A 144,179-nucleotide genomic window follows, 5' to 3' on the forward strand; every position below is an offset into this window, starting at 1 on the left:
TATAACTTTCTGGGTTCTGTCCTTCCCTGTAGCTAAGAAGGTTTGTAAAAATCAAGTGTGTACATGATTCTGCAATTATCTTCCTTTCCCCAGTGCAACAATTCATCAGTTCAGATTTTTCCTAACCCAAAAGTGTCTCATTTTTATAGTTCTATGATGCCAAACATAATTTTTCCCTAGTAAATGAGAATAACAAAGACTGAGTTTACTATGAAATGATATAAACTCACAAATTGGGGCGGGGTGACTTTCTTTCTCATGGTCTGGAGAATCAGAAAACACCAATGTGTATCAGAGAAAAGAAAAAGGAGACTGATTCACAAAGAGCATCAGAGACAAGGGTTAGTAAAAGAAAATTCTCCATATCCCTGCCTGTCCCAGAGGCCTGGGTTCATTTCTCCACTTTGGTTCCAGGAGAAATGCCCTTTTTGTTAGAGTTGGCTTTAGTGGAGTTTATGCTATTTATCACCAAGAGTCCAATACTCTGAGGCCAGATTTCTCATCCGTAGAACAAAGAAAATAATATATCTCTTATAGGATCATTATTGAAATTAAATAAGATACTATACCCAAGAACTGGAACATAGTAAACCTTAAATAAATAGTAGATACTATCCTTTCTTACTATTATACTCTTACTAGGGGCCTGGTGCACGAAATTCGTGCACTGGGTGTGTGTGTGGGGAGGAGTGTCCCTCAGCCCAGCCTGCCCCCTCTCACATACTGGGAGCCCTCAGGCGTTGACCCCCATCACCCTCCAATCGCAGGATCGGCCCCTTGCCCAGGCCTGATGCCTGTCAGAGGCGTCAGGCCTGGGCAGGGGACCCTCATTTCCCCCCATCACTGGTTCTGTACCCAGCCCAGGCCTGATGCCTCGGCCAGAGGCGTAGACCCCCATTACCCTCCGATCGCCTGATCGGCCCCTTGCCCAGGCCTGACACCTCCGCCAGAGGTGTCAGGCTTGGACAGGGGACCCCCATCTCCCCCTGATCACTGGCTCTGGCCTCCGCCCAGGCCTAAGGCCTCTGGCCCAGGAATCATGCCTGGGCAGGGGACCCCCATCTCCCTCTGATCGCTTGCTCCACCCCCCTCCCAAGCCTGACGCCTCTGACCCAGGCTTCAGGCCTGGGCAAGGGGACCATCATATCCCCCCAATCCCCGGCTCAGCCCCCCACCCAGGCCTGATGCCTTGGCCAGAGGAGTTGACCCTCATCACCCTCCGATCACCAATCACCGGATCGGCCCCTTGACCAGGCCTGAGGTCTCTGGCAGAGGTGTCAGGCCTGGGCAGGGGACCCCCCAGCTCCCTGTGGTTGCAGGCTCCGCCCCTGCCCAGGCCTAACACCTCTGGCCTAGGCATCTGGCCCGGGCAGCGGGGACCCGCAGCTGCAGTGTCCCTGCGATTGTGGGCTTCGCTTTAGGCCCAAGCAAGGGACCCCTAGCTCCCAGGACTGCCAGCTTCGACCATGCCCAGCTCCCATCACTGGCTCCACCCCTACTTCCTGCTATCACTGGCCAGGGCGGCAAAGGCACCTGATTCTCCGATCATGGGGCCACCTTTGCCCTGCCCCCCAGCTCTTAGCTCCCCTCTGGGTTTCCGATCACTGTCAGTGGCAGGGGGCTTCTTCCTGCTTTCCCTTTCGCCTCCCTGCATTGTGCCTACATATGCAAATTAACCGCCATCTTGTTGGCAGTTAACTGCCAATCTTAGTTGGCAGTTAATTTGCATATAGCCCTGATTAGCCAATGAAAAGGGTATCGTCATATGCCAATTACCATTTTTCTCTTTTATTAGATAGGATAAGTTATCCAACATATGTTTGTTTTCTTTCATGTAGTTAACATATATTGATGATGTCATTCTATGTGCCAGCACTATGCTTAGAATTGACTATATGGTAAATAAGACATAGTATTTACTGTCAGTGGGAGCAACTGAACAGGGAAGAAAGTTATTAAACCAGTAATTGCCATTGAGAGTGGTAGGTGTCAATGAAGAGAGAAGACCATCTGCCTAGGCACACTGAGAACAGATAGCTTCATCTAGTTGGTCACATTTGACCTTGAAAGTTAGAAACAGGGCTATGGGGAAGACATTTCAAGCAAAAACAGCAACCTTTTCAAAGACATGATGGATAAAACTCCGTAGAAAGTTCAAGGAACTGCAGGTAACTTGGTGCAGGGTCAGTTAATAAGGAGGGAGAGGAAGAGGTGGGAGATGAGGTTGTAGAAGTGAGCAAGAGTCAAACCAAGGAGGCAGACTAAAGAACGTGTGTATTCTCCTAAGGAGGTAAGGCTGGTGGCAACACACCCTTATCATATTCCAAACACTAGTCTAAACATTTATGAACTTATTTTATCCTTACTTGATAGTTGGTATTAGTATTATCCTAAAGAAAATACAATTCCAGAAAGGCAAAGGAGCTTGCTTGAATAATGCCACCACACTAAGTGCAGAGCCAGGTTTTAGAGCAGGACCTGTTATAAGTTGAAATGTGTCTTAGGTTGGCTGCTATAAAATAAAATAAATAAATAAATTTAAAAAAAACACACATAGGTCTTAAACAACAAACATTTTTTTCTTACAGTTTTGAAGTCTGGGAAGTCCAAGATCAAGGTACCAGCCAAACTGATTCTTGGAGAGAGCCCTCTTCCTAGTTTTAAGAGGTATACCTTCTTGTACCTGTACAGGATAGAGAGAGGAAGCTCTGGTCCCTTTATTGTTGTTTAATCGACCCCCTTGGCAGTACTTTGTTACGGCAACCCTAGTAAAGTAAATATAGGACCCCAAATCGGCCTACCTAATCAGTATGCTACACAGTCCTGTTTTTCCAGAGCCATGATAGTATTTTAAAGAGGAAAGAAAGCTGTCCATATTTACATTCTATTCTAAAATCAGCCTGCCCTTTCTCATCTTTTTATCATCCTATATAATAAAAGGCAAATATGCAAATTGACCAAAAGGCAAAATAATCAGTCGCTATGATGTGCACTAACCACCAGGGAGCAGATGCTCAATGCAGGAGTTGCCCCCTGGTGGTCAGTGAGGTCCCACAGGGGAGCGCCACTCAGCCAGAAGCCCTGAGTAGGGCTGAGGGCTGGTGATCTCAGTGGTGGTGGCAGGAGCCTCCCCCACCTCCATGGCAGTGCTAAGGATGTCCAACTGATGGTTCCCGGACTGTGAAAGGGCACAGGCCTGGCTGAGGGACCCTCCTGAGTGCACGAATTCCATGCACTGGGCCTCTGGTTAGTCATAAAGATCATTAGCCTGGGTCTGGTATGTTTCATGGGGAATGGAATGCCCCACATTCTTTTCAGTACAGCTCAGTGTTATGCATTTGTCCCTTCTCTTTTCGGACAGGGACTTCACTGCAAAGTGTCTCCTTTTTATAGTTCTATGATTAAACTGTTCAAAAGAACAGTACTTTATTGCTTCCTGTTTATAAACTCATTCCTCTTTGACTTATATGGGAAAAACAAAACAAAACATTGGAGTCCTTTTTTCTCTTCCTTACTCTGTTCCATGGTAAATGTAAAATCACGAAGTTTTAGGAGAGGGCATTTTTTGGTTCCGTTATTACAGCTATTCATCTTTCTTTGGGGGAAAGAAAGAGAAAGCTTACTCTATTGGATAAAGATGTTTCTCTGGAATCTTTCTCTGGTGACTCATAATCTAAAGCTGTTGAATTCAAGGAAAGCAGTTTTAAGCACAGTATTTAATCTTATAGAGACATTTATTGCACAGCTTTTTGTTTTGCCTTGTTTAATATAAACCACTGGAGAGATGTTTCCTGGTTATATCATTTCATAAAGAAAAGTGTGAAGAAGAAAATCCTAGAAAAAAAAAAAAAAAGCCACTCCAACTCTAGCCAGTTTTGCTCAGTGGTTAGAGTGTCTGCCCATAGACTGAAGGGTCATGGGTTCAATTCCAATCAAGGGCAGATACCTCGGTCGCAGGCTTGATCCTGGCCTTGGTTGGGGCATGTGTGGGAGGCAACCAGTGAACACATTGATGTTTCTCTCTCTTTTTCTCCCCTTCCCATCTACTCTCTAAAAATCAATAGGAAATATCCTTGGGTGAGGATTAAAAAAAAAAGCCACTCTTCCTTAAGATTCCTGTCTTAGACTTTGCCTCTTCTAAGGAACATAGAGCCTTAAAACAATGCCACTGACAACATTAATCTATCTAATAATAGGATAATATGCAAATTAGTCAGGATGCCGTTATGTAAGGACTGAACAGCAGGGACCTGAGGCTGCATGGCACCTGGCCTGAGTGGGAGACCTCAGGCCACGCCCCCTGCCCCAGAGCCAGGCCGGGTGACCTGAGGCTGCAACCCCTGCCTGGAGGGGCTTGATGGGGGTGAAGCAGGCCAGGTCTGGGTCTCCTGCGATTTCGAAGTGTGTGCGGGTGGGCGGGGACTTGACTCTGGGTCCAGCAGCATGCACCAGACTCTGACAGGAGGGAGATTTTAATATACATTTTACTAATTTTCTTTCATCTCTGACACTTCTCTTATAGAGAAAGGGAAAATAGCAATATTAAAATATTTCCTCTAATTAATTCCCTTTTAATGTGCACGAATTTCATGCACCGGGCCACTAGTAGTAATAATAATGATGACAATGGTTAACTAAATCCACAGGAGGAGGTGTAAATAGTGACTATAAGGGCTACTTCTAGAGTCAGTCACACCTGAATTTTTAATGCAACTCTGACTCTTCTAACTATGCTCCTTTTTTTATGTTCTCTCGGCATCAGGTTCCTCATCTCTAAAATGGGGATAGTAATTTCCTTATTTCATAAAATACTTGGGGAAATTAAATGAGATTTTGAATGAAAAGCTCTTACACAAAATATTCACTAAAAGTTAGTTGCTATTTTTAGAAACAATAACAATTTATTGGAAGCCTATTGGGTGTAGGGGCTCTAAGAATGTTATCTCTAATCCTGACAGCAATCTTCAAGGTAATTATTGTTTGTTTCCACTTTAAAGATAAAACAGTTAATTTTTTTTTCAAAGTCACTTGACTAGGAAATGGAAAATCAGAGTCCCTTGAGTCTGAAAAAAATATATCAAATTTTATCTAAATACCTCCAAACTGATGAAAGTGCTGAGCAATGAAAAGCTCCCTCCAATGCCAGGTTTCCAGTTGGCATTTATAAAACTTTAAGTCAAGATAAAATCAAAAGATAGTCTTTAGTAGTAAAATATCTGATTTTGAAAGCAGGGAAGGACATGTAATGAGAATAGAGCCACAGTTGTCTAATAATTATTCACCTCACTAACTAAAGATAAGAAGTTTTCTTACAGATCCTGGGAAACTGGAGGATGAAACAAGTCTGTAAAAATATAAGATGCCTCGATGGGTCCATTACTCAGAAAATAAATACATTTTTGAGAACAGACCAAGGACAGGACACGCTTTGATTTGGTTGCTGCACCTGGACCCTGACCCCCTCTGGGAGTTTTTCTCAGGAACAAAGACCATTCTCTGGTCCCAGGAATGGGCTGAGCTGTTTGTAACATCATAGAATATTAGCCACCTTAAAATCAGACTTTGAGCTCCTGAAGGCCAGACTGCAGACTCTACCCTCCCCTTTCCATGTTATACTTGTAGCTCACAGCTGCACATAGCTATCTTCTCCCTCCTGTGTATATAACCAGCCAACTGGCAAGGGGGTCAGAGCAGATTTTTGTGGGTGACCGACTGCTCTCCCATACTGCCAGCATTATTGGAATAAACACTCATATATGATTCAACCCTGTCTGTACTTAACTGGTTCAAGTGGCGACAGGCAGCCTGGACCCCTTGGTTGTCTGGCTATAATTTGATCAAAATCAATTTACTCCTTCAAGCTTTATCACAGAATCTACTGTGAAACTTGAAATGGCATTTAATTAACTGCACTCCATATGTAAATCTTAGCAGCATGAAATGTAAGAATCTCTGAATTAGCCAGGACTCTTGGGTATATAGATTAATGAAGCCCATCTCAAAGCAACTTAAGTGAAAATTTATTACTTTGCTGTTTGAGAATTCTAGAATCTAGCTTCAAGCACAGCTGGATCCAGGCTCTTTGCTCTCCTCCCCTGTGCCACACGGGCTCCATTTTCAACTCTGACGTGGCTTTCTCTTCTTCTACTGAAAACAAAAGGCAATATGTGTTGATTCGGACATCTACCCATAGCCTCAATACTCACAGTTTTGTAACCCGAACAGATAGAAGACTTCTTTTTTCCTTCAATATCTGTACACCAGTCATTTGATAAGAACTTTGGCCTACTTGAGGCATAAGTGTGATCAATTCAATGAAGAAGTGGCTCCTTCAACAGCATTGCATTCATTTCCTGTGGCTGCCATGATAAATTCTCACAAAGTTGGTGGTTTATAACAACACAAATGTATTCTCAATCAGCTTCAATGGGACAAAGTCAAGGAGTGAGCAGGGTCTGGTTCCTTCTGGAGGCTCTGCAGTGGTTCTCAACCTTCTGGCCCTTTTAATACAGTTCATGTTGTGACCCAACGATAAAATTATTTTCGTTGCTACTTCATAACTGTAATGTTGCTACTGTTATGAATTGTAATGTAAATATCTGATATGCAGGATGGTCTTAGGCGACCCCTGTGAAAGGGTCATTCGACTGCCAAAGGGGCCGCGACCCACAGGTTGAGAACTGCTGCTCTAGAGGAAGATCCATGTCCCTGCTTTTTCTAGCTTCTGGAGGACACCTGCATTCCTTGGCTCAGGACCCCGTCTTTAAATCACTCTAAACTCTTGCTTCCATGGTCATATCTCCTCTTTCCTCTTCTGTGGTCAAATCTCCCTCTGCCTCCCTCTTTTCTAAGAATATCTGTGATTAACTTTAGGGCCCACTTGAATACTCTCTCCTTCTCAAGATGATTAACTTAATCACATCTACAAAATCCCTTTTGCTACAGAAGGTAATATTAATAGGTTCCAGGGATTAAGAAGTGGGCATCTGAGGGGAGGGGCATTATTCAACCTACCACATGCATAGTCCAAGAAGATATGAAAACCAATGCAAACAAATACTAATGCTTTCAGGTAAAGAAAGACATATTTTATAAGAGAAAAAACACAAATTATACAAAGAATGGAGAAAACATTTTTGGTTCCTGGGATCTGGTTTGGCTTCTTTTTATTTTATTTATTTTTTTAATCCTTACCCATTGATTTTAGAGAGAGTGGAAGGGAGGGGGAAAATGGGAGAGAGAGAAAGAGAGAGACAGAGAGAGAAACATCAATGTGAGAGAGATACATTGATTGGTTGCCTCCCACTTGGGACCAAACCAGGGGCAGGGATGGGACCCACAACCCAGGTATATGCCCTTGACCAAGAATTGAACCCACCTCCCAGGCCTGGTGGGCAGGCCGATGCTCTAACCACTGACACAGGGCTGGCTCAGCTTCTTGATAGATAATTATAATAATAACTAGAGGCCCGGTGCACAAAAATTTGTGCACTCGGGGGGACGGGGAGGGGGGTCCCTCAGCCCGGCCTGTACCCTCTCGCAGTCTGGGACCCCTCGGGAGATAATGACCTGCTGGCTTAGGCCTGCTCCCGGGTGGCAGAGGGCAGGCCTAATCCCTAGGTGCAGCCCCTGGTCGGGCTCAGAGCTAGGCCGATTGGGGAGTTGGGGCACCGCCCCCTGTCATGCACAGAGCAGGGCGGATTGGGAGGTTGCGATGCCACCCTCAGTCACACTCAGGGTAGGGCCAATTGGGGGGTTGGGGCACTGCCCCCCATCACACTCAAGGCAGGGTCGATGGGGAGGTTGTGGCGCCACCCCCTGTCATGCACAGAGCAGGGCCAATCAGGGGGTTAGGGTGCTGCCCTCTGTCACGCACAGAGCAGGGTCGATCAGGGGGTTGGGGAGCTCCCCCCTGTCACGCACAGAGCAGGGCCAATCAGGGGGTTGCGGTGCCACCCCCTGTCACCCACAGAGCAGGGCCAATCAGGGGGTTGGGGCACCACCCCCTGTCACACACAGAGCAGGGCCAATCAGGGGGTTGGGAAGCTGCCCCCTGTCACTCACAGAGCAGGGCCCATCAGGGGGTTGAGGAGCTCCCCAATGTCACTCACAGAGTAGGGCCCATAGGGGAGTTGGGGCACTGCCCCCTGTCACACACAGAGCAGAGTTGATCAGGGGGTTGGGGCGCTGCCCTCTATCACCCACAGAGCAGGACCGATCAGGGGGTTAGGGCGCCACCACTGTCACATTCAGGGCAGGGCCGATGGGGAGGTTATGGCTCTACCCCGTCACACACAGAGCAAGGCCCGTGGGGTGGGGGGTTGGGGCGCCGCACCCTGTCACACACAGAGCCGCAGGGCAATCAGGGGGTTGGGGAGCTCCCCCATATCAGGTACAGAGCAGGGCTGATCAGCGGGTTGGGGCGCCTTCCCCTGTCAGGAACAGAGCAGGGCCAATAGGGAGGTTGTGGCCCCACCCCTTGTCACACACAGAGCCGCAGGGCAATCAGGGGGTTTGGGCACTGCCCCCTGTCACGCTGATCCCGGTGCCGGGAGGCCTCTCAGATCCACTGATCCCGGTGCTGGGCGGCATATTACCCTTTTACTATATAGAATAGAGGCCTGGTGCATGGGTGGGGGCTAGCTGGTTTGCCCTGAAGGGTGTCCTGGATCAGGGTGGGGGTCCCCACTGGGGTGCCTGGCCAGCCTGAATGAGGGGATGATGGATGTTTGCAGCTGGTCACACACCCTTCAGGGTGGGGGTCCCCACTGGGGTGCCTAGCCAGTCTGGGTGAGGGGCTGAGGGCTGTTTTCAGGCTGGGACTGAAGCTCCCAACTGCTCCTTTTTTTCTTTTTCTTTTTAATTCTGGGCCAGCTTTAGCTCTGGCTCCAGCTCTGAGGCCTCTGCTGCTGAAAGAAGGTATCTGGTTTGTTTAGGTTCTATAATTGAAACAATGTATAACTCCAGCTCTGAGATCCCAGCTCGCTGAAAGCTGGTTTCTGGGGTTTTGTTTAGCTTCTATATTTGTTACAATGTTTCTTAAACTGCGGGCTCAGAGGTCGGCAAGGCAGGCAGGGAACATTGGAGTCCTCCGTCACTGAAGCAAGCAAGCCTCATGTTAGTTTCAAGCTGCCTGGCTGCCGGCCTCCATCTTGGCTGGCAGTTAATTTGCATATCTCGCTGATTAGCCAATGGGAAGGGTAGCGGTCGTACGCCAATTACCATGTTTCTCTTTTATTAGATAGGATGATAGCAAACGCTGGCATTGCTCATTATGTGTCAGACATTGTTTACTTACATAAATCAACTAATCTCCACACACACACACACAAAAGGTATCTACATTTTAAAGAAGAGGAAATTAAGCTACAAAGATGATAACTGATTTGCCCAAGATCACAATGAAGTAGCAGAGCTAGAATTTGAGCCCATATTCTTGACCATTTGATATGAAATTTAAAGGATGGATAGCAGTTGGGGGGGAGGGTAAAAAGGTGAAGGGGACTAAGAAATGCAAATTTCCAGTTATAAAATAAATAAGTAACAGGAATGTGTAGCAAGCTTGGGAGAAGCAGAGGGAGATCAAGGTTGAGGACAGGACATAAAAGACTTTGAAACCATGGGCAACCTCCAAAACAGATGGGAGCTCTAAGAGACACTGAACTAGAGGAAGGGGCTATCAGAGTTGAGCCTTGTGAAGTCTGAGTGGTGACAGTGACCAAGTGAAGGCTGGGCTGGAGGAGTGAGAAGGGGGCTGGCCCCTCTCCTCTATGCCATGGCATTTTGTATATCATAGAATGTGCATGTGTGTCTTGCCCACTAGAGAGTGAGCCCTGGAGGGGAGCTGGTTGTATCTGGCATTTCTGGCTGCATGTGCCAGTAGATAAAACAGTAAACCACAAAACACAGTACAGCTAGAGGGCAGGAGGCAGCTGGAATGGATGCTGGGAAGCTGCTGCTGCTGATGGAAAAAAAGACATAATTTTGGAGTCCATTTAAAGTGCCCTTACCCACATGTGCTGAAGTCTTTAGCATAGTAAAATGTGCCTGGATGTTGGTAATGTAGGTCTGTATTAAATCTTGGCTCTGTCAATTGCCTCTGTGGGCCTCTGTGGGATCTCAGGAAATTTCTCAAAACCCTAAGGCCTGTTTTCTTAATCTTTAAAATAGAAATAAAGTTATTTTATTGGAAAATGTGACTTATAAGGTAATAGCTATCTGGTTCAAATGAAGGGTCTGGCATATCCATACAACTCAAAACTTCTTTATTTTTTGTAATCTTATTTAATTTCATCACCAACTTAACTTTAGGTCCATGTTATTGCTTTTCTTCATTTTAGAAATGAAGAAACGGAATCTCAGGGTAGCGTGGATTAATTCAAAGCCATACAGTGGAATAGCTTGGATTTGAACCGACAAGTGTAAGATTTCCAACTACATGCAAATATCATAAAAGGGGGGGGGGAGGAGACATATGTACTACTATTTGTAATACTTTAAACACTAAAATAAATTAAAAAAAAAAAAAGGAAATGAAGCTTAAGGGAAAGAGAGGGATAAATGTGACCACAACAGGTGACGTAGGTGGATTTCAAGGAAGGTGCTCACAGGTCCTTGAAGAGGCAGCAAACCACAGATTTGAAAACACCTAAGCCTGTCAGAAGCCACACAACCCGGCACCTGTGGGGGAGTACTCCTGCCTCCCCAAGTGGATAGCAACCTGTCCCCGCCCAGCAACAGCCTTCAGAGTCCTTAGTGATCTGGGCAGGAGCAGCCTCAGACCGTGAGCCAGGCCCTGTGATTGGCCAGACTCCTGGGCTCCAATCCCCAGGCCGCCTGCCCTGCTTCCCAGCCTCCACAGGGTTACAGGGAGAGTGCCTACCGCACCCTGAGCTGCCTGGGTGGGAAAACGCAGCCTAAACGGTAAGAATGCCCCCTCTGTTCTCTCCTGAGAAAGGCCTCAGGACTGACTCGCAGATGCTGGGAAGAGAGGAGACCCCACAATCATAAATGTTGGCCCTTCAAAGGTTGCAGTTCCCGCTGGATGGGGCTACCCGTATAGAGCGAGCGGTCCTAGTGTTGACAGCGCACCAAGGGAAGCTGGGGCCTTGGGAAGAACCCTGGAAACAGATATGCTCTCACTGTCTGTGAAACCTTGGTCAATAACACACCCTCTCTGGGCCTCGGGTCTTCTACTCTGTCGCATAGGCATTTGGATTAGAATAATTCCTAAAGGCTTTTCAGGCTCTGAGAGGTTCTAAAAGGGAGTCGTCAGCCTCGGGCCGGATTTACAGAACTAAGTTCCCCTTGGCATCAGACCTGTTGAAACTCCCAGTGCTTACCTAGTGCAGGATCTCAATTTCAGACTCATTAGCCTACTGTAAAGGCAGGTCAGCCATAGGGAAAAAAACAAAAAACAAAAAACACCCTCTTTCCTATGATTGGTGCTACTTCAGATATATTATCTCACCGGATTCACCCCGAGTCCCTAGAATATAACTGGAATTACCGTATCCAAGTTTTATAAAAGGGGAAACATCATCAGAGCTGGTGATAAGATCTTCATATGTCCCACTGAAGTCCTGGCTACCACTCTAACCTCACCAGAATGCCATCCTGTGGTATCAGGAAGGAAGGTAGTCACCAAATGGCTCAGCAGATCAATTGTGGAGACCTTTGAGGTGGGAGTCCCAACTCTGCTAATTGCTGGTTGTGTGATATTGAGTGAGTTACATAACTATATTATGCTTGTTCCCTTAACTGCAAAACAACAATGATAATAGTAATTAAGAGTATTTTGCTCATGTCTTCCTTGGGAGTGTTAAGTGAGATAATATAGTTAAAGCACTTAATCCACCATTTTAATTATTGTTATTATTGGCAAGGATGTTACAGTTGCCAACTGGAAAGTCATGAGGAGAGATTTACTTATTTTCCACCCCCAGGGGCTTGAGGGGTTTTGAGAAGAATCATGTCTTCAGTGCGGAAGACTCCCCGAGCATCAGGTGCAATGCCTGACACTGTGGTGAAAATCATCGGAAGTAAACACTTTCGGTACCTTGTGGAGAAGCCTAAGATGTAAGTTTACTGTTTGGAAAATATCTGTTTTGCCTAGATCATAATGAAATTTGGATGTGTTTTTCATCTAGAAATTTACATTTTAACAATGCCATTCATGGAAAATGAAGTCATTAAGCAGTAACAGTAGAAGTAAAATAGCGTTGAGAACTTCTATGAGCACTGTTTTCCTGATATTTTTCATTTTTATAATTCCCCATATTCCTTAATTACTTGGGCTGATTTTCCAAATAGATGGGAAATAGAAGCAGTTAGACATTTATAAATATTAATGGAGTATTGCTGCTTCTCTTCATCAGGTTTGTAATCTACCACATGTAGTAATTGGGCGGGGGGAGGTAAGGGAGAAAGTCATTAGTCAATTTGCTATGAATTAAAGGAGTGGAATTAAAAATAAATTATAAAGTGTAAGATTTTCACTTCTTCTTCTTACCCAATTCTCCTCCAAGCAGGGGCTTCTCAGAGCATAGCTAAGAGGTCTTTCTTCCCTTCCAACCTCACCACAGCCACGTTTAAGGGAGCACACTCCTATAGCCCTAAAATTAACTACATGTGTGGCACAGAACAGTCTGACCAGCTCTTCCTTCCAGAGTTGTGGTAGTTCACAAGAGAGAAAGAAGGTACTAGACTTGCCTTTCATCTTATAGCCATTCCATAAACAGAATTTACTCAATCATTACCTTTCCCTCCTAAGATGATTTCCACAGTCCTTTTCTCTATGTCAGAACCCAATAGACCAAACAACCAGAAAAACAGAAAAAACAATATCTGGCCTCACAAAACATAGATGCAGAAAGCAATGGCTACAAAATCTGGCTATCATCAGAATCATCAGGAGTGTCCTTTAAAATAAAGATTTGAGGTCCAATTCAAGACCTAAAGAATCAGAATCTCTGAAGATGGACCCCTGTTATGAAGTATAGGCTTTAGGAGCAGCTCTCGGGACCTCTGCTATGGAATGTAGGCTTCAGAAGCGACCATCAGGACCACTGTTATGCAGTGTAAGCTTCAGAAGCGACCATCAGGACCACTGTTATGGAGTATAGGCTTTAGAAGGGCAAACTGGTTTTACCTCCCCACCATCAGTATTGTCAGCCCCAAGAGGTTCCAAAGCAAGTGCTATGATCAGTAATGCTTGCCATAGCACTGGAAGTGGGCTTTGCAGCACATCAGTTGGGATCCCTATGGAGCTGAGAGATGAGAGTGAATCTTGGCTCTGTGCCTTCCTGACCTTTTGACATTGAAAAAGTTAATTAATATCTCTGGCCTCAGACTGTACATCTATCAAGTGGGGGGAAAACACATCTATCTAGTAGGGTTGTTGTGAGGAGCCAATGAGAAAAATATGCAAAACACCTTTCTGGCGCCTAACAGTATATTCAATATGCTTATAAATTGTTCTGTTATTATTCTTGAAGCAAATTTTTCCCTGGATACAAGACAGTTAATGAAAACATCAAATCTCTTTCTATGAAATGTTTCCATCTATTTTGTACTCTATGTCTAGGAGGCGCACTACCTTTGTCTTGTAGGTGAGGAAACCTGAGACACTGTGATTATTGTAAGATCGTCTGTCAAAAGCCAGTTATTGTCAAGAAAAGTAAATACGATTAGTTTGCACTCTCTGCTGAGTTCTCCTACCCAGAAAGCAACATTACTGCTCTACTAACTCCCTTCCTCTCTAAGTTGTTTGTTTAGCATCTTTTATCCCAACCCCCTTCCTTTTTCCAGGAATCTAATATGTTCCTAAATGGGTGATTAGGGGAAGGATACTTGTCTTTTTAAATAAGGAAAAATTCCCTTTGTCTTATAAGAAGGTGCCTTTTATTTTTTCCTGTTTGTTCTTTTATTTTTATTAATCCTCTCCTGAGGATATTTTTTCCATTGCTTTTCAGAGAGAGTGAAAGGGAGGGAAGGAGAGGAGGGGGAGAGAAAGAGAGAGCAAAAGCAAGAACAATCGAGTGAGAGAGAGAAATGCCAATGTGAGAGAGACACATGGACTGGTTGTCTCCCACACTCACCTGACCTCGAGTGCAGAGTGAACTTGCAACCCAGGCACATGCCCCTGACCAGGAATCAAATTCATGACCCTGGGCCAATGCTCTAACCATTAAACTACTGTCCAGAGCTTTCCTGTTTATTCTTTAAACTCAGAATCCAGGAAATAAAGGACTACATTAAATCAGCTATATTAATTGTGAAACAAAAGACATAGTTCTGGTTTTTTCTATAACTGTTTTTTATATTAAGGCAGTTATTTTTGTTTTCTATGGGCTTGATGTTACTGTGGCTGGAATGACTTAGGACAGTGATGGCGAACCTATGACACGCGTGTCAGAGGTGACACGCGAACTCATTTTTTTGGTTGATTTTTTCTTTGTTAAATGGCATTTAAATATATAAAATAAATATCAAAAATATAAATCTTTATTTTACTATGGTTGCAAATATCAAACAATTTCTATATGTGACACGGCACCAGAGTTCAGTTAGGGTTTTTCAAAATGCTGACACGCCGAGCTCAAAAGGTTCGCCATCACTGACTTAGGACAATGCTTTGCCAAGGTATTCCAGTGTGGTTCAAAAATAAATAATTCTCAAAAGCCTTCTTATTGTTGATGTAAGGACAGACTCACTGCTGTTATTTCATGCATGTCCCACAATCTGTCCTCAAAGCATTTAGTCATACTACTACATCTACACCTTTTAGCAGGGGGCCCAAGGAGGTGTTTTCTTTGGATTGAATCAGTTGAGCCTACTAGTATTAATAAAAAAAGTATCTACATAAGAAACATAAGTAACAACCAAAAAAAGAAAGAAGACTCTAAAAGGAGAATCTGAATTTAAAAGAAAAATCATAAATGAATAATGGATGGAAAAACAGAAGTCTTTCTGTTTAACCACATTTAGTTCAGATTTCCTATAGGATATGTGGAGGAGATTGAATAGCATGTTACATCTGAAAGTTATCTTAAATATATACTAGTAAATCTGTTACATAAAACCAGAATAAATCAAGCAATGCTCAGAGAGTTTGGAGTCACACTTTATTCACCGATGGGCTCAGAGAAAAATGAATTCAAACTCTAAGCAGAGCTACAAGCAGAACTTCCCTTTTTATTAAATAGCAAGCCCTATGTGTGCTTAGTGGTTATCTCACTGGTGGCCTTGAAAACAACACAGTTCTATCCAATTAAAAAATACACCTGGCATGGCATTGAGAGTATGGGCATATCTAGTCTCTGGCCTACAAGGTCAGACAGCTAAGTTTATTTTCCTTATTATTCAAGTAGGTTAAAGCAGGCTAGAAAGCAAAGTTGTTGTTGTTGTTGTTGTTGTTGTTGTTGTTGTTATTTAGAATAAGAGGCCATCTAAAAAATAGCAGAGAATTCCAAACAGTAGTTTTACAAAATAGGGGTTAGCCTTCTCAAGTCAGTATAATTTGGTAGGGCTGCTATATCACAGTACCACAAACTGAGTGCCTTAGAAAAACAGAAATTTATTGTCTCACAGTTCTGGAGACTAAAAAGTCTGAAATCAAGGCATTGGTAGAGCCATGCTCCCTCTCCCTCTGAAGGTGCCCAGTAAGGATCTTTCTTTTCTAGGTCTCTCTCCATGCTTCTGGTATTTCCTTGGTTTGTAGAAGCATAACTCTAAGCTTCACAAGGAATATGTGTCTGTGTACAAATTTCATCTTTTTATAAGGACACCACTCAATTGGATTAGGGGCCCATTCTACTCTAGCATGACATCACCTTAACTAATTACATCTGCAGTCACCCTATGAAGGTCCTGGGAGTTAGGACTTCAACATATAAATGTTGGGGGAAACACAACTCAACCCATAACAACCCAATCTTTAATTTTACAGAAGAGATGAGACAATTAAGGCCTTGATGAGCTTACAGTGAGGCCAGTTATTAAGAACTAAGACTGGAATTGAGCTCCCTCCCTCTTTCTGTAACTTAGCACAATTATTGACAGATGAAAGGAAAATACTGCATACCTAATTACCTTATGTTTTACAAGGGAGACCAATCTATAGGCTTCAAAGAGTGAAACAAGTGTATTCTAGTTGGTCCCATCATCACTTTCCTCCTGGATCACTACACCAGCATTCCAATGCAACTCCTTGCCTCTACTCTTCTCATTCTCTATTCCGCTTGCTAAAAACTTTCTCCTCAAAGTTTGGTCCATGGACCATCTCCACCAACCTCACCTGGGACCTTGTGAAAAATGCAGAATTGCAGGCCCCTCTCCAGACATATTGAGTCAGAATCTGCATTTTAGTCAATTCCCAGGTGACTCCTACATAACATTATAGTGAAGCCCAATTCTCAAGTACTGCCAGTATCATCTTTCTAAAATGCAAGTCTTATCAGATGTCACTACCATCAGCCCCAAATCACCTGCCCAAACCTTCTATAGGCTCCCATAACCCTCTTCAGGATTATGACACTTTATGACAATTTCCTAAGCATTTCTGTCTCCCCCATTTAACTGTAAACTCTGCGTACAAAAAGTCTTATACATATTGAAAAGCCAGATAAATTAGAGCACAGTGAACACCAAGAAAAATAAATATCTAAAAAGACAATACTTAGTTGCTTTAAATTCAAGTCTAAAGACCCATGTTACTAAAATAGTATGCATATGTTACTATGAAATCCCAATGCATAAACTTGGATAGCTCATTGAGAAGAAAATATGCCAGGTAACAGGAGAAAAATACTCGCATTTTCTAAAAGGTGTAAAAGTAGGTAATAAAACCACAGAACTTTAAGGCTTGTGGATAATCCCTGGCAAAATTGCAGGCCACAAAATTAAATGTATTAGTTATGAAAACAAAACACAAAGGTGGTGGTCACTAAGGGTTGGTACATGTTGACTAAAAACAGATTATGTCAAACTTGTCCCATTCTCTTTATTGATAAGGTGACTGCAGTCCAAATGAAGGGAATGATGAAGACATAGTGTTTGTTTACTTCAGTCAGTCATTAGGCACATCTCTATCACAAAGACTTGAAATAAGGCAAATAATTCTGGACTTGATAGTATTAGGATAGACACCATACCAACATGGTGGTGATTGAACAGTTAATGTTCCAACCGGAGTGAAGAAGAGGGAGAGGATTTCTGGGTGACCCTGTTTTTAGTCAACCTTCTTTAATCCACAGTTGAAGGGGGACAGAAAAATCACGTCAGTAAACATGTAGATAGTAGAATTCTGGGAAGCCTTGGCAGGAAAGTGAGCTAAAACAAGATGAAATCAACAGAGATATATGCAAAGATATATTCTGCCTTTAGTTAAGGGTACATGTAAATGATTATATGGCACAAATATTTGGTTTTTGCTTGATGTGAAATACTAGAAAAACATATATTGAATTCTGCTCCCAGGTCCTGACATGAAACTCCTAAAACCCTTACAATTTTCTAAGAGATATGAGTACTAAGAACATTTTTTTTGTTCTAATATTTGGTCTTTGACCCTGGTTCCTGATACAGAGCTCCTAAATCCCTTGACATTTCCTCAGTAATGGGATGTCTTTTGCTTTAATGAGGATACTCTCAATGGGTTCCTAGATAGCTTCCGGCTGGTCACCAGAAAGACCAGGCCATGATTAGAAGCTTGGAACTTTCAGCACCCCCCACCCAATCCTCCCAGAAGGGGAGAGGGGCTGGAGACTGAGTCAATGATTGATCACAACTATGAAATAAAGCCTTAATTTAAAAACAACAACAGCAAAAGAATAAGGTTCAGAGAGCCTTTGAGATGCTGAATGCCTCTGTGTGCTGGGAGGGCAGTGGGCCTGGAGAGGTAATGGGAGTTCCATGCCCCTCCTCACACACCTTGCCCTATGTATCTCTTTCCTCTGACTGTTCCTGAGATATATTCTTCTAAAATAAACCAGTGATCTAAAGGGTAAATAGTTTTCCTGAGTTGGTGGAGCCACTCTGGGGAATTAATTGAACTGGAGGAGGGACTTAGGGGAACCTTGACTTATAGCCCATCTGTCAGAAATACAGGTAATAACCTGGGCTTGGGATTCACATCTGAAGGAGGAAGGGCATTCTTACAGGACTGAGCCCTTTACCTGTGGGATTTGCAATAATTCCATGTAGATGGTGTCAGAACTTAATTGGATTGTAGGACACCTAGCTGGTGTGGGAGAATTGTTCACTGTGGGGAAAACCCTACACATTTGGTGACCAGCGGTGTGTGATAGTAATAGAAAGTAGAGGATAAAATGGAGTTTCCCCTTTACACTTGTGTTTGAGCTCATCGTGAGGGGAATGGATCCAGATAGACAGTATGGGAGGCTCACTGTATTCAGAACTGTACTTGTCACCTGAGGGGTAGTGTGCTTCATTCTGGATGTCACATTCTAGGAGGGACTCTGGCACACTAAAGGGATGGACACTAAAGGGATGGGCATTATAGATGATCCAGGGTGTAAAATGTGGCTTATTTATAGAATCTGGGGATTGAGTTGTTAACTAAAAGAGGAATTGGGTTCATTTCAAGAAACTCCTGTGAGTAGAGATACTTCCAGTGAATAAAATTGGCCTCTATAGTTCCTTCCAGTGCCAAGAATCAATGACCCAAAGCACTTTATTCCATAGTTACATTGCTGTTGGTACAGCATTGTTAAGCACAAGGGAAATGGACTGCAAGATTTTATGGAAAAAAAGTAGCAAATATTTGTAATAATGTACTTTAATATTCATAACCAAGAAATATATAAAGTTCTTATATTTTCCCACGTGAATCTCCTAGAGCCCATATCTTATGATTTTTAACCCCTCAAAGCCCTTCATATTAATACATTTTTTTTACTTTCTTGAACTTTTTTAAAGTGTTAACATTAAAAGCTATAAAAATTAATGCATATATGGAATCCCATAAACATTCTTTCCACAAACAATAATTGAGCACTTACTGAGTGCCAAGCCTTGAGGATACAGCAATGTACCTAAAGTTCTAGTGATGAGAGATACACAACAAACATATAGACCAGTGATGGTGAACCTTTTGAGCTCAGCGTGTCAGCATTTTGAAAAACCCTAACTTAACTCTGGTGCCGTGTCACATATAGAAATTTTTTGATATTTGCAACCATAGTAAAACAAAGATTTATATTTTTGATATTTATTTTATATATTTAAATGCCATTTAACAAAGAAAAATCAACCAAATAAATGAGTTCACATGTCACCTCTGACACAGGTGTCATAGGTTCGCCATCACTGATATAGACAATGACCGTTCAAGTGAGGATAGTGCAATGAACAAACATAAAGGAGGATCATAAAGGTATTTCAAATCTCAAAGGTGTTCCCAGAAGGCCTCTTTGCAGAAGTGACATTTGAACTGAGACTGCCTGGAGGTAAGAGCTAGAACTATCCAATGAGAATTATCCATGGTTAGCTACCAGTGAGCTGGCTAAGACTGTCCCAACTTTATCCCATTGGGCATGGCTCACTAGATTCCAATGTTCCATAAAAAATGGTGTAGCCATACAAACATCAGATAATGCAGGCTTTAAGGCAAGACCCATTAGTAGAAATTTTCAAAAGAATATTTTATAGGAAAAAAAGGAAGATTTAGTACTTACTAATTAATATGAACTCAATTGCATAACATTACAATGTATGAAATATAAATTGACATAAGTTAAAGGCAAAATGAATTTATAATCATAGCTGGAATTATTAACATGACTCTCTCAATAACTGATATGTACACTAACAAAGATATCAGTAACAAAAAAAATCTAAAAAACACTTTAGAACTAACTGAAATATAGAACACTACAAGTGAAAGCAATAGTAACAGAACACACATTATTTTAAGACTGCAACTTTCTATAGGCCCGGAGCTCTTCAGATATTAGACATCTGGTGTTCCTAGCAACTGCTACAAACAGCACCTAAGTCAACCACCTGAAATGCAAGCAGATTTTTTTTTCACAAGGCTGCCTCAGCTTGCTCTATAAAAAGTTGAATAATGTCTCTTTCTGGGAGCACAGTGCCCAAAGATTAGGGCAACCATGTAGCTGCTGCTTTCCTGCCCATGAGGTTCAGGCTGTGCCAAATGACACCACAGGTGCCCACCACCATCCTCATGCATCATAGATCTACACAGAGTGTAAACATGCAAACATCTGAGAAAAGAGCTCTTTGGGCTGAGGGAACTGACAAAAGATAGCCTCTTGGCGTGTTTGAGGAGGAGCAAGGAAGCCAGTGTTGGTGAAGCAGAGTAAACAAGGAAAGAGGAGTAGGAAATGAAGTCAGGTAGCAGGTCATGTGGGCCATGGTAGGAACTCTGGGTTTGTTCTATGGAGAATGGAATGTTCTTTATAGAATTGAGAGCAGTGGAAGACACAAATTGATTAAAAAATTATTTTTTTTTATTTTAGAGAGGAAGGGAGAGAGAGATAGAAATTTCAATGATGAGAGAGAATCACTGATCTGCTGCCTCCTGCATGCCCCCTACTGGGGATTGAGCCCACAACCCTGGCATATGCTCTTGACCAGAATTGAATCCAGGACCCTTCAGTTTGCAGGCTGATGCTCTATCCACTGAGCCAAACCCACTAGGGCTGATTTTTTTAGAGTAGTTTTACATTTACAACAAAATTTAAGGGTAAGTTATAGAGATTCCACATATACACCTCTCCCTACATAAGCAGAGCCTCCCCCGTTAACAAAATCCCCCACGAGAGTGGTACATTTGTTAAAACTGACGAAATTAGATTGATATAACTTAATCACCCAAAGTCTATAATTTACCTTAAGCTTTGCTCTTTTGTAGTCCATTCTATGGATTGGACAAATGTATAATGACATATGTCCATCATTATGTGTCATACAGAATAGTCTCACTGTCCTAAAAATCCTGTGTTCTGTCTATCCATCCCTCTTTTTAAATCCATGATCTCTTTTCATACCCTTGATTTAGTCCAACCTCATTAAAGAAAATAACATAGCAGAGATTATTGTTTCCCACTCCCATAGACCACATGTATGTATCCAGAGGATGGCAGGGAGCCAGGAGAGCTGTTGGTGCTGCCGCCTTTCACAGTATGGACAGAAGACCTGGCTCAGAAACTGTACCTTAAAGTGCTGAGATGATTGGTGAAGAGGACAGGCAGTTGCACAATCATTTTGCTTAGACTTGAAAAAGAAAAACAGGGGAGAGTGCAAGTGCAAAGAACATTAAATTTCAAGCTGAACAAGGCTGGCTGAAAGATTTAAAAGCAGCACAGTCTGCAAAGCTCCTGGGTATCATCCACCTGAGGACATTGTGGTGATGCTCTGTTGTTGTTGTTTTTCTCTATAAAATGAAGGATTCTGAAGATTTTTAATTTCAACTACTCTGCTTTGTTTTCTTAAAGTGGGTGATTTCTAGAACTGGTAATTACTGTTATTAGACATTACATTAAATCTCTTTTTATCTATTTAAATAGATTTTCCTCAGTTCCTGTGTACAATAGAACTTCAATCTTTTGAATGCTAGTTTTATCTATCAATAAGGAAGTTTTAGGGATCCGAAGGAAAGAGCATCCTTTCTGTACCTGGGTGATGGAGAGGTTTGGATAAAGGAGACAGCACTTTAACTGATAACTAACCTAAAATTACCACTTGTCAAGGGCTGACTGAGCACCAGGCTTGATGCTAAATATTTTATACATCTTACCGTGGTAAGTATTGTTTTTCTAATCTCACAGATAAAAGACTGAAAATCAGAAATGAGTACTAATTTGCCAAAAGTCACACAAGTTATCAGGCTAGGATTCAAAATCAGTACTACACTGACTGAAATTATGGGTAAACTTTGCACATTATAGAAAAAAACCCTTCCTTTTTCATTCTCTATGCTTTTATTTTTCAAACTTTAGTGCACATAGGAATCATCTGAGATGTTTTCCAAGAATTAAGATTTTCTTGTCCTATTTAATCCCAATTTAAGAATATCAGAGTGGTCCACATATCTGTTTTATCATCCAGCACCCTGCATGATTATGGCCCATCTCAGGTGGCCTGAGGTTCAATGGTTAGGAATCACTGTCATTTCCTTCAAGAACAAGCCCTTCACCCCATTTGGAATGTTTTTCTACCTCTTATTTTCTCCTTCAACTGCTATTTTATAGCTTAATTCCTTCATGGAGTCATGTTCATCCCCTTTAAGCAGATTGAGTTGGAAACTCCGCTATGGTCCCATATCTCTTTTTACATACTTCATTTTTTAAGTTATCACCTACTTTTATAAATTTTAAGACAACATAGTCTGAAGACAATGAGTGGATTGGTTGTCCACTACTACCTCAACTAAGAAGGTAGTAATGTGTAGCTCAAAGACAGGTCAGATAGAAGAAAATGTCCATAGTGTAAGCACGGATAATGGTGTAAGTGAAGAAAGAAGATTGCAGAAGAGAAGGGCTGCTGGGATATCACTGAAAGTACTTCATACCAAAAGACAACTGCTGATTGATTTGGTTGCTAATTTTGCAGCCAATACGACCTTAATTTGAGAAACTATTTTTATTCCGTGAAATAGTGTAGTGCAAATGTCATTTAAGATACATTTGGTTATTTCCATTGATGTGAGAATTTGACTCAATACTATAAAGAAAGAAATGGGATATTTTGGGAATAACTTTGAAAATGCATTGAATTCCTTGTCCCTGGGAAGGTTACAAACCAAAGCTGAATGACAGCCACTTTGGTGTTCTGTACAGGGCCTTTAGGTCTAGGTGGGAAGATGAACTAGATGCCTTTACATATGGTATTTAACTAATATTTTTAAAGAGAAGCAAAATCCTGTTGTTTAAAACAGACAGTTGTAAACTATACGTGTAGACTTGAGGAGTAATGTAAAAGAAGGAGCATTTGGTCTGGAGTCTGGGCCTGAGTCCTGGATCTGTGCCGACTAGCAAGGTGATCTTGGGCAATTAATCTCTCTGGTCATCTGTCTTCTCATCTGTATAATGGTGATAATAATACCTATTTTTTCAGGATTATTAGTACAGCATGAAAAAATATGCAAATTTATATGTGATAGCTGACACATAAGCTTTTAGAAATGTTAGCTTGTATAATTACAATAACAAAGAAATATATGATTCGGGCATAGGGTTGGCAGTTAAAGTCTTAAAATTCTTTCTGCAGAATAAATTTCTATGATAATAATACACACTGTGGCTTAGGGAATGACAAAAGAAGAAGCAGAAGAAGAAAAACCCCTCACAATAACATTTGCACATTAGCACAGGCTTCATATTACAGCTTCCCCATGGAGTTCTATGAGATTTTCAGTTGCACTCCCTCCCAAGTCTCATTTTATTTTTTATTTTGTTGCTGTCTTTTTTAAAAAAGGAAAAGTCTGCTTGTGTTGATTATCTGTTATTACTTCCAAATAAGAACATGCTTTCATTTACTGAAATTAGATCCACAGTCACTGCCTTGGCACACTCTGGGCCACCTTCTCCAGAGGATTTGGGCCTGTTAGCGCACAGTTGGAAATCGGTGACATTGAGTGCCTGCCAAGACTGGCAGACCTTTAAGATGGCATCTGGTGACCTTTTGCTGAGCCCCTTGGGTTCTCCGTTTGAGATTTGATGTTCTTCGGGGGAGGGATGCTTCTAGCCACCTTTGCAATGTTTCTTTCTAACTCTGAGACTCTGAGCAGTAGCAGAGGGTGGCACCAAAAGGCTGGTTTGCAGGAAGAGCCCAGTGTGAGAGAGGGAACAACTGGATAGTTTTCTCCACGTTTATTTATCATTCAGCAATACAGTAATCCCCCCTAATTACTGTAGTTCCCAGAGGACATAAAAGTCTTCACTGTGTCCCTGAGAGCAGCAGCTAAAGTCAGAAGTACCTATGAAGAAGCTAGCTGTGTCTTGCTTCCAAGAGAGTACTGATGGCTTTTTTTTTATTATTCTATTGAAATGGCAGATTTCTAGTTTCAGTACTGCAGGTAGATAGCACACAAGCACAGAAGTAAGAACTGTGAGTTTTTGAACAGCATAGCAACCAATGTGTGTTGACTAGATGTTTGTGCTAGCAATAGACACATGCCATTTCTCATTTGGGGAGTCATTTTCATGATAATTTTAAACTGCTATGTATGTGGGGTTTTAAAACAAAAACAAAAACAACAGCAACAGATTTAACAGGTTATTTTTGGTTTTTATATCTACTGTGGTTGTTTAAACAGACAGGCAGATATATTTCACATTTCTCTGGCTCGTCTGTCCTGAGACTGCCCACAAAAAAATTTTGAAGGTGATTAAAGCAAAGATAATTTATCCCTTAATTTCATCTGGAAGAACGAACTCTCTGCCCCTGTGCCCAGTTTTGCCTTTAAATCCTGCACTACCTGCTTTCGTTGCCTTCTCCTCTACTTTCTGTCCCTCATATAATCCCAAACTTCCATGGAGTCTCTCCTGACTCTTCTATGGGCAGTAGGAATTTAGGTGCAACCAGGTAGACCTAGGCTTAAATTCTGGCTTTACTACTGAAAATCAATGTAGAATTGGGCAAATCAAATAAACTTTCTGACACTTAATACCTTCATCCTAAAAATGAGACAAATATGAGCACCTATCTGTAGGGTTGATGTGAAGACTAAATAAACTAGTGTATGTAAGTGGCTAGTGTGACTGTCATGGGGTTAAATGCTCAGAAACATTATTTTTGCAACCATTGCAAACTGTAACTATTACTCATTAAGTTTTTTTGTGGTAAAATTGGGGTACAAGATTAAATACATTTCGGTTGTACAACATTATAATTTGATATCTGTATACACTACATAGGGTTCACCACTGTATGTCTAGTTACCATCCATCACCATATAATTGGTCCCCTCTCCCCCTTTCCCTTTCACCCTTCTCTTAAGTCCCTTCCCCTTCCATAACCACCAGTTCATTCTTTGTATTTATGAGTTTGTTTTTGTTTTGCGTGTTTTTTAGATCCCACAAATAAGTGAAATTATATGGTATTTGTCTGATTTATTTTGGTTATTCCTCTTAAGAATTTCAAATATTACTGATTCTTTGTAACATTCACTTGACATTCATCTATAAGTTAATGAGGTATGTTTTATATTATTTATATAAAATATATGTCAATTTTTTAAAAACTTAGAAATATATCTATATGCATATACATAGATGTGCACATCATAAGTATACTCACTGAATTTTCACAAACATAATACACCCATGCAACAACCATCCAGATCGAAAAATAGAATAGTACCAATATCCTAGAAGCCCCCTGGAATTCCCTTCTGGGCTCTACAACTCTCCAAAAGGTAACCTGTAGCTAAAAGCTATCTATCTGACTTATAGAAGCAAGTTATACCAGCTATTAACTTGATTATTTGTGTTATTTTTGGACAATCAAATGAAATTAAGTTCCTTAAGGTCAGGGACCATATGCCATACGTCTTCTCTCACTGCAAGAACTATTTATTAAATATGCACCTTTCTTCTATATTCCCGTCTTGCTCTGTTGTTATTTGACTGCACCTGTCTGGCAAGGCCCCAGCCCCGAATGTGCCCCACTGTGTTCTTTGCTTCTCCACAAGGGCTCCTGGGCAATCCTGGCGGAGACCATTCACGCTCTCAGGCTGATGCCACAAAGTCATGGTCTCCAGCCTTCATGGTCACTCATTTTTGCCCCGCCAACTTTTCTTCTGATCAGCTGCCTTCCACTCTTCATAGCAGCTATCTCAAGCCATCTACCCTTAATCAGACTTCCTACCCCACCACTTCCCCCTTGAGGGCCAACAGGTAGTCATACCGTGTATATCAAAAGAAAATTCAAACTGTCAGCAATTTGATCAACATCCTGGCACCAAATGTACAAATAAATTTGCCTGCATCCTCACCTAGCTCCCTATTACCCAACCTTGAGGTTTCATTTCCGCCTCTGTTCTCTCAGTGACACTCCATTTCACTTTGTCAGGGATCATCTCATTTTACCAATGATATCCTCTCCTTTTCTCTGGCTCAGCTGGCTCTTTTCTCAGCCCACTTCAGTTTATTATCCACCCCCATTATCTCACTGAAACTCTTTTGCCAAGATTCCTGGTGATGTCAATGGACACTTTTCAGTGCTTACCTTTCTCAGGAGTACCTAACACTGTTGACTATGCCCTCTCTCTGAAAACATCCTCTTCACTTTGCCAAAAACTCACTGCTGGTTCCCCTCTACCTTACTGAAAATTTCTTCTAAATTGCCTTTTAGGGTTCCTCTTCCCTCTATAAATGTAGGAGTTTCTCAGAGTTCTTTCCTAGGCCTTCTTTCCTTCTCATGCTGCCACAACCAAGAGGATTACTACCAAAAATATACATCTAAATCATTGCCTATGATTTAGTTTTACTAAATCAACAAATACTGAGGCAATTGTTTCATGCTCAGAGAGTATGACATGCTTTAAAATAGAGCCTTTCTACTGTATTAACAATAACATCTAGAATTTATAGAATCCCTTCTAGACATAACAATTTTGAAATTTATTTTTCCAAATTATAAAATAATATTTTCTCATATAGAAAATTAAGAATAGTTTTATGAGATGTGATGTGATATAATGTAATGTAATAGAGTGTAATGGAATCTACTGAGTTTCACTACCCAGAGATATTTACTGTTTACTTCAGCTTATATCCTTCTAGATATACTGTACACTCACACATAAACACATATATTACAGACATGCTTTGTACATAATTGAGATAATTATATTTTTCACTTATTTCTATAACTAGACATTTTTGTGTCATTAAAATTATTCCTAACCATTTTAATAGCTCTATACATTTTATCATATGGACATATAATTAGATCTTCAACATATCTACCTATTACTAAATATTTAGAGTTTTTAATTTTTCTGCTTCTGCATTTTTTTCATAATACACAATCTTAAAATTTTGACTTAATAGGCTAAAAAGTTTCAACTTTCTGACTCTTCATACATTTTGTCAGGTTACCCACTCAATCACTTAGATCTTTTGGTGTAGCCATTCACTTTTTTTTTTTAATTTTCTATATTTAAAATGGTGCCTTGCAATTGTTTTTGACTTATAAGTCTTTAGTAATGAAACAAGATTGAGTAATTTTTAAATTTTGTTTATTATTTGCATTTTCATGAATCATTCCTATTGGATTTTTATTTTCCTTTTCTTTTCTCTATTCAGGGGTGGGTAACATTTTTCTGCCAAGGGTCATTTGGATATTTATAACATCATTCCCAGGCCACACAAAATTATCAACTTAAACATTAGCCTGTTCTATTTGGTAAGACATTTAATTAACTCACCCCCAATGCCTTGGCAGGGCCAGACCAAATGATTTTGTGGGCCTTATACAGCCCTTGGGCCAGATGTTCCCCACCTCTGCCTATGTAATATTAAATTTAAATGGAGAGCTAATGAAAGGAAAAGAAGCTTCAAGGTGAGGAGTTGAGGGAAGACAGAGAGCAGAACTGGAGCTGGCAAACTGCCTTGACTTTCTTCTTTTTCTAGTTACAAACAGCAAAAATACCTTTCAGGCTTGTAAGTAAGATATGTGATGATCTATAGGGTTCATTTTGATGCTGTCATTACTTACAATAGGAGCTTTGGAGCAGATGGACAGATTATCTTTATGAGTATGAGGAAGGGGGAAGGGGAAATAAAGGCTAAGGAAATAATAACATGGCCTCTCTATGGTAAATGATCCCTAGACAAATAACCAACATTTACTTCTTCATTCCCCAATGCTGGGTTACTACTGTTCACACCAACAAACACCTTCTATTTTTTCATGCCAGCCTAGCACATGCAAATCCACCCTGTGAGTAACAAAGTGCAAAACCTTTCTTCACAGCAAGGAGGAGGAGAACTTGAAGGCAGAAACTCAAAGAGTGTTCCAGAAATCTGTGACTGGTAATGCAAGGCAGATGAGCAGAGACCCCCCAGTTCCTAGTAATCCCACTGATCATCAAATCAGTCATGGCCCAGATGATGTGCAAGAGAACAAGCCCCCCGAGAACAACCAGAAACTCCTAACGGGAGCGCTCGGTTGCAGACCTCTGGATGGCAAAGTGAGTGACAAATACCTGAACTGTTCTTGGTAAAGGGCTAGGAAAATTCAGAGTTAGAATAGAGGCATATATTCATACAAATGGTAATAGATGTATTTTGCATAAGATAGACTTAGAATGAGTTTTTTAAATGTGAAAATGAATTTTGAGATTATTGTATATATGCATCTTTGTTGACCACAAATTGAGTTGCTCAACCTACTCTGCCTCTGGCTCACTCATTGATGGACATATAGTGATAATTATCACCATACATGTAAATTTGGGATAGGTTGGAGGTAGGGTGGTCTGTCTTCTTTAACATTCCAGGGAGAGATCATTTACTTTCAAAATCCAGTGCCACCATATCTAGACATCCAAAAATTATCAGCCCAAAACTATCTGGATAGAAATCTATATCACTGCACTCTTGTTCAGAATCAGCCAAATGATCCACAACAAACTAACGTGATAATGAAGAATCTAAATGATTAGTATTTTGTAATTAAAAAACAAGAATAGCAGCAATTGCAAACTGGATCCAAAACAAGAAAAAACTAATAATTTATTGATAACAAAGTACCATTTCCAAAAATTGTTGAAACGGCAATTAAACGAATACATAGAGTAGGAGTTTTGCAGTGCTGCCAAGCATTAAGTGACAGCCAGATATTTTAGTAGAATACTGAGAGTCTGCAGCACACTCCAACAAAACCATTTTTAGTTTTTAATTTTAATACCTCCTACTAAATCTCTCAGATACAAGCTAGTTTTAGTTATATGAGAAAATAAAAGCCTATGGATTTGTGACTTTTGTTCATAAGAATGCTGAAAAAAATGCAATTTGGAGTAGTTAACAGCCCAACAATGGACCTCAGACCATACTCTGAAAGATCTACTTGAACAGTGGGGTCCAGAAATAAAAGTGACTTGCCCAAAATGTCAATGGCACAGCTTGTGCTGGAACTCTGGCTTCCTAATCCCCAGGTAATGCATTCTTTTGGCTTTCTCGTGAGTCCTTGAATTTAGGACTTGGTTGAAGCAGAACATAATGCATCTGCAGAGGTAAACTAATCTATTATGAACTTCTAAAGACCTCTGAGTTTTCACCTAATTTTGACTCTGGTGTTAATATATTTGTTTTTGTTGCTCCCCAAGGATGACTTTGGTAAGAATATTATAGTTATGAAACACTTTATTATTGCCTGGTCACTTTCAGGTAATTTTTATTATTTGCTCCTTGGAATTAACCTGTGAGGTTATTTCTATCACTATGGTATATAGATGATAAAACTGAGATGCAGAAAAATTAAAGTGACTCAAAAATGTCCAGATAAGATGTTTACCCAGGTTTTCTTTTCTCTTAATATTGATCTTCCTAATTATAAAATATTACATACTTGGGTAGAAATTCTGGAAAATGCGAGGAGAATACAATGAAGAAGAAAACAAAACTCAACTGAAAAGAAAAAAACAGCGGTGTATTTCTTTCTCTTCTTTCCTCCATGCATAGATATAATAGTAAAGCATGAATCATGATGCATATACTCTGTTATCCTGCTTGATGCACTTCATAGCAAGAATTCTGTTCCAGCTTCACAAAATTCACCTTAAGCATCCTCTTTAATGGCTCTATGAGTCATACTCAGAACACTTAAATAACATTTACTCTGTGCCAGGAGCTATTCTAAGCTCTTTACATAGATTAACTAATGTAACTACTCTCAAGCACCCAATGAGGTAGGAACACTTATTAACTTCAGTTCATAGGTGAAGGAACTGAGAAACAGAGAGTTCAAGTGCCTTGTCCAGATCGTAAGACGGAGAAGTGGCAGAGCCCAGTTGAAGCCCAGGTTCTAGGTCCTTAATCACCAAACCGTATTCATTCCTTTATAGGAATATAACATGGCTCATTTAACTAATTCCTTATTTGGGGCATGTAAGTCATCTCTAGGTTTTCTCCTATAAATAGAAAGTTGTTTCTTAAGATGCCCCCTACCACAGTGAGCTCTCCATTCCTGGAACAGACTCTGCGTTAGCCATTATAATGGGCAGCATATTCACTGGGTAAGCTGTTCATGAGCCTCCATAATCTGGACTTTTTGCTAGTGCTAGAGTGACAGAGGGAGATGACGTGTCTCTCCCCCACACAAAAAACTCAATGAGGTTTCTCGTGGGAGGCTCCGTAGGGCTAACACTCAACCACCAAACACAGCAAGGCCTCGTGGGAGGTGTGGGCCTAATTGGTTCTGTCTGCCAAGTGTGTGGAGCTGGCCTGCCAGATGGCAGCCACGGTTGCCTGGTACAGAGACCCTCATTACCACCTTGATAAGTGGTAAATGGAATCATGCCTCAGTGAAAAAAACAAACCAATCAGAACTCATTCTAGATCCTCATCCCTCACACATAGATGAAAATAAGCTTTCCTGTGTGGTATCTAACAGACAATCTGGACTGAATTTGCTCCAAAAGAGAATTTACTGATAAAGACTTATGCTAACGTGGGTGAGGATGGGCAAACTTTTCTAAATTACAGATGCAGCTTGAAGGGTATCATATGATTAATAGGAGGTAAGTAAAGCAGAAAATGTTAAGTAAATCCATTCTTTCATGTAAGTGATAACAGTTAGATATCTTAGAAATCAACCAGTACAAACTTTCATTTCACAAATGAAGAAGAAGAGGCCCAGAGCTTCATGTTTAGTTCAAAGTTTCACAAGTGAAGAGTCTGGTTCTTCTCACCACCGACCCTAGGATCTTTTTGTCTCCAAATTCTTCTCCTTATGTGTCTTTGAAAATATATATGTTGTTTACATTATTTCTCAGAAAAATCAGTTCTGCCTTCTCTTAGAAAATAAAAAAGAATGTGTGACTAGCAACGAACTCAGTAGCATGGTTTCAAAAATAAAATTAGTGTGCTTTTTGTATCCAGCAGCATGAAAATGAAAGTGTTAGTGCTCTCATTTTGATAATTATCACGGCTGATTGGTGGTGTTTCTTTTAAATCCCTATTGCGTGTTTTATCTTGCTTGTTCTGCTCAATAGCCCTGTGAGAAAACAACAACAAAAAATAGCCCTGTGAGGAAGGTAGAGGCACAAAATATTATTTCCTTTAAGAGATGAATAGATAGATGTGAAGGACATTTCCACTTGGCTGTGCAGCACTGGTGGCTCAGATTCAATATGTTCAAAGCAAAATCTCCAATCCCACTCTTTGTCTTGTGGTCTGTCTCACAGAATGGTCTCCCAGTTCTCCTAGTTGCACAAGCAAGAAAGCTGGGCATGCTTTCCTCTTCTCTCTCCCTAACTCCCATATCCAACTAATCACTGAGCCTTTTAAATTCTACCTCCTTCATGTCTCTCAAAACCTGCTCTCTTCCTTATGTTTCCTCTGTCAGACCTAGTCAGACCACCATTATACCTCAGCAGGGAGACTTTAATTATCATCAAATTGGCTTTCCTTTTCTATGCTTCTCTCTGTGTATTGGTCAGCTATTATAATACTTCTGTGTAACAAATTACCCCAACACTCACTCAGTGGTTTCCAATAATTTATGCTTACATCAGCAGATACGAGCTAACACAGCATTAATTTATTTCACTTGGACATTCCCAGACTTGGCTCCAGACTGAAAATTTGGTTCAGGTCTGCTCTGTGTTTTTCTTATTGTTCTGAATCAGTGGGTTCTTCAAGGCAAGTTCTTGTCATGGTAATGGAAACATTTCAATAGTACAAACTCAACCACAAGTACATTAAGCCTTTGCTTGTGTCATATCCACTAATCTCCCATTGGCCAAAGCAAGCCACATGGCAAAGCATAACACTAATGGGGCAGGGATGTATATACGCTACCTCTTTTAGGAGGAACTTCAAAACCACGGATCAAATGTAACCCCTACTTAAAACATTTAAAACCACTGTTTAATTCTCAATGCTCCAGTATAAAATTCAAACTCCTTGACTGCTCATTTTAAGTCAACTTTGTCTACTCTCTATATCCCTCCCATCCCCCATCTTTCACTGAACTGAACTTCAGTTTCACAAATAGACTTCCATTCTCTTTTATCTCCTACTAGAGGCCCAGTGCACAGATTCATGAACTGGTGGGGTCCCTAGGCCTGGCCTGCACCCTCACAATGCAGGACCCCTCCAGGGATGTTGAATAGCCAGTTTTGGCCCAATCCCTGCAGGCCCGATCCAGACAGGAGGGAGCCCAATCTTGTGCGTTGAACATATGTCCCCTGGTGGTCAGCGTGCGTCATAGCAACCAGTTGACAGGTCTTTCGGTCATTCGGTCGTTTGGTCACTTAGGCTTTTATATACATAGATCTTTTCTCCATGCTATTCCTTTTGTATGAAATTCTCTTCCTTCCATCTTTATTTAACCCTAATTACACTGGGGTCTCAACTTAGATATCATCTCTGTAGAGAAACATCATTGTCTAATCATCAAGACTGAGGTATGTGCCTTTCCTAATGTACTTCTAAATCAACCTGTGCATAACCCTATAGCAGATGTCATCATACTATTAAAATAAGTTATTTCTTTGTCTCTCTCCTTGAATGAGTCTATAAATCCCCTGAGGATAATATTTTAACTTGTTCATTGTTATTTCCAAAATTCTCTCTCTATGTAAGAAATGCTAGAGGCTTTCACATTAGAGCCTGGAAGAAGTAAATGTATGTATTTTTTCCACTGGCTCTTAATATTATGTTGGAGATATTCACCAATGTAATTAAACAATATAAAGCAACTAAAAACATAATTAGAAGAGAATAGGAAAAACTGTTTTCAGATTATAAGATTATACACATAAACTCTCAAAACAGCTAGTGAAGAAACTACTAAAACGGAGAATTTGACAAAACAGTTATAACATCAATATATACAAATCAATAGACTTAATGTATATAGAAAAAACCTAGTCAGAAGATAAAATTCAAGACACCATTTACAATAACAAATAAATGAACAATTAAGTTAACTAAATAAATCAAATGCCTAGACATAAGCTTAACAAAAAATGTCTAAACCTTTATAAAAAAAATAAAACATTCTTGAAAGGCACAAGAGTAGATTTGAACTATGGATAGGTATGTATGTTCTTATACAGAAAAAGTTAACATCATTAACCTCTATCAAAATCCCAATAACCTTTTTGCTGAAATATAAAAAGTCATCCTAAAATTCAGATAGAACCTCAAGGGTCTCTGAAGATCCTAAACAATCCTGAAAAAGAACAAAGCTGGAGAACTTACACTTTATTATTTCAAAACTAACTATACAGGTACAATAACCAAAACAGTATGGCACTGGCATAAAGATAGACATATAGACCAATGAAACAGAACAGGGAGTCCAAAATTAAAACCTCACATAAATGGCCAAATGATTTTTCACAACGGTATCAAGATGATTCAAAGAGGAAAAAATGGTCTTTTCAGCAAATGGTACTGGGAAAACTGAATAGCCACATGTAAAAATATGCAGTTAGACTCTTACTTAACACCATGTACAAAAATTAACTCAAAATGGATCCATGACTTAAATATAAGATTCTAAGCTATAAAACTCCCTGAATAAAAAAATAAGGCAAAATCTTTTTTAAAAATATATTTCTATTGATTTCAGAGAGGAAGGGTGAAGGGGGGGGGAGAGAGAGAGAGAGAGAGAGAGAGAGAGAGAGAGAGAGAGAGAGAGAGAGAAACATCAATGATATGATGAAGGAGAAATATTGAGCAGCTGCCTCCTGCATGCCCCACACTGGGGATTGAGCCCACAACCCAGGAATGTGCTCTGACCAGGAATCAAACCATGACCCAGTCCTGGTTCATAGGTCGATGCTCAACCACTGAGCCATGTTGGCTGAGCAAAGCAAAAATCTTTACATTGGGTCTGGCAAAGATTTCTTAGATATGACTACAAAGGCATAGAAACTAAAACATAAAATTGACAAATTGGACTTTATAAAAATTTTTAAATGTTGTGCATCAAAACACATTACCAACAGAATAAAAAGGTAGCCCACAGAATGGAAGGAAATCATATATTCAGTAAGAGATTAATATCTAGAATATATGGAGAACTCCTAAAGCTCAACAAAGAAAACAGATTTTTTAAATGAGCAAAGGACTTAAATAGACATTCATCCAAAGAAGATAAATAAATGGCCAATTGCACATAAAAATATATTCAACATAATTATTCATTAGGAAAATGTAAATCAAAACTACAATGAGATGCCATCTTATGCCTATTAGAATAGAGTTATCGTCAAAAAGAAAAAAAGAAAAAACAGAAATAAGGACTGTTAGTGAAGGTGTGAATAAAATCTGTTGGTAGGGATGCAAAATGGTTATTGGTATTGTAGAGAACAGTATGGTGGTTTCTCAAATATTAAAAATAGAACTACCATATGATACCACTTCTGGGTATAGAGTCAAAAGAATTGAATGAAGGGTTTCAAGGAGGTATTTGTACATCCATGTTCTTAGTAGCATTATTCATAGTAACTAGAATGGGGAAGAAACCCAACTATCCACCAACAAATGAGTGGATAAACAAACTGTATGTGCATACAATGGAATAATATTATTGTTAGGACTTTTAAAATATGCATTTGATGTCTCTGCAAATTGACATGACTTCTACAATATAACTATTTTAAAATAGTTTTATTTATAAGCAATCTTTTAAGAAGAAAACTTATTTATATTTCCAACACTTGCAAGTTCCAACACCCCAAAAAGAGTTATTAACTTAGTGTTAAATTTCTGTGCTTCATTTGTACCAATTCTTTGATGGAAACATCATACAATCAGTATTGGTTAGGAGTCATTTTGGCTATCACATCAGTATTTTGTGATTCAAAATAGAACAAATTAGAGAAACCTATAGCATCAGAGATTTTATAGGTAGTCTGTCAATTCCTAAATTCAGAAACATGGTGATTTTTAAAAATATATATTTCCACTGATTTCAGAGAGGGAGGAAAGAAAAGAGAGAGAGAAACATCAACGATGAAAGAGACAACCATCAGCTTCCTTTTGCACTTCACCTGCTGGGGATCAAGCCGTATCCTGGCATGTGCCCTGACCAGGAATAGAACCATGACCTCCTGGTTTATAAGTCAATACTCAACCACTGAGCAACACCAGTCGGGCAACATGGTTATCTTTTATGAAAATTTCCCATTTTATTTTCATTGACAATTTGGGGACACTCTTTGCTTTTGAAAAACTATAACCAGGATGATTTACATTAGTGAAGGGACAAATCTGAAACCCCGTGTGCACTTGGCCTGAACAAGAGGTCATCAACATTCTGACATTGTGTTTCTCTGTTTGTTCTTCCACTTTGGTGCTCTTCTTAATGTTTGGAATCAGCAAGACATAGTCTTGGCACACACAGAGTTTAGAGTCTATTGGAGGGATATACACAAAATAACAAATAAATACATAATGTAGTTTTAGAATTTACAAAATATTTAAAATGCATCATAACACATTCTTCATACCATTCCTAGGAGAAAAATATCTTTTCCCTTTTCATAGAGGAGGCCATAAAATTTAGTCAGTGATGTCTAGGCCAAAAAATTTTGAGGGCAAGAATTATACCTGCCTTGTTCATCTGACTCTATGGTGCTGAAAATAAAGATACTCAATAAAGTTTGGTGTTTAAATGAGAGCAAAGGTAGCTAAAGAACACCTTGACCTCATTAGCATAATGAAGTGTTAATAAGTACATGTTCAGAACACTGTAATATAGAAGTGTATCAAATTCTCAGAGACAGAAAAATATATGTGCTTGTAAATGGAAGTATTTTATATTACAAGTAATTTTCAATATATCTAAAATACCTAGCCAAATATTTTACTGAATGAAACTACTCTATGTACTGAATGTGGAATCTCTCTCATCCTATGGTAGAAATCAGGGTTCAAATCTTATCTGCACAATTTACTAGGGAGTTAACTTTGGACAATTCTGACTTCAACTGTGCTCTGAAAGCACCCATCTCTCTCTATTATGCCCTTGTGTGAACCTATGAGATTTTCAATATTCCTTTTCCTTTTCTCTTCCTTCTTCTTTTCTCCTCCTCCCTCACCGTTCAGCCTGTTCAAATCCATATTTAACTCAGCTTTCAAGCCTAGACTTAAATGTCATTGCTTCCAGACCTGGACCACCAGATCCAGGTTAGGTGGCCCATGAACTGTTCTGATAGTGGCCCTCGCTCCATGTTTTCTTTCTATGTCTCTCACACTCTGTAAACTCTGTGAGAACAAGGGCCAGGTCTGCTTTGTTCACTGTAGGGCCTATTAGAGTGCCCAACCCAGACTAGGCAATCCATAAGTATTTCTTAAATGAAGGAATAGTTACTTAATTTCTGCAAGCCTCGGCTTCCCAAGTATAAAAGGGTGCTATATGTAGTATCTACCTTATAGGATTGTTGTAGGGATTAAATTGAATGAATTAAGCAAAACACCTACATGATGCCTGTACAGAGTATGTGGCCAATAAATGTTTTACTTTTATGACTATTCTAGAACTCTCTGCTACTTCTGCTCACTCTGCCCACTCTAGAAAGCCTCTTGACTTCTCTTTAAAACTAGAGGCTCGGTGCACAAGATTTGTGCACTCAGGGGTGGGGGGAATCACTCAGCCTGGCCTGTACCCTCTTGCAGTCTGGGAGTCCTTGGGGGATGTCCAACTGACATCCTTAGTGCTGCCGCAGAGGCTCCTGCTGCTGTGCTGCGCTCACCAGCCATGAGCCCAGCTCAGGGCTTCTGGCTGAGCGACACTCCCCCTGTGGGAGAGCACTGACCACCAGGGGGCAGCTCCTGCATTGAGCATCTGCCACCTGGTGGTCAGTGAGCATCATAGCGACCGGTCGTTCCGCCGTTCAGTCAATTTGTATATTAGCCTTTTATTATATAGGATGCTTTATGACTATAAAGCATGAAGCATCATAGGTTGCTATCTATACTAATAGGTCATTCATTCAACATGGCAACCAACTGAATACAGCTACTCAGTTTTCTGTGAATGCTTCTGATAATGTCTCCTTCCAGTTACCTGATATTAACAATAACCATGCACCCTGATTTGTACCTGGGAGTTTATTTTCATCAGATATGGCAAAGTCACAGATATAAAGACAATGCCTTTGAAAGAAGAGTTTATTAAATTTTCCAGGAAAAGGGGCATACCACACCACTTAGGGCCACATAGGGAAGCAACAAGGTCAGTCAGGAGGTAGAAGTGAGGAGAAAGCACAGGCCATGGCCTTTGTTGGGGTTTCCATGAGAAAGGCAAGGCGGGGTTAACAGAGTAGAACTGGCTAACTTAAATAACCCAGGGGACTTTGGGTATAGGTCTCCATTTTTCTGGTATCTAGACCTCGGTTGATTCCAGGCAGGGGAAATACTGGCTCTGTGTGTGAGGGTTAGATAAAGGAGGTGGATGGGGATATGAACCAAGACCTGGTTGGTTTTCATATGAACAGTGTGGTAGCAGAAAGCTGTTCACTATCTCTAGGAATTAGTTAGGACTGGGAGGAACAGTCTCTTCCAGCCAGGCCCTCTCAGATATCAAACCATCATAATATACAGGGGGGGAAATGCATGATTCATACACATACTCCATGGCAAGAGGGAATGGGATTTTTTCATTAGCCCTTGTTCCATCATTTATTCTATTGTAATCTCTAATAACATCACTCTTGGGATGTAACAGTCTGGGCTTTTCATCTCTTCTAGTTCATTCTAGACAAAACTCTCAATTGCCTTTGCTAATCCTTCCTGAATCTGCTAATTACAAGAGCCTAAGGATACCCTTTCTCTAATAAGCACCCTAATTTGCCTATAAATACCTTATGTTACATCTAATTTTACTTTGTGCAGATGCCTTCTTTCTTACACAAATGAAATAGTATCTAATTATTACTATATTTGTCAAACACTTGTTAATTACATAATGCTGAAATTGATGTTGAGACAAACTTTCTTCTTTGGGGACTCGATGACCCAGTGACTCCATGGGCTAAGTCATTTGGAACTGGGAATATGTTTGAAGGAATTGGTTGGCTCAGTCATATTCTCTCTTCTTTCCTCTTTCTCTTCCCTGCTCCTCTTCTGAGACTTACTACCATTTATTTGTCTTTGTTTCTTTAAAACTCCCAAACAGGCAAATGTTTACTGCAGCTCTGTACCAACTGGAGACCAGTCCCTGTCCTATATCCATGGCCTCCCCAGGAGAAAACTTAGAGACTGGTCCTTGGAGCAGATGGAAAGGGGAAGCTCTGACCAGCCAGAGGTGTGTATACTGAAAGTTAGTGAGTTTTCTATTGTGGATGAAGGGGTATTACTTGTTAACTGTATACTTTGATGTGGAACAGACAATAAGACCATCTGAGGGTGGATGGGTGGACACCCAACTCCACATATCTAACTGGCTTTTCAGGAAGCTTTCCTGGGGAGTTCACTGGAAGACCTCAAATGTCCCAACTGAACTTCTTGCTGGGGTCCAACCCCAGCAGGTCCAGGGGTCCCCAAAGGTGTGGATGGAGTCGGCGAAGAAGGAATGACACGGAGACAGCGTTCAGTTGATCAGCAGCCTAGCCAGGATCTCTAGCCAAGTTCTGGTCAGGATCTCCAGCGAAGTTCTGGTTAGAATCTCCAGCCAGATTCTGTGTCCATGTTCTCCAGCCAGGTTCTCCAGGTTCTCCAGCCAGGTTCTGTAGCCATGTTCCCTCACTAGGTTCTCAAGCCAGGTTCAGTCACCAGGTTCTAGTCAGGTTCTCTTGCCATGTTCTATCCAGGTTCTGTAGCCAGGTTCTGTCTCTAGGTTCTTCAGCCAGGTTCTCTCGCTAGGTTCTGTCTCTAGGTTATGTGGCCAGTTTCTGTCCAAGATCTTTTGCCATGTTCTCTCCAGTGAAGTTCTTCTGTCTCTAGGTTCTGTGTAGGTTCTGTGTCTAGGTTCTGTCTTCTAAGTTCTGTGTCTCTAGGTTCTGTGTGTAGGTTCTGTCTTCTAAGTTCTGTCCCCTGTTGTCTTGTTACATCTGTATTTATACCAGTTGATTCCAATCCTATCAACCTCTATTCCAAAGGTTAGGGTGTTTCTTATCTCCATTCCAGGGAGTAAAGATTATGTAGCTTAAGCATGATTGTTTGTAGTTAAAGTGATTAATTACCCGCCTGGCACTTAGTTAAGAGGTTTTATTCCCTCCCTAACTTCAGGAGAAAATCCCTACCTGGGGAAACAACCTTTCTTAGAGAGGTGAACTTGGTTAAAACACATAGTGCCAAGAAGGTGAGCAAACATATTAAGAACAGTATGCCATATATGCCAGGTCCCTTGAAACAGCAAGGATGGACCGGCTCCCCGGAACTTCTCACCTTCCGCCCACCTTCCATCTCCCAAATCCAATGGGTCTCTAAGATATGCCATTCTAAATTCTCACATAATCAAAAGGTTATTTTGTAAAACAAAGATGGTATACCTTAAGTAGTATGTACTCTGAAGTTATTTGCTTCTTTTATTCTGAAGGAGAAGGTCCTAAGGCATTGTAAACTAATAAATACATCCAGGTCAAACACTTACCCTCAGGTATTACTAACTTGTCCTGTACTTGGCTAGGCCTGAAAGTAGATGCTCTGATACCAGCCCTACGAAGCTTCTGCCTCCTTGCATGGGCCTTCAGCCATCTTATTTCAGAGCCCTGTTAATTTTTAGTTGTTGTTGTATCAGGATATTGGCCAGAGGCTAAGTGGAATGACAAAAGAAGACACTTTTCTTCTCGCCCTGGTCGGAAGAGAGCTCAAGTCCCACTCCTTGAGTTCTGGCTTATTAGACAAGTTTCAAAAAGAGCTGAAAATCCTGGATCCCATCGCCTCCGGATTTCTTCTTCAGTCTCAGCTGAGCCGCCTCTTCCTGAGGCATGAAGTCCCTCTGCAGTTACCAACAGTCAAGATCCTCTGCCAGAGGTTTGCCAGGAGTGGCTCTCCTGAAATGGTATGGCCACCTTGAAATTTCCAGTCTGCATTTCTTTCCTTTATTTTACTTGAACCCACCAGAGTAATAGAATTAAAAGCTTAGTTTCTTTCTTAAAAAAATAACCTTTACTATTGACCCCTAAGATACAAAGCTTATTTATATTCATACTAGAGGCCCGATGCACAAAATTTGTACATGGGGTTGGGGGGCCTCAGCCTGGCCTGCACCCTCTCCAATCTGGGACCCCTCAGGGGATGTCCTACTGCCTCTCGTAATCTGGGACCACTGGCTCCTAATCGCTCACCTGCCTTCCTGCCTGATTGCCCCTAAACCCTCTGCCTGCCAGCCTGATCGCACCTAACCACCCTGCCTGCCTGATTGCCACTAACTGCTCCCCTACCAGCCTGATCACCCCTAACTGCTCCCCTGCTGGCCTGATTTCTCCTAACTGCCTCTGCCTCACCCCTGCCTCTGCCTCACCTCACACCTGGGACCCAGGATTCCCTCCTCCAGCTGGTTGCAGGCACCTGGGACCTGGACTTCCTTCCCTCTGGCCAGTCACAGGCACCCAGGACCCCGGCCAACTTCGCCTGGGCCAGCTGCAGCCGCAGGTACCCTGGACCATGGGGCAGGCAGCTTGTCCCTCTCCCGGGCCGCAGCCTGGCTGGTCCCCATACCTCTCTCCCCAGTGTTGAGCATCTAAGCCGTTAAGGCATGATGGCATGAGGGCATAGTGACCAGAATAGAAAATAGATTTAAGTCCCTCTCTTTTTTTTTAATATATTTTTATTGACTTCAAAGAGGAAGGGAGAGGGAGAGAAAGAAACATCAATGATGAGAAAGAATCATTGATTGGCTACCTCCAGCATACCTCACACTGGGGACAGAGCCCACAACCTGGGCACATGCTCTGACCAGGAATTGAACCGTGACCTCCTGGTTCATAGGTCAACACTCAACCACTGAGCCTCACGAACCAGGCAAGTTAGGTCTCTTAGTCCTGCTTAATTTCTCTTTAATGAGCTTTCCCTTCTCAACTTTCATTGTCTACTCCTAACACTAGTGTGATAGTTAGAGATTCAAGATAATGAGTGCATTTAAATCCATTTACAAGCTGAGCAGTTGGTAAAAATGGAGAACTTGACTAAGAAGTATGACAGTTCCTAGAGCATTAGAGTTTGGGGGGTGGGGTAGTAATTTTTGAAATATAACTCTCCACCATCAATTTACTGATTAGGAAACTGAGCTCCAGAGGGGTTAAGGAACTTGCACAGGGCACCTGGAGAATTAATGGCAGACCCAGGGCTGAGATAAATGTTTCCCAATACAAGGGCAGGGTTCTTTCTCTGCTTGTACTTTCCAAGCTCGCACTTGAAAGTGAATACAAAACAAGGTCCAAGTGTAACCAAATTCAGGGAGCTAGAGAAAAGTGCCCTAAAAGAGGAAGAAGTAATAGCAATGGGAAAATCATTAGTGAGCATGTGATGATAGAAAACAAGGCCAAAATCAACCTGGTTTCATGTTTAGCAGTTAATAGGTATACAAATGAATGTAAGTTCTCTCTCTTGCCCATCTTTAAACTGAAAAAATAAAATTAGTTGTATATGTATGAGAAATATTTAGCAGTAAAATGGCAACTTATTAGTATAACCTCCTTGAATCTTTAATTCAATCAAATTTTATGGTCTGAAATCTAATTTATATCTGGGACCCTGTCTAGTTTCCTTTTCCCATGCTACCCCCTCCACTGCTCCGGAGTTGTCTGTCCACCATAATCCCTAGGATTCCATCCAGCCCAGCAATGAAAATGGACAACATTCCTTCAGTCCTTTTCTATGTAAAAAAATAATAATAATTAAAATAAATAAATAAATAAATAAATATGTATGTATATATATATATTTGTATGTATATATACAAGCCTAAGCGACCGTCCGACCGTCTGACCATTCACCCAGTAGCTATGATGGGCAATGACCACCAGGGGGCAGATGATCCAACCAGTAGAGGAGGGAGCCCGATTCATTGCGGAACTGGCCATGGGTTAGGCTGCTGCTGGGGCACTGTCAGCCCCGAATCTGGTCACCTGCACCCTGGACCCAGAGAGGAGGGAGGAGGGAGGAGGGAGCCAGTGGGCATACAGGTCCTGGGGGGTGGGCCTGCAGGAGGGGGTCTCACAATCTGGGACCCCTCGGGGGATGTTGAAGAGCCGGTTTCGGCCCAATCCCCACAGGCCAGGCCAAGGGACCCCACCAGTGCATAAATCTTGCACCGGGCCTATAGTAATAAAAAATAAAACTTTAAAATATTTTATTTACCTTAGTAACTAAGACCTTATTCTCAAATAATCTGAATATATCTAAATATAAGCACATATTATATATAATACATATATAAAAGAGAGAGAAGCTAAAGGCTAGGTTATAGTGTACTAACAAATAGTCCCAAATCTCAGTTGCTTAAAACAGCAAAAGCTTATTTTTCATTTACATTACATTTTTGTAATGAGTTTGCCACAGGCTCTTCTTGGCACTGTCATTATCTTAGCTCCAAAACCCAGGCTGATGAAGCAGACACTCTGGAATGTTTGGGACATATGGCAGCAGGAAAAAGAGCTCTGAAGGCCTCATGTCAACAGTTTAATCCTCAACCCAGAAGTAGCACATGTCCCTTCTGCTTATAACTCATTGGCCAGAACTAGTCACATGGTCCTACCCAGGAAGTGAAATTTTACCATTTGTCCAGGAGGGAGAATAATAGTAATAGTTGGTTAAAAAAAACCACTAATAATTATTATATTTTTAAAGCTGCTTTAAAAATTCTTCATTGTTTAATATTTCAAACACATTTCATTTCAGCAGGCCTCTTTTCCCTACATGTAAATTAAATGAGGATGTTCTGTTTCATATTTAATTTTCAGGTGAACTATGAGAAGCTACTTTGTTTTCTGAAAGTGGCAGCCTCAGATGATCCACAGCAAAGCAGAAGAGCCGTGGACAGCAGCCTGAGGGAAGCTCAGGGTGGTACCCATCACAGCGAAAGGTACTTCCTCCCTTTCTGTGGGCATGTTACTCCCAGACTTTCAGAGCTGGCTGGGCTCTTGGAGGCAATTCCCTATTAGGTGAGCAGTGCAGAAACATAGCTGTTCACCAACACCCACTTTACACTTAGTTTTCTCTCGCTGTGCTGTAAACAGGTGGGCATAGGAAATTATTTGCAGCAATTGTATATGTTTCTTAACAGCAGTGTTTGTTTTTATATGAGGTTTCGGTGTAAAGATGAAAAAATCCATTCTGAAATAAAAAACGATTGTGGCTCTGGCCGGGTGGCTTAATTTTAATTGGTTGGTGCATCGTCCCGTACACCAAAAGGTTGCGGATTCGATTCCCAGTCAGAGCACATACCTAGGTTGCAGGATCGGATCGATTCCTGGTCAAGACAGGTACCAGAGGCAAATGATCGATGTTTCTCTCTCCTCCCCCGCTCCACTCTTCTTTTCTCTCTAAAAATTAATAAAACATATCCTTGGGTGAGGCTTAAAATGAATAAGTAAATACCTAAATAAAATGAAAGAAATGATAGCGCCCTGGTGCAGTACTCATCTAGAATGTGTTCTGGAAATATGTTCAGTCAGTGAACTCCTGCGCTGCAGGTCCCAGCACAGAGAAGTTTAAGGTGCAGAATCAATAATCCCTTCCCATAATCTCAAGGGAAAGAAGTGATTAAAGGTAAACATAGGGAATGAGGAATATCATTAGAGATGAGACCCAGTAAGGCATGACAGTCTCTGTGTTCTCCAAGAAAACTGGCAAAGGGCGGTGGTTAGGAGCATAGCCCCATGGCCAGAAGCCTGGGCTCAATCCCTGTCTCTGCCACTAGGTGGAGCCTTGGGCTAGTCACTTACCCTCTCTGTGCCCCCACTCTCCAACTGTAAAATGGGAATAATGTGTAACAGTGACTGAGTTAATTCTTGCAAAGTTCTTAAAGTCTTTGGTACACGGAAATTGCTATAGAAGTGTTTGTTACTATTTTTTAACTATCCTGTCAGAAGATACCCTTTTCAGTTACAAATCATGTGACATAGTGATTAAGAGCCATGGGATAGGAATTTACCTCTGTAAGAAAACGGTATTGCTGTAGCTGGTTTGGGTCAGTGGATAGAGCGTAGGCCTGCGGACTGAGGGGTCCCAGGTTCGATTCCGGTCAAGGGCATGTACCTTGGTTGCGGGCACATCCCCAGTGGAGGGTGTGCAGGAGGTGGCTGATCAATGTTTCTCTCTCATCGATGTTTCTGACTCTCTATCCCCCTCCCTTCCTCTCTGTAAAAAATCAATAAAAAATATATATATTTTAAAAAAAGGAAAAAAAGAAGAAAACGGTATGGTTTTCTGTACAAATGTCCCTGGGCCAAGTGTTAGATTTAATTCCCTTTACATGTGTTCTGTTGTCTCTGATACTTCATCAAACATTCACTGAATACCAGCTGCATGCCAGGCACACTTTGCTGGGCACAATGAATTCAGAGCTGGGCAGGGCCCAGTCACTCCTTCAAGAGCTCATAGTCCAAACAAATATCCCTCTGGGAGGGACGGTCCTACCCATAAAGCCCTATACATTTTTAATAGTCAGCAACCACGCTTCATACAGTACAGATTGTGAGAGGTAACAGACTGTGCCCAGGAGAACGTGGCCACACATTGACAGATATGGTGGGTCTATGAGTTCTAGACAGGAAGCCTCTCCTGAGTTCTAGACTGGGTTATGTCTCTTTGCTGCGCGGTCGCATAGAGGTTTCCCTTCATAACAGACATTGCCCTGGTAATTACTTATCTGACATTTGAGGTTAGGAATAGCATCTGTCCTGGCCCACTCAGTGTCTAGCACAGGTCTAGCATAGTTCCTGGCACATAGGAGATGCTCAATAAATATTTGTTGAGTGTAATTGGCACCTCCCGTTATCCAAAGAGCTTGCATCACTTCATGTGCAGGGACATCTGGATTTCTACTCTATAAAAAAGGTGTCTGAAGAGATCATTTGGAACTCATCACAGAAGGCGCTGTTTACATGGACCAGATAGTGTGTGTGTGTGTGTGTGTGTGTGTAGAAGCGCAGGACGAGTGGCCTGTAATGAACCCAGGCTCCTTGTTCATTAATGTGCTGCTCAGGAAAATACCCTCTCGTGTTCTTCAGGTAGAGCTTTAAATGAGGCAGCTCTGTGATGTTTTAAAAGCTGCCAGCATCACTAATGGGACCAGATGAAATCCACTCCTGCCGCGGGTTTCCTAAGAAACCCCACGGGCTGCAGTAAATGGGTTCCATACAACACCTGCCAGTTCAGGACCCGGTGTACGGAGATGGGGGCCAGAGCCCCATGAATTCCCACCCCCAGAAACTGGCATTGAAAGAAAAGAAGGAAGAAAGAAAAACTTCTGATTCAAATCTGGGAGATACTTCTGGTTGACAAGGCCCGAGTCATGTGCCCTGAGCAGCAAAGAGAGGCTGGGAATGCAAATAGCTGGCATGCTCCTCAGCTGGACTGAGAGGCAGGCTCCGGGCTGGGAACTCCCTGAACAAGGAAAGTGGGTGCAGAGCTAGGTGACCAATGCAAAGACAAATAGCCCCTTTTCCTCCTTTTCTGTACCAAACTTTTGGAAAATATTAGCTATTGTTAAGTAATTAAGAAAGGCATAGTTTGGTGTCAAAGCTCAAGTAAGAGTTACAGAGCAAAAGGAAGATAGCATATGACCTTTCGGAAAGTTAAATGCATCTAAAAATAATCCATTGCTGAGAAAATAGTTTGGCCAGATCTGGAAGGACACATACTTTTGAAAGTGAAATGTGTAAATACCTCAAACTAGTTTCATAAAATAAATGACTCTGACGCTTTATCACTCTGGTCATTTTCACCTGTTATGGGAAGTAACAAAAGCCAGTTTGCTAAACCACCTGAATAATTACATACATTTGCATGCCATCTGGTAAATACATAATTACTCCCAAACTTTTCTGGGTTTTCCAGCTACAAATAGCAGAGTCAAGGATAATGCAGGAAGTTCGCCTGGGTCAAGATTGCCTCCTCTACAGGTTCCCTGGTCACAGGGATCTGCGAAGATCTGCCTTGCTTTGCTTGTGACATGTACCGTTTGGAAATTTGATTATCTGGGCTCAAAAAAAAGACATGGGTAAAGTAAACTACCATGGACACCTCTAATTTTTTTTTTCTCTCAACCTGGCAAAAAGAGAGGTTAGATTACAAATTTGGTCTATATTCTAGTCAAATGGGTGGGTTCCTCCTGGAGAAGAGACTGTAAACTCCCTAGAATGGAACAGAGTTGAGGTAATCTGTGAGGTCACCACATGCAGTCCCATGACCAGATTCCCAGGATTTAGAAGGTGTATAACGCAGGTGAGAGACATAGTATGAAATACACAGCGGTTTCCTTGAGGGGTTCACCTTTTCACAGACTTTCCCCTGCCCCTCCAAGCAGTGCTGCCCCTCAACATGCCGACTTGCCATCAGAAGTGACCAGGAGTCTGCTGGAGATCCTAAAGCTGGCACTCAGCACAGCCAACAGCAAGCTCAACCTAGAGAGCCTCAGTCGGAGTTTTCAAAAAGAAGACCATGCATTGTCTGGCTTCTTGTCCCTACCCAAGGTAACAAAATTAGATTTCAGATCTGTTCAACCCTAAAAGTCTACCCCAGAGGCTTTGGGTCTATAGTAAGAAGGCCCGTTATGATCTGTATTCTGCCCGTGGATTATATCGCACAGTGTTTTGTTTTCTGTGCCAGAGCAGAGAGAAACAAAACAGAAAAGGAATTGTGAAATGTGCAGCATTGATCCAGGAATATCTCTCTCTCTCTCTCTCTCTCTCTCTCTCTCTCTCTATATATATATATATATATATATATATATATATATATATATATATATATATATATATATATATATATATATGTAATATGCAAATCAACTGGACAGCAGAACAACTGGTTGGCTATGACACACACTGATCACCACGGGGCAGATGTTCAATGAAAGAGCTACCCCCAGTCCACAGGCACTGATCACCCAATCAGGGCATGCTGGCCAACCTCTTGGCCCCTCCCCCTGGCCAGCAGGCTCCAATTGCCAAATGGGGAACAGGGAACCGGGGGTGGGTGGTGGTGAACACGGGGTGTGCTGGTCACCCCACACACAGAGGGCGGTGGCAGTAGCAGGGTCAGGGGCCAGCTGCCAGCAGCCAGGCAAGATTAGCCCTGATTGCAGGCCAGGCCTAGGGGCCCTACCCATGCATGAATTTCACATGCCAGGCCTCTAGTTAGTTATATTAAGCTATATTTTGTGTCAACAATATGGAATAATATAGCAATACCCAAATAATATTTCACAGTGGAAAACAAGTGTTTGCCAAGGCCAAATGTCCATTCCTTATAACCTCACCAGCTTCCAGGAGGTCAGCATGTGGTATCCATTCCTTTGGAACAGCACATTGTATGGACTGGTGTGACTTATTGCTGATAGAGCTGAGTATGCTGCTTTGGGAGCATTAATTAAAAGTGCAGATGTGTTTCATGGAAGAAGATCCAGAACCATAAACCCCAGTCATGAGGCTACCTAGGATACAGGCACAATAATAATTACCACGAATGCTACAACTCCTTTAACACCAACTCGTCATCACCAAGCTTGCCGGTGTTCTCACTAAGTGCCAAGTCCTGCGCTAAATGCTTTACTTACATCATCTCACTTAACACTGAAAATACAAAATCTAAGTAGTCATTAGAACCCGTTTAATAAATTTTAAAAAATGAGCCTCAGGAGTCACCCAAGGCCCCCAGTTAGCAAGTGGCAGAGGCAGGATTCAAAGTATAGAGACAAACTGAAAATTAAGAGCTATAATTGGCACACCATTAGGCAGAAGCTATCTGGAAGGTTCCATTGAGCTCAGGACACAAAAGTTAGAATTCCAGAGGAGTAGAGAAATAGAAGGAATTGAAAATTATAGCAGGGGGTGGGGTGTGAGTCCCATTGGAAAGATTTAAAAATACCTTTCATCTAGGTAAATAGGGGTTAGAATTGAGAGCAGAGAATTTAAAAGAACAAGTGATGTTTACTAAGGAAGCAAGGAAACAACATGCTGAAAGTGGGATCTTATTCTGGCACAGAAGTAGCTTGCTCTGTGCTTTCATTTATACAGTCAACGAAGCATGCAAAGGTAAAGCTCGTGTGTGTGCGTGCGTGTGTGTGTGTGTATGTGTTACACTTAAATGCATGTTTTACTAGAAAGAGAGAGAGGATACTACAGGAGATTCCACACATCCTACACACATTTTTTTATGCTCAGGAGTAGATCAGTAGGAATAGATTAAGAAGCACCAATTCTTTGTTATTAGAAACTACATAACAGCATCAGTGATGCTCAAATGTTCTCAGACAATACTCTTAGAGTGGAATATAAATGACTTGAAAATCAAAGTAAATTTGCTTAACCTCTTTGAGTCTCAGGTTTTTCATCTGGAAACACTGGGTTCCAGATGTCTGCCTCCTGTCTGTTGTTAAACAAGATAAGTATGCAAAGGCATTTAGCACACTGCGTGATACCTGAACACCGGCAGGCAGAGCCAGCCTTGAACTTCTCCCCCCACAGCTGGCCCTGCAAACTTAAATTCATGGTTCATATATAAGGAAATGGGACACAGTTTCCTGAAAGCTGGTCTGCCTCTCGTGAGCCATCTGGCATCTCTTAAGACATCTGGAACTCACTCAAAGTATAGTACAGTTCCAGGAGGCATGTGAGATACAATTCTGTTTCCCCAGGACATGAGACAAATTGAAGCCCAAGGGACACTGAATACAGAAGGCAGCAGTCCCAGTCCAGCATCTTTATTCCTGGACACAGGACTTCAGAGTGGCCTAGGAAGAGCTATCTGAATTAGAAGGGGTTTTCTTTTTGACCAGTACTAAATCTCCTTGATGTCAGAGTCACAGTGCAGAGAGTCACAGACCTCCTTAAGTTTCTCATAAAACTCTGCACCCTGGGCTAGACAGGGGTGAGATGCTGAGGAACCTCCTCACAGCCAACATTTCAGAGGGGTCACAAATGATCAATAGCCTCTCCAATAAATAAATGCAGTCTTAAAGGATAATATGAGTCTTGTCACTCAAATCAATGGAATTTTGATCACTGTCAGAGAACAATATGAAAACATCAACTACCTATCATCTTCATCCTACAGACTCACACATCCTGTTCCTCTAGCATGTCTTTAATACAATTATGGTTTCTGGAAGGACTGCTGAGGCATCATGTATCCATGTACATTTATTAACCACCCTGATCATTACCCAAGTAGGTTCAATGGGCCTTTAGAAACTAAGACTCTCCCAAGCACATAGGCTCAGATTAACTCCTTTTATACATAACTTATATTCATTCTTTGTTTCATGAACTCATTCTCTTTCCACTCTACATCCCAAACTACTCCCAGACCTCCCTCCTAGGAGGAGTTAGCTAGAACACAGGTGGCTGGCCTTCTAATTACTCTGCTTCATTTTCATGCAACTTCCTCATTACCATCAACAGGGAGTCCATTCCTGAGGGAATCCTGGCTTTGTGAATATGAAGTTTGTTCTGGTGGCAAGACACTAGTTTACCTAGTGACAGTCTTCTGCAGTTTGTCAGCTCCTCTTTGGTAGTTTGTTGTTTCTGTATCAGTACACTTTGCCCTAAAATTATAAAATTATTTCTACTAACTTCAAATCCTTCCTTATTCCAGTTCAACAGCCATCTTTCTGATCAATATTGCATGTTTATTCTATACTTGTATTCAACATGTTATTCACTCAATGTGTTCTGGGAACTTTGATAAGGCTGAGGGCAACAGACTATTACAATTTCAGGAGCTCAGGAAAAGGTGACATTTTTAGACATGTCACAGTCCTGTATAACAAATTCAGTGATGGCCATAACACTGAGCACAGAGAAGAAACTCCAACCTAGCCTACTCCAGAAACTCTCCATAGAGAAGATGCAAATACTAAATCTTAGAGGATATGTTAATTTGGCAAAGAATTGGGGGAAGGAACAGAAGAAGGACTCCGAAAGGTGTTCTAGGTAAAAGGAGAAATGAGAAATGGCCCTGAAATGAGAGAGGGCATGGTTAATTCAGGGAGCTGGAAGTCATCTGTAGTGGCAGAACATAGTGAATGTATCGCAGCTGGGGATGGTGGGAGATGCTGCTCAAATGATGCCAGGATGGGAAGTAGGAGCTAATTTATGAAGTTCCTAAGGAGTGTAAATTTTATCCTGAAGGCACAGAGGAATCATCAAAGGATATTAAACAAGTGAATGATATGTTCAAATTTGGAATTTGAAAAGAGCACTCTAATAGAATATGGAGAATTAGAGGCAGATAGATCTCTAAAAGGCTGATCCAGTAATTCAAGCAAGAAATTATGAGGGTTTAAACCAAGGAAGTAACAGGAGGGATGGAGCTATTAAGGACATACAAAGTAGTTCTTGGTGACTAATTGAATGGGGCCCTGCATGAGGAAGAATCAAAAATGACTCCTGAGGTTCTGGCTTTGGTAACTTGATGGCTGGTGGTACCATTCTCTGAGACAGGAAACAGAAATGTTGAAGGGGTATAGGAAGGGATAAAGGGTTCAATTTTGAACATGGTGACCTAGGTTTAGAGATTAAAACGAATAAATGATTTAAGACTCTTCAATATGGAGCTGAAGCCATGTGAGCAGTTAGGGCAGGGGTCCTCAAACTACAGCCCGTGGGCCACATGCAAATACAAATACTGTATTTGTTCCCATTTTGTTTTGTTTTTTTACTTCAGAATAAGATATGTGCAGTGTGCATAGGAATTTGTTCATAGTTTTTTTTGTGTTTTTTTTTAACTATAGTCCAGCCCTCCAATGGTCTGAGGGACAGTGAACTGGCCCCCTGTTTAAAAAGTTTGAGGACCCCTGAGTTAGGGTTACTAGGGAAACAACGAAATTTGAGATGGGACGGGTGAGGACGGCACTTATTGTTGAGGAATAGGTAGACAAAAAGAAGCCAACAGAGGAGATGAAAATAATCAAAAGACACGTGGGGAGGAAACCAAGATGGTGGCATAGGTAAACACCGGAGTTTGCTGCCTCGAACACCCACTTTAAAAATACAACTAAAAGATGGAACGGACATCATCCAGAACCACAGGAAGGCTGGCTGAGTGGAAATTCTACAAATAGAAGGAGACCCAGAGGAGGAGCAGTGCGGAAGTAAAATACTAAGGTGCGGAGGTGCATGCGGAGCAGGCTGGTGGCTGAGGGCGCAGTTGTCTTTTTCAATCGGGAGGGAGTCTCAGGCTCTGAGCTCAAGTTCTGGGCGAGACTTTGGGGACCCAGACTCATATGGGAGAAGCAGGACTGTCTGGCATCGGTCAGAACTCGAGGGCAGCTTTCTCTCGGAGGTGCTTGCAGTGATTACCAGGACACTGAGAAGCAGAGCCTCTGAGGGCAGGACTGAGAGCAGCCATAACTGCTCACTCCACCCTGTGGATCTCGTGGGACCTGCCCTGCCCCGCCCAAGCCCTGCAGGGAGGCTTTTGCTGGGTAGCCTCAGGCAAAGGCTAGATTAGCACCTCCTTAGAGATCCAGGAGCGAGTATCCCCAGTGGTCAGAGTGGGACCATCCAGTTTGCAGCTCCTCGGACCTTTAAAGGACACATTCAGGGGGCAGACCCAGTGAGCACCAAAGTCCCATTGAAGCAAGTATTGCCCCGGAGGGGTGTCTCCAGCACAGAAGATCTCCCACTGCAGACACAACTGATTCTCACAGCCAATTGGCCTGGAGGTCATTCCCTCCCAGTGTTAACTACAACTATCAAGGCTTAACTACAACAAGACTGTGCACAAAGACCACAAGGGGGTGCACCAAGAGTGTCCTCCTCAGGTAATTGGGGAGGCTGAACCACTGGGCCATAGAGGACACTTAGCACAGAAAACCACTTTATCAACACAGAGAAGCATAAAAAATGTGGAGACAAAGAAACAGGACACAAATGACAGAAATGGAGGAAAGCAAACTACTGGATATAGAGTTCAAAACCACACTTTTAAGGTTTTTCAAGAACTTTCTAGAAGCCACTGATAAATTTAGTAAGACCCTTGAAAAGACTGGTGAAACTGCTGATAAATGTAGTGAGATCCTCAAGAAATCTAGTCAGACCCTCGATGTTATGATAAAGGACCAACTAGAAATTAAGCATACAATGACTGAAATAAAGAATATTATACAGACTCCCAACAGCAGACTAGAGGATCGCAAGAATCAAGTCAATGATTTGAAATACGAAGAAGCAAAAAACACCCAACCGGAAAAGCAAAATGAAAGAAGAATCCAAAAATACTAAGATAGTGTAAGGAGCCTCTGGGACAGCTTCAAGCGTACCAACATCTGAATTATAGGGGTGCCAGAAGAAGAGAGAGAGCAAGATATTGAAAACCTCTTTGAAGAAATAATGACAGAAAACTTCCCCTACCTGGTGAAAGAAATAGACTTACAAGTCCAGGAAGTGCAGAGAACCCCAAACAAAAGGAATCCAAAGAGGACCACACCAAGACACATCATAATTAAAATACCAAGAGCAAAAGACAAAGAGAGAATCCTAAAAGCAGCAAGAGAAAGAAACTCAGTTACCTACAAGGGAGTACCCATATGACTGTCAGCTGATATCTCAACAGAAACTTTGCAGGCCAGAAGGGAGTGGCAAGAAATATTCAAAGTGATGAATACCAAGAACCTACAACCAAGACTACTTTATCCAGCAAAGCTATCATTCAGAAGTGAAGGCCAGATAAAGAGCTTCACAGATAAGAAAAAGCTAAAGGAGTCCATCACCACCAAACCAGTATTATATGAAATGCTCAAAGGTATCCTTTAAGAAGAGGAAGAAGAAGAAAAAGGTAAAGATACAAATTATGAACAACAAATACACATCTATCAACAAGTGAATCTAAAAATCAAGTGAATAAATAATCTGATGAACAGAATGAACTGGTGATTATAATAGAATCAGGGACATAGAAAGGGAATGGACTGACTATTCTTGGGGGGGAAAGGGGTGTGGGGGATGCGGGAAGAGACTGAACAAAAATAGTGCACCTATGGATGAGGACAGTGGGTGGGGAGTGAGGGCGGAGGGTGGGTTGGGAACTGGGTGGAGGGGAGTTATGGGGGGGGGGGAAAGAGGAACAAATGGGAGTGGTCAGGAAGCCAAGAGATAAGCCATATCGCATGCTGTCATCAATAATTAGGAATGAGAAGTATTCATTAAATTTGAAACTATGGAGGTTACTAGTGACTTGGTAAACACACTTTAAGCAACCATCGTGATGGGATAAAAGGCAAATAAAGCCATAAATGGGAAGAGAGGAAGTAGAGGGCATCTGTGCACCACTCTTTCAATGAGGATTTTGGGGAAATGAATATTTATTTCACATGTCAGTTTCTAAATAAGAGATACTTTATTTACATTTGATTTTAAAAAATCCCTGATTAAACAGAAGAAACTTCACATAATCACTTTCTCATTGAACAAGAGTCATCCTTTTAATATCTATGCTTTAAAGGATTTTAATAATAATCCTGAATAACACTAAACTGCCAGGATTTTCTAGTAGATATTTCTATTACTCCTCTACTGTCAGCAGTCAGTTCTTAGCAGCTATCAATCAACCTGCTTCTAGGAACTCTGATGTACTATTTCCAATCTGCTGCTCATTTTAGCCTGGAGCATAATTCAATATTGCCAGCAGTAAATAAACTGTTTTTAGAATAACCTTTTAATATTTCAATGTTTCAACCTTTTAATGTTTCAAAATATGTCCTGGCCAGTGTAGCTCTGTTGGTTGGAGCATCATCCCAAATACCAGAAGGTGGTGAGTTTGATTCCTGGTCAGGACACACGCCAGGTTATAGATTCCAATCCCAGTTGGAGGCTGGGGTGTGGGAGGCAACGAATTGATGTTTCTCTCTCACACCAATGCTTCCCTCCCTTTCTTCTTCTGTCCAAAAATAAAATAAAAATACATTAAATATGCTGTAATCATAACTATGAATCAATTCTTATTTATGGAGTAAAATGGAATAATGGAACTAATTTCTATCTCTCAAAATTTATTCTTTACTAACTTCTGTCCATACACACTCCACTCTTCAGTGTCTTTAACTCATTCATTCATTTTCTCATTCATCCATGTATTCATTTACTCAATAATTATTGCTCTTTTATTTTATAACAGTGTGCTAGGCAGTGGTGGTAAGAAAATGAATGAAACACAATTCCACCCCTCAGTAAACCACTGTCTTGTAGAGAAGCTCTAATGAACAGATAATTACTGCTCAGCATGGAAAGGAGTATAAAACTATAGTGAATAATGTCAAAATACAGTCAGTCTCAAAAAAGCACCATGCTCTTTCTCACCCATTATTTACAATGCTTTTTCTCTGCCTGGATTCTCCCAAACCCCTTATTCTCCTAGCCAACTCTTAGCTGTTTTTTCACATTTCAAATAGATCATGTGTGTGTTTGTGTGTGTTGTTTGTTTTGTTTTGCTGTTAAGCTTCCCTAACACAACTCCTCTCTCTACACTTAGTAAGTAATGCTTGCAAGTTTCAAATCTAAATTTCTTGTTAGTTTCCTTCCATATAGACAAATGAAAATTATCTTCTTGTTTCTGTTTAAGTCTAGGTTTTATTATCATTCAGGTATGGTCAGACCGACAGAGCAGGAGATGCTTGCCATTGAAAAAATAGTGTGGTACTCATAGTTCCCAAGAGGAAAGGGTATGGAACCCCCCAGGTCACATGGGGGAGCACCAGAGGCTATCAGGGGACATGTGGGCAAGGCCTTCATTGTGGAATGAGCAAGGCAGGGTAACCAGGTTTAGGGTTGACTAGATTGAATAATTTGGACCCTGAGGCATAGATTATGTTCTGATTTATTCAATACTTGGCCCTTGGGTGACAAGCACAGGGAAAAAGTGGCTCAAGCCTGAGAGCCCAATGAAGGAGGTGGTTGGTTTGCATATAAAGGGCAAACTTTCCTGCCAGTCCATTACTTTATCTAGGAATTGGCTAGCCCTGGGAGGAGCAATCTCTCCAGAGTCAGCAAAGCCCCATGATGTTAAAAAGCCAGATCAGAATAAAAAGATATGCTTGATGCACTTATTATACTGAAATTGCTCTCAAAATAATAATAGTAGCTACTATTTAACACTAAACTAGACATTTCTTTTCTTTATTTTGTCCCTTCCTTCCTTCTTTCCATTCTCTTTCCCTTCCCCTATCCCTCTTTCTTGTTCTTTTTCTTGCTACTTCTTTCCTTTCCTCTTCTCTCTTTCCCTTTTTCTTCTTCTTCCCTCCCTTCCTTCTTTTCTTTATTCAACAGATATTAATTCAATGTCTACCAAAAGCCCAACACCATTCTAACTTCTTATTTTCTCATGTAATATTCACAGAATCCTGGGAAGCAGAAAACACTATATACAGTCTTATTTAGTGGATGCAGTAACTGAGCATAGCAAGGTTAAGTAACTTCCTAAGGTCACACAGATAACAGGCAGCAGATTGGGTGTTCAGAATAAGTCCTGTTTTATTCCAAAGTCTATATGCTTAAACATTATGCCTACCATACAACATATGCTATCACACCCCTAAAAGTTTGACATGTTTGAATCTAAGTATCACCCACTCACCAAGTTGAGAACTGAATTGGTTTGTCAACTAGACTCAGAATACTAAGTACATACGAAACTGCAGTGACACTTCATTCATTCATCTAACAAGTAATTTATTGAACATCTAGTTTCTAGACTAAGTTCCATGATTTCTGTGACATTGAAAAAATCACTTAATCTCCCTAAATCTTGGTTTCCTCATATATAAAATACAGGTAATATTAACCATGCTAATACAACAAGCTTATTTTGTAAATCAAAGTAGATATACAGAAAGATTTTGCAATTTACCTATATTACAAGTATATAATTTCTAGGACTTGACCACCAATTCTGTGGCTGACAAATATGTAAGATCAGAATTTTAAAGTTCAGTGACTTCTGGGTAATGAACTATACTCTGTGTCAACCAAATAAAATCTTGCTGTTGCTGAACATTTAGTTGGACATTTTTGTCTTGAATGATATCCTAATGGTAAAGTGCACTCTGGGGTATTAATTCTTTATCAAAATCAGCCTAACCGGTTTGGCTCAGTGGATAGAGCGTCAGCCTGCTAACCAAAAGTTCCCAGGTTCGATTCTGGTCAAGGGCATGTACCTTGGTTGCGGGCACATTCCCAGTAGGAGGTGTGCAGGAGGCAGCTGATAGATGTTTCTCTCTCATTGATGTTTCCAACTCTCTAACCCTCTCCCTTCCTCTCTGTAAAAAACCAATAAAAATATATTTTAAAAATATCATATAGGTTCTAATTTTTAATTTCATTACAGTGACAACATTCTTTTTATGTGCAGGTCAGAGCTATCTGTGGGAAACATGGATTATATCTGACTTTGAGCCTTCTGGAAACATTGCTCAATCATCAAGATTTGGCTTACCAAAATGAAATAAAGTAAGTTGATTTTTATGCACAGAGTCCTCTGAAATGATACCAAACACAGAGATCTGTCTCTAAATTAGAAGTTTTATGTGCAAAACAATCAATTTCATTACCTAAAGACAGAGTTAAGAAATGTTTGCTTATATTAAAACACATTGCGGACCCGCAGTTTTATTGCTAACTTTGCCTAGTGGCCAGATAAGTTTCTATTGAATGAGTACAAAAAAAATGTTTTACATAAATGTTAAAGGCACGCTTTAAAATGAAATACCCATTGTATTTTGAAGTTATTTATTACATGTTCTTACAAGCTAATATCTTTTTAAAGTATGATACTTTGTAAAACACTGTGTAATATGAAGTGAGAATTCTCTTGATTCGTCCGCAATGTATTAAGGCCAAATGCTTTCCAATTTGTGAAAATATGAACTATTCCCAGCTGCATTGTGTTAAGGCCAAACACTTTACTTAGCCAGAGAAAAACAAAAGCACTGAACTTCCATTTCAAGCCATTATCAACTATCAATAATCAAATTTACCATTTTACCTTGAACAACTAAAAGACAGGACAAACTATATGGAGGAATAGTTTTCAGAGACTGGACAAGAGGCAGCACAGAGCAGTGATTCCTGACAGAGAAAAAAAAAATGAGGAAAGCTCACCTTATTGAACAACAAGAGGGAATCTAAACTTAGCCCAGGATTTTTCTTGAGCTAAAGAGAAAAATCTCTCTAAATCGTGGTTTCCTCATATAGAAAATGCAGGTAATATTGTGCTCCACTTCCTGTGGAGTTCAGCAATGCCAAGGAGGCTAGAATGCACAGTACAGAGTAGCAGAGAGGAGAGGCCCCCAGAGAGTTCTTTCTGGAGTTTTCCAAAGAGTTGCCCTAGAGTCTTCATGTAAGAACTGGCCAATGTGTGCATTTGAGGAAACTACACAAGTCCAGAGAAAGAAAGACCAAAAGAAAAAGGTGGGAAAATGCTGAGATCTCACACAGGGCTAGGAATAGTTCATATTTTCACAAATCAGAAAGGAACACATGTGGCATTGAGTGAAGTCATGAGAAGGATATTGTGCTGTAGTGAGACCAAATTTCTCTAGACAAATTAACAAATCTTATAAATCCTAATAAAGCTTAAAATGAGCAAACTGTTTCCAACTTACTTAACTACATCCAAGAACAAAGCCCCCAAACTTCTAAAGGAATAAAACGAAATCAAAAATATAAAATTCACAATTTCTGGCATTCATACAAAAATTACCAGGCATGAAAAGAAGACCAAAAAAAAAAAAAGTACAATCTATCACTAGGAGAAAAACCAATTTATAAAAGCAAATTCATAAACAGAGATGATGGAAATAGTAGATAAGAGTAATAAAAGAGCAATTATAAATACACTTCACATGCTCATAAAAGCATGAGCCTAATGAGAGATATGAAAGATACAAAAAGAAAGCCAAAAACAATCACCCCCGTCCAATAATATACTTTCAGATAACCTATGATCACAGAAGAAATCACAAGGGAAATTACTAGAAACTTGGAACAGACTGTCAAATCTCAGAGGGAAGACAGGGGTGGGTGGGTGGGAAGAAATCAACCAAAGAACTTGTACGCATATATGCATAACCCGCGTACACAAACAATAGGGTGATGAAGGCCAGGGGAGGGGGATGGGGGGTGGGGGCAGGATAGAAGGGGTCCATGGGGGAAAAAAGGGGGACATATGTAATACTTTCAATAATATTTTAAATATATCCTATCTAATAAAAGAGTAATATGCAAATTAACCATCACTCTGAGAAAAGATGGAGGCACCCATAGTGGCTGGGCAGGATGCTGGCAGTGTCACCCCTGCAATGTGAGCCCAACAGGCAAGCGGGGCCACAGGCAACACCCAGCAGGGCCTGCTGGGCGGTGGCAGTGGCAACCCACAGGCAGGCAAGCGGGGCCCGCAGGCAGCACCTGGCAGGGCCTGCTGAGTGGTGGTGATAGCAACTTGCAGGCAGCACCCAGCAGGGCCTGCTGGGAAGTGGCTGCGGTGACCAGGGAGCAGGCAATCGGGGCCTGCAGGCAGCACCCAGCAGGGCCTGGTTGCCCATCCCCGTGGTGTGGAGCAGGCAGGCACCGCAGAGAGCAGAGAACCACGGGGAGTGGGCCCAAGCCATCAGTAGCACATCCCCTGAGGGCTCCGGAATTGGAGAGGTTGCAGGTTGGGCTGAGGGACCTCCCTGCCCATCCCCCCACCCGTGCATGAATTTTGTGCACCGGGCCTCTAGTATATATATAAAACTGAATTAAAAATGAAAACACAACACACCAGTAATCCTTGGCTTTTCTCTCTTCCACACTTCACATCCAATTCATCAGTAACCCATCAGTAAATCAACTCTATATTCAGAATATGTTCAGAACTTGGTCACTTCTCACCACCTCTATTGTTACTGAACTACACCTCATCCAAGCACCTATTATCTTTCTCCTGTGTTACTATAATAGCCTTCTAACTGAACTCTCTTCTCCCTTGTCCCTAGTTTATCCTCAACAGCAGCTAAGTGACCTCTTAAAACCTAAAATAGTTCATGTCATTGATTTGCTCATAACACTGAAAGAGCATCTTACTTTAGAGATTAAAAAAAAAAAAAAAAGTCCTTACAAAGTGTTCCATGTGATCTGCTCCCCCATCACTTCTCTGGCTCCATCTACAACTTTCTTTGCTCATTATATTTCAGTTACACTGTCCTCTTCTTCCTCAAGCACACCAGGCACAAATCCACCTTAGCACCTATTTTGAAAATGTTTCCTCTACCTAAACTGCTCCTTCCCCAGATATCTTCATGCTACTCCACTTTTCAAGTTTTTGCTCAGACGTCACCTATCAATAAGGCTACCCTATTTAAAATTGTAGTCCCCACCCATTCTCACATTTAACCTGCTTTCCTTTGCACTCTTCTATACACTTAACAACTTCTAATGTATTTGGTAATTTGCTGATGTGATGTTTATTGTTATCTGTTGATTTTTGATAGACTATATGTCATAGGGCAGGCAGGATCTTCATTTTACCCAAAGGATCCAGCAAGCAAGTAAAACTCACAGCCGACGGGCCGCATGCCTCATTTATTTAATGTGAGTTGGACATGCTTGCGATTGCCTGGCATGTGATAGGTATTCAAAAAATATGGAATTGAACTTAATTAGAAAAGTTATACAGTCTTAAAATACTCTTAAGGATATAGATACATGAATTCTTCCTAGTGCCTGGCTCATGATCAAATTGAAGAAAGCCTTCTTTAATCACCTCATCAAAATCAGGCCCTGTGTTAATATATTTCCTAGCACCTATCACCATTTGTAATTATATATTTATTTGTGTGATTTGTTAGTTTAATGTCTAGATACTGGTCTCCATGCTGGCAAAAGACATGACTGTTTCCTTTACTTTCTTATTGTTGTGGTTGTTAATCCTCACCAGAGGATATTTTTCAATTGATTTTTAGAGAGAATGGAAGGGAGGAACAGAGAGAGGGAGAGAGGGAGAAACATCCATGTGAGAGAAACACATCCTTTGTTTGCCTCCACATGTGCTGACCAGGGCTGGGGATTGAACCTGCAACCCAAGTGAGTGCCCTTGACCAGGAATCAAACCCACAGCCCTTCGGTGTTCCAGCTGACTCTCTAACCACTAAGCAATACCATCCAGGGCTGTTTCCTTCCTATTTTATTCTCAACATCTTGTAGGCTGGTATCTAGCATATGGTAGGTACACAGTAAATGTTGATTGATTAATTAATTAATTTAACAATCATTTACTCAATGCCTGCTGTACACCAGTCACCATTCTTGTCATTGGAAATACAGATGTGAACAAAACAAGGCTCCTTCCTTCATGAAGTTTGTATTCTAATGGGAAAGAACAAGTTAGAACATGTGACATATCACATGCTGATAAGAGCAATCCAGAAAAACAAAGAAGGCTAAAGGTTAAAGGAAACATCAATTAATAAATAAATGATGATAGAAGGTTGAGCTTAGTCAATGAATATCTGCCAGACCAGCTTTGGACAAGGGAGTTTCTCTTCTCTAAAACCTTAGAGGGGTGGTTGGGTGATAGTGGAGGGAGGTGGTTAAGCAGCAAAAGCAGGGAAGTGGACTAAGAGCCGAATAGAAAACCAATAAGCTAAAATTGGCAGGCCTCAAAAGGCAACGATATAAAAGGAGGAAATGCAAGTATCAAAGCTCACATTATACCTGGTATATAGTATACTCAATTAAAAGTTGGTGTTCAGAACCAAGATTGTAAGAATCAGAGATATGAGAATAAGAGTGAATGGAGAGCAAATGAGGTTAGGCTACTTATAATTATATCAATATTTTCACTTTCCCACTGTTTAATGTGCATATCGGAGGAGCTGATTTGTTTTATTCACCTGTCTTTGACCTTTGAATGTTCAAGGACATCAAAACAATGAAACCACTGAAGCATTGCACGTAAAAGTGATAAACCTGTTTCATCCTTAAACAGTTACTGGCTAAAGCTTCTTCTGGTGAATGAAATCCATTCCGTTAAGGGCTTTGTATGCAAACCTATATCCTTAAGAGATTAAAGATGCAATTCAGACACACATTTCAGGAGCTGAATGCACGAATCATTATTTTAGTACATATTGTCCATTAATCTGCTGTTCAATTGGGAACCCATTTGGAATGCGGCTGCTTGCTAATTAGCAGGATTCTAGTGCTGAGCTGCTTCCTGATTAAATGTCCTTTAGAATCAATAAAACATCAGGAGGGATTATGGTGATGTGGGATTAGCCCCATCTAACCAAATAAAATGAATTGTGATCTCTTCTTAAACTGTCACGTTGCAAGAGCTGATGAGAGGAGCAATTTCGTGAATGCTGTTGCAAAGTTGTTGCTGTGTGTGTGTGTGTGTGTGTGTGTGTGTGTGTGTGTAACATTGAAATTTTATTTTTTGCAATTTGCCTACCAATTAGCAGAGACATTACTGAATGACTGCCAGGGTAAGGCGATTTTGAGAAAGACTTGATTACGATTCAAATCTCTACTCTGAATCACCCTGATGTAAAATGAGTTCAGGTTGTGTTGGATGGAAATTATTATCCCTCTTCTTGGCCAGGAACATGTAAGTCAGAATTAGCATTTAATATTTCTGTGTGACTTTACAATAAATGGTAATTAAGGAGGGCAGAGAGAGAACAGGAGGCAAAATAATACTCTGAAATTGTATTGGCAAAATTAAGCACTTCAAACCCAGTTTAAAACACAGGCACACACACAAGCCAAATTGTGTTGGGGTAGGGGATAAATAATGAAGTTGCTATAGAAGCTTTGTAAATAGAGTGGAGCAATTGACACAGCCCTAAGTAGGACTTATCATACACATCTGGCCCATTATTAAGAGTGCAATTAGGTTGAAAAGGACTGGTTTGAAAATCCCAAGACCAACCAGAGGATTTTACGAGATAAAGGAGACATGAGGTGTCTGATTCAGCAATTACTTTTAATGAGAATAGGAAAATTGTTAAGCAGTGGATTATTAAAGATATGGCTTGGACCTACCCATTGATTTGGTCTTGGAAACTGGACCTGGCTTTTAAGGGTTTATTAATTCCAGTCTTCTCTTCTAGAAGCCCATAATTCATAAGCGGTCAAGATAATAATAATAAAGTTATTGTTATTATTAATAGCCAGCACTTATATAGTGCTTATTATATTCTTGGCAGTTTTCTACGTACTTTATAAATGTTGACTCTTAATCTTTGCAAGTGCCCACATGAGGTCGGTACTATTGTTTATCAGGTGAGGAAACTGAGCACAGAGGGGCTAAAACCAATATGCAACTGATAAAAAATTCATCAATAGGCTAAATCAAATGCAGGCTCTCTAGCTTAGGGGGTTGGGCTCTTAATACACCATATTGACTCTTCTACAAGTCCTGTGGAACTGGAGATTATAGATGGTTGCTAGGACCAGGGGCCGTGGGCAAACGGTCTGAGGTCTATCTTTGGGCTTGATCCTGAACACAGTTCCAAACCAATCGCTGAGTGTTGCCTGGCCTCTCCTCCACGACCCAGGAGAGGCGTGGGATACAGATATAAAAGCAGGGAGGCTTTTAAGTTCCTGGAGCAGATATAATCCAAAGAAGCTCAGGGCTTGCAGGTTGCCTCTTCTCACTGTTTGAAACTCCCAATCTCCCTTTAGCCCCATCCATGCAGAAAGGCAGCAGGAGTCCCGGAATCACATAGGCCAAGATGGAAATCCTATCCCAGAATTGCACTGGCTTTGGGAACTTGAGCAAGTCAATATTTTCTCTTGGTTTTATATCTGTCAAGTGGAAAAAGAACCCTTTTGTCTGAATTTGAGTTTACTGCCTGTGTGTCAGGGAAGGACTTTACTTAGCAGGGTGAATATGCAAGAGGAGAAGAATCTAGCTCAGGCTACATGACCAAGAAGCTGAAAGCAAAGGAAGACAGTGCAGTTAAATGAGCACGCAGCTGTAGAGCTGTTTCTAAGTGGTTAGAGCAACAGTCCACACACCAAAAGGTTGTGGGTTCGTTCTCCGGCCCTGTAGGGGGCACAGCAAGAGGAAACCAATCAATATGTCTCACTACATCGATGTTTCTCCCTGCCCCCTTCCACTCTCTCTCTGAAGATCAATGGAAAAAAATATCCTCGGGTGAGAAAAACAATGATAAATGAGCAGCCAGCAGGTAAAGCAAATATCCACCTGAACTAAGGGAGTAAGAGATTCATGCAAGGCACCTAACATGTCCCAGGCACGAGGCTAGATGCTTTACATGGGTTATCTCTTGTCATACTCCCAGCAGTCCATGAGTTATATTTTTCATACCCACTTCAGAGATGAGTAAACTGAGATTCAGAGATCTTAGTAAATTGTTCCAAAAGTTGGGTGTCTTTGTTCCTGTTGTAGGCTGAATTATATCCTCATCCCCACCCCTGATTCATATGTTGAAACCCCGAGGACATCAGACTATGACTATATTCACAGATAAGGCCTTCAAAGAGGTGATTAAGTTAAAATGAGTTCATCAGGTTAGGCCCTAATCCAATCTGCCTGGTGTCCTTATGAGATGAGAAAATCTGTACTCCTAGAGAAAAGACACAGCTGTGAAGACACAGCAAGAAGCCTGCCATCTCTAAGCCTTCAGAGAAGCCAAATCTAATGAAACCTTGATCTTGAACTTCTAGCCTCCAGAACTGTGAGAAGATAAATTTCTGTTGTTTAAGCCACCCAGTCTGTGGCATTTTGTTATGGCAGCCTGAGTAAATTATACAGCCGCTAAAACAAGGGTGGGGAACTTTTTCCTGCTAAGGGCCATTTGATATTTATATCATTTGAGAGCCATACAAAATTATCAACTTAAAAATTGCTATATTTGCTCAAACATTTAATTAACTCACCCCTAATGCCTTGGCAGAGCCAGACCAAATGATTTCTAGGGCCTTACATGGCCCTCTGGCCAGACGTTCCCCACCTCTGCCTTAAAGGCTAACAGTCTCTTCCATAGTCTCCTTCCCATCTGCCTCCTCCCTCTAGCACAGTGGTTCTCAACCTTGGCTGCACATTAGAATCACCTGGGAATCTCTTTAAAATCCTGATTTCTGGGCCTCATCCTCCGGAAATTCTGTTTCTTTGTTACTAATATTGTGACCCCACCCCATAACAAAGAAACAGAATTTCCAGAGGATGAGGCCCAGAAATCAGGATTTTAAAGAGATTCCCAGGTGATTCTAATGTGCAGCCAAGGTTGAGAACCACTGTTCTAGCAGACTTCGTACCTTCTCAGCTGGAGTAGATTACATTCCCAAAGGAATGGCTAGAATGAGTAAACTCTTCGAATCACGGGAGTTAACCTTTGAGTCTAGCAATTGAACAGACCTTCTCTGCAGCACTGTTCTATCATGTATGTCAGCTTAACTTGTAGGGACTAATCAGATGAGAGATGGGTAAGAGTATTTCAAAGAGAAGGAGCAAAAAAGTGAGCAAAAACATAGCAAGTTTGGAAAACTACACTGTTGTTATGACCAAAGTGTACATTTCACAGGGGGAAAAGGTAATGGGCTTGGGAAGGAAGCACCTGAACACCTTTGATTTAAGCCTATAAGAAGCGCGGAGAAACATGCCACCTGTAATTAATTTCATCATGATTACAAGGGTATTTCTATGAAAAAGCTCACATTTTGTGTGTTTGGCTTCTGTTTTGTCTTGTTTCTATATATAAAATGTTCTGTATAAAATGTCACCTTCTTCACAACCCATTATCAAAATTCCAGTGGACAAATAAAGACACAAGCAATGCACCAGTAGCAAAAACTAATAACGCCACAATCTAAAAGGAATCTCTACCAACTGTAAACACACGGAATCTGGACGAATTAATGAGTTGGTTCCCCAAGTTTTACCCTGCCTACCTAAAAGAAGTGCAGAAGAAAGAAGACATTTTGTGCCTTCCCTTTGATTTGAAGGCTCCATGTTTTAACCAACCAGAAAGTAGCACAGGTGCTTTCTGTAGCTGTTTCCACCTCCTCCGTCCCTCACTCAAGAACGCACAAACATACACTTACCTGCTGTCAACAAAAGGTCACTGCCACCAGTCGAATGCCACAGGAGTTCTGAGTCTGGGGTTCGTAAACAGGACAAACTTTATTCAGGTAAACAGAGTGCAAACCAGAGAGGCCTAGAAAGGAAAAGACTGATCCCCACCAGGGAGGGCCTGCTTATGTAAACTTTCCACCCCCTTCCCTCCCTGATAGGTCCACTTCTATGCAAATGAGAAATCCAGATTTACACACTCTGATTGGCCCAAATAATACCATCCTGATTCACACGTTCTGATTGGTATTATGGAGCTGCTCTGATTGGTCAGTAAAGATGCAAAAGAGGCTATAGTTGTACATTACTGATTGGACAGGGCAGGGCAGGTCTCAACCCATTGGTTGAAAGACTACTCCAGGAGCTCCCTTATAAGGGTCCAGTCAGCCTGCAGGAACACAGTGCAAGAGGCTGGCAGATCAGTCTGTGGCTTTTTCCCTGAAGTGCAATGTATGTGAGAGGCCTCTGTCAGCAATGGCTGCTAGATTCTGGTTATGAATTTGAGCCCAATTAACCACAAGGAATCCTTGGCAGGTTACTTCTTCTCGGGGTCAACACTGCACATTCCTTTCTGTACCTATGCAGAGAGTACAACTCCCAGGATTGACAGAGCAGTAAGTTGGGGAAAGGAAGGCAGGAAAGGGAAAAGCTGGCTATGGTGTTTACATCTGGTGAAGCAAAATTCCTGAAAATACAGTTGTGTAGGCTGGTAATTGTATATGCTGAGGGGTATATCCATTATGACATACTACACTGATTTAGTGTCTGATATTCAATAGGTGGGGTAAAACGATCCCACCCCTGAGGTGGTCCCAACTGAGGGGTACCAGGCATCCAGGCGTTGGTGGCAGTTGCCACCTGCCCTTTAACTGCAGGATTAAATGAGTAGTGGGTAGACCAACGGAAATCTACACAACTCATTCGCTGTATTGTGCTGAATAGGAACAGTTCCTCATTTGACCCTTAATAAAGAGAAAATCCAACATAGAAGGCCCATTTTTTTAAAATACTGCAAACATAAAGAGGGAATCATGATTCTGCAGACTCCAAATACAACCAACTCTAGAAACTAGAAAATCACCTCTGTTCTCTACAGGATATAAGAAGGTACTAGTATGTCCTCTGTTGAAAGGAAGTGGAAAATAATAAGCATAATGAGATTAAAAGGCTATAAAAATGAATTTTAAAAACACCAAAGGTTAATAGAAGAAATTAGTAAAACCTTGGGGAATTCTGGATAGTTTCAAGCAAACAGGTAAGAGGTAGAATTAAGAGGTAACTGGATTGTAACTATGTGTGGTAGTGGATGTTAACTAGACTTACTGTGTTTGTCATTTTACAGTATGTATATATATTGAATCATTTTTTTCTACACCTGAAACTAACACATTGTTGTGTAAATTATATCTCAATAAAAATTATGAAACAATTAAGGAAATGTGAATACTACTAGATATTTGAGGGTATGATGGCATTTATGTTAAATGTTTATATCAGCAAAACTTTTCTATAAAGGGCCAGACAGTAAATGTTTTAGGCTTTGTGGGTCTACAGTCTGTTGCAACTACTCAAATATGTGATCGTAGCCTGAAAGCAGTAAAACAAACAACACATAACTAAATGGCTGTGTTCCAATAAAATATTATTTATCAAAAAAAGCGTAACCAGTACTCAATAAAAAAGCAAAATTAGCACTAAAAATAATCTAATACATAATGTCAATTTTGAGAGGTTCCCACAAAACCTGAAGAACAGAGAAGAAAATTAGAAAAGATAGTAGATGTAGAAGAATAAGACTAGAAATCGAACCCTCAAAGCCTTGGTATTGTAAGATAAGAAAACAGAAAAATTGTTCAGGACATAAAAACAAAAGTTAAAAACTGAAGAAACTTTGCAAAGATGGAAGAAAAGAAAAAAATTATCTGTGTACAGATGAAAAGGATTCACACTGCTCTAAACTAAATTAAGAAAAAAAATGTACTCATGTCAATCCTGACAAATCTTATGTATTAAAAAAGACAAAGTATTTAAGGCTCGAGGCCAAAAACAAAATAAAACTAAACCAAAGGAAATAAAGAGAAAAAATAATTACAAATGAACAACAATCAGACTAACCTCAAACTTCTGCAATAATAAATGTCAGAAGACAGTGGAGCTGTGCTTATGGAATTCCAAAGAGGGAAAATGTAAATGAAGCCAAGTTACATTACATTCATATGCAAGATCACAAAGTACAATGGTCAAGGGCAGAGAATTTGAGTCAGACAGCCAGGGTTTACATTCTGGCTGCCTCATTGATCCATGTCCTTGGGCAAGTTATCTACATGTCTCATCAAGTGGTTATTTCAGTTAAATGAGAAATGCACATAAAGTTCTCAGAAAGCTCACTGAAGGCCATTTTAACTTAATAAATTAAATTGAAGTTAGAATTTGAACTCAGATCTGTTTGAATCTAGGATCTGACTCACAGACCTTGTCCTCTAGTCCCGATTTCTTTGACTTGATGTTAGGAGTTTGGCACCTGCTTCTGTGATTAGAATTATAGTCTTGTTATGACAACCAGAGCCCATTCTCACATTTAAGTTGTCAATGACTTTTTGAAGGTGCTAAGGTCAAATAAAAATTATGGAAGATTTTACTTTGGGTGATGGGCACACAATGCAATATACAGATGATGTATCATAGAATGGTACACTTGAAACCTATATAATTTTATTAACCAGTATCACCCCAATAAATTTAATTAAAAATATAGAAGAAAACATTTTATTCAAAGATTCTTAAGAAATGTATTAGTCATATTAGTCCTATGCACCATTTAAATCAGGTAACATCCACACTCAGTACTTAGACAATTTTCCCACAGTCTCCTTCCCCTACTATCACCACATAATCAAGAAGGGGCAAGAGAGTTTCCGGTGCCATTTGTCCAGAGGCCTCATCTCATATTTGATAACTCCTATCAGTTTTGAAAAAATAAATGCTATGCAGTGTGAAAATATGAATAGATCTGGGTTTTGTTTGTCAGGCTGTTGTTTTTCAACAGATCAGAAGATGCTCTAGTTATAAGCTTGGCGCTCCTGTAAAGGCCTAGAAATAAATTGCAGCAAGTGTAAAAGACAGGAACTACTTCTACTGCAGTTCATTCCCAGATCTGTGCTAATATCAGATCCTGCTTGTCCTTCCTTGACTAGCCTTCAGCAGCTGATGTAGTCATCAGCTTATCTAGCTTGCAGTTCTATATACCTATGCTTGATGTATTCATGTGCCCCAAAATGAATGAAGCTCGGGAGGCCATATTTTTCTGTACCAATCTAAGAACTTTGCTGATTTGTGATATCATGTACTGGAAATGTTTTATGCAATGTAAGCAAAACTAGTTACATAGCTAACAAATTATTTTTATTTAAAGAGAATACAATCACATGACACTAGAAATCTTCTAGAAAACCTAGGACATATATCTCACAACTTGCTCTTTCTTTTTGCTTAACTTCTGATGGGTAAGAAGGAGATAAAAATTCTTATCAGATGTAATTTGGTTGCTAGCAACAGAAACTGCCCTTGGCTCACATAAGCAAAATAAATATTTGAAAGGATATGAAATATTACACAAAATTAGGGAAAAATGAAACTTCAGGAAGTGCCAAATCAAAAATTAGGGGAGATACAGATACAGAGAGTGGGAGTGAGGGAGGAAGGGAAGAAAGAGGGAATGGAGAAAGTGATAGAGATTAATTAGACAAGGTGAGTCACAGCACTGTCCAGGGAAGGGTATGGGACCTTGATTATGGTCCATTACCCCAGAAAAGAACATATTTGTATATAAATGGAAAGTGCATGGATGCTGGACAAGCAAATATAAGTGATTTTTCAATACCAAAGTACTTGTAAGCTTACATGACTCTGATTGTCACATGCAGATGTATTGCTCAATGCAATTTCTGCTCGGGGACTTCACTAAATAGTGTCTATTTGCACTCGGCACTCATTCCTACACCCTTCTATGCTCTTTTCTGTGTTGCAATGCATCCCATAGTTGGGAAGGCTAAAAAGAACATTTTTTAAAACTCTCTTGACACCAAAATTCTGAAATTGATTTAAGTTCCATCAGAGATTTAAAAGATAGAAGGAAGTGAGAAGTGGGACAAAGATATTTTAAGTATTTATTTTCCTGCAGTAGTAGGAACCTCAAACCCTGGCAGGCATCAGTTTTCCAGTGGCTAAAATGCAGTTTGTACAGCCAAGTCACCAACCTCATGGTCAGGGGCAACTGAGACATGAGCAAGAATTTCCTGCAATGTCCTGATTTCTAGACTATATCTGCTGAGGGAGGCCTGACCCTGAGCCTAGCAACAGACATCAATTTCCATTCTACTGGGCCTTGCAGTCATTTGTGGGCACCTAATTCCTTATATTGAAGTCCTTTCTAGTGGAGATACTTAAAGGAGCTTCTGTTTCCTATATTGCATCCCGAATAATACAGGTGTCAGAAAGCTCCTTCAAGCCTGGCAGGAGTGGCTCAGTTGGTTGAGTGTCCTCCCTGCACAGAAAGGTTGCTGGTTGCTGGTCAGGGCATGTACTTGGGTTTCCAGTTTGATCCCCAATTGGGAAGCATACTGAAGGCTACAGAAGGCAACCAATCAATGTCTCAATGTCTCAATGTCTCTCTCTCTCTCCTCTCCTCTCCTCTCCTCTCCTCTCCTCTCCTCTCCTCTCCTCTCTCTCCCTTCCCAACTCTCTAAGCATGTCCTCCAGGAAGGATGGGGGAAAAAAGCTCCTTCAAAAGTATCAATATAAACTTTGAGCTTTGTTGCACATTCTTCCAGAGCAATGATATTGATCACCAATATTTTGTCTCTGTTTTTGCACAGATGGCAGAATTTTGTTGAGTTGTTGAGCAGAGCTTCCTCTGATTTGTCCTCTGACTTGCCTACAGGTGAGTTTAGTAATATTGTTCCTCTGAGGACCTCCTATTTCCCAGAGCTATTGTTGACTCTAATGCTTAGCTCCAACTGTTTGCTTGTTGGATTTGATTTCATTGCTCCCAGAAATTTAAATGGCTCACCAGTGCAGAAAAAATAAGAGTGAGAATTACCTTAATGACTATTCTTTTAGGGCAGTTGGATCATAAAATGCATAACTCTCCAATTTTTATTATATCATGAAGCATTCTCTACTGATAGCCCTTTACGGTGAATGCAGCACAATTATGGAAGTTGCTATTATCTATTGAAACTTTAGTCATGCAGTTCCTTAGATCAAGGGTACAGACCTATCTGACTGATAACTCACACACAAAAAAACCACTCCACAGACGTGTGTGTGTGTGTGTGTGTGTGTGTGTGTGTGTGTGTGTGTTTATGGCAGCATTTTTTAATGTTTTAATAAATGGAAACAATATAAAGATTCTTTAGGAACCATTTCCTTAAATTACAATATATCCAATTGATAAAACTATGCAACTGTTATAACCTGGCTGGCCTAATACAAGAAGATTTCCAAGACACATTATTAAGTAAAGTTATAAGGATGAATTGGAGAAAATATTTAGCAACTGGCAAGTTTTAAATATGACAGGTGAAAAAATATGCATTGATATTAATCTGCTGTTGCAATTTCTCTATATACTATATCCATCAACCTTTTACGGATTACCTTTTGGATCAAAATGCAAGGTACTGAGCATCTGATGATGGGGGAGTATGTCAGTTTCTATTCTAGCAGAAAAACAAAAACCTTACTAGGTATGTCAAACAGAGGGAACTCACAACAGGAAATTGGAGGATTTGTTATAGGAATATTGAGAGACTGAGAGAGCAAAAAGAGGATGGTGAGTGTATTCATTTCCTTAGTGCTGCTGTAACAAAATACCACAAACTGGGTGGCTTAAAATAATAGGAATTTAGTCTCTCATATTTCCAGAAGTCTGAAATCAATCATGTCCCTCTGAAGGCTCTAAAAATGAGTCCTTCCTTGCCTCCTCCAGGTCTGGGGACCCAGGCATTCCTTGGCTGTGTCTGCATAACTACAAACCCCACCTTTGTCTTCACATGGCTTTCCTCCTTCTGCGTCCCCCTTTCTAAGATCTTCTCTCTTCTCTCTTCTAAAGACACCACTCTTCATTGGATGTAAGACCCACCCTAGTCTTCAGCTCTTTGAGACCAAGCCTGGAGCCGAAACATTCCTACCGCACCACACACTGGGATAGCGAGGAGTGGTCCACACAAAGCAAAATACAGTTGCTGTCACTATAAGAGGGTAATGAAGGAAGGATATCAGAGAAGAAATGAATGCCAAGACACCAAAATAATAAAAAATCAACTCCAGTCACATGCATGGCCCATTAGGTCCTTTAGTTGTGTGAATATTTAACCCACTATCTTCCCTTTACATCCTGGGTCCGCAAGGCTCTCTTCTCAGCTATTGCTGGAACATACTAAGTAGGCCCTCTGAAATCTTTGCCCTTGCCATAGTTCTTTTCTGAAATGCTCTTTCCCTAGACATTTTCATGCCTTTCTCCCTTGTTTCTTCACTCATGGCTCTATTTATATGTCACTTCAGAGAGGCCTTTGGCAGATGCCCTGTCTAAAATAGCAACTGCCACTACATTCTATGCCCATAATTGGCTTTAGATGTATTCATAACATTTATCACTATTTGACATTATTTTATGTATCTATTTGTTTGTCTCCACCACTGGAATGCACACTCCATGAAAAGATTATGTCTTGTTCATAGTTGCATCATAGTGCCTAGAACTGGGCCTAGTATATAGTAAGCACTTAACACATGCTTGTTGAATAAATGAATGAATTAGAATCCCAGACCTATCCCTACCTCTGTTGTCATGAGCAGGTAATTGAAACTTGCATTGCCTCAGTTTCCTTATCTGTCAAATGGAGATAGTTTCTACCTCACAGGGTTATTCTTGAGATAAGAAAACATGAGGGAAGTGTCTGGCATATATAGATATTTGACATATATTGTTTTCCTTCTCACAAGAACTTCATCAGTAGGTCCATTGAGGTCAGTGTTTAGCTACCCTGGCTTCACTTGAGAATTATCTAGGGAATTCTTTACAAGTCCTGAACTGGGTTCTCACCCCTAGAGATTCTGATTTCATTGGCCTGGTGTGATGCCTGGGAATTGGTAATGTTTAAAGCTCCCCAGGTATGAGCATGTTAGCAGCCAGCACTGAAGACCACTGATTCAAATTATTTGCGGGGAGTCAGTGGACGGGGGAGGACAGGGAGAGTGAGGGGAGGGAGGAATGGGAGCACTGGATGTGTAACTATCAGAAACCACGGGAAGCCCTGTAAAACCTGACCCTTCCAACACCTGGAAATCTCTAGAAGCCAGCTTGGCTGATTTCCTCCAGTACAAATGTTCAGCTGGCAGACTAGACAGATGGTTATTATTTATCCTTCCTGCTGTGTTAGAAAGAAAAAAAAAATAGCTCTGCCTTGGGGTTTCTCCACCGATTTTTACATGTGCAAATCATTAGCTTTTTATATGCTTATAGGTATTAAGAGGGAGACAGAGAAACTTAAAAAACACCAGGACGACTAGCATGTATTTTCTCCTAAAAGAAATTTCAGAAGTGCAGACAGTAAAGAGAAACTGAACTAGGACAAAGTCTAGATTCTAGACCTTATACTAAAAGGAATAATGCATATGAACAGCGCCCAGAAGAATGCCTGGCACATCCTACTTAATGTTAAATCCTCTTCTAGATATGCTTAAGGTCACATAATTATAACTAGAGGCCCAATGCACAAAATTCGTGCAAGGGGCTCGGCCCTCACAGCCCCGGCTTCATCTGGAAGGTCATTCGGCTGTCCAGCCTAATTAGCATATTATGCTCTTATTATTATAGATAACACAACAACAAATAACAAGTCCTGTTTTGAGCATCTTCCCCATGTAAGGCAATTTTTAAAAATCCCCACGTTACTGCAAATTGCTGATATCATTCCCTTTTCACAAATGACAAAATTAAAATCCGAAAGCTTGTAAAGGGAAGAAGCAGAACTAGCATTCGGGTCTGACACCGAAATCCACCTTTCTGCCCTTATGCTATATACTGTTTCTAGAATCCCCTTAACTCTCTGACTCTATGATTCAGAATAATGTGAACCTCTTTTCATTTACAGGAAACAGAAAGCTTCCTTTACATTCTGGTTGAAATAAGCAGGGGCCATTGCTACTAAGTGATGACGAGTTCCCATGACAACTTAAGTTTTCAGCAGATGAAATTAGACCTGCCTGGAAGAGGCAGGCCTAACTGGCTGTCATCAAGATCCTCATTAAGTTTTACTCTATATGGCGGCTGGGCTAAGTATGGGAGGATACAGAAATACAGAGAAAACTCCTTCTCTTCTAGGGTCTGAAAAGGAATTAGAGAAACAGAACTATATATTTAGTGATTTTATTTATCAAACTCCAAATTAAGGCACAAGGTTATTCACTTAGTCAACAAGCATGCATTGAGTCCTTATTCTAATGCTGAGTGCTGGGGCTTCAGAGAAGATTATGAAATCGAATTGTTTTCTCCATCAAGAAACTAAGGGAGAAGATTCTTAATGATTTTCAGGTGTGGTGTGAAAAGTCTAACAAATGGCTTTTTAATCTGGTGGGTGAATTTATTTATATAAACATCCTTAGATAGGTAATTCTATTAATTAACGTTTAGTGAACACTGGCTATGCTCCAGGTATTTGCTTTATCTTTTCTAGTTCATTTAATTTTCACAGTCACCTCTAGGTGGCATTCTCCACATTTTACAGAAGTCGCAATTGAGACACAAAGAGGTCAAGTAACTTGACCAAGGTCATGCAGCCAGTAGAGAAAGGAGTCAGAACTATTGAAAAGCTAGAGGCCCAGTGCACGGCATTCATGCACTCAGGGGGGTCCCTCAGCCTGGCCTGTGCCCTCTCACAGTCCAGGAGCCTTCAGGGAATGTCCGACTGACAGCTTAAGGGAGAAGGCCTAAGCCGTCAGTCGGACATCCTTAGCGCTGCCACGGAGGTGGGAGAGGCTCCAGCAACTGCTGCTGCACTTGCCAGCTGTGAGCTCGTCTTCTGGTGCACTGACCACCAGGGGGCAGCTCCTGCATTGAGCATCTGCCCCCTGGTGATCAGTGTGTGTCATAGCGACCAGTTGTTCTGCTGTTAGGTCAATATGCATATTAGCCTTTTATTATAAAGGATAGTGAAACCCAACTCAGAAGCAGTATGTATTTCTTAATGGCATATTTCAGTGGTTCTCAACCTGTGGGTCACAACCCCTTTGGGGGTCGAACGACCCTTTCACAGGGGTCGCCTAAGACCATCGGAAAACACACACACACATATATATAATTACATATTGTTTTTGTGATTAATCACTATGCTTTAATTATGTTCAATTTGTAACAATGAAAATACATCCTGCATATCAGATATTTACATTAAAATTCATAACAGTAGCAAAATTTCAGTTATGAAGTAGCAACGAAAATAATTTTATGGTTGGGGGTCACCACAACATGAGGAACTATATTAAAGGGCATTGGGAAGGTTGAGAACCACTGGCATATTTGAATCTGCATTACATACTGGAGTTGAAGCAACCAGAAATCTGGACTGTGTGGTCATCGCACAGATTTGTAAAAGAAATCAGTCTCAAGTCTGATGAAAGGTATAAGTGATGAATGAGGAATACTCACAATAACTCTTAGATGGTTTTAGTAGAAGGTCTTTGTGTCTTTTTCCTGAATCTTAATGAAATTTCTTCTATCCATGAAGACAGCCAACTGAGCAACCTGTAGAATCCCTGGGTTAAGGATGCTACTCAAACATCTTCCTGCACAGGATCTCTGACCACTGAAAGGAGCAAGGAAGGGAGAAGACAAAGGTTTTACCTGAACTTCAGGCACACACCTGTGTGGAGGGAGAGTCAGAAGTGCCTGCTTCTGTATTAAGAGACAGGACCACTCCCCAGACTGTAAAAGCCCTCCTGACTCAGGGTGGTTCAGGCTATTGAACGCTCTGTACCATGTGCACCCCACTATCACCTTTGCCTGGAAACTCCTACTCACACTTCAGGTCCCCAGTTTAAGTGTCACTTCCTCCAAGAAGCTTTCTTTGATCCTCTAACACTCACACATACCCCAAAATAAGTTTAAATATTTTTACATTCTCCTGTGTTGTGTTTATGATAGTTGGTAATGAAATGATCATTTTGAGTAGTTATGTAGCATCTGCCTCCCTTTTGAGAGCTCCATCAGGCCAGGAATCGGCCTTTCTTACCCACCAGCATATCCCCACCACCCAACAGAGTGCCAGCCATATAGCAGAGCCTCAACATCTTCTTTGCCTGGGAGCATGTGTGTATGTATTAAAATGAAAAGACCAAACTAAACCCTTCCATTTTCTATTTCTTGTCCAGGGAAGGAAGGAAAGGAAACCCCTGCCACCGCAGTACAGGCTGAAGTTCCTGAGATGTCTCAGGGCAAAACCGAACATATGGTACGCACCTGTGTGTATGCAGCTCGGGGAGGGCTTCACCGGTCCTTCCCCTTCTGGTCTCTGATGCGGGGTGGGGCCCTCCCTTCTGGGTTTTTTATTTCCACCCAATGCCTTGATGTCAGACTATCTTTGACTTTGAGACTCTCCTCCAGCAAAGAAGGGAAGCAGAACTCCTAGAGTGTGGGCTGGTCCCTGTCCTAGCCAGCATGCATGCAGAGACCTCATCACCACTTGGTGACAGGCGTGCCATCTGCCCCAAGAAACTGGACCTGTAGCACGTGCACAGGTGTCCCTCCAAAGCCTGTGACCCATCCACCAGCTGCCATCAAAATAAAGGGTGGTCAGGAGACCTATTTTAACATTTTCAGCCCAGCTTCCAGAAACGGAGGGTGACCTTCTCGCCAGACATCACATTTTAAAATATAATGGGTTCTTTCTTTGCTTTAAAAAAAAAAATCTGGCAAGCAGTAAAAATCTGTTTTAATATCCCCAGCACTTAGCCAGGAGGAGATGCAGACAGAATTGAAAACCAGCCTGAGTTTTTCTGTTGTTGTTGTTTTTAAAATGCCCGGATTAGAACATAATTCATCTTAAAATGACGGGAGGCCTCTTCATGCACTTCACACTTTGAAATATTTTAGAAAAATAGTATCCATTTTGGCAAGCCACTTGCCATGCAGGAAACAGCAGCAAATGCTTTCTCCTTGAGTGTTAAGTCTGTTGTGAATAAGATTATGAAAAATAGACTTTGCTCTTTTATTTTGCCTCTTTTGGAGGGTTTTGCTGCAGCTCTGCAATAATTGATTCTTCTCACATCCCTGTATCAACAGAATTCAGAAAGGGAAATTGAAGCGGAGGTTTGGTAAAGCAACTTTCTTATTGCCCCAAATAAAATCACTCACTCATTCACTGATTCATCCAGTAAGCATGTCTTAAGAACCATGTTCCAGCCACTAACCAGACCTTGCAGGCATATAAGTGACTATGCCACAGGCCCAGTCTCCAGTTCTCTGGCGGAAGCGAGAGATACTCTAATAACTATTATAACAGCCCACAGTAAGAGCTATAGTGGATAAAGGAGCTGCAAAGAACTGCCCCTCACCCAGCTGCCAGGGAAGGCTTCCCACAAGTAGTGAAATAAGACTCCTGTCTTGAAGGATGAGTAGGAGGAGCCCAACCTATCAATGCATAAGTGGCAAGAGGGAACAGCATGTATAAGGCATAAAACAACCTCATTTTTCTCTGGTTCTATGTGGCTGGAGAAAAAATATGAATAAGTAGGACTGAAAGAAGATAGCAAGAGCAAGAACTTGAATGGTCTTGTGTGCCGAGCAAGGAATTTGGCCTTCATTTAGATGCAATGGGACCAAAACAGTATAAGATGTGTGAGTGAGTGAGTTGAGCTTAATTTGGGTCCATACAAATTTACCCTTTCCCTGTCTTTAGTGGTCAAACAGAATGTTGAACTATCTAAAGAAATATAAAGTTATTTAAAATCAGTTTCTCACCTCCAAGGATCTCTTTGGATCCTCTAAATATCCACCAAGCTGTATACAAATGTGCTTTTACCTGGGTAGATAATCTAAAGCTTCCTTCAGATTTCTAAATTGACCCAAAGCTCTAACAAGTATAAGACTCACTTACCACGCAATTTTCTTTATGTAGCTTGCAGCTTTTCCAAAAATTGATTTTATTAAAGTGGATTTTTTAAAAAATGTATTTTATTGATTTTTTACAGAGAGGAAGGGAGAGGGATAGAGAGTTAGAAACATCGATGAGAGAGAAACATCGATCAGCTGCCTCCTGCACACTCCCCACTGGGGATGTGCCCGCAAACAAGGTACATGCCCTTGACCAGAATCGAACCTGGGACCCTTCAGTCCCCAGGCTGACGCTCTATCCAGTGAGCCAAACTGGCTAGGACTAAAGTGGAGTTTTTAATATTAATCTCTTAAAAATTTACTGGTTGCTGATCATCCATATGGGTTCAATTTCATATCATTCTGTTATTTCAAATGAAGCAATTCTTCACATCCCCAGCAGCAGCTGAATCCACATTTGTTAACAAACTCAAAACTTGGCTTCTTATTGCAATTACTATTGTTTAGAGCTATTGGATTTTTTTCATAGCTTATAAGTGAGAAGTTTGAAACAAAGGTACAATATTGGAAAAACTCAGGTATTTGAAAGTTGGGGGGAAGCACAGATGTTATACACAAGTTAGAGGCATACTTCTATGGCAAATTAGTTAAGATTATTTGGGTTGCAATTATGAGAATCAACTCTACCAACATTATTTATTGGATGAATAGAGAAGCATATTATGCTCCCTAAAGTTAGAAGGTAACAATGAACTAAAATCAGGTTCTTAAACATTATCATAACTTCCTTTATCTTTTCTCTCTTCTCTTCTGTCAACTCTATATCTCTCTTATCTATCTATCTGTCTATCTATCTATCTATCTATCTATCTATCTATTTATATCTATCTATCTATTGATCTATCTATCATCTATATCTCAACTGACCAGCTTTTGCTCATTTCCAGTACACAGTGGAAAACCTGCTAGAGTACCTACCTCTCACCCAGAGATCTCCGTTTGTCTACCTCTCTGTCTTTACCTCTCACAAATATTTCCAATATCACTAATGTGTTTATTGATATATTTTATTTTAGATGCTCAGACCTATACTAAGTACTTAGATATATTTCGGTTCTCTCTACAACCATATAGAGAGCAGCAATTCCTGGAAAAGTGGAGCTGGGTAGATCAAAATATAACCTGCTCTCTACATGGTAGGTGACAGGATGGCCCCACTGAGACTTGTTTGTTCAGACTTGTTTTAAATTTATTCTTTAAAAAATCTTTATTTTATACTGAACATGGGGTTATATTACCAAGATGAACTAGACATAACCTCTACACCGTTGCTCTAGTTCTGTCTATCATTCAATGTAAGATCTTAGTAAGTCACTTCCACTCACCTCAACTTCCTTTGTTAAATGAATGAAATGGACAGAACTACAGGTGCTTTATGGCCTGTTATAATGAGCCCACTAGCCTAAGGTAATAGCACTGTTGTTTCAACCACTCTTTGTCAAGAAACTCACATTCATGATCCAGAGGTTTCCCCATCAAGATGTTGTAACCATTTCCTGAAGCCCTTGTCCTTTTGGTGCCACTAATATGAAGACTAAAACATCATGAAAAGGCTCAGCCAGTTACAAAAACTTTGTTTTGTGTAAATCAGAAATGCAAACCAAATAAAAGTCATGATTTCACCCTTCTCCTTGAAAACACACACACACACTCAGATAGTAGTTTACGTCCAACAAGACTTGGCAGATATGGTCCTATGGCACTGAGGATTTGAAACTCATCCTCCTACTTTTATAAAGCCAGACCTTGCAATAAATCATACTAGTTGTGTGGCCTCGTCTCTGGCCAAAAGACTGGAGGCGCTCTGGGTGGTGAATGTGCTGCCAGTGAGATGCTTGTGTGTTTTTTGGTAGAAGTCTCCCAAAGAGGAGCTGCAGCCAGAAAACCTTCCTGCTGAGATGTCAGCCCCCAAAGATCCCCTGAGCTCTTTGGCAATCAGACCAGTCTCACAGCCATTTGTGAGTCCAGTGATGGAGAACAAATCTGAAGAATGTGAGATGTGGATTGACAGGTTCAGGAAGCTAGAAAATGCCCTCTACCTGTGTGATCTGAGTAATACAGGTGAGTGTGTGAAGCTGATATACCTTTCTCTTCATGTTCTAGTCTGAAAGTGGACACATCTTTTTTCACTTCTTAAAAAATACAATTTCCATATAAACCTAATGCTTGGTGCTGTGCTGAGCACAATCAAGAAATATAAAGATGAATCAAGACATGAATGAATCCCCCACCAGGCTACTTGCAGTTTCCTTGTGTCCCTGATCTTCCCTCCACTCTACTACCTGAGTCTATAATCCAATCTCATTCTCCTAAATAAAATACTTCAGCATGCCTGCTGACAGGCTAACTCCACACTTCTTAGCAAGGCAAAACCTAGGTCCTATCCACCTGACTGATGAGTCTCTTCTCATTCAATTGTTATTCTTTCAGCATATCTTACCCAGTCATAATGAATAACTTGCCTTCCTCAGACTTGCCTTGCTTTGTCCTAAAGCCTGCCTTTTCTAACCCTCCATCTGATCTGTTTCCCTCCTTTCTACCTAACCCACCGCCTGACACCTCCCATCTTTTCCACCTGACTACTTAATACCTATAAATCTTATATGTTGGAACTAAAGCTCTATTCCTCGGAGACTTCCCTGATTTCCCCAGACAGACCTAGGCAAACCTTTGTCTGGTCTCTCAGAGTTCTTTAATATACATTATCATATTGGACATAGAGTATTTTTTATGTTTAGTCTAAGGGCTTAGTACTATCTCACCAGTAGATTACATTACCTTTTTACCCCAGCACCTTGCACAATTCTGTTTAACATAATTTTGAGGCAGCAAATAAATGCATGAATGTACACAAATAACTAAATCCAAGATGGAAGGTGCTAAATGCCATTAGAATGTGCTATGTGGGTATTCAGAGAAAGGACAATTCCTTCCTAGTGAAGTAATCAAGGACTGGATCATAATGTGAAATGGATCATTAAGATAAAAGAATGAAATACGGCGTCCTTCCTGGCAAAGGTGCAAGTTGGCCAAGCAAAGTATTATGTGTAAAGCTCAATGCAAGGAGGTTTGGGTAGAATATAGGTGCTATTAAGAATAGTAATTGAATGTCAACTATAAATTAAAACAAAAAATAAATATATAACTTAAAAATAAAATAATAAAAATTTTAAAGAAGAATATTAACTGATAGAGGTGGAAATATGGGATGGGACCAGATCTAGGAAGCTCTTAAATGCTGGACCAGAGAATTTGAACTTAATGAAAGGACAGTGAGTAGTTTCTAAGCAGGTGGGTATGTGATAAAGTTGTATTTCATAAAGATCCTCGATGGTGTGAATGAATAAAGAAGATGAAAGCAGGAAAAAGGGAACAGAGGCCATTGCAATGTCCAAGTGAGAGAATGAATTCCAGAATTCAGAGACTTGGGGAATGGAAAGGAGGGAGATTATGAAAAAGCACATGGACTGAAACTGTTGTATTTAATCACATATTGTGGTTCATGAAGAGTTAGTGTATGATATGTGGAATCTAAAAACATTGAACTCAAAGAAATAGAGATTATAATTGTGGTTGCTAAAGAAAATGGGGAGACATTGGTCAAAGAGTGCAAACTTTCAGTTATAAGATCAATAAGTTCAGAGGATCTAATATGTAGGGTGGTGATTAAACAATACTCTTTGTATACTTGAAAATTGGTATGAGAGTACAGTTTTTATGCTCTCACCATAACAGTATCAACAACAATGAAATGGTGATTATGTGAAGTAAAAGTTGTTTTAACTAATCTTATTGTGGTAAACATAATATATACATGTATCAAATCATCACATTGTACATCCTAAATTCACACACTGTTATATTTCAATAAAACTGAAAGTAATTAATTTTTAAAGAGTTAGTATACACATCAGTACTCCCTAGAAGTAATTATACAACAATGTCAATGCCTGTCTTTTCATTCTCTCTTTTTCTTTTTGTTTCATTTTGTTTTGAATTTCCAAAGGAAATAAAATATATACCACATGAAGTATAACTACCCTCCATCACCCAAGGACTTTTAATAATTATAACAAAGAAAGGAAAAGATAAAAATTTCCAACGAAAATTTATTTAGCTGAATCAGAAAATCATTTATTAAGCATTTTTTATGAGACCAGCACTGTGCTTGAGGCTGGAATGGGAGGGAAACAAGAAAGAATGAGACATGGTCTCTGACCTCAATAGGCATTTAAGTAAGAAGGTAAGACACAGAGACTAGCAATAGTTTGGTACCATCTTTAAAAAAAAAAAAAAAAAACAGCATATAGTAGATTATTACAAGTAAAGACACAAATAAGAGTTAAAGAATCCAAAGGACAGTGAGAAAGATGAACAGAAACTCATTGTCTAATGTGAGCTAGGGTACTCAGAGAGGGCTCAATGCAAAAGAGAGCTTGAGATTAGCCTGAGGAGCAGTCGACTTTGGATAAGTGGGTAGGGCATTCCAAGTTTGAAACCATCTTCCCCAAAGTTTGGAGGTTGGAATGAAGTGTGGCAAAGGGAGTGAACAGGTCAGAACTCGAGACTCATGTTGTTTGAATAGTGAAGTTGAGACACTATTATGAATCCTGAGAGCTAGGGTGGGGCTTCATTCTCTACCCAGTGTTCAGCAAAGGTTCACCCAGAGGAGAACACAAGGAAAGCTGAGATAGATCATTTAGGGAAGTTACTGGAGAAAAGGAGATTAAAAGATTATTGAAATAATCATTACTCTAGGTACTCAGACCAGTACTGTGAGAGTGGTGATGAGTTACAAACAAAAATGAAACAAAATTAAACAGAAAACTGAATAGAAATAAAAGACATTTTCAAAGAAACAAATGCTGACTTACGATGATGGATGATGGATCATAAACTTAGTTGCTAAGAGACTCCCCAAAGACCAGGACCTTTCTCATGCTTCTGAACTGTTCTGAGGAAAAACGGCATTTTGTTGACTTTGGAGGCAGATTCCAACAGATCTGAAATGCCTTTCTCATGGCCTCTTTACTATTTATGTCTGTTTCTCTGTTTCTATGAAATTCAGTAGTTCCTCAATAGCCAAGGAATGTGTCAGGCAGATCTGGAAACATCTATTACTATCTTTAATTAGGAAAGAGGATTAACTGAAGTCATTTTGTTGGCATATTAACCCCAGTATTTAGCAAACCACCACTGCCCCATTCTAGACACTGAGCAGATGATACCTATTTTGCCCACTGATGAATCACTGTTCTTTATTATGTGCAAGGAAATATGTAGGCCAGGGTGTCCTCCATTCAGGATGAAGGCAGACCATCCATCATCAAATTGGCGTTTCTGGGAACCTACTTTGTGCTTATTTTCTAATGGGGGTTGTCAAGAAAATACCCTTGAGTAGAAGGAATAAGAAATGACTGGATAACTGGTCATATTTTCTAAAGAAGGAAAGGAAGTTGAGATAAATGTTGGGATGAATGGTAGATTTGGAATTTTCCCAGTGAAATAAAGACTGGGTGAAAAGTATTTTAGAGTTCAAAGTGACAGAATGCAATGAGAGCCCTCAAGGACATTCTCTGGGTGGGTCTAGACTAGTCGTGAGCAAACTATGGCCCATGGGCCGGATCCGGCCCGTTTGAAATGAATAAAACTAAAAAAAAAAAATACCATACCCTTTTATGTAATGACTAGGGGCCCGGTGCACGAAATTCGTGCACTGGGTGTCGGGGTGGGGGGGAGTGTCCCTCAGCCCAGCCTGCCCCCTCTCACATACTGGGAGCCCTCAGGCGTTGACCCCCATCACCCTCCAATCGCAGGATCAGCCCCTTGCTCAGGCCTGACGCCTCTGACAGAGGTGTCAGGCCTGGGCAGGGGACCCTCATTTCCCCCCATCACTGGTTCTGCCCCCAGCCCAGGCCTGATGCCTCTGGCCCAGGCATCAGGCCTGGGCAGGGGACCCCCAGACCCCTCCGATTGCTGGCTCTGCCCCTTGCCCAGGCCTGATGCCTCGGCCAGAGGCGTAGACCCCCATCACCCTCTGATCACCTGATTGGCCCCTTGCCCAGGCCTGACGCCTCCACCAGAGGTGCCAGGCTTGGACAGGGGACCCCATCTCCCCCTGATCACTGGCTCTGGCCCCCACCCAGGCCTGAGGCCTCTGGCCCAGGAATCATGCCTGGGCAGGGGACCCCCATCTCCCTCTGATCGCTTGGTCCACTCCCCGCCCAAGCCTGATGCCTCTGACCCAGGCTTCAGGCCTGGGCAAGGGGACCATCATATCCCCCCAATCCCCGGCTCCGCCCCCCACCCAGGCCTGATGCCTTGGCCAGAGGAGTTGACCCTCATCACCCTCCGATCACCAATCACTGGATCGGCCCCTTGACCAGGCCTGAGGCCTCCGGCAGAGGTGTCAGGCCTGGGCAGGGGACCCCCAGCTCCCCGCGGTTGCAGGCTCCGCCCCTGCCCAGGCCTAACTCCTCTGGCTGAGGCGTCCGGCTCGGGCAGCGGGGACCCGCAGCTGCAGCGGCCCCACAATCGTGGGCTCCGCTTTAGGCCCAGGCAAGGGACCCCTAGCTCCCGGGACTGCCAGCTTCGACCGTGTCCAGCTCCCATCGCTGGCTCCACCCCTACTTCCTGCTATCACTGGCCAGGGCGGTAAAGGAGCCTGATTCTCCAATCATGGCTGGGGGGCAGGGCAAAGGCGGCCCCAGTGCCGCCTTTGCCCTGCCCCCCAGCTCTTAGCTCCCCCCTGGGTTTCCGATCACTGTCAGTGGCAGGGGGCTTCTTCCTGCTTTCCCTTTCGCCTCCCTGCATTGTGCCTACATATGCAAATTAACCGCCATCTTGTTGGCAGTTAACTGCCAATCTTAGTTGGCAGTTAACTGCCAATCATAGTTGGCAGTTAATTTGCATATAGCCCTGATTAGCCAATGAAAAGGGTATCGTCGTACGTCAATTACCATTTTTCTCTTTTATTAGTGTAGATGTTTACTTTGAATTTATATTAGTTCACACAAACACTCCATCCATGCTTTTGTTCCGGCCCTCTGGTCCAGTTTAAGAACCCATTGTGGCCCTCGAGTAAAAAGTTTGCCCACCCCGGTCTAGACTTTACATGCACTGCCTCACTAACTCCTCATATCAACCACATGTTGAAGGAATTAGTGTCCTTATTATGGAGAAGAAAGCCTAGTTCAAGGTAGAAGTTGAACCATACTTCAAATCCAGATCTATTGGACTTCCCAATACACCAAACTTCCATGATATACCAGAAAGGACATGAGTTACTTTTGTTGCTTTGTTGACTTTTACCAAAAAAAACCTAGATTCAAGTTCAGATGTTACCAATTTCTGAGTCCTGAAAGCCAATCACTTATATTATGTGAGCCTTTTCCTCCATTATAAAAGAGGACAGATAATGATAAAATGTACTTCCCAGATTTGAGAAAGAATCACATGAGATCTGAACGTTCTTTGTGAACTATAGAATGAAGTGGATGCTAAGGAGGTTCTTATTATTTCTTTCATTTTGATTCTGGTGGGAGAAGGACCAGCTTTCTATCACTAAGGTGGATTGTAAGGGTTATTTTAGGCAGCTGCTGTGGGCAGCCCCTAATGACTGTAAATCAGACAGATACAAATTCCAGTCAGTGGACTTTTTTTCTAATCCTCACCTGAGGATATGTTTTGTTTTGTTTTTTAATTGGTTTTTAGAGACAGAGGGAGGGAGGGAGGGAAGGAGGGGGAGAGAGAGAGAGAGAGAGAGAGAGAGAGAGAGAGAGAGAGAGAGAGAAATATTGATGTGATAGAGAAACACTGAACAGTTGCTTCCTCTACGCTCCGACCAGAGAACGAACCCACAAACTAGGTATGTGCCCTGACCAGGAATCAAACTTGAAACATTTGGGGGTATGGAACCACACTCCAACCAACCACTCAACCAAGGCAGGCAATGGACTTTTGACAGTAGGGAGCCCCTACCAATGGTAAAGCTTATAAAATAGTAGAAAATGTGCCCTCCCACACACACACACAGTAGTGGTGATTCCTAAATATGCTAACATTATTTTAAATTTTTAATTAAAATATACACTGAAGTGTATATGGATATATATTTTTAATTATTTCTTTTTATTAAAATAATTCTTATATATTTGAAACAATGTGGATGTTACAATTGCTATCATTATTCTCTGGTATTAACTGCATTAATGAGTGCTTACTAGTTCTGGGCCTTTTGCTAAGCACTTGCTATTTTACTGATTTTTTTATACAATTTTATTATCCCTATTTTAAAGTCAAAGAAACCACAGCTCAAAAGGTTAAAGCACTTTTCCCAGGCAGACACTTACTCCAAAGACAGGGTATGAGAAAGTGTCCTGAGGGATCAATTCCAGGCCAGATCAACAGCAGCCAGCTAATCCAGAGATCTGCAGAGATGCCCTTGGCCAACATCAAAGAAAAAGATTTCTGCAGAGGAAAGGACCAACATTCTAATAGAAGAGATAGACAATAAACAAATCTGAATAGGATAGAAACAAACAAACAAGGATAGGATGGGCAGGATATAGAATAGGACTGGACAACAGAACAGAAGTGGAAGGAATAAATCACATTAGGACCACATGTCTGTATTCCACTGATAAAAACACCCATTGGATGGGAGCTCAGAGGGGCACATCTTGCTTAACAGTCCTTACACATTCCAATACGAACAGTATTTGGTAACTTACACAGACATGACAGGCATCCACTAGACGTCTCTCTCATGGCCTGGCAGTGGCTTTTGATAAATTATCAGGGGACCACCTCTGGAGTCTTTGAGAAAGAATTTTACAATCATTTACTACAGTCTGCACAAGTACAGCAAAGTAGTAAAGCAACGTCTAAGGGATGTATCTTTCATCCCTATATTTAAAATCTTCTCATTTATACCACTAGCATAGAGCTTCACAATCAAGGAACATATCCAGGAAAAAATATGAGCCTGATTAGAAACACTGTCCTTCCCCTAATTCTATAATCTAGAGGAGTGATTTAATGCATGGACCCGAGCAACCTTGGACAATTGACTTGCCATCTCCACGTCTGTTTTTCACTCCGTAAAATGGGTTCTCATTGGGATTGAATGAATTGTTATTGGTAAAATGCTTGTAGGGGTGCCTGAAACATGGTGAATCCTATCTAATAAAGAGGAGATATGCTAATTGACCCTCATGCCATCGCAAAGATGGCGGCACCTACAGCCAATAAGGAGGGAATATGCTAATTGACTGCCCCGCCTTCAAAGATGGTGGCACCCACAGCTAATAAGGAGGGAATATGCTAAGTGACTACCACACCCTCAAAGATGGCAGTGCCCACAGCCACAAAATGGCCGGCAGGGGAGGGCAGTTGTGGGCCATCAGGCCAGTAGGGAAGGGCAGTTGGGGGTGACCAGGCCAGCAGGGGAGGGCAGTTGGGGCAGCCAGGCCTGCAGGGGAGGGCAGTTGGGGGTAACCGGGCCAGCAGGGGAGGGCAATTGGGGGTGATCAGGCTGGCAGGGGTGCAGTTAGGCATCAATCAGGCTGGCAGGAGAGTGGTTAGGGGGTGATTAGGCTGGAAGGCAGAAGCGGTTAGGGGCAATCAGGCAGGCAGGCAGTCGAGTGGTTGGGAGCCAGCAGTCTTGGATTGTGAGAAGGATGTCTGACAACCAGCAGTCGGACATCCCCCGAGGGGGTCCCAGATTGGAGAGGGTGCAGGCTGGGCTGAGGGACACCCTCCCCCCCAGTGCACAAATTTCATGCATCAGGCCTCTAGTTTATATACAAGTATCAGCCATTATTGTTATTGTTTTTGCACTTTAGTTAATTTTTTGCATATCTTTTAGCTCCAACTGGTTGGAAGTTTCCTGAGGTAATAGACCACCTTTATAAACCTTTCATATTCCCAACCACAGTGTCTGACATATGTAAGTTCACAATTAGGGGCATATGAATGAGTTGTTGGTCTTGGCTGATGGAATGTTCTACACTTAAACTCTTTGCAACTATTGAAACCTACCTAACCTTACCATGGGAAACACGTTGGCACCGGTATATACAACATGTGGATACCAGAGTAAATCCTATAATGATAAACATCGCCATCTCTGTTAGACAGATTCAGACTCTGAGCCACAAGGAGTTATGTGGTTTACCTGTGATTACACAGCAAGCTGAAAGGAGTCACAACAAATACATTTCCAGAAAGGCATAAAAATGTGCTTTTTGAATCCTGCATGTTTAGGTATATGTTTAGATTAGTGGCCCAGTGCACGAAATTAGTGCACATTAAAAGGGAATTAATTAGAGGAAATATTTTAATATTGCTTTTGCCCTTTCTCTATAATATAAGTGTCAGAGATGAAAGAAAATTAGTAAAGTGTACATGAAAATCTCCCTCCTGTCAGAGTCTTGGATGTGCCATGGGACCTAGAGTTAAGTTTCCACCCACCTGAGTATGCCTCCAAATCACGCAAGACCCAGACCCAGCCAGCCCCACCCCCATAAAGCCCCACAGGGTGGGGGGTGCAGCTTCAGGTCACCTATCAAGCCCCACTGGGCGGGGAGCATGGCCTCAGGTCCCCCAGCACAGCTTCAGGTTCCCTGGCCTGATGCCGGGACCAGGGGCATGGCCTCAGGTCCCCTGGCCCCAGTGCCAGGGCGGGAGGCGCAGCCTCAGGTCCCCTGGCCCAGCCTCTGGTCCCCCAGCCCCGGGAACAAGGGCGCGAGGGTGTGATGACCATTTGCGTATTAGCTCTTTATTATATAGGATACTAAACCGATAAAAATAAACCAGAACAATTAAAAACTCTTTTTAGCAAACACCCCATCTAATTCAAAACTTGGCTTTTTAAGTTTTATGGCTACAAAGAACATGCTTAAATTGCTTTAGAATCTATCTACAGATTTTACTGGCACCCCCATCTCCTCTCCCCAAAGTCACCCTAAAAATCCTCCTGGCATCTATGATGCATACCTGGACTAGAAATATCTTTTAAAGGTGTCACTTGATCTTTAAGTAGCTTAAAGTTACAAAATATTAGTATTTCATGGTTACTCCAAAGTCATTCAAGCTAATACATTTTGTATTCTTTTTTGTTTTCTCCATCCTCTTTTAAAAACGTCCCACCAACCCCACCTTATAACAGGAGTCCTGGAGAAGGAACGAGCCAGGCGCCTCATTCACAACTACAACCTCATTTACAACCTGTCCCTGAGCCCTCGGAAAATTGACCAGGCCTTGAGGAGATTCCGTTCCGGAGAAAATATGCTCTTGGAACCAGCACTCCGGTACTTAAAGGAGCTATGATAACAAGCCCATATTGTGAGAACAGATGTTTCCTTTATCTCCCTTTTTACCCGCACACGTGTTGATCCCCAGCCGGAGTGTAGTGGTGGAGGCAGGCACTGTCAGGGTGCAGGCCGATGCAGCTAATGTAGATGCTTTGGACTTGGCCTTGGTTTCTGGCTGTGATGCTCGCTTATAAGCAGCTCAAAGTGATCCGAGAAAGTCAGGTTTTCTCTTCTGAGGTGGCAAGAATCCAACTTCTTAAAATCCCCTTCTATTCTAATAAAGCTTATTATGAATATTACATATTTTTTTCTACATTGCCGATCAAGCTGTGTTTTTGCAAACCCTGCATTTTCATATCGTAAAAAACAGGCTAGATGTTGTCAATTCCCCAGAATGCCTGTCACATAATAGATCTAAATACATCGTTGTTGGATAAGTTACTGTTCTGGAAAAGATTTCCACATTATAGGAAAAATAAAACTATTAACAATATATTATCTTACTACTAAGAAGTAGAATTCCAACTGAGGTTTTCTGAACAAGCCCAGTGTTTTCTCTAGTACTAGATAATGTTACACTGTCTACAGGGATGTTTTCCCAGAGTACTGGGTAGAAGTTTTGAGGAGGTACTCCTGAGACAAAGAATTCTAGAAATAGGAAGCATTTTCTTCACTTCTTTTGGCAGAAACATCAAGTAAAACTTTCCAGCAATTTTCAGTTCTTCTATCATTAACATCCCCCCACCCTCAACTCAGCACCTCCCACACCAACACACACAGACCACAGGTAGCACGAGCTCACTGATGAACACTGGTCCAGGACTTCAGATACAAATGTGTTCCCAGGACCATCATTAATGCCGAGTGACCTGGATCCTGGTTTTCTCATCTGCATGGACAAGTTGGGTTTAAGGGAAAAAGCAAACAGAAAGCTCTCTGAGTACCCTCTTTTATCCATCGTATACAGCAGGTGTCTCATAAAGTCTTTTAAACAAAACCTTATGAACAAAATAATTTGGATCCACTAACATAAATGACCTCTAAGGGCCCTTTGGTCTAACTTGCTTTCATTTCTATAATCCTCGAGTTGCCCAGAGAAATGCTTCTGGAGACAGACTGATCACCTCTCTAACATTCTAGAACTCTTCGACCTACTAGCTGCCTTTTAGGCCAGAGAAGTAAGTCAACAGATGTGACTTTCTCATGCTAAAAATACCAAATAAGGAAAATTAGAATGTTAGATCAAACAATTCAACATGCACAGGGCAACTACTGTGCACTAGGAACTTGACATATTTTGTTTCACTCAACTCTGACAATGCAATAAGGCAGTTCTTACAGCTCCATTTCACAGATGAGGAAACAGAGCCATCAGGTCAGGCCCAACCCAACATCTTTGGGTTGGGCCTGACCTGATGATAATTGGCCAGATGTATAGGGCATTTTTGAAAGCACTGGTCACATGATTCTTAATATACATCTCTGTGGGGGAATGGATTGGGAAAGGAATTGAGGTAAAGGAAGGCCCTGAACATGAAGCTGGGGTTATCAGACTAAATCATAAGGTCCTGAAGGGCAATGATTATACCTGGCTCAATTCTTATTTCCAGCATCTAGTATAGCTCCCAATAGATGAGAACCTCAGCACCCACCAAGTCAGACAACTGGAGGGGACTTCATTGACATAGCATGAAAGGTGTCGCAGACCTAGGTGACTACAGATGGTACATACCCTGTACTTCTGTCATGTTGATTGGCTCTCCCTGAGCTTCAGTTTTTCCATCTGTAAAGTGGAAGTAATCTTATCTTTACAGAGGAGTGTTATAAACCTTGAAGGCCATGTCGTTTAAACAATTCCTTGCACATGGTAGAGATGGACCTTTCTTATGTCCCTTCCGTTAGCTGCTGAGCATCAGGAAGCTTGAACAACAGTCTGTGTGAGATGGCATATAGAGGTGAAGTTTCTGCTACAGAAAAATAAATTTTGAAATATATCTGCCTTCTAGAGCTAAGTGGTCATTGCTCTTAGATCAACTCCTATCTGAGAATATCCACTACTTTACCCAACATCTGTTGCATGTGTTTGTGTGTCTGTGCACAGACATACAAGACTTGCTCTTTGCAGAAGTACATATTCATTAGTTTTTTTCTAAGTAAACACTAGAAGAACAAAAATTCCACTTTAGTCATAGAGAAAAGTTTAGATATCAAGTTGACAATGTAGAGGTTAAATCAACAAACCAAACCCCTGGACACAAACAGGAAAATGCTATGAGGTCATCACACTTCAAAATATTGTGATCTCTATGCTAGGAGTTCTCCATGGTTTGCTTATGAAAAAACCTTTTATTTCTCTCTCTCTTTCTTCTCAGATCAGTGGTGTTTTGTATACTCCTCATGGCTGTGTCATTGTGAATTTCTAACAAACACAGTAGAGGGTGTCTGTGGTCTTGACCAACTTTCTCTAGCCAAATCTTTCCAAGTGAGTGCCTGTGTTCAGTGGACTGATTAATTTCCTATACGCTCTGGAGATACATGGTGTCACCTGTGTCTTCCCCAAATGTTTGAAAGCCTCAGCTTCTGAAGACAGAAAGAGCACTGAAGACAGGCGCTGGGACTCCCTAGCTGGGCAGACACTTTCCCAGATGTGTGATGCTGAGCAATTCACTGTTTACTCTCGTGGTAAGGAGATCATGCTTCCAAATTGCCCAGCATTATTCCTGGTGCATAGACATGCTCCATAAAGGGAAATTGGCTTAGTACTTTACTCTTAGACAGATTTTGATTTACCCTATTCAATAGGCCAAATCATTAGTTGTCTTTTTGGGTACAGACACCTTCCAAGCCCACAGTTGGCTCACTGATAATGGGATGCTGATAAACTATATCCTCCACATTCCTGTTCCTCATTCTCTCACCTGCACTTGTCTTCACTATAACCCAGCTAGGTTGGTATTATTATGCCCATTGTACAGATGAGAAACTGAGACTTAAGGTGATAAATGTACTTGCCTAAGGACTTACAGCACGGGAGGGACTAAGCAAGGGTTAGAATCCAGTGCACACTTCAATAGTGCTCTCTGGGTCACAGTAAGAGCAAATAACCCACAGATTTCTCTTTACTATGTGAGGTCTGTCTCCCTAACAAGTCTCAAGGTTACTCCAAGCCAGGACCAAGGTCTTGCTCACTTTTGTCCCCAGCACAGAACCCAGATTCACCAGTAAGTGGGCACCTGGAAAACATCTGTTGAATGGAGCTCTCACATAAACATTTTGAAAACTCCACAGCTTTCACCCTCTTCTAGTTCTCCCAACCTCATGACTGCCTTCTGGGGACTGGAATAAAGGGTGTTTTCAGAATGCTTGACGTGGTTTGTTCACACAAGCAGAAGTACAACTGTACGGAGCACACTGTCCAAAAGGTTTGCTAAGTGCTCACTGACTCTTCAAAGGAATTTCCCAAGATTATTAAGAGAAACAATAACAGAGTTTGATATTCTAATTGGGATCAGAAATTGGACAGCTTTGGAGCTGGTCAGAGAACTGTGAAGCTCTAAACACAAATGCCTTTCTTCTCTCCCTCTCCTCGCTCCCCCACCCCTCTTGTTAGAGCCTTTCAGCTACAGTTCCAAGGCTCCTTAGCAACAAAGGCGGGGTTCCCAGAGCTGGGGTGCCTCAGGAATGCCAGCCGTTCCCCTCATTAGCATTCAGAGGCCCTCATCTGCCTGCACAATTGGCTGAGGGACTGTGCAAAAGGCCAAGCAGCTTGGGGGAGGACCAGCATTTAGCGTGGCTTGTTGGGAAATGGGAAGCCTCCACAAAGAGTTTCCAAACAAAAGGCATCAATATTATTTGTGGAGACATCAGACTGCCTGGGGCACAATATGGCTCTGGCAGGGCCACATGCTCTCTCCCCAAGTTCTGTGTGAAGGCTTGGTTGGGCCTCCCCAGACATATCTTGGCCCTGAATGCCAATGTGTTGAAAGGTCTCCCTCCTCCTCCGCTCTCTCCTTCCCAGTCTCTCCTCAGACTCAGTTTATCCAGGTTGGACAATGGGTTGACTCTGTCAGTGGGAATGCCCAGGGGACAGGTGTTGATAGAGGGTAAATGGTCAGATGGTAGAACAATTGTGAACAGATGGCTCTGCTGGGAATGGATTCCAGAATAATTCAGAAGCAGATTGAACTCTGACAAAGACTCATCTGATGGAAAGCAATTGGCACCTTGTACCAAGCCCTTGCTCAAAACACTCATCCTGCTCCCCACACAATCTTCAACAGCGCCAGGAGGGGATGGGTACCCAGATTCTGTCTCACAGGAATTACAAAACACTAATCAGTAGGCCACTTCCTAGAAGATGCCAACCAGCAAAGCTATTTCTCAACAGTCTCATGGCAACAACCCTATGCAGAGTTTCCTTCAGCCTTCCTAGGTTTGAACACATTCAGATGTGGGCCTCATTACTGGTAATCATTTTCCTCTCTAGGCAGCTCCAGCTCCAATTTGTTTTGCTAAAATTGATCTCTCTTTTAATTCACTCGCTACCCTTCCTTGTGGCCAAAGAGAATGTAAAGTTTGATCAATAATTGCAACAATGATTGTAGAAACCCTGGACCTTCTAGACATCAGGGAGAGAGAGACAGAGGGAGAGAACTTTCCTCTAGAAGTGACTTGAGTTGGGGAGGAGGCATTCTCTTGTGTGCATGTCTGCCTCAGTGTCCAAATTCCCCCTTTTTATAAGGACAGCAGTCATATTAAATTGGAGCCCACCATAATGGCCTCATTTTAGTTTGATGACTTCTGTACAGATCCTGGTTGAAGATAAGGCCACATTCTGAGGTACTGGGAGTTAGGACTCCAATGTATCATTTATGGGGGGATACAATTCAGCCCATAATAACAAGTACGTAAATAATTGTCTGTGTGTGATAAGTATGTGTTCCTATATTTTCCCTGGGAAGAAGGAGGGAACAATGAGAATTAAATGTCTTTACCTGAGTGGATTAGCAAGGGTTCCCTGAAGGAGAAGACATTGTGCTCACCCTGGGGTACTGAGATAGATTTTTCCAGGTGAATAAAGAGAAATGATGTTACCAGGAAAGGAAAGAGCATGTCCAAGCCACATCTAATCTCTTCTCCACCTCACTGTTTTTCAAGATTTGCTATCCTCTCCTCCCAACACACACACACACACACACACACACACACACACACACACACACACACACCCTAGGTTGTATAGACTCTTCTCTCACCTTCATAGGCCAGGATTTGGGATTCTATTCCTCATTAAGGGTGCTGTCCTCCAGAGACTATTGGACTCAGGGCTCCAGGGATGCTGAGAGCAGTCCCAGGTGAGCAGAATATTACCTCTAACAGTCACAAGACTAGAAATCCAATCCCCTATTTAATGATGAGTGACTGCCAACAACTGAAGGTATGACTTTCCCTTGAAATTGGTTGGTAATGTCACAGGAACGTCCAGTGGCCTAACCCTAAAGGGTAGGAATTCTGGCTCCCCTCTCTGATATATTATAATGTTTTCAAAATAACTATTGTCCAAAAATGTGTCTTCTCCCTAGGAGATACTTCCCTACCTCATTGATACCAGTGGCTTAACCTGTGACTTTTCACTCTTCTCCCACTGAGAGAATTGTCAGCACCATCTTGTCAACCCCAATCACTTACTCGGGTCATTAAAGTTGGGTTAGAAGAAACATGTCCCTCCTAACAATAGCTTAAAAAGATATTGTGGGGTTCTTCTATGTTCTCTTTTTCTTCAACCACAAGCCAGCAGTCTCTCAGAGAGCAGCGTAGGACCTGGAGTAAAGGCAACATGGAGCAGAGCAGAAATCAACATTTTATATATATACTAGGGGCCCAGTGCACAAATTTGTGCATGGGTGGGGTCCCTCAGCCTGGCCGGTGATTGGGACCAATGAGAGCCAATCAGGGTTGGCCAGCAGAAAGGAAGGACATCAGAAGGTTGGCTGGCTGCAGGAGGTTGGCTATGGGAGCACATTGACCACCAGAGGGCAGCTCCTGCATTGAGCATCTGCCTCCTGGTGGTCAGTGTGCAACATAGCAACTGGTCGGCCAGTTGTTTGGTCATTCGGTCATTTGGTCGCTTAGACTTTATATATATAAACTTTTAGCACAAACAAAAATGAAGCCACTAAGAATTTGGGATTGTTTGTTACCATGGCAACACTTGCCTAAACTGACTGCTTCACCCTGGCAAGTAATAGGAAAAGTGAAATAACTACCAATAATAGCCCTTGGAACTCAGCTGTGTAAAATTGCATATCCAGACTCTTCTAGTTTTCTCTCTTCTGCTCAGTCACGGAACCTTTCCTTCAGACACTAGAGCAGAGATTGTTAGCTGTCCACCAAAATTTGTATTCCCTGACCCATAATGGGGAGTTCAAAGTGAAAAGTAGCCATTTTGCAGAGACTACATTTTCCCGCACTCCTTGCAACTAGACACAACTTTGTGAATATCACCAGTGAAATAAAACGGAAATCAGATAGGTTACTTTGTGGCTGGATATTTTAAACAGCAACTCTTTGTCCCTCCACCATGTTCTTAATGATGAAAACCACTCTTCTTTACTTAGTTTCTGATTTCTATAGATCTACGTTTCTCAGAATGTGTTCCCTGGATCACTAAGACCAGGTGGTGCTTCTCTAGACAGGTGTTCCATATTCAAGAAAATTTGGGAAGCACCATAAGCTATATCTTTTCTCCCTTAGTGAGTCTGAATGCCCAATGAACAAACAATTAAAACAAAAAAAAAAAGCCTCTCTTACCCTTAATTATTTCAAACTTATCTGAGCAAACTACTTTTATTTTCAATTAACATTTTGACATCCTTCAGAACTAGCATTCTATGCAAGACACTGTAAGAAATGATGTCTTAAGTGAAGTTATAATACCGTAAGTTATACAAGCCAGCTACCATACTTATTTATTTGGAAAATACACATAAAGCATAAACTATGTCTTGGGCCCTGTGCTGCCAAATCATCAGGGTTATGAATAGGGCCTGGCCTATAGAGGATACAAAATAAATGTCTTTGTATAAATGAAAAAAAGTGTAACAAAACTGCATAATGACTAAATGGCTACCCATTACCCATCAAATGAGACTGACTGTAGCTTGGCTGATAACTGGCTAGAAATAATCATCTCACTGCATTCCTTTGTCTCACCACTTCCCACCTCTCCTGCCTCATTTGCCTCTATTTCCCCATCTTTTTTTCAGTCACATGGACCATTCCCAGCTTCCTAAAGATATTATGCATGTTTGTGATTTTTTTTTTGCCTCTGCACATGCAATTTTCTTTTCTTGCAATACTCTTTTTACTTACTCTTAGTTATTAAATTCCGTTTCATTCTGCACAATCAAAATTATATGTCCCTTACTAGGTAATCCAAACCCTGACCAACACCCTCCATTTTTAACTTCATATTAGTGTGTCTCTAAATAAATCCCTAAATAAGTAGCCCCTCCCAAATGATCCCTCTCAACCTCAAAATACTCCTACAGAACTGACCTTGGTTAACACTTCCCATTCCTTACTTAGCCATGGCACCACCTGCCCTCATAATCAGCATGTGGGCGAAAGAGTGAAGGAACAGAAAGGCAGGTAGGAGAGGTGTTCTGCTCCTCTTTAGGTCTAAGAGTGGTGGGAGGAATGGGGAATTATCAGGAGATCAATTTTGGTCCAACTAACAATTATAATTGTTAGTGGACTGCTTTATAAAGCTGATAGTTTTCTGTCCTCAGAAGCACTCAAGATGGATGAAAATATGTCAGTGATGGAAAGATGAGTGGTCCTCCCATGTAGAGAATACTTTGAGTGACAAAATATTCCAAGTAATGAAGCATCTGAAAGGTTGCCATGTCTTGGCCACCCTATCTCAATGGCAGAAAAAGAGAGAAGGTACCACCACCCCAAGATTGGATTTGTCTCTTCTGTTCTTTTTTAACAATCACAGTTATAATCACATCAATGTCTTCAGTTGACTTGAGGGCCACAGACTCAGTCTATTAAGACCTTTGCTATTCTCAGGCAGACCTAGAACAAAGGCCTGTGTACAGTGGGAGCTTCCAGAGCCTGAGATCCAATGTAAATCCTGCCTCTTAAAGGAGCATTTGAGGCTCATTATTCCCCCACCTCCTGAAGGAATTTCCCTTCTCTCCAGGTCCACTGTGATGCATTGCCTAGGGCATGTCTCCATGCATGCCCACTACCCTCAGAACAACACGCAAGAGCAGGCTAAGGGTAGAGTGAGACATGGGAAGCATGGTGACCATTTTGCAGATGAGGGTGTGACTTTGCTAAAAGTCCAGCAGGAGTTGGAGATAAAGGTGAAGACCTGCCTTCCCTCAGCACAGTTCTTAGTGGCCATCTCTTGTCAGACCTTCCAGTCCTACTCCATTCTGACTTATTATCCACCTGCCAGTAGCAGGTCTGCCCCTTTCCGAGAGCCTGACTGGCAGGGTGCAAGGAACTGTGTTCCCACACACCAGTGTGGCTTGGGATTTGTTTCCTGCTGTCTTGTGCCAAGGTTCGCTGGACCCAAAGGAAGGAGAAGAGAATGATCCCTTAAATACACACTCTGGGCCAGGTTTTGTGACCTTACACATCACTCATGACAGGCCTCAGAGTTAGGAATTATGAATGAAGAGCTGAGACTCAGAGGCTCAGCAAAAGAGTGGTAGTTAGAGTCATGATTTGAACACAGCCCTTCCCAGCTCCAACCTGCCATGGGTTGCCTGTAGAAGCCAGTAAAGGCCTGAATTGCTTTTTTTCTGGAGCTTCTAATTACCCTGAGTCTCTTGTGTCTAGGGAGGGAAGAGAGGAGCTCAGCCCTGTATAGTTCTCTCCTTTTTATTTAAAAAGTATTTCTGAGAACCTACTATGGCCAGGCCTCAGTAAACAGTTTGAATGGACTTCCTAAGATTTTTCCAAACTGCCTAGATAACAGTCTTGTCCAAATACCACTGACTAACTTGAACTTCCTTCCCATACTGGTCCCTCTCTGGAATTGCATCGTTGTAGCTTCCTTCCCTAGAACTGATCAGGTCAGAAAACGCATGTCCACCCCATATACCTCTGTCCCAGCTCAGTCCTCCTCACTCTGAGCAGGCCACTCAGCCAGCACCATGATTACCCTCAGCCCTCAGCCCCTCAGCAGATGAGACATTCATGACTTACTCCTAAGTGGGTGACTTCTTTGTTTTCTGAGGCCATCAAGAATACCACAGACATACCATATGGATGCTTTAGCAGATAGAACTTGTCATTCGTATCCATCCAATCATTCAGTTACTCACTCATCGGTTTAACAAACACAAACTCCCCACTGTGCTTGGAGCTGTGCTGGGTACCAGGCATCCAGAGATGAGTGAAGTAGGGCTCATAATCAGTTAGTGAAGGCAGACACTGAAGGTGTTGAGTACAACAGAGTGTAGGTGCTACATGAGGGGAGAGCCTGGAGTATTCGGCCACAGCACAGAGGCACATAGCTCAGCCCAGTGACAGGAACACCCCTGTTGTCAGGAAAGTCTTCCTAGAATATTTATAACTGAGCTGCACCTGACACAGGAGAAGCAATTGGTCAAAATGGGGTGAGAAGTGGGGCCCTAGAGTGTGGCAGGGCTGAGTTTTTTGGGTATTCCAAGCAAGATGAGCAAAACCCCTAAGCCATGAACCCAGTCTTTGTTCTGAGTACTGGCAACTCTGGTTACATACATCTGAAGCATGATGTGAGGGTGAAGGAAGCTAAATAAGGTATGCTCAGATCTGGAAGGCTCTTGATGTCCTGCTAAGACTCCAGGTAGAGGGCAACAGGCTGTGATGTGATTGGATGAATGTTTTGATTGCTGGGGAGCACTTGGGGGAAACTGAGATGCAAGAATAGAGGCAGGAAAAACTCTTACTGTCTATTGTATGACTTGGGTAAGTTATTTAATATCATTGAATTTCAGGTAATCCATTTGCAAAATAAGCTTTAAAGTACCTCCTTTGCAGGATAATCAAAAGGGCTACATATAAGGTGTGGAAAACACCATGCACAGTGAGTAACACTAAACAGGTCTCCTAAGATGGCAGTTAGGTATTTTATAACGTCCATGTCCTATAATAACCTCATCACAAAGACAAAGGACATTGCAACGGAGAACAGCCTTTCTTAGGAAGGGCATGAGGGATAATGCCAGCAGCAGAACAGCTTCAAGGGAGTCACTGACACTGGTGCACACACACGAGTAAATAATTTATGTGTTTGGACCATTTTTTAAAAGCCGCATTATTATTCCTACTCTGTGCCTCACAGTGACGCTGGTAGGCACAGTGCATTAGTTAATTTCATGGCCCTGTTGTGAATCTTACAATATTTCATCCCCCTAATTCAAAATACTCATTCCAAGTGGCTCCAACTTCACAAATAAATAATTCCTGTTGGAAAATGGAGTTTTTCCATCTGCCCAGCCTATTTTCCATCTGTTCCTACAAGCTCAGGGTAGGACGGGGCTGGGTCTTGAGGCCCCGTTGATTAGTCCTGATTTAGGAAGGAATGACATTCTCCCAGATGGATTGTGCATTAGTGATAAAGATTAGTTTCCACTGTTATTAGTTACTATGTTAGAAGATAGTTTAAGAGATCTGGAAGAGGATCAAAAAGCACATACTAGATAGAAAGGAAAGAAAAGTCACACACTGACTTCGCTCCCACCATGCAGGTGACATCCTTCTGGGCACTGTACCGTTGTGACAACCCTGAAGGTAGATGTAATTATGCCCATCTGGCGAGTGAGGGAACTGAGGGTCAGAGGAGCTTAAAAACTTGCCTCAGATTACGTAAGTTGTAAATATGGAAGCTGAGACTGATTCCAAACCTCAGACTCTTTCCACAACCCCAGAGATTCAAATGAGCACTGTGAGTTTTGAATTAAAAGTACGTTGACCAAAGAATTGTGATATTGTTATTTCAATAACCCTGTCATATCTACAATAGAAGAGTACCCATGCATTGCAGGTAATCTATTTTTAGGCCTTTACACTGACTCAGAAAGAACATGGACTATGAGTTAGGAAACGTGGACTTGATTTCAGATTCCCAACTTATTATCTTAACGGCGAGGACAAATCACTGAATTGTCTGAGCCTGGGTCCCCTCAACTGGAAAGGGATGACTGTTTTATGTTGTCTCTTCAGTCAACCTCACAAGGTCTGGAAAGAAACCTCTATAAGAAGCAAGTAAGAGTATAGAAGGGAGTACAACTCGTCAATGGCCAAGTTCTATGGAAATATTAGATGACATTTTCATTTCTGTGCCTACTTGTAACAATATGCTTGCCTGCAACAAGATAAGAAAGTTGTGTCAGGATATAAATCTGTTCAATGCTTTCTTCACTGAGAAAGTCTGGCCACAAAATACATATATTAGTTGAGCTAAACAGTTAGCTTGGTGATGTAGTTCATTTACCTCATCATGGACTATAAGCAATCAATCCATAGACTGATGCCAGTCTGTGACCCAAACATTGAGTCTTGTCATCTAGTCTACCTTGAGGAAAGCAGATGGTGAAAGCACTGAAGTCTCAGCTCACTGCTTATGAGCTTTGTGTCACAATGATCAAGTTATTTAATCTGCTGTGCCTCGGTTTCCTTTTCCATAAAATAAAGTAAACAATACTAAATTCATAAGGTAGTTGTGAAGATGAAATGAGAATACATCTGACTGTGTGTAACAGGGCCTGGAACATAATAGCTCGTGAAAAAAAAATGTTGTTTATTATTATTATCATCATTATCATCATCATCATCAACCTAAAGCATCTGTCCTTCTGGTCTACCATAGTGTGTGTATTCCCACCATTAGAGGTTTTGTCTTACTAGTATTGTCACAACTTAAGGAGGTTGTGGTGCTGCTGGCATCTGGTGAGCTGAGGTCAGGGATGCTGCTAAACAGTACACAATGCACAAGACAGTTCCCCACAATGAGGATTATCCAACCCAAAATGTCAATAGAACCTTGCCTTAGAGTCATTCCTTTGGGTTGAGGTCCACTGCCACCAGATCAAGATTTAATAACAGACTTGAGGCTGACACAAACTTGTTTCTTAATATGTCAGCCCTAAAGACCTTTGATGTGTTCTAAATACCTGTTTTACTAAAAGTAAACCTCAGAGGAGCAAGGACTTGCCTTCTCCCTGTCTGGTGGTGAAAATGAAATTTCATTTTCTCCTGTCTTTCAACCCTGAAAGCAGACTGCTGCAGATTGAATAGAGAGACAGTGTCAAGGTCACCAGGCTACCAAATGAGAGTGCTAAAATTGCACCCCATGTGTTCAGGTCCAGTGGCTGAGAGTCTCAAGTAGGGGAGAAGCCAGTGTAGCCCAGGGCACCTGTGGCTCAGAGACTAGGCTTTTCTATCTCCTGACTGCCGGGGTCCAACCCCAGCAGGTCCAGGGGTTCCCAAAAGCGTAGATGGAGTCGGCGAAGAAGGAAGGACACGGAGACAGTGTTCAGTTGATCAGCAGCCTAGCCAGGATCTCCAGCCAAGTTCTGGTCTGGATCTCCAGAGAGGTTCTGCTTCGGATCTCCAGCGAGGTTCTCTAGCCATGTTCCCTCGCTAGGTTCCTCAGCCAGGCTCTGTCCAGGTTCTCCAGCCAGGTTCAGTCACCAGGTTCTAGTCAGGTTCTCTTGCCAATTTCTGTAGGTTCTGTCTGTCTTGGTCCTATCTTCTGAGTTCTGACTTCTAAGTTCTGTGTTCTAAGTTCTGTTTTGTTACATCTGTATTTATACCATTTGATTCCAATCCTATCAATCTCTATTCCAAAGGTTAGGGCGTTTCTTATCTCCATTCCAGGGAGTAAAGATTATGTAGCTTAAGCATGATTGTTCCTAGTTAAAGTGATTAATTACCCGCCTGGCACTTAGTTGAGGGGTTTTATTCCCTCCCTAACTTCAGGGAAAAATCCCTACCTGGGGAAACAACCTTTCTTGGAGAGGTGACCTTGGTTAAAACACACAGCGCTAAGGGGAGCAAACATATTAAGAACAGTATGCTATATATGCCAGGTCCCTTGAAACAGCAAGGATGGACCGGCTCCCGGCACCTGACCCCTCACCCCAACAGAGCCTGGCACGGGGGAGAGAGGTGTGCAGGAAGTGTGTAGTAGGGAAAAGCAGGCTTTGGACTGAGTCTTGCTTTCTTACATTTTCTGACATAATTAGCCAATCATATGAAGCCTAGATTATTAGCACTATTTAGGATACTTCAGGACTAAATTTGTGAAGTTCATTCTCTCTCTCTCTCTCTCTCTCTCTCTCTCTCTCTCTCTCTCTCTCTCCTCTCAGATTTCCCACTAATAAAATAATGGTAATAAAATGTACTTACCACACAGAACTGTTTACAAGACTGAATGGGATCAAGAGTACAAATATCATCAGCAAGGCATTTTGCTAATAATAGTTAAGAGTGCAATTATTAGCTGTGTGGCCTGGGGGAAGTTACTTAATGTCTCTGTGCCTCAGTGTCCTCATCTCCAAAATGGGCATAGTAATATTATTCCCTCTCTTACACCACTGTTGTGAGAATTTAATGAACTAATATACACAAAGTACTTAGAACAGTGCCTGGCTCATGGCAAGTTTTAGGCAGAATGTTAGCTAATATTGTAACTAACCATCCTTTGTGCTTTTGGTTCTTCCTAGTGAAGTCTGAGAGCCAACCAAATGTAATATTACTAAGTCAGCCATAGAACTTTACAACAGCCAACAAGAAGAAGCCAGTTTCTTCCATGTCATCCTCTTGCCAAATCTCTATTTCAGGATTAGGAGACAACAGCTCTCTCTGCTGCCCAGAACTGCAACAGCACTGTCATCCTTCCTGACAGCTTCATTAATATTCTGTCCTTTCTGCCCTGCCAATCTTACCTCTTGAAAATGCGCTTCCCAGACTGATGAAATTGCTTCTATGTACTAATATCATCAGCAAAGCATTCTCCTAAGCAGCTGACTCATGACTTTTTTTCAATCAAAAGGAACCATCCTCCTAGGCTCTAGTTAGAATTTGAATAGCTGCCTGTTCTCCAGTTCCCATTAGGAAGCAACACTCTGGAGCCTCCATCACTGAGGAGGGCATTCTCCCCAGAGGGACGGAAGCAGCGAAATTGGAGCATTATAACAAATTGTTCTCATCCAACAATCACTTTGTAATGTGACTGTTTTCAAGGTAAACTCATTCATCTTGTTGAACAGATGGGGGGGGGGGGGGAGGAATAGAGCTCTGTCTTTGCATTTCTGACTCTCTTCAGAAACACTCTTCCAGATTCAGAGGTGAGCAAACAGGCTTTTTACCCACATGGATCCTATGGCCAAAGTAAAATAGGACATGGTGTTCGTATTCCCTCAGAAGGAAAACTAGAGATGGCCTGGCCTTGTGAGCTAAAATTCACCACACCCAGTAATAGCTGCAGGAATGTGGGCCCAAGGTCATAGGATGACCTGTGCTAGAGCCAAGGATTTGAGCTTTTTTTCACAATTATCACACTGCCTCCCAAAGACTCAAAATCATTCTGGGAAAACTGTGACCAACAAGTCGGTGAGATAACACTGGAAGTGATCAGGGAAGAGGAGCCTTCCATGTGTGGCTGGGGAACAAGGGGTTCCCCTATTCCTCTGTTCATGGGGAGCTTCTAAGTTTTCCACAGGAAGGACCCTCAGGTGCCCTGGAGCTTCCTTGAATATGAAAAACCTTCAAATGTTTCACCAAACATTTCATGAAAAATAACATCAACTCTACACAAACTCTTCCAGAATATAGAATAGGAATCTCAATTAATTCTTGCTCATATAGATATGAATCGCCGTTCATTTTTTAGATTATCCAGATACCAAAACCAAAGACATTACAAACAAAAAACTTTACAGACCAATGTCCCTCAGGAATATAAACCCAACATCCTTAACAAAATACTAGCAAATCAAATCAAATCTAATAATACATTAAAAGTATAATACCAAGTGAGGTTTCTCCTGGGAATTCAAGGCTGGTTCAATAATTAAAAAGCAATCAATGCAATTCACCCACATCAACAGAATAAAGAAGGAAAACCACATGATTACCGAAAGTGATGGCGTCTAACTCTGGTGTTCTCCAGATGAGAGGCTTGAAAATATATTACCAGTGTTACAAGGTACTACCACATCTGGATTTAGACTCCATCTCTCCAGACCTCAGAGCTGTGTGGTGCTATCATCCATGCTGAGAGCCAGAGTCCTGATAGTATAGAGGACAGTCACGCGTGACTTCATTCACTGTGCTCACATGGCTAACTGAAATGAGGGAGTGAGAACAAGCTAGCTCTAGCCCATCCCACACTGGAAAATGCCTGAAGTTCATGTTCATCAGCACCATATCAAGGGAGGGTCTCTTGGGGAGGGATTATGAATCTCCTGAAACTTTCTGAAGAGGTGGAAATTATAACTGTGGCAAATGTGATATAAAAAAAAACACACTTGATAATTTGAGAAATGAACCACAGTTACATTTCTTTTGAAACAGAGTTTTCTAAAAATCACAAATTTTCATTAAGATAGAAAAAAGGGCTCTAAGCACTTTGGTAAAACTGAAGTGGCAGAACCCTTCAATTCTATCATTCTCACCCAGTTGGGGTCAGCTCAGCGACCTCACAAATGTTCACTTTTGTCAATACCCTTCATCAAACCATTTGGTAAGAAAATTTCTTATTCTTCTTTAGTAATCTGATATCTTTGTCACAGTCACAAAACTGGTAGTTGTGATTATTCAAAAATAATGTCAAAACCAACGTGTCCTATTTTTCTCCAGGCAAATTCTCAGTTGTTCTGTCCCTGGAAAACCCTCTCTCTGCCGTTCCTTTCCCCAACACACACAAACACACACACACACACACACACACACACACACACACACACACAGCTCTCCCTTCGCTGCCTCTTTCTCCCCTTGGGTCAGATCTCCTGGGCCAGTTGAATACTAAACACTTGTGTCACCAGGGCAATAACCTACTACAAACCAGCCTCAGCCCAGCATCTTCCAAGTGAAGCAGAAAGGGATGTGCCTTTGCTCCATGCACTTCCTCTCAGGCTGGCCCCTTTAAATGGACTCCAATTGTTTTTGAACTTTACAGTTTAAAAAGTACTCAAATTTTAATGCTCCCCATTATCTCATCACCCCAATTTACAGACACAAGGCGGTGGAACTCACAGAGAGGGTGAGTTTCCTCCACTCTCCCCACTGTATATGACAGGGGCTATGAGCTGGCACCACACTGCTGGGTGTACAAAGGTATCATGGCACCAACTTCAAGGAGGGCACAGTCTCCTTGGTGGCATCGCTATGTAAATAGCGACTTAATAAATAGCAACTATTTAATGAGCCCTTTATGTATTCCATGCACTGGGCTACGTATTTTTTCTTCAGTATCTCATTTCATCCACACAGCTACCCAGTGGAGTAAATGTGATCATGCCCATTTCAATAATGGGGGAAACAAAGTTGAGAGGTCATGTAATATGTCCAAAGTTACACATAACAAGCAAATGGCAGACTCAGGACATGAACTTGGGCCCAAGTCCAAAGCCTGGGCTCTCCACTTCACTTGGCTGGGTCTTGAAAAGTCAAGGGTCTCAAAAGAAACACAAACAGTATGCTGTGGGGTTAAGTGTGCTGTGAAGTGGGGGTGTTAGGGAAGGGGTTTATGATTGAGAAGCGATCAAATTTTCTTGGGAGGGTATATCAGAGAAGATGACATGGGCAGCTAAGAGCTGTCTTGATTGATGAACTGAATTTGAAAAGGTAGAGATGGAAGAGAGATGGACACCAGGTTTCTAGGTGGCAGTGATACTGCAAACAGAGGCTCGGAGGCAGGAACGTGTGCCTCGAATGCAGAGAATAAAATTTTGTTTTCAGGGAGGTCATGGGCACTTGCTGTCCTGGCCAATTGTGAGGTGTTTTACAAGAAATGTGATACTAATGGTAACGATGGACATTTTCTTTCATGTCATTTTTATATAAATTATAGTCAAAATTATACCTAGAAATATCATAGCTTCTGCACTCAAGAAATCCGCCTTTTATTGGGAGGATAAACAAGCAATTGCAGCACAACAGTACATTCTAGGAAGGGTAGGTATGCTAGAGAGTAAGGTCGGGTGAGAACCGAGGGATGTGAGGGCATCACCCACACAATCAAGGCTGGGGTGCTGGATAGAGTCCACATCTGGTGCGAAGACGCAGACAGGAGACAGCCGGTGGCTTGTTTGGGAGGCTGCAGGTGTGGAGCAGGGCAGAAGAGGAGAGAGCAGGTGGGAATTGATAACATGCGAGGCCAGAGGGGCCTGCGAGGGGTCAGCTTGTGATGAGACCGTGTGCTGTGTTAGAGAGAACGTGATAAGGTGCCCGGGCCCAGCGCTGGCACCGGCTGGCTTCCCACTGCAGTCAGCAAATCAATTACGCCCTCCACCGACTTTCGCCTCGTGTATTTAGAATGCAAGGAGCTCGCCTGCCAAACATCTGCTCTCGCTATTAAGCGTGCCATGGTAACCATTGCACTCCCCTGCGTCAGCGCCACCAGGATCGGTAATAATCACAAGTGTCAAAAACGAGAAAGAATGGAGAGGGAAAGCTGTGCACAACCCAGCGGCAAGATGATGGGGCTGGCTGGCGGCTCCGATCTGGGGGCCTGCCAGCTGCGCCTTCTGCCGCCCCTGTTGGGGGCGGGGGAATTGATGCGGCGCTGGCCTCCTCTGGCCCCTTCTGTTGATCCTTCTCCTGGATTATTCATCCACCGCTCCCACCCACGCCGGAGAACGCGCCTGGCCTCTGCCAGAACAGCATATGTGCCCCTGCGTCGTTGTGTGTGATGGATAAACCCGCCGACAGCCCGCCGCCCGGGGCCTCTGGGTGAAGACCCCACGTTGACACAGGCAGGCAGCATGGTGTCCTGGCAGGAGAGCGGCTTGGAGGACAGACAGGCCCGGCTAGGATTTCAGCGGCCCGACCTCATAGGCTGAGACGCTGGCACATACATCTCTTACCCTCTCTGACACCCGCTTACCTCTTGTAAAATCAGAGTAGGAACGCTCACCTCCTAGGGTTGTTGGGGGGCTTCGAGATAACGGGTGGGAGATGGCAAGGGTTCCTTTCACAGAATCTGCATTGGAGGTCACCTACTATAATCTTTTTGTTTTCTTTTCTTTTTGAACTCTCAAAAAAAATAATGCTAGGCACTATGCTGAGCACTTTATTCAAATGTTTGCATCTGCACCACCTGCCAGGGCGGGCGATGTCATCTACAGACAAGAGGAAGGAGCCAGGAAAGGTGAGGTGCCTTTGTCCCAGTCACAGAGCGAGCGGGGGCAGGTCAGAGGGGGAGTCGGGGCTTCCTCCACAGCCCACGCTCCTACTGCTACACCATGTGCCAAGTTCTCCATGTGTCAAGATGAAGTCTGTCTCGATAGATATTATTTATAGGTCCCACCTACTTCTGCCGCTAGAGACACATAAAATGAGCCTAGTCTCTCTTCCAAGCAGAAGCCCTTCAGAAGTGCAGAAACAGTGCCCCTCGCCCCTGAATCTTCTTTGCCCCAGTCCCAAAGGTCCCGAGCCCCTCAGCCAGTTCTCACACAGCCTGTCACATTCTGCAGCACACCCTCCCAGCTGGCCGGACCCCTGAGCTGCTGGGTTCCTGGGAGGAGTATATCCTCCCTCAGTTGCTGCCTCTAGGGTTCTACATAGAGTAGACCTGAACCTGATGCTGGCAGGGCTAATGCCACCCTCTGGAACACACCCAGGTTGCTTTCTCTGCCTTTCCCTGCATCCTATTCTCCAAGCAGAGAGCGCGGTAACACGGGCTCCAGCGCCCTCTTGTGCAAAGGGAGAGAAATCTGAAAGAAAGGAACATACCTTTAGGGTGGAAAAGAGGAAGAGGCTGTTTTAAAAAAAAATAACATGCTCCCCCAGCCCACCCAGCAGCTGCTGTGCATTTGTGTCTCTGGCTTGAATGTCCCTCTAGGTCATTGGGAAATGGAGTCCTTACGGAAGCTTACTCTTCTGATGATGGAAAGAGGCAAGTGTGTTGCCCATGTACCCTGCATTTAATACAACCTCATTCAACCCCCTACCCGCAACCTTCATTGAGCTGGGCTGGGACATAGGAGAAGGGACTTGTGGCCATTCCTGGGCCCATATGAAGTAGAGAGACCAGGTGGGTGACAGCAGTAAAGGACCTGGGAGTGAGGAAGCATATGCCTGAGGCAGTAATGGGGGAGCAAATAAGAGCAATCTGAGGTCAGATAGTTCCTTGAACTGGCCGGCTCTCAGGATGGCTGGAATTTCCACCACTGGCCCCGCACTCCTGCTTCCTGCAAATGTTCCCTGGGAGGGTCTGCCTAGTAAATCAAGCAGCAGCTGCTTTCTCTACCAAACCTCACTGGGGGTTGTTGGGTAAGCCACTGTTCACCCTCTGCGCAAGGTGGCGTCAGAGGTCCCTTCAGCTCTAAAATTCCCTGAGCTCTAACAGAGAACTATCACCAGATGAATGCCAGCCCTCTAGCAGGCTCCTGAGGGATGGGTCCCCGGATTACTACGCTTTTCCAGTGAACCAAAAATACAGGACATATTTCCATAAAACACAACTGATCATCAAATACTTGTGGAGCATCTACAGTGCCTAACAGATACAGAGTTGATGTCAATGGGTTTTTTCCTGCATCATAATCACTCGGTCTTCAATAAGCTAAGAATAAGTGAAGGTGTTTTTATTGCCTTCATTTAGCATCCTTACAACCAAGGGAGTAGGGGTGTAGGAATCGAACACAGAAATTACAGCTATCTTATCCCTCATACAGAGAGTTATAGAACATAAGTTTTCCCTATTAAAACTGTTCAATGTTTTCAAAACCTTAAGAACAAAGCATAAACCATGGAGTTACAGCCTTGGATGCAACAGCTGGGAGAGGCCCATGGCAGAGATGGCACAGAACTGCTATTTTAGTAATCTAGTCCCTAGTGTGCCCTCATCCCTGCCCCCTAGCTCTGCAGGTCCATTCTGACTTCAGTCACTGTCCTTCTGTCCATGGAGCCACACTCACTGGCCTTGTCCATGCAGCCAGTGGTGATGAACTGCACTGGGTTATCCATGGCTCTGGAGTGAGCTGAAAGCCAGAACCAGCAGTGCTGGTCAGGCTGTGTCCCCTCCCCCCATCTCCTCCCTGAGACTCCAGGCTCTCCAAGCACCCCACCAGCTCCTGTCTCCTGGGAGGGTCCAGTTATTTATTCATAGGAGACAACTGGGACCAAGGGGAGAAAGGAGGGAAGTAGGGATGGCAAGACAGAAAAAAGACAGAGAGGAGAGCAATAAGGGAGAGGGGGAAAGGCATAATGTGGTATAAAATAATTCCAAGTATTTTATCTGACTTTACCTAAATAATTTCATCTCTTATTTGATAACTTTGAAGATCTTTTTTTAAATAAACATTTTTTGGGGGGGAGGGACAAGTACCACAAGGTTTATATTGACAGCTATAGTATTGGTTTCAAATAAGCCATTTCTGACTTATCTCTGTTTCTGTTCATGATATCATCTGCAGGTGGAAATCCCAGTGAGTGCAGACTTAACTGCATCACTTTCAGTTCACATCCCACTCACTGGGGAAAGCAGGGAAGAGTTATTCTTGCAGCAGAAGCTTTGTGATACCACAACTTGGGGGCTTACTGGGAATGTGAATTTCAGACCTGGCCAGACTGGTAGGTTGTCCAGCAACTTAAATTTTCACACATGTTGAAAAAATTGAGTCTTTGATCTTGACCTCAAGACCTGAAGGATTCAGATTTTAGATTTTAAAAAAGTGCTAATAAGACAGTATTACATTACTGTATAAGGCCAGCATGTCAGTACTTACAAACAGCATGGTACAGCATAATCCCAGCACGTCTACACCCAATGCAGCCTGATTCTTCTCATGAGATAGGAACGTGAATTAAACTTTGCCCCATGACTTAGACAGAGGAGGCAGAGGCTGTGTTGAGTGTGTTTTCCATCACATTCAAAATTAAAGCTCAGAAAACCAAGCCCTGCTCACAGATACATGTTCAGAGACGGCACACACAAAGGCAGGTCTTGTCTGCAGGAGGCAGATAACAAGGCAGGTGCAGGCAAGCAGAGGCCGCGGCAGCCTGGCAAGGAAGCGTCAGCCCAGAGAATACATTGATAACAGAATCCCCGTCCGTCTCTGCTGCTCATGGTGGGCCATGTTAATGCAGCTTAAGGATTATTTTCTCCTTGAAAGAATAGGTCGAGTTTTCAAACCGCATCTTCTTCCAGCCGACAGGCTCATGCTTTGCCAAGCTCTGTTAAACACTGACTCATTGGGAAGGAAAAGCCCTTTCCAAAGAGGAAATTGGATGTATATTTGTGTAAACCTCCCTTAAGAGGTTTGCATAAACCCCTGTGATTACATGGCCTGGAGACTTGTTCCTGGCTTTGTGGCTCCTCCTGCAAGAGCTTTCTTTAGTGGTTATCTCAGCCCATTCTTAAAACTGGTGTAAGCTTTTGTATCTGGAGTTCTCAACCTAAACCTACATCTGCTCAAAGGCTGGCTGGTTCAGGCACAGAGGCCAAGGTCATATTTCAATGGGAAGAAGAATAGGGGAACTTGGATATACAGTGTAAATGATTGGTCTGGGAAGTAGTTTTGCCTGAAGATATTAGATTTCCTTGATCTAAATATTTTGTCCCTTGCAACCATCCACCAACAACGCTATCTGAGACATAAACACCATGACTTCATGATGCATAAGCAATTACCCATAAAGTCAAAAATTCAATCATAGGTGTTTGGTTTGGTGGTATGGATGAACATTTTATACTACTTAACTTTTTCCTCCAAAAAGAATTTAGCCAAATTCCTTGGTGTGAATGACAGTCACATCTGCAACCTGTGTCTGCCTTCATTGTCACTCACCTTTTTGCAAAGATGTTTCTATTAAAGCAATTCAGCTATTGGTTTTGGTTTCTCTATTTGCTTTTTGTTGTGTATTTTTTTTATCAGCGCCACCTGCATTTTTTCTAGTAAAACCTACTTAATCCTCATCAGCAACTATTACCTGATTTATGTGTTTTTACTTAATATATAAGCAAGAATAATATATTATTAGCAAGAAGCAATATGATAAAACAGAAAGAATATAGGCTTTGGAGTCAAACAGTCCTGAATTTGGTTCTCAGTTCTGCCATTTACCAGCTGCATAATCTACCCAAGCCTTATTTTCCTCATCTGTAAACTGGGAATAGTAGGAATAAAAAAAAAATCTACATCATAGGGTTGCTCTGATGATATAATTAAATGAAAGAATAAATATTTTTAAGATACCTAGGATGTAGCAAGCCCTTCATAAATGTCCATGAAGACTGTCCAGGAAGGCCTAGGATAGAAGTGAAGATGAAGAAGAAGAGTGCTGTGATGAAGGTTGAGGTGTCATCCCATGAAGACTGAGCTGAGCTTACATTACCACCAGCTGAGGGTTGAGCTTAATCAATATTACTTCTCTCTGCTTCTGGGCCAAATAATGACAGGACATGTAAGGATTCAAGATACAGGTCAGAAGGTAACATCAGATCATGAACATCTCAACTCTTCCAAAATAAATAACCCTACCACACACCAAAGACACAGGAGCTTACCCATGCTTTTACAACTTGCCCAACTAACACAAACTCATAATTGTGAACATCAGAATTCACATATACCCACATAACACTATACCATCAAGCTCACCACAGCTCACTACTATCATTACACGAGACGCTGGTCCCAGGACAACCACATGGCAGATCTAGGAGTCGGGTATTTGGGAATCCATCCTGCCAAACAGGAAGCTGGGCCGCTATGACAGTAGATGACCACTCACAGCATCTCTTACACTCTGTGTCTTTTCTCATAAACATAACTCTCTTCTTCTATTAGTGGCACAGAGAGTAGCCCAGGGCTCAGCCCTCTGAACTCTGCTCTTGTCCATCTACACACACTCTCTAGCTTATATCATTTAATCCATGCCTTTATGTACCAATTACATCTAATGCTTCCCAATTTTTATTTACAGCCTGGCCCTCTCCTTTGAGCTGCAGGCATCTAACTTCTCAATATCTTCAATGTCTAAGTTATCTCCAATTTAACAGTTCCAAAAATGAATCCTAATTTCCACACATCACCACCACTCCAAACTTGATCCACCCTCTTTTGTCAAAACCTAGGCACCATTCTTGGCACCCCTATTTTTCATAAACTCAGTGTTTGAGCTATCAGCAAATCGTATAAATGCTCATCTCAAAATATACCCTCAATTTGTCCTATTCTTGTGACTTTCCAAATATCATATGGGCCTAAATTATCATCATCTTTCACCTGGATGATTAAAATAGACTGAGCTATGCTTCAATTGTGCCCTGATACAAATCTTTTCACATCCCATGAAGAGTTATTCCTTAAAATGAACCAAACCATGTAATTTATCTGCTCAAAGTCTGCCTTTGGTTTTCCATTGGATTCAGAATAAAAGGCAATCAATCACTTTACAGTCTTGACAATCACTCAAATTTTGCTGACTTACTCAATTATTCCTTTAAGTAAATTCATATATGGAATAGTTACTCACATTTTCCAGAGGAAAGAATTCGGGAAGGAATCCACAAACTCTGGGTTTATTTTCTATATTTGAGGAACTCCTCATATTGTGCAAGCTATCTCCCCAAAGTAGAAGCCAGTCTCCCTTGCAACTAGGATACAGGCACATGACCTAGGCTCTGCCCATAGTCTCAGCCTTGGCAAGACTTTCATTCACAACATAAAATGTGAGGAAGCAGACACTGGTTAATCCATTCCTGGAGTAGGTAGGAGGCAAAAAGTGGTGATGATGTACTCCTATGGACATCAATGCCAGACGTCCTAGGAGTAGTATTTACATTCTCAGTCCCCACTGTGAGAGCTGGTAGAGGTGAGGTTGCAATTAAAGGCATTCCAGAGGGTGACTGAGTATTAATCTGGCTGTGTAACCTCCAGACCCTATTCTCTATCTAGCCTGAAGGCTCCTTTTACCTACCTATATAGTTGCATACATTTTGTTTAAACCATCTCAAATGAGTTTTGTTTCTTGCCATGGTTAATCAGAGACCATATCTCTCAGCACCTGGGAAAAAATAGGAGGGTAGTCTTGTGATTTCAGAAAGAAGCATATTAATGTGCCAAATAGATATAAACTGTCATCAGTAGTCTCTTGTTTTATTTCTTACACATCAAAATAGCATACATTATGGTCATTGTTTTTGCATTATGAATTTGAACTTGTAAAATATATGTGTACCAATAAATACAACTTTTATCTATTTATTTTTCATGTGAAATCTTATGTAAAATCCTGACATCTAAACGTGTTCTAATTTAAAAGAAAGTGTTCTAATAAAAATTTTAAAAGCTAGGTTTGAGGGCCCTTGACTCCCAATTTCATCTATTTTGATTTCAAGAAGGTGTCTTGATTGAAAGCAGGGACTCGAACAGGTTCTTGTACTAGTACACCAATGTTCATAGCAGCATTACACATAATAGCCAAAAGGTAGAAAAAAAAAAAGAAATGTTTACCTACAGACAAGTAGATAAATAAAATGTAGATAAGTACAAAAAATATAATTTACTCTTAAAAAGCAATGACATTCTAATACATGTCACATCCTAGATGAACCTTGAAAACACTACTACTAGTAAAATACAACTATTAGTAGTAGTGAATAAAGCTAAGTGAAAAAAGACAGACATAAAATGACAAATGTATGATTCTCCTTAAATAAAACATCTAGAACAGGCAAATGTTAAAATAGTAAGTAGGTTAGATTACTACGAACTAGGTAGAGGAGGGATGGGTGATTATTGTTGAATAAATATAGAGTTTCTGTTTGGGGTAATGACTAAGTATTGGTATTAGATATTAGTGATGGTTGTAAAACATTGTGAATGAAATGAATGCCACTGAATTGTATACTTAAAATGGTTAAAATGGAAAATTTTATGTTATATACATTTTACAACTAAAAAAGTTTTAATAAGGTAATATCCAAAATTATGAAATTGTATGCTTTCAATGGGTAAATTATAAATCTCATTGTGAGATTATACGTATATAGGTATGTGAATTATATCTCAATAAAGCTACTCAAAAACAAATGTCCTGGATAAAAATGAAACACACACACACACACACACAAATGTTGGAACATTAAAAAAAGATAGTATCTCATCAGTTATTACTCATTGGAGCTGCTTTTCAATTCATTTTTGTGAATGGTGTGAGGTCCAAAATTCATCTTTTTGCATATGGATATCCAGTTGTTCCTGCATTGTTCATTGAAAACACTGTTATTTCCCCCATTGAACTGCCTTGGCACCTTTGTCAAATCTGCTTTTAGTATTAATTGGCAGTTTGGTTGGGTATTCATTCCAAAAATATTTATTGAGCCCCTATTACTTGCCAGGCAGGTTCTAGTCTCTGGGTATGCAATGGTCAAAATACTGAAAAAGTTCCTACATAAAAGTTCAGATATAATCAGTGCTTTGAACCTTTCTGAGTGCTCAGAGTACTTCTCACTGCCATCGTCTGCATCTGGAAAGTGCCAGGAAATCAACACTTTTTGGGATTATCCTCAACCAATGCCAGAGGGAAGCTGATTTGTGTAATTACCTCAGCTCTTTGGGGCATGATGTACAATTAGGGCCTCAACATGTATTTGTTGAATGGATGGATAGGTGAGTAAATGGTGGGCCCCAGTTTATATTTCCTGTATGTTGATTGTGTGCCTATATACATAGGACACACCACTAGGGAATGAGTACTCAGAAAAGAGCCGGTCTCTCTTCTGGAGCTGTTCCTAAATTCCGTTGTCATTGCCTTCTCTGGTTCTGCCTGCCTCCCTGAGCAGCAGTCTCCCCCTTCCAGGAAGGGTCTGTCTAATGCCCCTCTCAGCTGTCCTCACTGCCCCCAACACCAATTAGAAAATGCCTATAACTTCACCTGGCATTGTGCACGTTGGCATCTGGATTCCCCACCCCTAACAAGTCCCATGCCTCCTCTTGAATCTGCCATCGCTAAGCACCAGCTGATGATTGCCCAGACAGAAGCCATCTGCTGATTATTAAGGAAAGTTAAATTAGCAAAGGAGCTCCAGGGAAGTTTAGCAAAAAGAGCACCATATGCATAGAGAATTGGCAACCAGTGGGCCCCTCTGACTCAAAGTTCATTATGGCTTCACTTGAGATTACTCAGCTTATTGGCTCATGGGTAGCCCTTCTGAGAGATAAAGCCTCCTGCTCTTCCCTGGGGCAAAGGCAGCCCCAGAGCACTTCATTATATACCACTGTCATTCATCCTGTCTGAACCACAATCTCATTAGGGACCAGGGCTGGCCTGGCTGAGGGCACCGAATCAGTTCAGTCTCTATAATCCTTTTTGAACTTTGTTTTGGGCACCCAATGGTGAGCAAAACAGATAGGCAGTAGAGTGTAGTGGCAAAGAACATGAACATGGAAGTCAAATTGATCAGAGTTCAATCGTGGGCCTGCCGCTGAGCCGTTGAGGGACAAATTATTTAACCGCTCAATGCTTCACTTTCTTCAGCAGCTGTGGACTTGTTTTCAATAGTGGCTGCAGCATTCCCTCCCACACTCCATATATAGTGATTTCGCCACTCTTCCCTTCATAAGGAGGACTCTGGTTCCCATCCTTTCAATTTGGGCTGGTTACTTGTTTTGACCAACAGAATGTGGCAAAAGTGATGCTATGCCAATAAAGGCTTAAGCAGCCTTGTGGCTTCTGCTCTCAGCCTCCTGGGAGCCAGGCATCGTGGAAAGACACTCAAACTAGCCTACTGAGTGGTGGGAGACCACGTAGAGAGAGAGGCCATGGGAAGGAGAACTAAGGTATCCCACCAGCCAGCCAGCCAGCATCCGGGATCCACCTGTTTCAATCCAGTCACTACAGGAAGCTCCACATGAAACTGAAATGCACCTCCTTACTGAGCTCTGAAAGTCTGAAGTCCCGATTCACTAAATTATGAACAATGAAATAGAAATCATTCTGAGCCCCTATGTTTTAGAATGATTAGATACCGTCTACAGCTGGTCAACAGAACAACTATCTCATTCATTCTATACACCTCACTACCATGAGAGGTGGCAGAGTTTGGTTAGCAAAACAGGAACCACTCCATGCATTCCAGGTGAAAGGAGTTCAACATAGGAGTAAAGGACTTACCCACTGGAATTGCTAGGGAAGCCAACACCTAAGACTCAGCCTAAGGACCTGAAGCGGGTGATTCTAAAGAGCCTGCCAGACAGTTAATGACCTCTGGGAAGCTCCCGACAATTGTGTCAGCCTGTAAGAGCAAAGAAATGGTCCCAAGAGCTTGTAGGAAAAGCTCTGAGAATTCCCTCTCTGCCAACTCCAGGACAACAGCTTCACCTTCCCCTCCACCCTCCACATCTTCTGTTAGTTCTGCTCATTGGCCAGCTCTAACGGGAAACTCCATGGGGAGGGGGTTCTGGTAAATGGAGTCTAGGGCTTCTCAGAGTCCTAGGATGGGGTGCTACCAACATGGAATTGACAACAGAATATCCAGCCCAAGGTATAATTTATTAATTATTAGAAAGTCTTGATTTTCCTGTTCAGTTTCTTCAGTTGGACCATACCACTCCCTTACCAATCTCCAGCCCTCCCCCTCAAAAAAAAAAAAAAAATCATCAGACCAGATGATAGAGAAGGTTAAAAAAAAGAAAGAAAGAAACCTGGGTATCCAAGAATGTCTGCAGGGATATTCCCCCTCTTTCTCCTTTGAGTGGTAGCACAGACAATAACAGCATTCCTAGGGTGGAATGGAGGGTAAGGAGAATTTCCCAGGTAGCTGGGGCCACTAAGAAAAGTCTCCTGCAAAGGAAGAGTAAAAAGGCTTCCATCCTAGGAGATCGGGATCTCCCACCACAGAGATTAGGACCTGCCCTCTCCTGACTGGGGTACTGGGGGTTTATTCATAATGGAATTATCTGGGGACATACACAGTCTGTAGACTTAATGATCATTATTGGCATTCACTTATTTACTCCATAAACATTTTTGAGCTCCTTCTATGAACTGGGAAGGTTGTCACAGATAAACAGGTGTTTTTTTTTTCCCATCCCTCAAGTCTTGCAGGAAATGGGACAAGTAAATTAAAACCCCATAATACACTAAAAAAAAAATATTGTAGTTGGGGGGACTGTAAAGATGTACTCCAAACACCAAAAGAGGAAGCAATTGATTCTAGGGGCTTGGCATGGGATTTAGAAAAGCTAGACAAATGGCTTCTATAGGCATACTTTAAAAAATGGCTAGAAATTCATAGCAAAGACATTCCATTCATAGGCATATGCAAAGGCAAAAACATGTGAAAGCATATGGTGCGGCCCATACGTTGGACCCATACGTTGGCCAGTGGGTCTGAGGTCAAGGATGTCAGGTGTAGAGGAGACAATGCTCAGAGACCAGGTAGAAGAGTAGGTTGAGTCAGGCTTCTGAGACTCCTGAATGCCACCTTCGAGAGTTCAGATCCAGTAGTTTCCAAAGTGTATTTGCACTTGTACCAATGGTTACACAAGACTTTGTTGTGATAATAAACAGGTTTTTGAACTTCTATTATTATTGTTACAACAACCATTAAAATGAAATATCCAAATGAACTGAAACAGTGTCAAACAGATTTTCAAAAATAAACAAGTGCATCCAATCCCATTGCTCTCACCATAATTTGATGCAATATGATTTTTATACTGTCAATAAAAATATTGTTCTTATTTTTAATTCTCTAATTTTTATTTGATGTGTTTTATAACATACACAATTTATGCTGGTAGAGAAACATATATGTGATTTATAAATACTAAATAAATATATGTTACGGATGCATGCTGAAGAGTATTTACTAATAGAGGTGCATAATCAAAGTTTTGAAGGCAGCTCCACAAGTAAGGGAAAGCCATCAAAGTGTTTCATGTAAAATCGTGGCTATTAATGTCTGTTTTTGAACACACCATTCTGGTAACTGTTTGGAGAATGATTAAAGGACAAAAAGAATGGAGGCAGGGAAACAGTTTAAGAGGATGTTTCAGGAGTCATAGTGGGGGAAGGGGAGGGAGGAGAACTGCCTACACTAGTTGTTTTCTATTGTTTCAAACTCCTGGGATGAAATGCATGTCAGAATATTTTAAAGCAATGGGTGGGTACCAGCTTGCTAGTGGGTTGCACAGTCGGAGAATCTGGTCAAAAGCATTCCTTTTCTCCCAAAATTACTCAGGCTTTTTGTGGCAGGGACCGGGGCCACACAAACATTTTTAGCTGAGTTTTCAAAAACTGGGGGGGATTTATTCTGGAAGAAAGGGAGGTGTGGGCCTGCCATGCCCAGAAGAAGGATGGAAAGGATAGCTGGCCCATGTTATAAAGAACTAAGACTGCCATACTTCGCTAAGAAATTTTTGTCCAGTGATCAGTTTAAACATTGGATTCTCTCTAGAAAACACCCAACATTAGCCAGTCTTATTAATCAGGGGATATAGTGGTTGGAAGAAAACAAGGATATAGCAGAGTTCTCCCTGTATCCAAGAAGTGGCTTGCTTCTGTCATTTTATCTTGTGACCACCTGGGGGCGGTCTCAACCTATCACATCCCAAAGGTCTCTGGCTCAGCTCAGAACTTGATTTTAACTGAACTTTCCAAATACCTGGATAAGTCTTGGGTGCTGTTCTGTGTCTGTCTTTGGGAGAATGAACTTTTTAGAAATTAACAATGTTTTATGGGTTGTTTCTAAATAGTCCTTGGTATTCCTCAGGTCAAATTCTAATCTGTTCTTTTAGTTTTCAAACTGCACCAATATTATTCCAAAGGACCTGGCAATACAGAGCCTGACAGATCTTATAAATACCATTTGCTTTACAAAATCCAGCACACTATGTAGCCTAAACCCATCCCATCCATTTTATAGATTATAAAATAACCTCAAGGAGGGGCACAGGCAGAGAAAACAAAGTGCAACTGGGAAGTTAAAATAGTGAGAGAACAAGAGTGGTTAGGAGTGCAGATCAACTGAGTCCTTCACCTCTGTGCCCCAGCTCTCCCATGTTACCTTCCTCAAGTTAAACCAGCCTCCAAAAATGCTTTTAAATGCTTCAGATGTTGCCAGTACCAGATGCGTTAGATGTTATCATTTTAAAGATTATATTTTCATTTTTAGAAGTTCTATTGGTACTAATGTAAATATTAACATTTATTTTCTTATGTGTAAAATATCATTTTTCTATATATCCTAAAATACTTTTACCTTACAAAATCTAATCTTCTCATTATCATTTTTTAATATTTGACCTACTTACCTTAATGTCTCTTTCAAATTGTTTTATTTTCTATACTTCCTAAAATGTGAATTCTTCTTCTTCTTCTTCTTCTTCTTCTTCTTCTTCTTCTTCTTCTTCTTCTTCTTCTTCTTCTTCTTCTTCTTCTTCTTCTTCTTCTTCTTCTTCTTCTTCTTCTTCTTCTTCTTCTTCTTCTTCTTCTTCTTCTTCTTCTTCTTCTTCTTCTTCTTCTTCTTCTTCTTCTTCTTCTTCTCCTTCTTCTTTTCCTCCTCCCTCTACACCTCCCTCCTCCTCCTCCTCCTCCTCTTCCTCCTCCTCCTTCTCTTTCTCCTTCTCCTTCTCCTTCTCCTCCTTCTCCTTCTCCTCTGTTCTCTTCTTCCTCTTCACATTGTTGACCCAGTCAACAAGTATTTATGAGCATCTATTATGTGCTACTTATCGTCAATAACACAGTGAATAAAAAATATTTTTTAAAACTCTGCCCTTGTGGAGCCTACATTCTAGATGGGAACAGAGGAAGAGAGAATAAACAAAAATCAGAGCATGAATTGTGCTCAATAAGAATTTGTGCTATAGAGACAAACAGAGCAGGAAGGGGAGGAGTTGTCATAGGGTGGTGAGAGAAATCCCTCGTGAGAAGATAATTTCTGAGCAGACACTGCAGGGCATCGGGGAGAGACTGTGCAGATATCCTGGGCAAGAGTCAGGAGTCTGCCTGTCCTATTCTAGGACAGCAGCATGACTGCAGCAGACTGAAGAGGGGGAGTGTCACAGATCAAGTCAGACAGATTCCAAGAGCCAAAACTTAAAGGAAGTCATAGAAGATGTGGTGAAATTATATTATTTCAGTAGGGATGGTTTTCCTGAGCATGACACCAAGCTGTGAAGACCTGAAGAAAAGATGAATAATTCTGACTATATTAAAAACAAACATTTCTATATGGCAAAAATACTATAGTCAAAGTCAGAAGGCCAGGGAAAATGTGAGGAGAATATGAGTGACACAAATAATAGATAAAAGCCTAGTTCCATTTATAGTTTATGGTACAACCAGCTCAATAAGGAAAGGACCAACTCACCAGTAGAAAAGCAAAACTGGGAGAGGGTCATGAATTCAGAGAAAAGTAAATGCAAAAGGTTCTTACAAAAATATGCACCACATCACTTTTGAGCTTTTAAATGTTGTAATTTAAAATAATAAATAATAACATTGAAATCAGATTCAATCATTTTTCATTAATCCAGTTGGCAAGTAATCTTTAGCTCTGAGTTGATAAGCATGAGGGGAAATAAATACTTGGTGCATAGGTAGTGGGGACTCAATGCAAAATGTAGTTATATTTCTCCGTATTTAAATAAACATATCCTTTGACGCAATTGTTCTACTTCTATAAATTGATCCTATAGACATACACAAGAATTTTAAAAATGCAAGTAACACCCTCTCTAAAGCATTGTTTATAATATTAATATGTACAGTCACCTTTTGAAACTGCACAGATCCATTCATACTTAAAATGATTGCTGGGACATTGTACTAAATAAAAATAGCAAGGTTTAGAATCATAGTGATAGTAAGCAACAGTTTGTACCTTAAGAGGATGACTACGACTGCAAATGCATATACATCTACAGCTACTTTCTGAATGCTGTCTCTATTCCTCAGCTCCCATTCCTGCAGCCCACCACAATCAGGCTTCCTTCCCGCCACTCAACTGGGGTGCTCTGACATCAGTGATTTCCACATTGAGAACTCCAAGTATCACGTCGCTATTATCTTACTTTATTTTCACAAATTCAGCACACTGATCATCCCCCCTTTCTTGAAAATCTTTCCTCTATGTTCTCTGAGATGCCAGATTCTTTTTCATCTCCTCTTACCCCTGTATAGATTAACAATATTTCTTGAAACACCTTTGCAAGATCCTGCAAGCTTCTCTTGCTAACCTGAAATCACGGCATGTACTAGTACTTGTCCAGACTGGCTGAAATGCTGTTTCCTTGCCAAATTTCAACTTCTGAATGTACTTTCCCAGACTTGTTTATTCTTGGGCCATCTACTGAGAACTACTGGCTGATCTCGGCATTGTTCCTAATAGGCTAATCTCCTATTTCTCTTCCTCCATACCTGTATTCTTTTGACCCATTTCTATGCCTATATAACATTTGCTAACCACTCTTGCACTTTCAGACTCTCAGCCTGCTAACAGTTACCAAAAGCTTTCTCTCTGTTTCTCCATTTGTCTGGTCTTTATTTATGGATTCTTGTGGGCTTCTTTTCTCTTCAACTCCTAAGTGCTGGCATCCTTTAGTCTCTTCAGGGATACTCTTTCTAAGTGATATCACCCAATCCCATCACTTAAAAATACTTTTGTCCAGAACACCAGACCAGACCATTCAACTGTCAACTTGGTATGTCCACTTGGATATCTAATAAATGCATCAAGTTTAATAGGGCCAAAAGAGTCATATTTGCCTACTCAAATCTGTTCTTCCTTCAGTTTTCCCCATCTTAACAAGTAGTGCTACTACCCAGAGTAGTACAACTACAGCACATTTTCTTCAAGGAAGGCAGTGTCATTTCACAGGAAAGAAATCAGTCACATCAGTCTTGGGTTAAAAAAAAAAAACTGCAATGGCTTGTGATCAAACTTACAGATGCCAGGGAGAACCAAGATGGCAGCATAGGTAAACACCTGTATTTGCTGCCTCAACCCACAACCACATCAAAATTACAACTAAAATACATAACAACTATCATCCAGGACTGTGGGAAAGCTGGCTGAGTGGAAGTACTACAACTAGAGAAGTAAAGAAGAAAGCGCATTGAGACTGGTAGTAGGTGTGGAGGTACAGAAAGGGCTGACAACCGGTGTGCCGCTTTTTTAATCGGGAGGGAGATACAAGCTCCTGCTTGCTCTGAGCTCCAGTGCCAGACAAGACTCTGGGGGACCCAGACACATATGGGTAGAAACTGGACTATCTGGCATCAGGGCAGGAATGCAGGGGTGGCTTTCTTACAGACAGAGGTGCTTGAAACAGTCATTGTTCCCAAGCTTAGACCTCCCCAGTGCAGGGCTGACTGGCAGTCATTGCTGTTTGCTCCACCCTGGAAATTCCCTGAGACCCCGCCCTACCCAATTTACAACCCCACCCAAGCTGTGTGCAGTGGCTTTTGCATATGAATGGCCTGTCCTTTCTCAGCCTAAAACCTGTTAAACAAGCTGCAGCTGGGTCAGGGAGCCCCAAAGCTATCAAAAGAAGGCCCAAGGCTAGTACCAGCAGCAGCCTGCCTTGATTCACAGCTGGGCCTCATCTGGGCACTTCCAAACCCATACAAAGAGGAGGAATCTACAGATCTCACTGTAGCTCCTGCTGGGTGGCCATAGGCAGTGGCTGACTTTGCACCTCCTTGGAGATACAAGAGCCAGTATACCCAGTAATCAGTGTGAGACCATACCAGATTACAACTCTTCACGTCCATAAGAGACACACTCAAGGGGCAGACTCAGTGAGCACCAAAACCCCAATGAAGCAAGTCCTGCCCCATAAGGGTGTCTCCTGCACAGCAGCTCTTCCATTGTAGACACAGCTGGTCCTCACAACCAATTGGCCTGGAGGTCAATTCCTCCCAGTGTTGGCAACTTCAAGTTTACCAACATCCACATTATGGGGGTGCCAGAAGAAGAGAGAGAGCGAGGTATTGAAAACCTATTTGAAGAAATAATGACAGAAAACTTCCCCTACCTGGTGAAAGAAATAGACTTACAAGTCCAGGAAGCACAGAGAACCCCAAATAAGAGGAATCCAAAGAGTATCACCCAAGACACATAATAATTAAAATGCCAAGGGCAAAAGACAAAGAGTGAATCTTAAAGGCAGCAAGAGAAAAACAATTAGTTACCTACAAGGGAGTACCCATATGACTGTCAGCTGATTTCTCAACAGAAACTATGCAGGCCAGAAGGGAGTGGCAAGAAATATTCAGTGATAAATAGCAAGAACCTACAACCAAGATTACTCTACCCAGCAAAGCTATCATTTAGAATTGAAGGTCAAATAAAGAGCTTCACAAACAATAAAAAGCTAAAGGAGTTCATCATCACCAAACCAGTATCATATGAAATTAGAGGTCTGGTGCATGAATTCATGCACAGGTGGGGTCCCTCTGGGTGGCCTGCAGAGATCAGGCCAAAACCCGCAGTTCAACACTGCTTGCAGTTCTTACCTGCTGCTCCTGCTCATCCTGGCCCCACTGTGCCAGCCGCGGGCTCACGCCCAATTAGTCCCAATCTGGAGAGGCTTGCACTGCAGCAGCATGCTTGCCAGCCATGAGCCTTGCGTCTGGCACCTTCCCAAGAGGAGTGGCCTGTGGGATCAAGCTGAAACCGGCTCTCCGCCATCCCCCACGGGGTCCTGGATTGTGAGAGGGCACAGGCCAGGCAAAGGGACCCCACAGGTGTGCGATCAGGCCGAGGAGGGACCAAGGGAAGACTCCAGGGCATGTCCAGTCCATTTCGCTCAGTCCTGATCAGCCGGACCCCAGCAGCAAGCTAACCTACCGGTCAAATCATCTGCCCCCTGGTGGTCAGTGCACATCATAGTAACCGGTTGTCTGTCTGCCCCCGGTGGTCAGTGCACGTCATAGCAAGTGGTTGAGCACCTTAGCATATCATTAGCATATTACACTTTGATTGGTTGTTCAGTTGTTCTGCTGCTTGGTCTATTTGCATATTACCCTTTTATTATATAGGATTATGCTGAAGGGTATTCTTTAAGAAGAGGAAGAAGAAGAAAAAGATAAAGATAAAAAATTATGAACAAAGTGACAACAAATACATAAATGAATCTAAATATCAAATGAATAAAAAATCTGATGAACAGAATAAACTGGTGAATGTAATAGAATCAGGGGCATGGAAAGGGAGTGGACTGACAATTTTCAGGGGAGAATGGGGCATGGGGTGTGCGGGGAAAGATTGGACAAAGATCTTATATGCATGTATGCAGTACCTATGGATTCGGACAGTGGGGTGGCGAGGGCCTAGGGTAGGGTGGGAACTGAGTGGAGGGGACCTATGGGGGGGAAAAGAGGGACATCTGTAATAATCTGAACAATAAAGATTTAAAAAACAACTTACAGATGCCTTACACATATTTTCAAGTCTTATGTTTAAGTCTTTAGTCCATTGTGAGTTTATTTTTGTATATGGTATAAGATAAGGGTACAATTTCATTCTTTTGTGTGTGGCTATTCATTTTACCAAGCACCATTTGTTGCAGGGACTATTCCTTCCCCATTTTGTAAAATTGGCACCCTTGTTGAAGATCATATGACCATATATGCATGGATTTATTGTTGGGCTCCCTATTATATTTCATCAGTCTGTATGTCTGTTTACATGCCAGTACCATACTGTTTTGATTATGGTAGCTTTGAAATATGTTTTGAAGTCAGGTTGTGGGAGGCTTCCAGCATTGCCCTTCTTTCTCAAGATTGTTTTGGTTATTCAGGGTCCTTTGTGTTTCCATGTGAATTTTATGATTATACTAGAGGTCTGATGCATGAAATTCATGCAAGAGTAGGCCTTCCTTCCACCAGCTGCTGGCACCGGCTTCTCTCTGGCACCCGGGACCCGGACTTCCCTCACAGCCCCAGCTTCATCCAGAAGGTCGTCCAGAAGGACATCTGGTCTAATTAGCATATTACATTTTTATGATTATAGATTTTCTATCTCTGTAAAAAATGCCATTTGAATCTTGATAGAGATTATGTTGAATCACTTTAAGTACTATGGTCATTTTACCAATATTAAGTCCTCTAATCCATGAATGGAAAATGTCTTTCCATTTATTTGTGTCTTCTTTTATTTCTTTCAACAATATTTTATAGTTTTCAGTGTATAATTCTTTTGCCTCCTTGGGTAAATTTACTCCTAAATAATTTATTCTTTTTGATGCTGAACTAAAATGATTTTTACAGATGACATCTACATAGAAAACACTAAAGATTTCACACACACACACAAACTGTTAGAACTAATAAATGAATAAAGCAAATTTCAGGAAGAATGCAAAAATCAACTTACAAACTAGTTGTATTTCTATACACTAAAAATGAGCAATCTGAAAGAGGTCTTTTTTTTTTTTTTATCCATTCTGACAGACTCTGTCTTTTAAATTAGTGTATTTAGACCATTAGTATTTAAAGTGACTATTTATACAGATTAATGTCTATCATATTCATTACTGTCTTCTATGCTTTGCTCTTGGTGTTTGTGTTTTCTTTCCCTCTTTTTCTGCCTTAATTGAGCATTTTATATAATTTCATTTTCTCTTCTGTTTTGGCATATCAATTATGTTTCTTTTTCTAAACTTGTTAAGTGGTTGCCCTATAGTTTACAATATACATTTCCAATGGATTCAAATACACTTTCAAATAACACTACACTGCTTCATCAGTTGTGCCAGTACCATGTAAATTTTCATAATTCCTTCCTCTGTCCCTTATAACATTGCAACAATCATATAACTTATCTATCTATAATAATAAAAGGGTAATATGCTAATTAGACCAGAGGTCTTCCAGACATCCTTCCTGCCAAAGCCGGGATGGAGGGAAGCCAGCCCAGGTTGCAGATGCCTGTGGGCAGCCCAAGAGAAGCCAGCCTGAGTCCCAGGTGTCTGCAGGCAGCCGGAGGAGGGAAGCCCGGGTTCCAGGTGCCGGAGGGAAGCCGATACCAGCAGCCAGAGGAAGGAAAGCCTACTCTTGCATGAATTTTCATGCACCCGGCCTCTAGTAAACTAAAATCACTGAAAAATTGTTACTATTTTTATTTTGAGCAAACTGTTATCTATCACATCAATTAAGAAAAGGAAAATAAAAGATTTATTTTACATCCATTAACTTCTCTAATGATCTTCCTTTCTTTATGGAAATGTGAATTTCCTGACCTATATATTTTTTCTTCTTTCTGAAGGACTTTTAACATTTCTTGTAAGGCAGATCTACTGTAACATATTCCCTCAATTTTCATTTGAGGAAATCTTTACTCCTCCTTAACATTTCTTAAGCTCAGTAATTTAGGATTGACTTTGATAAAAATATGGTGGCAAATATCAAAATGCTATACTAGCAATTTCAATATTACAATATAAATTCAAAATACCCAATGCTAAATTCTGGACTCTATTTTTAATACTGTGTATTTTGTGTTTCATAGAAATGTCATTTTCAGAGTTTTATCCATACTGAAAGTATTTACTATTATTTCTTACCAAAATCTTTATGAAATCTAAAAGGTTGGTATTACTTGTATGCATGCATAAAAGCAGAACCAATGGACACAGACAGTAGGGGGATGAGGGCATGGGCTGGGGGTTGGGAGTGGCTGGGGAGAGGTCAATAGGGGAGGGAAAGGAGACATATGTAATACTTTAAACAATAAAGAATTTAAATTAAAAAAAAATAAAGTATTCTATATTTAAAAAATAAAATAAAAGACTGGTATTAAAAGTATTTTCTTGAATATTCTAAAATACAGTGGGGCCTTGACTTACGAGTGTCCCGACTAACGAGTTTTTCAAGATACGAGCTGTTTCTCGGCCGATTTTTTGCTTTGAGTTGCGAGTTAAAATTCGGGTTATGAGCCAGCTTCAGATACCCCACCACTAGCTGGCGCAGCAAACGTCACAGTGAATGGCACAACATCAGCCCAGCATCACGTGTCTCACTCGTTCACTTTATGATTTGACATACGAGTAATTTGAGTTACGAGCTCCGTCACGGAACGAATTAAACTCGTAAGTCAAGGCCCCACTGTATGCTAGTTTAGAGTACCCTTCCAATTTTCAAGGCATTTGAGATATATAATTAGAGTTCCCCAAACTATTTTTAAAATACACTTTTATTGATTCTAGAGAGAGGAAAGGGGAGGGATAGAGAGAAACATCAATGAGAGAAAAACATCATTTGGCTGCCTCCTGCATCCCGCCCCGCCCCCACCTGGGATTAAGCCCTACCCAGGCATGTGCCCTGACCAGGAATCAAACCAGCATCCTCCTGGTTCATAGGTCAACACTAACCACTGAGCACACTGGCTGGGCAGAAATTTTTTTAAATGTATAGTTATTATAGGAATAAGTGTATTATAATTATTACAGGAATTCCTTTGACTTTCAGATTAAGAAAAAAATCCTTAGCAAACATAAGAGATATGATGGGCCAAGTTATTTTTCAGTAAAAATAATATGTAACATCAATAAATTTTTGAACTAAATTCTTAAAAGCATTCAAAAAACACTTGTGCCTTCTAATTGCCAAAGAATGTATTTATGTGGTGGAAGAAAATAGAAGACAACTAATAGAAATAAAAATATCAAATTATTCTAATTCCTAAAAGAAAACATTTTCAAGTTAATAAATTATCATTGTTGTTTATAAAATATGCCTAACTTTTCATCTCAAATTCACTTTAAATACTTAACATATAATTTAATATCGAAAAATCACTAAATTATTTGTTAACATTTGTACAGCATTACTTCTCTGGATAGACAGATTTCACACCAAAATTTTAATTAATGCTGAAAAAATTACTTAATAGTTGTCACCACAATTAATGATTAACTTATTAGTGGAGTACCAATTTATTCAGGAATTCATGTGGTGTAAGGACCAATGAAAGGACTAATATGATAATTTCTTACTGTGCAATTAATATTCCACTTAGTTGTTTTACATGTTTCCATGGATATCATTTGACCAACAAAATATGTAACGCTTTCTCCTTTATCTTTCCCCCATTTTTTTTGTTTGTTTGTTTGTTTTTAGAAGAACTCGGTGATTTGGAGAATTGGTTAGTAGAAGATAGAGAACCTAAGGGGAAAAAGTATAAAATGATAAATGACACTGAAGATCAAACCCTGTAGTCATCTCATTATGATTATAACTAAGTATATTAATTTTTGCATTATTCACTTTTCTTTAGAGTATCAATCAAAGCCACTACCTTGAACCTGGGGTACATATACAATATATACACAATTTTCTACAAAATACTTTTAAAAAGTCATATTACATGTTAAAATTTTAGGAACAAAATACCTGTGCTGATTTGTATTTTGACTTCATGGAGGAAGAAGGGAATAATATTCAACTAGGGAAGCTTGTACTGATCATAATACAAGCTGTATTTTTTACTCTCTTAGAGTAAAAAAATAAATAAAAAGGTGTTCCTTTCCCTTTGTACTTATCATAGACTACCCAATGTGCTGAGAGCATTCAGTATGAGAAACACTGCCAGTCGCTTTAAAATCTGACTTCAGAAAGAGCTAATGAGAAAGCACATTGGAAGGTGCGGCTTCATCTTTGTTTTCCAATAAGTGATCTCGGGTTTTCTTCTTACAGAAGTTTAAATAAGTTTGTTACCAATCTATGTAAACCATTACTGTTTTCAGCTTTCAGGTAAAGTCTAGCACTTCGTTTATGCAAAGTCTAAGAAAAGTCAAAAGAGATAATCTATCTTAAACGTGACATCATTCATTCAAGTCCATGGCACAACCTTTCACCTTCAGTACTATTTTAATGCTGTACTATATTTAAAAAAATACTATAAATGGAAGGAGGGAGATAACTAATATAAATTTTCATTTACATGGAAATGGGTAAATAAATTGTTGTGTAAAAATAGAACTAGCATATGACCCAGCAATTCCATTTCTGGGTATTTATTTGAAGAAAATAAAAGCATTAACTTGAAAAGACATATGTACCCCCATGTTCTTTGCAGCATTATTACAATAACCAAGAAATGGAAACGACCTAAATGTCCATAGGTGAATAAGTAAATAAAGAAACTACATATAATGGAATATTATTCAGCCATAAAAAAGAATGAAATCTTGCCATTTGTGACAATATGGGTGTACCTCAAGAGCATTAAGCTAAGTGAAATACGCCAGACAGAGAGAAAGACAAATAATGTGATCTCATGTGTAGAGTCTTTAAAAATAAAAAACAGTCTCACACATACAGTGAACTGATTGGTGGTTCCCAGTGGCAGGAGGTGGAAGGTTGGCAAAATAAGTGAAGGGGTCAAAAGGTACAAACTTGCAGTTACAAAATAAGTAAGTCCTGGCAATGAAAGCACAGCACCATGACTGTCACTAATAACACGCATTGCATATTTGATAGTTGCTAAGTAGAACTTAACAGTTCGAATCACAAGAAAAAATGTTGTAACTACGTGTGGTGACGGATACTAAATAGACTTACTGTGGTCATCATTCCCCAAATGTATACAAATATGGAATCATCAGAGAACCAAGATGGCGGCATAGGTTAACGCCGGAGTTTGCTGCTTTGAACAACTACTTCAAAAGTGAAACCAAAAAACGGAAGGGACATCACCCAGAACCACAGGAACGCTGGCTGAGTGGAAGTCCTACAACTAGGAGGAAAGAGAAACACACACGGACACTCAGAGGAGGCGCAGTGCTGAAGTCAAATTCTGAGGTGCGGAGTGCGCTGAGCGGGCTGGCGGCGGAGGGCGCGGTTGTTGTTTTCAATCGGGAGGGAGTCGCAGACTCTGAGCACCAGATCCGGGCGAATCTTTAGGGACCCAGACTCAGGCGGGAGAGGTGGGACTGTCTGGCTTCGGTCAGAGCGAGTGCAGCTTTCTCTCCCAGCTTTGCAGCGGGTGCTGGGACTCAGAGAGGCAGAGCCCCTGGGGACAGGACTGAGAGCCGCCATAACTGCTCTCTCCGGCCCACCCTGTTGATCCTGTGCGACCCGCCCCGCCCAAGCCCTGCACACAGGCATTTGCCGGATAGCCTCAGGCAAAGGCTAGATTAGCACCTCCCTAGAGGACAGAAGTTCTCTCACTGCTGACACAGCTGATTCTCATAGCCACTTGGCCTGGAGGTCAAACCCTCCCTGGAATTAGCTACAACAATCAAGATTTAACTATAAGACTGCGAACAAAGACCACTAGGGGGTGCACCAAGGAAGCATAACAAAATGCGGAGACAAAGAAACAGGACAAAATTGTCAAAGGAAGATATAGAGTTCAGAACCACACTTTTAAGGTCTCTCAAGAACTGTTTAGAAGCTGCCGATAAACTTAATGAGATCTACACGAAAACTAATAAGACCCTCGATCTTATATTGGGGAACCAACTAGAAATTAAGCATACACCGACTGAAATAACGAATAGTATACAGACTCCCGACAGCAGACCAGAGGAGCGCAAGAATCAAGTCAATGATTTGAAATGCGAGGAAGCAAAAAACACCCAACGGGAAAAGCAAAATGAAAAAAGAATCCAAAAATGCGAGGATAGTGTAAGGAGCCTCTGGGACAGCTTCAAGCGTACCAACATCAGAATTATAGGGGTGCCAGAAGATGAGAGAGAGCAAGATATTGAAAACCTATTTGAAGAAATAATGACAGAAAACTTCCCCCACCTGGTGAAAGAAATGGACTTACAGGTCCAAGAAGCGCGGAGAACCCCAAACAAAAGGAATCCAAAGAGGACCACACCAAGACACATCATAATTAAAATGCCAAGAGCAAAAGACAAAGAGAGAATCTTAAAAGCAGCAAGAGAAAGAAACCGAGTTACCTACAAGGGAATACCCATATGATTGTCAGCTGATTTCTCAACAGAAACTTTGCAGGCCAGAAGGGAATGGCAAGAAATATTCAAAATGATGAATACCAAGAACCTACAACCAAGGTTACTTTATCCAGCAAAGCTATCATTCAGAACTGAAGGTCAGATAAAGAGCTTCACAGATAAGGAAAAGCTAAAGGAGTTCATCACCACCAAACCAGGATTATATGAAATGCTGAAAGGTATCCTTTAAGAAGAGGAAGAGGAAGAAAAAGCTAAAGATACAAATTATGAACAACAAATATGCATCTATCAACAAGTGAATCTAAGAATCAAGTGAATAAATAATCTGATGAACAGAATGAACTGGTGATTATAATAGAATCAGGGACATAGAAAGGGAATGGACTGACTATTCTTGGGGGGGAAAAGGGTGTGGGAGATTCGGGAAGAGACTGGACAAAAATCGTGCACCTATGGATGAGGACAGTGGGTGGGGAGTGAGGGCAGAGGGTGGGGCGGGAACTGGGAGGAGGGGAGTTATGGGGGGGAAAAAAGAGGAACAAATGTAATAATCTGAACAATAAAGATTTAATAAAAAAAAAAAGAAGAAAAAAAAATATGGAATCATAATGTTGTACACCTGAAACCAATATAATGTCCTATGTCAGTTATACCTCAATTTTAAAAACTGTGGTATAACGACAGAATAAAACATAGCTGTTAAAATGAATGAACTATAAAGCCTCAGGTATCAACCTGTAAAGATCTCAAACACATAATGCTGGGGGGTTTTTAAAAGCAGTTCTACAATAATTCTTTAAAGATAACAGTTATGTAAATAGTCACAACACTTCGTGGATGCATGACAACTGCAGTGAACAGGAAGATGGCTACTGGAAGCATAAAAGCAAAGCTGCCTGGTCTCTCCCTCTGGACTTTGGAAAGAGACCTGGCTTCAGTGTTAATCACCTATCCAAGGGTCAGTGCTAGGAGCTTTTTGTTTGTTTCTAAGACTTTTATTTTTAGTTTTTAAATCTTTTTTTTCCAATTACAGTTGATGTACTTTATTATATCAGTTTCCAGTATATACCCCAGCTAGGAGCTATGATGTAACGCTTTTTAATCTTCAAAAGAGTTACAAATATAGGACCTCCCTTTGGATGTTTTGCAAACCAGCGGATTCATTTATTCACCACATATAAGTACTTCTATTTCCTTGATGCAAGATGGGACTGAGAAGAGCATCAACCTAATTTCGTCAGAAGGAAGCAATGTCTGTAGAGGGAAGCATGCTGCCTGGCATATAGTAAGTGCCCAGGAAATATCAGGTGCTTCTGCTGGCTTGACTGGTTACCAGGCAGGATTCATATGCCTGATCCTTGGGTGAGAACTTGATGGTGACTGATAAACAGCCAGGGAGTGGCTCAATTGGCTGAGCAGCGTCCTGTGCTCCGAAAGGTTGCCAGTTTGATTCCCAGTCAGGGCACAAACCTGGGTTTCGGGTTCGTCCTCAGGTTGGGGCACCTTAAGCGAGGCAGCCAATAGATGCATCTCTCTCTCTCTCTCTCTCTCTCTCTCTCTCTCTCTCTCTCTCTCTCTCTCAGTATGTCCTCCCTTGTCCTCGGGCAAGGGTAAAAACAAGAAAGAAAAGAAAAACACGGAGACTCAAAGTCTGTGACGTTCTCTGAATTGCATTGAATCCATAAACCCGAGAGTCCCGACAATTTCAGAGAAAGACTTTCCAAGATCGCCGCGGGTTCTCCCTGGAGATCCAGCGCCTGGCGTCTGGCAGAGGCAGGCTGGCTGTGGGTGGGGCGGGGGGGGGGGGGAGGAGGAAGGGGCGGGGACGCAGGGAGAAGCGGGTGGTTCAGCGGGGCGCACTGCGGGGACAAAGTTCAGAGGGGCGGGGCCGGCAGGGTAGGGGCGTGGCTGAGTGGGGGCAGGCGGGAGGGTTGCAGTGCTGGGATTGCTGCGACAGCGATGGGTGGGTGGGACGTCACCTGCTCAGAGCGCCTTGGAGCCAGCGGACCTCAGAGCCAGGCTCTCCGCGATGGGCTCCCTAGTGGCGGCGGTCTGGAGGGTGCTCCATCCCAGCTCTCTCCTGCTGGGTGCGGTCGTCTTCCTGCTCCTTGCCAACTTCTTCAAAAACCGGCTCCCAAAGAACTACCCGCCCGGGCCCGCGCGGCTGCCCCTCCTTGGGAACTTCTTCCAACTGGACTATAAGCAGCCGCACCTGTCCCTTCAGAAGGTAGGAGCAGGCACAGGTGCTGGGTGGGGTCCTGACCCTGACCTGAAGGCAGGACCGTGGCGGGGACCCAGGGAAGGAGAGCAGGGAACCTAACTGCAGTAACTAATGTGTCCTGCATATTTGGAAGTTGCTGAGAGAGTAGGCCTTAAAAGTTCGCATAGACGAGGCTTTAGTTCATTCACTTTAATAGCTATGTAGTTTTCTGTCATTACACCACATTTTTTTAAAACTGTGGTATAATTGACATAGAACATTGTATTAGTTTCAGGTGTACAACATAATGATTCCATATTTGTATACACCTAGGAATGATCACCACAGTAAGTCTCGTTAGTATCTGTCACCACGCATAGTTACAAAATTTTTTCTTGTGATGTGAACTTTAAGATGTACTCACAGCAACTTTCAGTTATGCAATAGAGCGTTATTACCTATAGTCAGGATGCTGTGCCTTACGTCCCTGGGACTTACTACTTTATAGCTGCAAGTTTGTACCTTTGACCCCCTTCACTCATTATGCCAACTTCTCACTTTTCACTCTCTGTTCCCAGTACACCCTGAGGTCGCCAGTAAACTCGAAGGCCCTGGAGCCACCTCAGGGTCTTGTCCTGGAATCTTACACAATGCCTGGAAAATTCCCTCCCCCACTCTATAGCTTCCTCACTTTGGCTGCATTCCTTCAGCTCCAAGTCATTTTCCTTTCCTGAAAGACAGGGAAATTCATTACTGCCCTGGAGCACTTGTGAGATTAAATAAGATAAAATATGAAAGGTGCTCACCATGGTACCCAGTGAGCATGGCCGCTGTGACCAGCGGTGCCATCCTCCGGCACATACCCGCACTCCGGTCCTCTCCATCGCCAGGAGCGCACACCATGTCTTTCTGCACACAGAGCGCCTTCATTCCTCCAGGCATTCCTCCAGGCGCCAGGTACCAGAAAACAAAGTGCTGTTCACATGGCTGCCCTCCTTCTCCCTCACAGCACTCTTGGAGGGAGGGAGGCTCCAAAAAGTGAGGCTGTTTTCTCAGGAGCCCAGAGCTGGAGACCAGAGAGCTAAGGTTCACACACAGTCCCAGAGCCAGACGGCTTTTCTCACACCAGGCCCCAGCCGGATAAGGAACTTTCTGTCTTCTCACACGTGTTGAGAAAGGAAGTGTTCTCCTTGGCGTAAATGATATGATTTACTGAAAAGTCCATGCTTGTCAACAACAAAACATACATTTAAAAATGAAAAGAATAAAAAAGTCCGTGCTTGCTACACCAGATGTGCAGTACATGGGTCTCAGCCATCCTGGTTAGTTACGTGTACTGAATTCTGAGGTTAGAGACCTTGTTTATTTTATTGAAGCGATATCTTCATAACTCACTTCAGGACAAGGCTAGATGCTCACTCAGTTCTTACCGGCTTACTCTGAATGAATGTTTTATAAGGTATGTCCATGCTCAGTAGTAGTGACTTGCACCCAGGCCCGGTTGAGAGGAGGAGGAGAGGAATCAAGGCATACACCAGGCCCTCCATACAGCCCCCAGCTCCACATCCGTTCTTTCCTGGACACAGAGATATGCGTGCTCAACTGTGACTGTTTACTTTTCAGTATGTGAAGAAATACGGGAACCTTTTCAGCATGGAGTTTGGTGCCTGGTCTTCAGTTATAATAACTGGATTGCCCTTAATCAAAGAAGCCCTTGTCCACCAGGGCCACAACATTTTGGACCGTCCCATGTCCCCTGTTCGAAAACGGATCTTTAAGACAAATGGTAAGCTTCTTGACCAATGTTGGATGTGGATGTCTTAATATTTTTAAGGCTTGTTAGCCATGCCTCTGACTGTAATTCTCCAGCACTCCCCAGAGACCAAGCCCATTATAGAACTCCTAAAGGGTGTCCCAAAATTCACGCAAGAAGTAATTTTGATAGAAAACACAGGTTTATAATTAAAAATTGTAAATTTTTTATTGATTCATAAAGTATACAGTATAGGGTTATGTATGGAATAGAAATATATCGGGTAAATGGCCTCCACGGCACAAAAACACTGGATTATCATGTCGCGATAGCGAGCACCATTAACTGTTATTGCCTGAGCAACCGCATTTCGGTCATGGAAAATTTCAACAAAAGAGTGCGTATGTGCCAGCAAAGCCGTGGAGGAGGCCATTTACCCGATATGCTATTCCATACATAACCCTATACTGTATCCTTTATGAATCAATAAAAAATTTACAATTTTTAATTATAAACCTGTGTTTTCTATCAAAATTACTTCTTGCATAAATTTTGGGACACGCTTTACTTTAAAGAAAGCTTGATGCTCACATTTCCCCATGAAGACACTCTCAGAGGATGAAGCAGGGCCAGTCCTAATGACGGGAATTTGGAAAAACAGCATCTTCCGTGTGTGGTGTGCGGTGTGCATTCACTCACTCTGGATGCTTTGATAAACACGTAACCCTTCCTTCCATGTGAGCAGAGGAGGCAGCGATATGTTCGCTCTTTCTGGCTTCCCACTGCCAGTCTCTTCCCCTAGGAACGCGGATGTGCCTCTGCTTCCTTCTGCTGCTTTTGTGATTTCTTCTTCTTGCCTCTAGTTCCTTATGCTTTATCATTAAGGTGTCCACAGGGCATCTCAAGCCTTCCAGTCTATGTTAGATCAGTTTGGCATAAATAGTTTAAATGATCATTAAATAAAGTGAAACATTTAAAAATCTAAATGAAAATGTGTTGCTCTACCAGAGCACCATATTTTTCAAGTGCTCCCCAAGTCCTCTTTGAAATAGTTTACTGCTTCTCTCTCCATCCATTTACTCTATTTATTATCTGCAATGTGAAGCACAGTGCAAGGCACCAGTGATACAACAATGAGCAGAACAGATAAAATCCATGTTCTTATGTAAGTCAAATTCTATTCAGAGAGAAAGACTATCAACTATCCGTAATAATTTAAAGCCTTTATGTAGATGAGGGCAGATGCACTTACTAGGGGTATCTAATCTAGTCCTGAGATTCAGGAAAAACAAATGTAAGTAAATGACAGTTAATTTAATAAAGTGAAGAAGCAATCAGGCAGAGGGACTAGAATATAAAAAGTCCCTGAGGTGAGGAGGACAGTGAAACTGAGGAAAGGAAAAAGTGGCCAGTGTAGCAAGCACAGAGACTCAATGGAATAATTAAATGGAGATGAAGCTGCTGAGCTTGGCCTGGAATAATTTATTCAAGTTCTCAGTAAGGATGTTGTTTTTCATTCTAATAACAATGAAGTTCTTGATGGTTTTCAGTAGAGAAAAGAATCATCATATTTACATTTTAAAGCCTTATTTGGGTTGCAATGTAGAGAATAAAATAAAGGAAGCAAGAGACTGGTGCAGCATTTTAGGTTAGAGCAGTGGTCGGAAAACTGCGGCTCACAAGCCACATGCAGCTCTTTGGCCCCTTGAGTGTGGCTCTTCCACAAAATACCAACTTCTGCGCATGGGCCACGAAATTTCAATCGCACTGTACGTGCACACCCGCACGTGGTATTTTGTGGAAGAGCCACACTCAAGGGGCCAAAGAGCTGCAGGTGGCTCGCGAGCCACAGTTTGCTGACCACTGGGTTAGAGAAAGTGGTTGCTTGGACCAGAGAGGTGGCAAGAAAGGTCAGTAGATTAAAATGGGACAGTGGCAGAGAAGATACATGGATTTAAGGTATTCAGGAGGTAAATCCTAAGACATGATGACCAGAGGGAGGGACACTGGAGGGAGACTGACGTGTTGAGGCAGACCCCCAAATGGGTGGAGTGATGGAAGGAAGGAACATTTGGAGGACAAGGTGTGTGGTTAGGCTTGGGTGGGGAGTTGCATGGAGAAAAGCATAAATTCAATCACGGACAGGCTGAGATTGAATGCTAAATTGGCAAAGTCAAGCAGACACCTGTATATCTGTGTCTGGAGCTCAGGGACAGAAATAGAGGGTCACTGTCAACAGACGTTAGTGTAGTGAGATGTAGTGAGATGTCCCAGGAATGGAGTAAGGGTACGAAGAGAAGACTTCACCTTGAAGAACTCCAGCATTTCAGAACTTGGTAGGAGATAAACTAGCCAGAGTTATGGGAAGCTCTCTGCTTTCAGAGATTAGGGGACAATTCTGGAGAGTGCAGTGCCCTGAGAGGAGAGAGTTTCAGGAAGAAAGGGTCAGGTGCTGCTGAAAGACCAAGTAAGGTGAGGTTGCAAAGCATCCCTGGATTTTCCGGCGAGGAGGGCCATTTCATGGAGATGGTGGAGGCCGGAGCCAGGGGTGAAAAGGAATTGAAGAGTGAGTGCTCTGGAAGTGCAGAGGTGACAGGAGCATGTTATGAAAGAAAGGATGGTCTGTTGAACACAACAAGATGTTGTCTTTGCCTTTGCCTGCACAGGATATCCACTCCTCTGCTTTCTTCAGGCATGTACTCATCTATTAAGGTCCAGCAAAGCCTTGCCTCTTTACAGACCTGGGTTTTCTCCCCTGGGACTGCATTGTTAGTATGCAGCGTAACATAAATACATAAATCTACCTTTGTGGCTGGCAGTCAAAGCGTGGGCTGGGCACTCAGGGATGCACACTTGAATGCCTGTTCAGCTGCTTAATACCTCTGTGTATGACGTTGCACACGTTACCTTATCCCTTGTGCCTCCGTTTTCTCATCAGCAAAAGTGGGAAAGGGGGTGATAATTGTATCTACCTCAGATTTCCTGTGAGTAAGAAATTACGTAATGCATAAAAAAATGCGCATGTGCCTGGCCTTGCAAACCATCAGTACATGTTGGCAGTTACATTCATTGCTCTGGGAGGGCTCTTCTGAATACTTTTCCCTGCCTAATGCCCTTTCCCCTTCTGCCATCTGATGCAAGTCCCTGTACCCATTGTTGGCTTTCTTTTGTTCAGGCTTAATCATGTCCAATGGCCAGGAATGGAAGGAGCAGAGAAGGTTCACCCTGACAACACTGAGGAACTTTGGTTTAGGAAGGAAGAGCTTAGAGGAACGCATGCAGGAGGAGGCCTACCACCTCAACCAGGCGATAGAAGAGGAGAACGGTGGGTAGATTTCCTAGGTCAGCTGCTGGAGACTGTGGCTCATTCATTCACTGAACAGATACTAGTTAGTACTTACATGCCTGTCCTGTGCCCAGCAGTGTGTTAGGCACTAAGGATATAACTGTACAACTAACCATGGCCTTGTGCTCATGGAGCGCTAGAATTAAGCAAAAGAAGACAGGCATTAAAGACATTACTGATTATGCCCTGGCCAATGTTGCTAAGTGGTTAGAGCATCGGCCCATGCACCAAAGGATCATGGGTTCGACTCCCAGTCAGGGGCACATGCCTGGGTTGGGGGTTTGCTCCCTGTTCCCTGGTCGGGGCACGTGCAGGAGGCAACCAGTTGATGTGTGTGTTCTCTCTCTCTCTCTCTCTCTCTCTCTCTCTCTCTCTTCTCCCCTCCCCCCCCCCCCCCTCTCTGAAAAGCAATAGAAAAAGTATCCTCTGGTGAGGATTAACAAAATACAAAAGACATTACTGATTTTTTTTTTTTTTTTGAGAATAAAGCAAGTTATTCAAGTGGAGGAAAGGAAAGAGGCCAGAGCACCGGCACCACTATGAAAGAAGCTAAAGTACAGCCTGCTTCTGGCAGGGTGGATGTGGGCCAACTTGACAGAGTTGTGCTGCTGGTCAGTTAGTTATTGGCAGTTTGTTTCCAAGGATGTGGGTGGGTCAGGGGATTGTCCCCAAACATTGTGGTGTCAAATTCTGACTCCGCCTTCTGTTTGGGAGGGGGGCGTTGTTATTGTCATGTCTCCCAGGACCATACAGGAGCCTCCAGCCATTAACTGTTTCCCTTTAATCATTCCTGGAAGTGTGGGCTCCAGTGAGAGGATGTCAGCTCCTACTTCCTCAATCCACTTGTCTGGATTTTTTCCTAACTTCTCCTCCTCCCCTTCCCCCCCTCCTGCTCCTCCTTCTCCTCCTCCTCCTCTTCCTCCATCTCCTCCTTCTTCTTGCAGAAAACATAAGAACTCTCCCATGCCATTGTAGAATGTTTTGCCGCTCGTGCAAAATAGGTTGCATGCCTCAGAATGTTTCAACCCTTCTTCTCTCCCCGTTGTGTAGCTGGTAATATGTACATCAGTTCGACATTACTGATTTTAAACACTGGCCATCAGTTTGACTTCCCAGGCATTAAGTGAGCACTTGCTGTCAGATCCCGGGTGGGTGCTATGGCCAGAGCCTCAGATGTGTTTCTGTGCTCGTTATGTCATATGTCATATGTCATGTAGACTCTCAGTAGATAACAGAAACAAACCAAGCTCAAGGGTCCACCTTTTCTTCCACCTCCAGGACAGCCTTTTAACCCTCACTTCAAGATCAACAATGCAGTTTCCAACATCATTTGCTCCATCACCTTTGGGGAGCGCTTTGAGTACCAGGATAGTCAGTTCCAAGAAATGCTGAGGTTGCTGGATGATATCATAGGTATGGAGGTGTCAGTGTGGACCCAGGTAAGGGGTTCTCTTTTCATATCTTGGTTAGGGATATCGGGGCTGATGTCAGACACAGATGTTTTTATAAGCTACACTATAACCTTTTCAAACTGACTTCAACACCAACTTGTTTGAAATCAACTAGTGTGACTCTAGTGTTTTTGGTATTTTAAAATATTTATTATATACAAAGAACATTTCTAACATTCATGTAAAGCAATAAACTTTACATAGCATACACCTGTGCACCTATGTTGTTTTATTTAAAAAGGACAGTAGTGCATTGCCTTTGAGTTCCCCCCATCCCTCATGTCCCTTCCTAAGCCAGCCATCTCAGACCTCCTCTCTCCATCGGCCAGCTGTTTGAGATTCATTTGTGTTAGTTGCCCTTTTTATAAAATTCTGAATAGCATTTCATCTTATGAATATGGCATTGTTTGTCACTCTATTTTCTATTGATATACACTTGGATGGTTTCCAGGTTTTGAATGTTATGAATAAAGCTGCCATATACATTCTAGTACAACTGTTCATGTGGACACATCCATTCATTTCTCTTGCATGTGTAAACCTGGACATAGAAGATGCTGCCTAAAAGTTTCCAAAACGGTTCTACTGTTCACACACCCATCAACAGGATATTATCAATCTAATTTCATAGGGTAAAGACATTTGGGGTTCAAACCTCACCCCTTTCTTGGTGGACCCTGTGCTCCATTTTTGTCCCTGGGGTCTCTGAGTCAGAAACTCTGTTCAGCTTCTTGGTCTTAAACCAGCGCAAGTGTTGAGGTAACCTCTCCGGTATCTAGAAGTGGATTTATTTTTTATTTATTTATGACAAGCATCTTTGCTTAGAGCTTTAAGGCTCCATCGTATCAAAATGGATAAAGAAGTTATCATGCGTCCTAGCATATGAAAAGGCTATAATGAATGTGAGCTATTATTATTATTATCAAAGTTATTTTTGAATTCCTAGTGCTCACTTCGTCATGGTAGTCCCCAACCCAGTGATTCCACTTTTGTTTCTTCCTAATAAGACAGAACCCAGGAAAGGTGAGAGCTCAGAGGGTACCCCGCTGACTTTCTCCAGGGAAAATAAATGCCTGGAACAGTAGGAAGGGGCAGCAGAGGAGGGGGGATAAGCATTTTTTGGAGTCCAAAAATAGACAAGGTGCCTTGATGGACAACTACACATACTTGAACTAAGTTAATTTTCACAACAACCCTTTAAAGATGAAATGAAGCATCCTAGTGTGTGCAGGCAGACATGGCAGTGTGTGAGAAAAGCCTAATAGTGGTCCACTGGCTCTGTGTTAAGTTCTTAATGGATTGCATGTCATTGAGTCACCAGAATAACCCTGAGGCCCACAGGCACCAAGTTAAACAAAAGAGCAACAACTTATATCCTCTTCATTTTCATCCTTATCCTCCTCCTCCTCATCATTATTATTATTATTACTAGAGGCCCAGTGCACAAATTCATGCACAGGAGGGGTCCCTCGGCCTGGCTGATTGGGGCCGGCCAGAGGGAGGGACCACAGTAGGTTGGCTGTGAGAGCGCACTAACCACCAGGGGCAGCTCCTGCATTGAGCTTTAGCCCCCTGGTGGTCAGTGCACATCATAGCTACCAGCCAGTCGTCCGGTCCTCTGGTCGTCCGGTCATAACTATCACTTGGGCTTTTATATATATAATTATATATATATATTTATATTTATTTTATTAAAAAAATATACATATAAATACTATAGCTAGAAAGCAACAGAGCTAATAGCCAAACCCATGTCATGTCTTAGTCTAGGTCAGTGGTTGGCAAACTCATTAGTAAACAGAGCCAAATATCAACAGTACAACGATTGAAATTTCTTTTGAGAGCCAAATTTTTTAAACTTAAACTATATAGGTAGGTACATTGTTATTAACTTAATTAGGGTACTCCTAAGGCTTAGGAAGAGCTACACTCAAGGAGCCAAAGAGCCGCATGTGGCTCGCGAGCCGCAGTTCACTGACCACTGATCTAGGTGATTTTCCATTATGTTATGCTGTCTGTTTCCTATCAGATATTATTAGGGAAAATATATTCAAAAACCAATTTATTTCAGTAAAAATGTCTTACTGTTATGGAGGCAGAGAAATACATACATATATGTGTGTGTGTGTGTGTGTGTATATATATATATATATATATATATATATATATATATATATATATATGTTTAACTCACATATCTAAATCGCTATCTATAATAATAAATGTGTAATATGCAAATTAGACCAGTCATCCTTCCAGATGACCTTCCAGACAAAGTCGGGGCTGCAAGGGAAGCCCAGGTCCTGGGTGCCTGCCAGTGGCTGGAGGGCAGCCTAGGTCACAGATGCTGGTGGCCAGAGGGAAGCCCAGGTCCCGCGTGCCAGACAGAAGCTGATGCCAGCAGCTGGGGGAAGGAAGGTCTACTCTTGCACAAATTTCATGCATCAGGCCTCTAGTATATCTATATAGGGATGGATAGATAGATAGATAGATAGATAGATAGATAGATAGATAGATAAATACCTCTCTCGCACATGTGATAATTGCCATGAAGAAAAATAAAATAGGATAAGGGAATGGAAAGAGAGTGGCAAGGCTACTGCCACTTATAGGATCATTAGGTGAGATCACTCCAAGTAGATGCATTTGAGTGGCACCCTAATGAAGTGAGGGGCTGGAGTTCTAGAGATTTTGGAGGAAGAACCATCTAGGTAGAAGGAATAGCAAATGGAAAGACCTAAAGAGGAACACCCTTGATGTCATTATAGAGACCAATGGGGCTGGACTGGAGAAGATAAGGTGGCAGAGAGTGACAGCAAAGCATGCGACAGGTATATGCAAGGACCCGCTCATGTAGAGCTTCTATGCCCAGAGACTGATGTAGAAGTCATCTCTGCGTGTCATGGGAAATCATTGGAGAATTAATGATCAAAAAGTGAAATGATCTGACTAAACCAGTGATTTTCAAACGTTTTCATCTTATGGCATACACAAGCGAATTAATTACTAAAATTCTATGGCATACCACAAAATACATTTTTTCTGCCGATGTGACAAAAAAAAAATAGGTGTAATTTTATTCATTCACACTGGATGGCTATTGTGTTGGCTGTTGTCATTTTTTTATTTGACAATTTAAGGGAAAATAGGTTAGTGCCCACGACTAAATAGTCAGGAAGTACATGTTTTAAAACTTCTTGTGGCACACCGGTTGAAAACCACTGGAGTAGACCATCCAATGATTACTCTGGCTGTTCTGTCAAAATAGACTGGGAATGGGATTAAGAATGGAATCAGAAAGCCTGCTGGAGGCTATTACAGCACCCAGATAAGAAATGGTGGTTTGTACAAGGATGACAAAGCAGTTGGGGTGGTGAGAAGTGGTCTGAAATGATATACATGGGATGGAGCACTGGCATGCTTTGCTAGGGAGATGAAAAGAGGGATGAGAGCAATCAGAAGGTCAAGGTCTAAGAGTAAGCAAACAAGAGCCGGAAAGAGAATGTTTCTGTTGTCTCATAAAGTGGGATACGGCACCATAGTGTCTTCATGTTCTGTTTTTCTCCATTAGCTCTATAATACCTTTCCACGGATAATGAACTTCCTTCCTGGATTCCACCAAACACTCTTTGGCAAATGGGAGCAACTGAAGTTGTTTATTTCTCGTGTGATTGAAAACCACAAGAGGGATTGGAATCCCGAAGAACCAAGAGATTTTATCGATGCATACCTCAAGGAAATAGAAAAGGTGAGGAAAATTGTTTCCTGTGCTTTGTTTTTGAAGAACCAATGGGGATGTACAGGTTTCCTCTTGATGCTGTAACAAGTTAACTCAGTGGCTTACAACAACACAGACTTTTAGCTCACAGCTTTGGAGGGCTTAAGTCTGAAACTAGTTGGACTGGGCTCAAGTCAAGGTGTTGGCAAAACTGGCTTCTGTGAGGGCTCGGGGGGAAAATCCGTTGCCTTGACCTTTCCAGCTTCTAGAGGTCGCCTATATTGCTTGGCTCATGGCCCCGTCCTACATCTTCAAAGCCATCCGTGTAGCATCTTCTCTGTTACCTTCCTTACATCTTCTCCTTACAACCCTCTGGCCTCTTGTAATTGCATTGGGCCCATTGGGATTCTCCAGGATCATCTTCCCAAACCAAGACCCTTAACTTAATCATATCTATAAAGTTCCTTTTCCCATATGACATCCACAGGTTTCAGAGATTAGACATGACATCTTTGTGAGTCATTATTCAATTTACCACAAGGGAGTAAAAATAGAGGCAGAATTTCATAGAGTGTAAGAGTAGCATTAACTCAGGATGGATGACGCAATTAGGAATAAAGATATGGGTTCAATGGTATTTGGCTTGAGGTCTTGGGAATGCACACACAAATGCTGCCTTTTCTTCTTCTAT

At 41.7% G+C, this 144,179-nt stretch overlaps 2 protein-coding genes across 2 annotated transcripts in view; both read left to right on the plus strand.

The window, feature by feature from the left end:
* Positions 1 to 11,971: 11,971 nt before the first annotated feature.
* C3H1orf87 (chromosome 3 C1orf87 homolog) lies at positions 11,972 to 89,133 on the plus strand. Its single transcript, XM_059686089.1, has 11 exons — positions 11,972 to 12,078; positions 27,967 to 28,185; positions 38,340 to 38,478; positions 39,913 to 40,176; positions 43,079 to 43,200; positions 46,648 to 46,813; positions 56,688 to 56,785; positions 70,289 to 70,353; positions 75,846 to 75,925; positions 79,440 to 79,647; positions 88,757 to 89,133. Exons 1-11 carry the CDS (start codon positions 11,972 to 11,974, stop codon positions 88,915 to 88,917), a joined length of 1,629 nt encoding a protein of 542 aa, XP_059542072.1. The 3' UTR covers positions 88,918 to 89,133.
* Positions 89,134 to 132,957: 43,824 nt separating this feature from the next.
* Positions 132,958 to 144,179, plus strand: part of LOC132231009 (cytochrome P450 2J2) — a 26,231-nt gene continuing 15,009 nt past the window's right edge. Inside the window, exons 1-5 of the mRNA XM_059689381.1 lie at positions 132,958 to 133,247; positions 134,844 to 135,006; positions 138,149 to 138,298; positions 139,598 to 139,758; positions 143,342 to 143,518. Of these exons, the coding sequence (XP_059545364.1) occupies positions 133,050 to 133,247; positions 134,844 to 135,006; positions 138,149 to 138,298; positions 139,598 to 139,758; positions 143,342 to 143,518 (849 nt within the window). The 5' untranslated portion in view covers positions 132,958 to 133,049. The remainder of the gene's footprint in view (positions 133,248 to 134,843; positions 135,007 to 138,148; positions 138,299 to 139,597; positions 139,759 to 143,341; positions 143,519 to 144,179) is intronic.

This window comes from Myotis daubentonii, chromosome 3 (assembly GCF_963259705.1).
Source record: "Myotis daubentonii chromosome 3, mMyoDau2.1, whole genome shotgun sequence".
Lineage (NCBI taxonomy): Eukaryota > Metazoa > Chordata > Mammalia > Chiroptera > Vespertilionidae > Myotis > Myotis daubentonii.

Bases quoted from the DNA above. Each gene is read 5' to 3' on its own strand.
- C3H1orf87 (XM_059686089.1), top strand. From the start codon at position 11,972: ATGTCTTCAGTGCGGAAGACTCCCCGAGCATCAGGTGCAATGCCTGAC. The intron at 12,079-27,966 runs GTAAGTTTACTG...CTTTCTTCACAG, and splicing joins CTTGTGGAGAAGCCTAAGAT to CAAGGAGGAGGAGAACTTGA. The intron at 56,786-70,288 runs GTAAGTTGATTT...GTTTTTGCACAG, and splicing joins GCTTACCAAAATGAAATAAA to ATGGCAGAATTTTGTTGAGT.